At 35.7% G+C, this 144179-nt stretch overlaps 5 protein-coding genes across 6 annotated transcripts; 2 read left to right on the top strand and 3 right to left on the bottom strand.

Annotated features, from left to right (window-relative positions):
- Positions 1-12685: 12685 nt before the first annotated feature.
- LOC128547288 (bis(5'-adenosyl)-triphosphatase enpp4-like) lies at positions 12686-20533 on the bottom strand. The gene is made up of 3 exons (XM_053519517.1): positions 20073-20533; positions 14544-15271; positions 12686-13763 (listed from the first exon to the last, which is right to left on the bottom strand). The coding sequence occupies exons 1-3, from the start codon at positions 20299-20301 to the stop codon at positions 13428-13430; spliced, it is 1293 nt and encodes a 430-aa protein (XP_053375492.1). The 5' UTR covers positions 20302-20533; the 3' UTR covers positions 12686-13427.
- Positions 20534-24212: 3679 nt separating this feature from the next.
- Positions 24213-101515, top strand: LOC128547287 (tetratricopeptide repeat protein 37-like). 2 transcript variants are annotated; one of them, XM_053519514.1, is made up of 42 exons: positions 24213-24315; positions 25829-25928; positions 27369-27512; positions 27776-27867; positions 28432-28513; positions 29876-29995; positions 34089-34184; positions 36633-36741; positions 37387-37545; positions 38575-38673; positions 39370-39515; positions 40256-40336; positions 40784-40872; positions 65005-65119; positions 66056-66235; positions 67064-67116; positions 68228-68335; positions 68661-68777; positions 69680-69780; positions 70362-70464; positions 71114-71206; positions 71399-71458; positions 73009-73220; positions 75098-75159; positions 75628-75684; positions 76531-76674; positions 77528-77669; positions 80420-80513; positions 81276-81353; positions 82870-83000; positions 84100-84223; positions 84550-84724; positions 85718-85891; positions 86371-86482; positions 87240-87368; positions 87959-88056; positions 88548-88676; positions 90655-90740; positions 91631-91685; positions 96657-96787; positions 98340-98472; positions 100832-101515. In XM_053519514.1, the coding sequence occupies exons 2-42, from the start codon at positions 25839-25841 to the stop codon at positions 100901-100903; spliced, it is 4575 nt and encodes a 1524-aa protein (XP_053375489.1). In that variant the 5' UTR covers positions 24213-24315; positions 25829-25838; the 3' UTR covers positions 100904-101515. The 2 variants fall into 2 exon arrangements, with proteins under 2 accessions (XP_053375489.1, XP_053375490.1); XM_053519515.1 differs by lacking the exon at positions 24213-24315 and adding an exon at positions 24322-24466.
- LOC123535465 (uncharacterized) lies at positions 60476-63208 on the bottom strand. The gene is made up of 2 exons (XM_053519516.1): positions 63098-63208; positions 60476-62917 (listed from the first exon to the last, which is right to left on the bottom strand). Exon 2 carries the CDS (start codon positions 62847-62849, stop codon positions 60840-60842), a length of 2010 nt encoding a protein of 669 aa, XP_053375491.1. The 5' UTR covers positions 62850-62917; positions 63098-63208; the 3' UTR covers positions 60476-60839.
- Positions 101516-105639: 4124 nt separating the features above from the next.
- Positions 105640-119396, bottom strand: LOC128547285 (malate dehydrogenase, mitochondrial-like). The gene is made up of 8 exons (XM_053519512.1): positions 119242-119396; positions 115344-115596; positions 114984-115093; positions 112553-112678; positions 112074-112178; positions 111182-111253; positions 109523-109678; positions 105640-106658 (listed from the first exon to the last, which is right to left on the bottom strand). The coding sequence occupies exons 1-8, from the start codon at positions 119305-119307 to the stop codon at positions 106524-106526; spliced, it is 1023 nt and encodes a 340-aa protein (XP_053375487.1). The 5' UTR covers positions 119308-119396; the 3' UTR covers positions 105640-106523.
- Positions 119397-119607: 211 nt separating this feature from the next.
- LOC128547286 (serine/threonine/tyrosine-interacting-like protein 1) lies at positions 119608-138528 on the top strand. The gene is made up of 9 exons (XM_053519513.1): positions 119608-119781; positions 123586-123647; positions 123963-124062; positions 127889-127957; positions 128650-128717; positions 129277-129422; positions 131830-131927; positions 133945-134057; positions 134775-138528. The coding sequence occupies exons 1-9, from the start codon at positions 119679-119681 to the stop codon at positions 134871-134873; spliced, it is 858 nt and encodes a 285-aa protein (XP_053375488.1). The 5' UTR covers positions 119608-119678; the 3' UTR covers positions 134874-138528.
- Positions 138529-144179: the final 5651 nt, after the last annotated feature.

Raw genomic sequence — 144179 nt, 5'->3', positions numbered from 1 at the left:
TAGAGAGGTCACAAGGTTTTTCTATTATTTGACCTATTGACCTAGTTTTCAAAGGTACGTGACCCTGTTTTGAATTTTACCTAGATATCATCAAGATGAACATTCTCACTAATTTTCATGAAGATCTCATGAAAAATATGGCCTCTAGAGAGGTCACAAGGTTTTTCTATTTTTATAACTACTGGCCAAGTTTTTGACCGCACGTGACCCAGTTTCGAAACTGACCTAGATATCATCAAGATGAACATTCAGATCAATTTTCATGAAGATCCATTGAAAAATATAGCCTCTAGACAGGTCAAAAGATTTTTCTAATTTTTGACCTACTGACCTAGTTTTTGACCGCAGTTGACCCAGTTTCAAACTTGACCTAGATATCATCAAGACGAACATTCAGACCAACATTCATACAGATCCCATGAAAAGTATGGCCTCTAGAGAGGTCACAAGGTTTTTATATTATTTGACCTACTGACCTAGTTTTTTAAGGCACATAATCCAGTTTCAAACTTGACCTAGATATCATCAAGGTGAATATTCTGATCAATTTTCATGAAGATCCTTTCAAGGGTATGGCCTCTAGAGAGGTCACATTGTTTTTCTATTTCAAGACCTACTGACCTAGTTTTTGATCGCAGTTGACCCGGTTTCAAACTTGATCTATATATCATCAAGATAAACATTTAGACCAACTTTCATACAGATCCCATGAAAAATATGGCCTCTAGAGAGGTCACAACGTTTTATCATTATATGACCTACTGACCTACTTTTTGATGGCACCTGACCCACTTTCGAACTTGACCTAGATATCATCAAGATAAACATTCTGACCAATTTTTATGGAGATCCATTCCCAAGTATGGCCTCTAGAGAGGTCACAATGTTTTTCTATTTTTAGACCTACTGCCCTAGTTTTTGACCGCACATGACCCTGTTTTAAACTTGAGCTAGATATCATCAAGATGAACACTCAGACCAACATTCATACAGATCCCATGAAAAATATGGCATCTAGAGAGGTCACAAGGTTTTTCTATTATTTGACCTACTGACCTAGTTTTTGAAGGCACGTTATCCACTTTCGAACTTGAACTAGATATCATCAAGGCGAACATTCTGACCAATTTTCATGAAGATCTCATGAAATATATGGCCTCTAGAGAGGTCGCAAAGTTTTTCTATTTTTAGACCTACTGACCTAGTTTTTGACCGCACATGACCCAGTTTCAAACTTGAACTAGATATCATCAAGATAAACATTCAGACCATTTTTCATACAGATCCCATGAAAAATATGGCCTTTAGAGAGGTCACAAGGTTTTTCTATTATTTGACCTACTGGCCTAGTTTTTGATGGCACGTGACCCAGTTTCAAACTTGACCTAGATATCATCAAGTTGAACGTTCTGACCAACTTTCATGAAGATCTTATGAAATATATGGCCTCTAGAGAGGTCATAAGGTTTTTCTATTTTTAGACCTACTGACCTAGTTTTTGAAGGCACATGACTCAGTTTCGAACTTGACCTAGATATCATCAAGGTGAACATTCTGACCAATTTTCATGAAGATCTTTTGAAATATATCGCCTCTAGAGAGGTCACAAGGGTTTTCTATTTTTAGACCTACTGACCTAGTTTTTATCGGCATGTGACCCAGTTTCGAACTTGACCTAGATATCATCAAGGTGAACATTCTGACCAACTTTCATAAAGATCCCATGAAAAATGTGACCTCTAGAGTGGTCACAAGCAAAAGTTTACGGACTGACGCACGGACGGACGAACGGACGGACGACGGACACCGCGCGATCACAAAAGCTCACCTTGTCACTTTGTGACAGGTGAGCTAAAAAAACTTGACGGGCATCATTGCAGTATGTTGATTCATGTTTATTTCAAGTTTCATGAAATTCTACCAGCTAGTTACTGAGAAATGGCTGCAGACGGACGGACGAACGGACAACGCCATTTCAATACCCACCTCCCGATTTCATCGGCGGGGGATAACAAAGAAGAGTAAAACATAAGTTCAAACAAATTATTTTCTTATAGCACTTTTTTCTTTAAGTAGCGTATTAACAAAGCGCGGGAAATTTACGTCCGTAAACAGGTTAATTTTTATCACATACATGACAAATGTAGTTCGTTATACGTCATTTACAGCTCGAGATTCTACGCCGATGCACAAGCCGGTGGGGGTGGGGGGAGGGGTGGGGGCGAGAGAAATAGCTCTACCTTTTCTTTGAAAAGTCGAGCTAAAAGGTAAACTGATAGCTTACTTACTAAGAATGTTCATAGATCGGTATATCCTCTACGGACCACTTTCCCTTAATTTCGCTAAAATCGGGCTACCTTTATAAGTCAGCCTTTAAACGGCAAGTGCTGACGGACTGCTTTTTAAATGCATATTAAACTGGATCAAGATTTCAAGAGATGTGATGATCATTCAAACATTTCATTATGCCCCTGACCCTGCTATAATCGCCAGTGTATAATGAAAAAATAGTTAAATGGATTCTACTTCATTTCAGAACGAAACGTTACGATGACAGCTTTTAAAGTGTGAGTTAATGTCTTAAATTTTGTTAAAGCAGGCATCTATCGTTATTATTAGATCTAAAGCTTGGGTTTTGGAAGTATTTTCACTGATTTTTTTTTTCGTGTCGGAAAAGGAACTGTAGACGTTAGAGACTACGGGCATTTGATCTCAATTCAAAAGTCGTTTTCGCCTTTGTTTCACAACTGCTTATCACGTAATTCGAGCATCGGTGCTCTCTTTAAATCGAATTGCGGCACTTCCGGCGCATGAAAAATAGATACATTTACGGTAAGTGTTTTTTTTTTTTTTTTTTTTTTTTTTGGTAATATTCTGTTATTGGAAGAGGATATTAAAAATCTGGCTTCGTAGTCCGACCTGTATATAAAGAAAAGAAAGTTTTATCTTGGCGAAAAAAAAAACTACTTAGATAGTGGAAGGACAAGCGAGGTGTGATGAAAATTCTACAAGCACTTTTAACCAAAACATCACCTAACTGAACCACAATGCTGTGCGTAAATGTTCCCTTTAATGCTTACCCTTGTGCAGACGGGCGATAAAAAGTTCAACCTGAAAACAGCCTGGTTATGCCAGTGAGAGACTAAAAATCTAGATGCATACCCTTGTATCAGACGCTTGCCGTTTTCCCTTCTTAAAAAGTCCTGCGACATGGCTTTTGCAGCATGATATAATACGAATAAAAATGACCAATGGCTAGACAGTATTACACATAGGGATACGGACACTGCCATTAACTCAGTGTGTCTGTGTGTCTGAAGTCTCGAATTCTTGCTGTCTTCAGTTTGCTATATATACAAGTGTTAGAAGTGTTTGGCTATGCTTATGAATTATGTTTGAATTAAAGTTTAAAGTTTATTTCATTTAACTCTCAGTTTGTACAAATATACAAAAACATGAGAGAAATACATTCATTATATACATGAGGGCAACAATAAAAACTTCTAAACACAAACAAAAAGAAGATAATACAGATATTGCAATTACAGAGTAATAGTACTGGTTCGAGTCGTAAATTCGGCCACATTTTGCAGTTTTTCATAAATATTTCTTTTGTTTTACAATTGATTAAATTGAATTAAACGAGTAAAATGACTATAAATTTGATGTCCAAACTGCTCGCTTAATTAATTTAGCTTGCTTGGAGTTCTTTAATACCGCCTCGGTAGCCTAGTGGTAGAGCGTCTGCTTGGAGTGCGGGAGGTCGTGGGTTCGATCCCCGGCCGCGTCATACCAAAGACGTTAAAAATGGTAATAGACATTGTCGGCTTAAGCTGATGTGGACAATGAACTGTGATTGCGCTGTAAATCCTGGGGGTTTTCTCAAAACCTACTTGTATTTCGTTCACTGTTACAGTAGCGGACTTTTTAACGTCATTCAAGTCTCATATAAACAGACTGTATAAACTTAATCTGGGTTATGGTCTATGCTTGTGTAGGAGATAATTAAATATGGGACAATTTAAATGAATGCTAGTAAAGGAATGTTCTTATAAGACATTAGAAGAGTTACTTCACCAAGCATGAGACAGAGTAAAGTGTTTTAACAAGAGCTCTCCAAAATATACATGTACTTACAATAAGATTTCTTTAAAAAGAAAAGATAGTTAATCTACATAAGTTCCATAAATTATGTTTCTCGTTTCATTTGATACAATTTGTTTCTGCCTTCGTTAGATGTGCGTCCATCATTCCGTTTTCACATAACCTGATTTAGCTTCTCAAAATCCCCTGCTATGATTTAAACGGAACTTCACTGAAATGATGTTTATTTTATGCTGATAAAATACTGTGTTTTATCAGTGAGATATAATCCGTATCACTCACTGATATCGCTCACTGTTAAGGGGACGCATATTGCTACATTCACAGTTCATATAGGAATGCGGAAGGGGTGCACATTCAAGAAATCGATGGTGGGAAAATAAAAAACATATTCCTAAACTGATATAATACTGATGGACACCTGTAATATTCAGTATTCTGTAGATACGGATGTGGTACTATGAATGTAATAGGAAAACAGAGGTCTTTGTGAAAGTACATTCAACACAAAATATTAAGCTTTTGTATAAGGAAAAAACAGGTTTTTTACAATAAAAGTGTTCCAAATAATGTTGAAGGGAGATTTGTCATTGATAAAAAATGTAAACAAAAAAATCAGAGTGGGATTAGCATTGCAAGGGCATAACATGACATTCTACACAATGAATACCTTAGAACAGATATCCATGAGGAAGAATTGACCTCATGACAGATATTGCAGAAAATCGATATCAGGGGAGACAACAGCTATTTGGTATTGGTAACATATATTGGTAACAGGTGACCGGTATTGCCGTGTCGATATCTACTGCCTCCGGGTATTGTCACCTGGATGTTTATTTCAATATCAAGTGTAATAAAAGAGAAGGTTTTTCATAAGATAATTAAACAAGCTTGAATTATCACTGGAGTTACAAATTATGGAAAAGGGATTTTTCATTAGAAATAAAAGAAGTCATTTTTATCAAATGAATGTTTAATATGTAATTTTCTGAACCATAGCATTTTTAACATGTTATTTTATAATAATTAAATTAATTTTTATACCAATAGACCATATCTATCAGCAATAAAAACCATATTTTCATATAAAATTATTTTCATACATATTCTTATATAAGAAGAATGTATATTTTAACATGTTTTCGAAAAACAATGTAACAAATCGGCTGAACATTGCTATCTGTAAACCATTTAGATTCAAGTTAAAGGCAAATATCGATGAAGTCTTTTACTTATTTATTTTTTTTTTCATTTTCAACCAAATCTGAAATGTAAATGACCCTTAATCTCTAGAAAAAAGGAGGTTCGTACCCAAAGACACATCCTTTTATATTTATATAGCACTAGCATTGATATTTTTACGGCGTCTCCCATCTATAAAATATGCTGTCGTTGAAAAATAAACTGATACTGATAAGTTATTTTGTTGTTTGTTTTTTTCTAAACAGCTGTTTACAATTTATAATTACACAGGTGTAGGTTTTGAATTATTTTAATCTGAAATGGTTGAACATCACACGTATATCGATTCAATAATTCTTAACATATAGACAAAATAGGAAGTTTAATGAATCGAAAATTATGGTATGTTTGTAAAATTTAAACAAGAGCACCGCCTTGCGGGTGCTGACGCTCATCTGATTTTTTTTTGTGTAAAAGAAATATTGTCCTACCCATGATTTTCTAAGTCTAAAAAGGGCCATCATTCTTGCAAAAAGCAGGATAGAGTTATGTTTCTTGATGTACAGTGTCCACTTATGATGGTGAAAAACTGTTGCAAGTTTTAAAGCAATAGCTTTGATAGTTTATGAGAAAAGTTGACTTAAACATAATACTCAACCAAGAAAACTGATTTTCTAAGTCCAAAAGGGGCAATAAATCCTGCAAAAAGCAAGATGGAGTTATGTTTCTTGATGTACAGGGTCAGCTTATGATGGTGAACAAGTATTCCAAGTTTCAAAGCAATAGCTTTGATAGTTTAGGAGAAAAGTTGACCTAAACATAAAACTTAACCAAGAAATCTGATATTTTCTAAGTACAAAAGGGGCCATAAATCTTGCAAAAAGCAAGATGGAGTTATGTTTCTTGCTATACAGGGTCAGCTTCTGATGGTGAACAAGTATTCCAAGTTTCAAAGCAATAGCTTTGATAGTTTAGGAGAAAAGCTGACCTAAACATAAAACTTAACCAGGCAACGCCGACGCCGACGCCGACGCCGACGCCGACGCCGACAACCGCTCAAGTGATGACAATAACTCATCATTTTTTTTTCAAAAAATCAGATGAGCTAAAAAAAAAGAAAGATAGTGGCAATCAGCGTGGTACAGGTATTTTGCCATATTCAGGCAGACATTATTCATTTTAATATAACTCCACCAATATATGAAAACTGTTTGCAAAATAAAAAATATGCAAAAGATTAAAATCGCATGATAATTGTACCTTGTAATTACAAAACAAATACCCGTATTAAATTCAAAACGCAATTATAGCCTTATCAGTATTATAAACGTCTGTGTTGTTTTAACGTTCCTTATTTAGAGGTAATTGGCAAGTTTTATTACTGGTCCAATAAAAAGGATTTATGCGTGATGCATACAACATTTTATTACTTCTATATAGAAATTTGTTTCATGTAAAATTATCTTGAATTGAACATGTACAATAAATTATGAAAGTAAGTTAATCACGACGACATTTATGATAACTGAAAAGGTCATGAAACCAGGTAAAATGTTCGCGAAAACAAAAATATATCATTAAGTTACTGAAGTAAAATTCAATTCTGTTTTAAATGCAGATATTATTTACATTGCAAAAACATTCTTGTACACAAAAAAAATGCTCCGGACATATTTTCCAGCTATAATTTGATCAAGGCGGACCTTGAAATTTATTTACTCAAATTTATTAAGATTTTACTTAATAATATACAAAAAGTCTGTATTTTACTTTTTTACGACAGTTTGCATTTGTGATCCAAAGGTCGATAGGAAAGCTATCTCTTTTAATGTTTAATTGACATAATTGGCATAACTGACACTTGATATTTAAATGTATATGAGATAAGGTGAGAACAACAACATATGAAGAAATGCGCATCTCTTTCTTTTTAGAACCGAAATATTAAAATGCAATATTTATCTTATATTGTTTTTGTGATATTAACACAAAATGAATTACTCGCGAAGTAAAATTACATTAAATGATTAAATCATTACTTTAACCTTTTGATCACAATACCGTATGTTCACGCGGCATACTATAATATCGTCTGCTTATGACGCTACAACAACAACTTCGCGCTGAAGTTAATTTTTCTTCGAAATTAGTGGAAATAAACCGTCTGAGAACGAATCAAATTTTTATTTCACAAAAATGAAATAAATATCATTCAAAAGATAAATTCAATGAGAGTAGGAAAGTTCTTGCACCTAAGCTTTCATATCAATGGTTTTTATACAAAAAAATGCTTTGAAGAAACGCATGTATGAGCTTTTGTACATTTTATATGGAAACAAAGAAGGGAAAAAATGACGAAATGATGGCATCAAACTTCATGCGAAGAACGAATCAAAAATTAAGATAAAATTTAATTAAAAAAAAACTTGTGATGAATCAAATGTTGAACTTTGGTAATATGTTTGCACCTAAGGTTTCTTATTTTTAGTAATTTTGTTATTAAGTAAAATGTGTACATGCCCTTCTTATTTCTATATAGAAAATCTGACCGCTATCGATTATTGGCCGGAGGAATATTCTTCGGTATGTAAGATGCTACACAGGTCAGGCGGGTTAAATGCATAATGTCGATCACTTGAAATTCATCTTGAAAAGGTGGTTAATTTTAGTTTGTTTACATGGTTTTTAATTTTCCCACGACTTCTCGGCGATTCACTGCAAATGTATTACTGCGCCGGACGAAAGGTAACTCTAATAAACAACGGGAGACAACTTAGGTGTCAGCACGTGTACGATTTTAAAAAAAAAAAACATGTCGATGATTATAATTTCTTATCAAATAATGAATCCTATTCAGATATTCGTCTTTAATATTAGAAAATTATTAATTTCTGTGGACATTTGTCAAATAATATTACTTACAGTGGACTACTTTGCGCATCAAACTGGTTTCCGCTTCAGTTGTGAGGCACTTCCGTTATACTTTTTGACAACAATAACAAAACACAAAATGAATCAATAAAGTCACTTATAAACCGACAGCTACTTAAATCAGTGTAAGTAAAGTTGTTGTTACAACATTATACATGTTCGTTACGTTATGATATAAAGTTTATCTTGAACTGCATAATCCATTAATACGTTTAGATGATATTGCATTTACAACTTATTTGACCCCGTTTTTTACGTGAATGACAGCATTCTCGTGCAACTCGTGCAAACAGAATTATGAAAAGTATGGTGGAGAATTCAAGGACAAATTATAAATGACATTAAAGTGAGGATAACTGTATATTCGTCCAGTTTTGATCATTGACATTCCTGCTGTTTATTAGTAACTTTTGTGAACAAGATTAGAATGTTGCTTTTGCACATATACACATTGATTGGTCCTCTCAACCAAATTTCATACCCTATTTTTGGGATTTTTAAGACAATACAATTCAAAAGTTTGTTGAATGTGTTTTGATATTTAAGTGCATTGTAGTTCATGAATACCAAGTTAAAAATTAATAATGGCAACATTTCTAGGCCTTTATTGTAAGCCACTAGACTTCTGTAATGATAAATGTTTAATGTATTAAGGGGAATATACTCTTTTAGTTTTGTAATGTGGCATTCCTTGACCACCGTATCTTTTCTTATGCACTACTTTGTAAACAAACTAAATAATGTGTTTTAGCTCACATATGCGAAATGAAAAGCAAGACACTGAACTTATTTCACATTCTTTCTTTAAATTAGAATCTGTAGGACATTGATAAATGTTTGGACAAAGTGAAGCACTATTATTTTCGCACCAAAAAGTCTTAATTGTTGACTTTGAATGTACACAAGAAGTCTTATGTAATTCAACAATAACTTTCTTGTTTCAGTTTTTCTCATTTTTATTTTAGTGAGCAATCCTTTGTGTACTTATAACAGTTGAAACAGTATTCATTTCATTTACCAAAACCTTGTACTTTTTTGCAGGTAAATTTTATAATACCCCACCCACTTTTTTCTAATTTCAAAGTATGCGTCCCCTTAATGCCGATCTACTTGTACATTGCGTATGAATTTTAAGTTATTTGTTTAAAACATGATGAAAATTGTAGTCGCACTTTGTTCTTTATTGTATATTTCTCGATTCAAATTATTTTACTTAATGAGAATTTCATAACGTTATGCAGCAAAAAGTAAAATAAAATGGAACTTTATGCTCTGTGTGTCTTTCTTACGTCAAAACACGTCTGATGTCATGTCTGTTTACGCGCACCTATTTCCCGGGCTGAGATTAAAATCTATTGCAAAATGCACATCTCAACGTAATTAAGCATAAAATAAAAAGAAAGTTTGTTTGTTTTTCGTGAATATGGAATATATATCACCTCGAAGTGAAAAAAAAAAATCACAATTTCACTCGCGCTACGCGCTCGCGAAAATATTTGAAATCTCACTTCTCAGTGTTCACGAAAAAGAAACAAATATCTTGCATGTATAAGCCTTGTGCGTAACCTCGGATTTTTTTGTGGACTTAGGGTCTCCTAAATTTATTTGTTGAATGAAATTTGTCAGAACTGCTTTATAATAAACACGATTTGAATACAATTTCATAGGAATGATCCGATAAATTCTAGCTGAGCATGTATTTCTGGGTTTATATTTAAATAATCTTGTACTGAGTAATGGCCCTTTGAATACCATATATAAAGTCAATAAAGAGATTTTTGTAATTCATTTTCATACTACTGTCCAGATTTCATCGAAGCTTTAAGGGTTTACTGAAATAATATGTGCATATCGTTGCTACATACTGCTCTAAATAGTTTCCGGAGTTCTGTTCATTTTTGATTTTACTGCAGAGAAAAAAATGTTTTAACTACTTCTCCTAGAATACCGCTTGAGTGATTTGACTGAAACGTCTTAGGAATAGTTGAATGTCTAATTATTCATAAGTTATGGACTTTAAGTTGAATGATTATAACAATTTAATTCTGTTTCATTAGGCCTAAAAATCTCTATTTCTGGTAACATGCTCAAAAGAATTAGGGTAGGTAGGTCGGATTGTTTTTTTACTAAAGAGAGACTTTTTTGAAAATTATTCTGTGTCCAAATATGAATACATATAAGAGGGTTATGACTTTAGAGCATCAGGAAGTTGTTTTCTAAAATCACTGACCATGTTTAAAGCATAAAAAGTGCAGTTTGGAAACTTTCTGTCAAAATGTTGAAAATATATTCTCCAAGGCCTTAAAAACATTTAGGGTCGGGCCAATTATTCAGGGTAGGTCGTGATACCGGAAACAAACATTTTTTTACTTTACGCTTTATTAGAGATAGAAATTATGTAGACAGGTCCTTTTTCATCGTTTTGGGAACGCCATCAACACCAGTAGAATGAGGAAAATGCTCTTAGAAATTGTTTTATTTGGAGAAATTTGAAAATAAACAAAATCCAAATAAAGATATTTTGTGTAAAATATTAATGGATTGTATTTCAGAAATTGTTCAACAGTATAATTGTTGTTTAAATGACCAAATATACATACATATTAGCAAAATAATTTCAAAACGGCAAAATTCCTTAAAGGTAACACTCGTTTGGGAATTTTAAATTCATAACTGGGAAAAAATACTTTCTTCGCTTTAGAATTACCTCTTTTTACTGGAGGCAGATTTATAGGGGAATAAACCCTGCTTGAAATTTTTTGCCAACACTTCATCAGATTTCAGTGATAGTAAAAAGTGCTTGGTATAAAGCCGTGGCACGTACGCTCGAAATAATGGCAGCACTATAAAGTTGGGCATTGTCCTCGCTGCTACAAGCAGACACCGTCGTTTATATGACTGAAAAATTGTTGAAAAAGACGTTAAACCCGAACACACACACACACACACACACACACACACACACACACACTTTAATAAAGCTATGATGGACCACGGGTATTTGGTTTTGAGTTTGCTTGTTGCATTGTGTTTTGAAAGGGAGATTTTCCTTATATGAAGTCATTCATGTGATTTTCTTTTCAGATGCGATGAACGATTTTTTTCTAAATTTAAACGAGGTCATGTCTGAAATGCTAAATACACCATTATTTGAATCCGAAGTATTTCAATGAAAAAAAATGTAAAAAATATAAACAAGTTATTCTTGTAAGATTTCAATTTGTATATTGTGCTTGGTGCTTGTTCACTGTAAGCCCAATCAAACGCAACTTCAGACGTGTTAAATACTGTGTCGTACTGCATCTTTCATGTTTTTTTATTTTTTTTTTTAACAAACGGCACGATGCTCTCTTGATCTGAAAGCATATCAAATGCCGAGTTGCTACAAACATAAAACATTATAAAATGCAAATTACTTCACAAAAGTGCGCAGTTCTATCTCCTGTGCCGCAATTTAAGCATTTGGAACATTTTGACTTATTTCAGCCATGCAATTTCCTTTTATGCAAGGAAATAATGATTTCAAGTAAGATTATGTTTGAAAGGCTAATTTATTCACTATATTTCCTTCGGAATGGTAAGTACAGGAAGAACAAAACATTTAGGTAAAACAGACTATTAAAATTCCCAGAAGTTGAGACAGCACTGCTGAAATGGTTCAACAATGCAAGGTAACAAAACATCGGCTTTATAATACATGTTTTTTTTATCTAAAAACCGTATATTTATCAACATAAAACTTCATTACCCAACCTACCGACCTAAGTTGACCTTACTTCGGTAAACTCGATTTTTCGATATCACAATTTTCCTTGGTCCCGAGGAAGTCGAGATATCGAGATTTGACTGTACATCAAACAGTTTAGATTAAATATGATATATGTGCTAATGTAATTAACCTAGTTATGTAGTGTTGCTTATATATGCAGACTATGGTGGTAAACAGGTGGACAAGTTTCAAAGCTATATGAAACAGGTTAGGCAAATATGGACTGGTATGAAAACTTAAACTGATTTCAAAGTCCAAAAAAGGCCATAATTCAGCCAAAATAGTTGACAGAGTTATATATACTTTTGAATAAAGACGGTATTCATGACGATGAATAAGTGTTCAAAGTTTCAAAGCCAGGTGTCAAATAGGCCTTGTACAAATATTGTACCAATTTCAAAGTCCAAAAAGGGCCATAATTTTACCAAAATAGTTGACAGAGTTATTTACTCTTGCCTACAGATGGAAATCATGATGACAAACAAGAGGTTAAAGTTTCAAAGCCACGTGTCAAATAGTTTTGACAAAACGAGGACAAAAATTGTAACGTTGAAATTTCCAAGACCAGTTTACACAAAATATAAATGCGTGATACGAACACCTTTATTAACATTGATAAGCTAAAAGGGGCCATATTTCTGCCAAAATCTTTGATTCTTGCCTAAAACTGGACATGGTGATGGTAAACAAGTGTAGAAAGTTTCAGAGCTTTATCTAAAAAGTTTTTTTCAAATTGTGGACTGGTGCGAAAAACGTAGCCAATGTGTTACGCCGACGCTGACGCTGACGCCGACGCCGTGGTGAATAGTCTAGCTACATCTGTGAAGGGTAAATGATACAACTTGAAACTGTTTAATGCCTGGCATGTTGTGTAAACCGCACACTAACACAATAAAACACTAACTGAATCAACAAGAAATACAATCTAAAATCCAAACAAATTGACAATTCTTTCCTTAGATATATTCGTTTATCATGTACTTACAAGCACATACTTCCATTGTGCTGACATAACTGATCGTAAATGAAAACGGATGCAGAGAGTATGTTGTTTTTAAACAACAAAATGCAATTAGGATATAAAATTGTGTATGATGCACCTTATAAGATTCTTTAACTGGTAATAGGTGCAGACGGGAATATCCGGTTCGCGGGTAACTGTTCAAGTGGCGAGGCTCTGCCGAGTTATCGCATAAACCGATATCCGAGAGTCAGATAATAACTTCCATACCTACAGCCAGTGATTGAATCTTCTGTTTTTGCATGCCATATTCTGATAATTCAACAAGTAATAGTAAAAATAAGATCAGACAAACTTCTTTCTTCCAGGACTGTTTTCTTTTTCATATAAAGTATTAAACAAAGTGCGGGAACCTTACGGTACGTCATAACGTCACAAGAATTCAAATAACATTTTGCACGCAACTTTGAGCTATTTTCAAAGTACCTGTAATTCTTGTTTGATTAAAAGGCACAGAATCACGACCGGCAACGAAAACAGTGCTGATGACGATCCTGATGTGTCGGCTGCACATGTCTCTTGATCAACATTTACAATAAAATTTTCAGTATTGGCTAACGTTCCGTTGTTTGGAGCTTGGCGTATGCACAGTAACTCACAAATCAACGGGTAGATATCCACGTTATTAAATGGCAAGGTCTCATAACCTGCTTTTATGTTAGGACCGCGTGCATAGAATATCGGTTTCATTGACATCAGAGTGTTATCGTACCCATGGGCTCCTCTGTCGGGCTCACTGTATTCCTCAGGTCCCTGTACAATAGTAAATATTTGATTAGATATAATTGGAGCCTGATCTGGGCTTGTTGTATTTGGCTCTCGTGGACTTTATCAGGCATGGTTCAGTTGAGGTGCACAAACTTACAGGTGTGACAGGCCTTCTAAAATCTGCAAGAGCTGAAAACATCACAGATCTTGACCCTTTCATTATAAAATTTCATCTACTTTTATTTGAATTTCAGGGAAACTCGACAATTTAACGTCTCTGTAATAAAGAACTATTTTCCTACCGGGTCATGAAAATTAATGCAAGTAGTCCAGGTTAGACGAAATACGGAATTGGATTTCCACCCAAGTGCAATATGAATTTTGAATCTGTAAGATTATATCATCTGGATCTTCCGATTTCTTAATATGTTCATGGATTTCAACTGTTACAATAGTTTTACCTTCATAGTTACTACAAATGCAATATTTAAAAAAAAATAACTACCGCAGTTATGGCCCTTTGATAATTTGGCTACATAAAACATAGTGAAAATCTTGTTTGTCCAACACCTCAGCTGAACACTATTGAAAGGATATTTCTTGAAAGTCATCTGATGAATTTGCAGAAGTATATCGAAAGAGCCTGTTACTAAATCTATACTTCCAACAATTATTTCATCATCATCATCATCATCATCAGTGATCGCCTCACTCTAAAAAGCATATACTCGCGATTTGATTAAAACACTGTACATTTGTTAAACATTATATTTTCATATATATCTCTCTATATATATCTAATAACAAAATAAGTCTCCTCCTCACCTTCAAAACCACCCATCCTTCATCAGCAACGACCAGAATAGGTAAGATTCTCCTATGGTTCCTATAATGCCAATGTTCCGGTACGTCTTCTTTACGGTATACTTGGACATGAGGCACATTTGTCAGGTTACGAATAATAGCATCATCCATGTTAGCTTTAGGTAGAATGTTAGCAGTTGGTCCAGTGCTTGGAATTTTGTCAATTGCGTTCATATCGATGTGCTCAGACAGGTCAACATGTCTTGTTGCGTAATCTACCTCCGTCATACCGTGATCACTTGTAACAATGACATTTACTGTCTCCCATAGATTGGCTTGATCAAACTGTTTTACAATGTATCCTAAAACATCATCCATTTCTTTCACTTTAGCTCTGACTTGTGATGAATTTGGTCCAAAGAGATGACCTGTACTATCAGGCTCATCAAAATACAACATTGCAAGATCTATATCGTTTGATAACCACCGTATAGCGGTATCTACCCGTGTTTGAAACGGCATTGTATGGTTATAAGCAGAGTAAATGTTCGGTCTCATACCTCTAATTTCCGACTCGTTGCCTGGCCAGAAGAGGACAGCACTTTTAAGTCCTTGTTTCCGAACCGTAACCCACATTGGTTCTCCACCGTCCCACCATTTTGTTTGTTTTGAACGTTTGTTGAAATAGTCATCAAATAAAGGATCGTACATACTGTTGGCTATTATACCATGGCTTTCTTCATATAAACCTGAAATGATAGTTTTGTATATTCTTTTTAATTTGCATCAATCAATTTATGTTTAATATGTGCAAGTATTAATTCAAAACAAATGGTTCGTGATTACACACTTTGAAAATATCATTATGATTGGGTATATCATTCAAAAGATTGTCTGTAAGTATATATACGATAGTTGTTACAAGGAATTTGCCATAACTCCAAAAATTGAATACAAGACTAGTCAACAAAGACATGCTAAGTTTCAAGATACTGATACAATGTACCAGATCTGAAAATGATACCTTGCATAGGGAAAGCATTCCAGTATAGACGTCTTCATTACGTCAACTTCGTTATATATAGGTATTTCCCTTATCTTTTTTTTTTTAACTAAAACAGTATTCTGAAAAATGTTTCTTTAAATACATGTTTAAAGTAGTTCGCGGTTTCGCCATCGTGATCTACGGTGCTTCGCGCTTCATGCATCGATTTCTCTAACGATATGCGAAGCGCTAGATAACGATGGCGAATGGCAAGATCGCGAAACTTTAGCAATTTTGAATAATAAAAATATGTTAAAAACATAGCGTAATTGTTGATTTATCTCAATGACATCTAAAACCAAGTATTACACTAACATCTTGATTGGACATTTTTTTAGAATGTTGTTTAAGGTCTTCTGAAATATAGTACATATAATTTAGTTACATATAACTTAAGTCTTATAAGGCCATTGAAAAAACTGTAATAACCAGTTTATAATAAATGTATGAAATTACCAACTATACCATGGTCCCAATGTTATATATACATAGAAAATGAAATATTAAAGAAATCAAATAGTTACACCTAGTTAAATCCTACGCGTATTGCCAATGTTTGACACCAGTACAAGTCATACGATATTACAGTATCTGATAACCAATTCACAGTCTTTCTTTATATTAAAGTACAATTATAAGATATATCTATGATATATGAAAATGGCGTAATAATTGAAGGAGTTCGTGCAAAAAGGTACCTATCTCCATTTAGTGAAAATGTTGGGAAAAAGCACTTTTTTAAAATTTCGGTGAAATATGATATTTCCCAATATAATTGCAGCTGTAGATTGTATACTATTTAAACAGTCATATTACAAAGTTTCGGGTATCCTGCACTATTTATAACATTTTTTATATAAAGAAAAATCTTGTATTTGTCGATTATGTTAATGTAACAAGGGTTCTAAATCCATGGAGTTACGCAACAAAGGTTCTAACTCCAGGAGTTAGGATCATTGTTGCATTTAAACTTGATTTGTGAATCATTTTTGCCTAAATATATCAATGAAATATATTAATTTCACAATGTCGTATCGCATTGTCGTGCGTCGACCCACTTGAATAAATACCTCGACTAATCCTGGTCGCATTTTTTCGAAAAATTCATCAATTTCATTTTATTATTAAAAGCGTTAGAAGTAAGGTATCAAACTGAAATTTCTTTTAATAAGTAGTACTGCCTTATCGAATATTAAAAACAATGTTCTTCCTCGTCGGAACTCAGTGAAGGTAGTGCTTGGGTCTTCAGGACCGTCTTGACTGCTCTGACAAGTTCATATTTTGAGAATATTACCGGAATTTGACCTATGACTTTGACCCCTAGCCGACCGGGTTCGAACCAGACGTGGCCTATTTTCTCTAGGTACTGACTTGTCCTTTGCAACAAGGTATCATTTGTTAAAATCGGACATCAGGTAATGAAGATATGGCTTCTCAGACAAGGACCAACCCTCTATTTAATATATGAAGAAGTATGCATACTTTCACGAAAACTGATACATTTTGAGACGGTCCTCCGACGAAACCGTCGGCGGTAAAATTTTAAAAGTTACATATCCGTTTAAACAATGTTTGAATTTAATATATTAAAGTTATTACATTAAAATATTTTTTGTTTGGAACATTCTACAATTATTTGAAGTTAATGAAAAACGCGGACATTTTCCGTACGGAAAAGTACGGAAATATTTTACCTTTTCACCGGTAGACGGGTGACATGCGATACGACATTATGAAAACGTCGCTTCCTATTGTCGAGTGTCACTTCGCGTGTCGTGTATCGTTTGTAGTTGTCGCGCGTCGACCCTCACCCAAACCCGCGACACGCGACATACGATACATTAGGAAAATGTCGCTTCGTGTTGTCGAGCGTCGTTTTACTCCAGTCCCTAGGGGTGTTTCGTGTGCAAAAATGGTCCAGAGCTAATCTATACATCAGAGTGTAGGGGAATATCTCAACTTTCAGAAAATCGTGGGTGCATTTGCCGCATCATGGTACGTTTTTAGAAATCCAAGATGGCCGCCAAAATTTTAGAAATACACTAATTTTCACTTTTGGATCCTTATCTTATAGAAATACGAATGGATTTTTATTCTAATGTTCTAAAACAATAGAGAACACATTTTGCCACTGATTTAAACCCATTTTTGTCAGTTCTTGAGATATATATCGGGAAAAAATATTGAAAATATCGTGAAATTTTCACAAAAATAGCCAAAAAATGGATATGGTTGTACATTTTCATGCGTCTTATTTAAAGGTTCGATGATAGTGACCGATTTTAGTGATTTGTTAAATTCGACAACAATTTTCATTACTTTGATACCATTTGTCTTGTATAATGACACCTCATTGTTAGCCTATGGCTAAAACATGTGGGTTGGGTAAATTGAAGTTTTGCTAGGAATACATTTATTGAAATGTATGAATTTTCAATGATGTTTTTTGTTTCCTCGATCAGTAATATAAAAACGATGTTTACGATGTATTATTGTTACTTACAAATGTGGAGATAAAAATACTATATTTCTTTAAAAAAAATTGGTTAGTTGTGGTCGTTGACATGGTTACAGCAGTTAAATAACGAAAGTACTATTAGAACTGTTCAGGTGAGTTTGGTTTCATGAGAAAGTTAAGAATAATTTATATACTATTGTTTAAATGACAAAAGATCGAAGAACTTTAAGATTCATTGTAGCGAGACCGCGAAAGCTCATTTATAAGTTGCTTCTCAGAAATCATTTAAAGGTTTTATTACTGAATTTAATGCGTGACAAATACGTCTGCAGTGTTATACAAATTGTCCTATTCAAAAGCATTTAGCCTTGAAAAGGTCTCTTTGCCGGTTTCTCAACCAACAGTTGACATTGTATTATAATTTTATCATAGAAATTTGGCTCTTTAAAACCGTGAGCGAGACGGCGTATGAATGTAATATTTCACATGATAATCGCGTTATCACCATCGTACCATCGCGTTTTCACCATCGTATCATCGCGTTATCACCATCGTACCATCGCATTATCACCATCGTACCATCGCCTTCCAGTGGTCATGCGCAGTGGTACAGTACATGTGTCAGTAATAAATCTCATTTTCACATTGCACTTTGTACCTTCTACATCCTAACAAGAATATCTATTACATCCAGCTTTTTATTTACTTTCATGCATACATAAATACAAAGGACGTGGCCTTGAAGATTTTACACAGTTTTAATGAGTTGAGCACTGAACAGTTTGAAAATCATTTTGCAAAACAGCAGAATCTAAATTGTAAATTTCTTCTCACAAAATACATTGAGATACATTCATCTATTGTTGACAAACATTCAAGTGCACGGAACTACGCCTTTCTAACCGGAAGGCGATGGTACGATGGTGAAAACGCGACGGTACGATGGTGAAAACGCGATGGTACGATGGTGATAACGCGATGGCACGATAGTGAAAACGCGATGGTACGATGATGAAAACGCGATGGCACGATGGTACGATGGTGAAACCGCGATGGTATGATGGTGATAACGCGATGGCACGATGGTGAAAACGCGATGGTACGATGGTGATAACGCGATGGCACGATGGTGAAAACGCGATGGTACGATGGTGATAACGCGATGGCACGATGGTGAAAACGCGATGGTACGATGATGAAAACGCGATGGCACGATGGAACGATGATGAAAACGCGATGGCACGATGGTGCGATGGTGAAAACGTGATGGTACGATGATGAAAACGCGATATTACATCGACATTTCACCATCGTACCATCGCGATTTCATCATCGTGCCATCGCGTTTTCACCACCGTACCATTGTTGTTTCATCATCGTGTCATCGCGTTTTCGTCATCGTACCATCTTGCATCGCGGTTTAGTTTTAAATAAAAAGTCACGATTGTCCAAACGAAACACCGTAGCAATCAAATAGTAGGATATATAATGATTGTACCTAAATTGTTATAAAACTACACAGACAATTATTGGTGGATTTCGATGCACGTTAAATCAGCCATTTATATAAACCAGTTAGCTATTACTCAGTTTACTGTACTTAAAACAAAATATGAAGTAAGCAATGATTTCCGTATGAAGCAATCTCCGCTGCATGATATAGACTTCTTAAAATTGTTGCAAACCATTAAATTAGCCAGTTTAATTGTGTATGCTTGCCAGATTTTCACTACGCAACTGCGTATCTGCGTAAAAGAAGCTACGCGCCTGACAACGAAATGCTGGTTATATCTTATACATTAAGTCCACAGTTTAGGCTATTAATGGAAGTTTTAAGCAGAAGAGATGAAAACTTATAAAGTCATAATTTTAGGAAGAGAATGGGATATTGCGTAATGATAAAACGTTACATATATCTTAATTTGTATTTATAACCATATGCCATACCCTATATGGCTCATTTCGAATTTATACTTCGTTTCATATCACACAAAATCGGTGTCCACATCAAAAAGAAACAGAACAGAACACAATCTGAAACTCTTACCTGTTGCCATGGTATAGTGCGATGGGAACGTTTTTGTCACAAAGGTACCGTTGATGTACTCCGCCCGTGTCCCTTTACCAGCCAGAGCGTCAAAGTTTGGCGTGTCTACTTGGTTAATATAATCCCATCTGAACCCGTCCATTGAAATCAGTAATACCTTATTTCCATTGATTAACCACCAGCAACACATCTCAACAACAAGAAACACGAAGCTGCTTATCCTAGCCATGGCTTCAAAACTTTATAAACGTAAATTCACATTTAAGATTATTTAATAATGGTCTCTGTGTCATTTAATCAATACCCGAACTAGTTTTCTTCTCCTCCAAAAATGTCAAGAGGATATTGCTAATTCAAGCAGAATTAATTCAAGAATGTACAATACAATTAAGATATAGAGATATATCCACCAAAATATGCAGAGATAATATCACTAGCCTATTTTATCAATGCCCATCAACTTTTCTTTAACCTTTACCCTGCTTAATTTCTGAAATGAAATGTTTCATCATTCAATTTGGGCAATACCATTTATTATTCATAGGGATGCTCACTGAAAATTTACTGACTGAAAAGCGAACAGTGCAGACCATGATCTTGGTCTCTACTAGTCGCAAAGGCAGAATAGGTTAATCATGTGCAAAACAAACAAGCACACAGACCTATACATTTTATTTCATCATATTATAGACCACTTTGTTTGTTTACGACTGTTAGAAATTTCATTAAAATCTACGTTGTAGAAAAAAATCTATTTGCAGATTTTTATCAAAAATTTGGATTTTCCATAGATTATCATTATTAAATTATTAAAACGTGTGTGCGGTCCAAATTTTTCAGATCAGTCCAGCAAAAAATACGGAAGAGCATTAGTGCCAGGTGTATGTTATCTATTAACTCGAAAGTTACTAAGTCGAAATTTCGAGTTACTTATCTCGAAAGTCGAAATTTCGAAATACTTAGTCGAAATTTCAAGTTACTACGTCAAATTTTGGTGTTACTTATCTCGAATTTTGAGTTACTATGTCGAATTTTCGAGTTACCGAATTTTCGAGTTACTAAGTCGAAATTTAGAGTAACTTATTTCGAAATTGAGTTAATAAGTCGAAATTTCGTGTTAAGTAAATCGAAATTTCGAGTTAATAACACGAAATTTCGACTTCGTATCTTGCCATTTTGTCCGCAAAATTTAAACGTCTGTCCGTCTGTCGAAGGTCAAAAATGTAATGGACGAATTCTGACTCTTCGAAGTGGAATCATCTATCTTCTTTTGTTTTTGGATTTAACGTCGCACTGACACATGATAGGTCATATGGCGACTTTCCAGCTTTAATAGTGGAGGCATTATTTCATCACGAGCGGGTACCTGGGTAGAACCACTGACCTTCCGTAAGCCAGCTGAATGGCTTCCTCACATGAAGAATTCAACGCCCCGAGTGAGGCTCGAATCCACATCGATGATGGGCAAGAGATTGGAAGTCAGTGACCTTAACCACTCGGCCACGGAGGCCCTTGGAATCATCTATCATCTATCTACACATCCTTATATTGTACCCAACATGTAGCGACTTGAATATATACTACCATACATCAATGTATGACCTACCCCATAGCCTCTAGAGCTACTCCAGATTTCAAACTGCACCCAGGATATATATCTTTATCTTTATGTATAGTATGTTCAGGTGTTAGGGGCTCGAAATAGGTCGAAAACCTTCCAGATATGGTCAAAATAGTGAAATACTTTAAGTTTGAATACTTCCCGGTCACCTCTCAAAATCTAAATCTATCCAGATACCCAATCTTGGTCAGATTCATTACTACATGTTCATGTATAGTATGTCCAGGTTTCCTTGCCATATTGGCTCAAACTAGGTAGAAAACTTTCTAGACTTAAACATGGTTTAAAAAGTGTTATTTTTATGAGCAAACGCTGCCCGGTCATCTTAATCATATGACCCTGTAGGGCTACCAGATGGATACACCAGGTATATACCTAATCTTTGCCAGGACCTATACATCAACGTAAACTATTGCAGTTAGTATCTCGAAATCTCGACTTAGTAACTCGAAATTTCGAGGTACATAACTCGCAATTCGACTTAGTAACTCGAAATTTCCATATACATAACTCGAAATTTCGATTTAGTAATTCGAAATTTTGAGATACGTAACTCGAAATTTCGAGTTAATAAATAAGCTACACCTGGCACTAATATTTTTCCGTAAAAAAAAATCAAGCATGCGGCCCTATCTTTTTATAGCCCGAATTTTTTAGGTATTTTGAGTTAATGAAATAGAAAAAAATGATCTTGCTGAGTTACCCTAAGCCAACTTTATTGTGTCTTTATCAGATGGAATCTGCCGATTCTGCACCGTCAGCCATAATTATGATATCAGTCGACTTTCGCGATTCTTAACGGTACACATACGTGTGAGATAGATATCAGAAAACAATATGAAAAAAGGAGCGCTTCAGCTCAATATTTTTTCTATACTGAGTGCCTAAGTTCGTATCATTGTTTTTAATAGCTTGGGGAAAAAACAGGACTTTGCGCCCCAGTGAAGTTCGTACCATTGTTTTCCTTGGAAAAAAAGGATTTTGTGCCCCAGTGAAGTTACGGGCCAAGGGCGTTTGATAAGGTCGATAATATTAGGTTAATTTATAAGCTACAACGGCTTGGAGTCAACCCACAAATCACGGCCAAATCCTTCCTGTCAAACCGATCCCAGAATGTTGATAGCCACTTTTCCATTGAACTTCCTGTACCGTCCGGATGTCCCCAGGGGTCTAAACTTGGACCTTGGCTATTTCTGGCATATATCAATGACTTACCAGACACAGTCAAATGTAATGCAAGAATGTTTGCAGATGATACCATTAAATACCTTACCATCAACTCTATTTCAGAAAGTATATATCTCCAAGAAGATCTCACTAACTTAGAAACCTGGGAGAAGACATGGTCCATAGAGTTCAATCCTGACAAATGTGAAATCCTTAGAATCGTTAGAAAGAAAAATCCTGTAGTTTACACCTACAAACTTCATAACACAGAGCTAAAACATGCGAGGTAGCTAAATACTTAGGCATAACTATCTCCGAAGATTTAAACTGGTCTAAACACATTGACAATATTACTTCCAAAGCAACTTCCACTCTTCGCTTCATACAACGAAATGTCAAAGCTGTTAATAGAAAGGTCAAAATTGCTGCCTACAACGCTTATATTCGTCCATGGCAAAAAAGTTGAAAATGTTCAAAGGTCAGCTGCCAGGTACGTCATGTACGACTACAGATACACCAGTAGCGTTACCCAAATGTTAAACACCTTAGAATGGAATACTCCAATACAGAAGGTCATTCAACTCATTTGTAATGTTTTACAAATAAGGGCCCAGACAACTGCAGCCAGTCGACCAATCTCATCTTATCCCAACGAAACTAAAATTACTTTATCCCCTGTCTCATACTCAGTACTTTTCTAACTCCTACTTTCCAAGGACCATCCGACTTTGGAACTCCCTACCAACCTATGTCAAATCCAGTCCCACTCAGTATCTTTAGACAGAGACAGGCGGTTCTCAACATGTAATTGCACCGTTTCGATCCTATTTTAACTGTAGCATACTGTCATTTTAGCTTTTATTCTGTTAACATTGGTTACTGATTCATTTCTTTAACAAATGTTTCTCTGACAGCGCCGCCCAGTGATAGTCGGAAATCGACGGTTGGGTGAAAGATGTAGATACAGATGCATGTAGATAAGAATTGTTACTATAAGTATTTTATATCGAATCTGGCAGCACGTGCCGTTGTTTCTTTTCTAGTATAAATCTTGCCGTAATTATCAATTTCTTTTTATTTCATTTTGGTCTGACATTATAGACCGTCAGTGAGATTACAAGAGGCATATATTGAGATTAGATCTTTTCAAGAGAGTTCTAAGGGGACCCCAAACACTGACATGGATACGTATTCAAGTGTAGACCAAAACAAATAAAAACGTACTGCAGAATAATGTTATACAAAATATTCCTAACATGCATAGAACATCAAAGTTCGGTGTATCTATGAAGAAATGCGCAAAAATGTATAAAATATTATTTCTGTGAAATCTGCGACCGTACAATAATTTCCGGAATATACCGATAGTTAGACAGATTTTAGTGCGTTGCAAGGTTGTTTTTTTTTTCTTGTGCAAATATCCATATCCCGCTGAATTCTCGATTATAAATTATAGTAAGTTAAACTAAAGATTAGTATTGTATCCATTAGTGCAGGTATTTTATTACCAGCAGTTGTTTTGTCGTGACAGTTCTATTTAACAGGATCTCGACGGTCAACGCCCGCAATTGGAGTAGTTTTCGGATAGCTACATATTAGCCTTATGGTCTGTGAAAACACTAAATAGCTGGTCTTTTTTATTCTGTATGATATTTCCAATGGCTGCAGCATACATATGGACCCATTTTAAATGTGGATAACTTACATTTTCTTGAAGAATAATTATATTGTTAGTACTGATTAAATATCTAAGGAAAAGTTGGACCAGGGGTCATTTTTGATGCTAATATATTATCCTGTTTGTTGCTGTTTTCGCGGTTCTATAGGAATAAATGAATAAACAAAAGAAAAAATAAGATTGTGTTGCTGTTATTTCCTATTTACTTAGTAACCTTTTCTCTTTCAATATTATTTCAAACAGAAAGTCCTTGTTTATTTTTAGCTCGACTATTCGAAGAATAGGGGAGCTATCCTACTCGCCCCGGCGTCGGCGTGAGCGTCACACAAATGTTAAAAGTTTGCGTACCACCCCAAATATTTTCAAAGTCCATTGAGATATTGCTTTCATATTTTGCATACTTGTTTACCATCATGACCCCAGTCTGTAAAAAGGAGGAGGCAACTCTATCAAGCATTTTGACTGAATTATGGCCCCTTTTCGACTTAGAATAAATGTTAAAGTTTGCGTACCACCCCAAATATTTTCAAAGTCCATTGAGATATTGCTTTCATATTTTACATACTTGTTTACCATCATGACCCAGTCTGTAAAAAGGAGGCAACTCTATCAAGCATTTTGGCTGAATTATGGCCCCTTTTCGACTTAGAATATGCTTATTGTAATGTTAAAGTTTTACTCATTACTTATATTATACTATCAAGCACTGAGAATAGTCGAGCGTGCTGTCCACTGACAGCTCTTGTTAATCCATCATGTTTCAGATGCATGTGAGTTAATTCTAATTTTGCTGTACGGCATCAAACTTGATAATGCCCTTCCCATGAAAGTGTGGAATTATTGGACCTCGATATTTTTAAAAATAATTTCATGAGTAAGACAAAACTTAATTAAATTCAAATTTTACAGGTAGGAGGCCCTATGGGACACGGCTGAAAAAAATAGTGTCAAGGCCTGAAAAGACCTTAATGCTATTTGTGGCATGTAAGCATTATTGGGGTGATCTTTCTCAGTTGTATTTAAATGATCTGCTTATCAGGGATATAAATTAGCAGGGGCCCAGTAGCCCATGGTCCCTAGATTTTGGGCTGGGCCCCTAAATTGTTGGAGAAAATGCCCATAGACCTAATGTTAAACATTTATTTTTGACAGTCTGGGCCCCTAAATAAAAATAGCTCGTTTATATCCCGCCTTATTAGTAATTGATCTTCACCATTAGCTCAGTCAAAAGCTGAAAATCCTCTTTAGGGGAGCAATTTAAGCCCATTTGGACCTCTTGTTGTATTTCAGCAAGAAGAAAATGGATGCAAAGGAGATAAAGACATCATTGAAGCATGCTAGAGAAGCTATCAGGAAGAAGGAGTATAAAGATGCCCTAAAACATTGCAAGGTTGGTCACAGACTGGTTGATATTACTTGAAAAGCAACCTACCTTCAGTTATTATTATTATACCAGATTTATATTATACCAGATTTATATAGCGCCCTTTTCATGATAAACATGTTCAAAGGTGCTTTACATATAGCAAACACAGTCACACAGGGCGGGAAATTCATCCTCTACTAGTACAGACACAGAGCGATCTGACCAGAGGGACAGAATGGGATAAACCCCCTAGAACAGACATAAAGAACTTTTTAGATACAGACGTGTCCGGCTAACTTAGCCTAGCTCTTTGCGAATAGACAGTCTGGTTCTGTACAGCACCGATACACGCGAAGCCGTCTTTCCTGGGAAGAACCAGTACAGGCCTCTAGTTAGGTGGAAACACTCAAGAGCATCTCAGAAATTTCCAGTGCCTGGACCGGGTTTTGAACCCCGGATCTCTGGATTGACAGTAAGGCGTGTTACCACTAGACCACCGGCCCACCTAGTGGTGATAGTGATAAAATAATAAAATAACAATGTTTCTATAAAATAATGAATTTTAGCATTTTTTTCTGTTAGGCCACTTGTGTTCATGTATCATGTCAGTTTAGCATGATTTTGTCTCTTAAATTTCTGGGTGAAACAATGTTTCCTTTCACAAGATGACCTAGCTTATTCAACAGGCACAACATACCATGTCAAGTCATGCACATTCCATTACTGATTTGTATGGGGAATATTTTGTCAGTTACTTTATATAAAAGCGTAAGAAGCCATTACTGGTATAGATTTCAGGAACGCTAGTTAAGAGTTGTTTAAATTAATGAAAAAAATGTCTCAATCAAACATAGAAACCAGTTATTGTAGAGCCTCAAGCTCATACTAGGGCGTCCGTGGCTGAGTGGTTTAAGGTAGCTGAATTCAATTCACCATTTATCTATGTGGGTTTGAAACCTTAGTTTAAATGATACATGTATGTAGTTTGAAATGACATACCCATAACATGTACAGCAATTTTTACAGTTTAGATACATGGATTGGAAAACAGCAGCTAGTAGCTTATATAAATTTCTTTCCAAAGCCTTAGAAACCTTACTTGGTATACAAAATTGATGACATGAGGAAGCCATCTAAATGGAGGATGATGGTTCTACAATTATGGTTTCCTGATGTAACAGAAACAATGCCCAGGGGGTCACCTGATATGTCTTTACAACAAAAAGCTTGAACAATCTGACCTAAACTATGTCTGTATGACTCTAAAACGTACACACACACAAAAGGAAAAAAACATCAAATTCATATATTGTGCCCTGTTTGTCAAAGATATTATTGCACGAAATTAGGCACTTTAGTTATGTTTTTGTCCATTGTTACATGTATTTGGTTTGTAGGATAGATGTGTTTCTAAAATAATTCTGACTGTATTGTTGTCAATGTTTTATTTATTTGTGTGTGCAGGCAGTTCTGTCTGGGGATGGAAACAACTATATGGCCCTGGTACTGATTGCTGTGGCTGCTGAAGGTTTAGAGCAGTATGATCAGGCATTGAAGGCATACAGGCGTGCTGTAGAAGCTGATGATTCACAGATGTTGGCATGGCAGGTAGTTCAGTTACAACAATTGCATTTCCCAATTTTGCTTTTGGTGACCTTAATGCAATTATTTGTTTGATGAATATTTCTTAAGGAATATATCTAAATTAAAATCTAATTATGAAATAAGTTCATTGTACATGAAATGTCACTTTATGAACAAAATGTACTTGAACTCTAAAGTCCTTAAAGTTTTTAGTAAAGAGATTTTGTATATAAAAGTTGTTTTAAAATGAGACAAATTCTACAGACAGCAAAAACTTGATATTTTAGGGTTTGTGCAGTTTCTATGAGAAAAATGCTAAGGCAGAGTTTGTTTCTGATCAGATAGATGTCTACCTGAAAATGCTGGAGTTCCATGCCAGGTAAGAGTTTTGTAAGCAAGAATCATTCTATAGTTGTTAAGTAAAATTTAACCATATCTATGTTTAAAGTCCATACCAGCTAAAAAACTGACATGTAAAAGAGTTAAGTTTACTAATCTGGTTGTATTTTAAATGAAATGCAGCTAAACTCACTCTGAAAACACCAGCTTAGATATTACTTTAATAACTTCTATGATGGATGTCAATGTCATTCCAGCGGGCCAGCTTGTTTGAGCTGGAACTAACGTTTTACATGCTTGAGCCCCAGCATTTTACTGGTCATTCTCCCTCCAAGGCCGGTCACATTGTAAAGTGGTCAGTTAAATGCAGAGGAATGAAATTTTATAGATTTAATGGCTAGAATTATTGACAGGCAATATAGCTTTGAAAATTCCTGTTAAAAAAGGTTTAAAACTCGATCATTGAAAATGTATCATAATAAAACAATAATCAAAATGTACTTTTGCAGTATTGCTGTAGATTGGAAAAAATTTTTTGTGTAAATGTATGTACATGTTAACTAGTATTTCCTGTGGGGTATTAAAGAATTGGTTGAAATTTCAGTGACAAAGAGAAGAAAATAGAATCTTTGCAGAAATTAGTAAACTTGATCGATAAAAGCACCGAGAAATCAAAACTAGAAAAGGTAATGGACAGATTTCTATTGTTACATTCAATATCAAAATAATTGCTCTAGAGGTTTGTGCTACCTGCAGTCGGTGACTGTATTCACAATTTTCTTCCCCATATTTTAAGGTAGTTCTGCACATTTAGATCAGAATTTTTTGTACAGTGTAGAATTTGATTAAACCCTGATTTTTCAAAACTTCAGAATAAATTTAGAAAATTTAGCAAATAAAAAAGATAGGGTCATGTGTTTGATTTTTTTGCTAGACTGATTTGAAAAATTAGGCATCAGGCAAGTTTTCATAATGGGAGTCTATGGGAAAATCACAATTTTCATAACATTTTTGCGAATAGAATTTTTTCTACAATGTAGATTTTAATGAAACTGCTCACAGTTGTGTATAAACAAATGGTCTATAATATGGTGAAAAATGTATAGGTCTGTGTGCTTCTTTTTGTGATATTTGCCCATAATTAAAGCGTTCCACGCATTTTAAGCTGGTTTTAAGCCATTATTTTTAATTAAGATAAGATAAGATAAGATAGTATTTATGTAACGTTGGTAATAGATAAAAGTCACAACATAAGCTTGAAGCTTGTATCCGACATAAACATATTATCCTATAACATACAAACAAACAAACTGTAAATAAAAACATCATTAAGACATAATTAAAAATTATTTCTCCAGATTAAAACCTGAATATCAAACCTAAAAATTTAATTGAAACACATATATTACATCATAGTAATAGAGGTAAGCACATAAAATTACTTAAGAAATTCATTACTAAAAGATACTTATAAACTGTGAAAAAATGAAGACAGTTTTATACAAAAGCTAAGACCTGTGTAGTATCTGCTGGTCATAAAAGGAGTCTAAAACTATATCTATAAAATAACGTGTCAGGTGTTTTAATATCATTTTTATGCCCCCGAAGGGAGGCATATTAGTTTTCAAGGACCTTCAAACTTCACGTGCTGATAGTACTTATTGAGTACACGACCCCTACTGACTTTGGGGTCACCAGGTCAAAGGTCAAGGTGTTGCGGGGGCATTTGTCACCATTAGTGACAGCTCTTGTTTAACTTTAGAAAAATAGTTATGTTGCCATTGTTATATATTTACTCATGGGCTGCTGTTAATTCATCAAATGTATTTCATTGCCGTACACCATATCCAGGCTTTGTTCTACCTTTTCCAGATAAATGATGTAACACCATTACTGCCAGTTTATCAAACATGCAGAACTACCTTAAAATGAGATAAAACAGTTATTTTCCCACTTACTTAACAGTAAAAGTTCTGCATTCAATCCTTAAAATTTCAAAGAATTTCCCAAGCATTGACTAATTCTGTAGTTGTATTTTGTTTTTTTAGGTTATTGAAATATGCAGAACCACAATTAAAGAAGAGACTGATGTAGAAAGGAAAACACAGTTGCAAGTCTCTCTCATTCACATACTGCAGCTGTCTGACACAGATGACAAAGTTGATCAGGTAAATTAGAAGCTTTAATCTGCCAGATGATCCATTGGCTGCTTGGAAAATAATATTATTCTGGCTCTCTTCGATGGCTTGGTATTACTCAGGAAGGTCTAATACGGGGAGTAGAAACTCCGTATAAATCAATACATTTATCTGTACTATGCTGTCGTCCATACCTGTAAATATCGACCAGTCATTAGCGATCGATATTTTGTTTTCGCCACTATCGATAAGCGCGTAATTAGCATATTACCTCATGTTAATCATGGAGCTATAACACTTAATGTTCAAAGGGTTTACCAGTCACATGTTAAGTGGCGATAATTAGATGATCAGAGATTGATCTAAAGGGATTCTGAAGCAAAAATAGCATGCGACTGCATGTGGTGATATGCTTAATTATTATGAATTAGCTCGAGCTCACTTCCCTGAAGAAATATTTTACCACGTAACTTCAAACCTTTATCAAAGGGCCGATTTTTGTTGGATTTGAATAAAAAAATGGAAAATAACAGAAAGCTGACACTTTTCTTAATCTTGTAGAGCCATAATTATAAACAATTATTGTTTATAATGTCAGATTTCTACATACAGAAACAAACATTCTTCTTGAACGTAGGGAATGTTTCAAACAAAATTGTTGTTTAAACTCCAAAACTTAGTTTAATAAATTTAATCTTAAAACTGATGTGTGAAAAATACAATGTATTTAAATTAAAATAACAATATTTTTTTAAAAAAGGCCGACAACGAAGTTACATTTAGTATTCCGAACTTTTAGATAAAACTGCAGAAAATCATCTAGGTTTAACACGCATTTAAATGGTGAAGAACAGAGCAATATCATAAACAAATATTTTCAGGCAACAGTTTACAGTTTTGACTTGCTATTTTTAGCTCACATGTCACAAAGTGACAGTGTGAGTTTTTGTGATCGCGCAGCGTCCGTCGTCCGTCGTCCGTGCGTCCGTGCGTCCGTCCGTGCGTAAACTTTTGCTTGTGACCTCTCTAGAGGTCACATTTTTCATGGGATCTTTATGAAAGTTGGTCAGAATGTTCATCTTGATGATATCTAGGTCAAGTTCGAAACTGGGTCACGTGCGGTCAAAAACTAGGTCAGTAGGTCTAAAAATAGAAAAACCTTGTGACCTCTCTAGAGGCCATATTTTTCAGAAGATCTTCATGAAAATTGGTCAGAATGTTCATCTTGATGATATCTAGGTCAAGTTCGAAAGTGGGTCATGTTCCATCAAAAACTAGGTCAGTAGGTCAAATAATAGAAAAACCTTGTGACCTCTCTAGAGGCCATATTTTTCATGGGATCTGTATGAAAGTTGGTCTGAATGTTCATCTTGATGATATCTAGGTCAAGTTCGAAACTGGGTCAGCTGCGTTCAAAAACTAGGTCATTAGGTCTAAAAATAGAAAAACCTTGTGACCTCTCTAGAGGTCATACTTTTGAATGGATCTTCATGAAAATTGGTCAGAATGTTCACCTTGATGATATCTAGGTCAAGTTTGAAACTGGGTCACGTGCCGTCAATAACTAGGTCAGTAGGTCAAATAATAAAAAAACCTTGTGACCTCTCTAGAAGCCATATTTTTCATGGGAACTATATGAAGGTTGGTCTGAATGTTCATCTTGATGATATCTAGGCCAAGTTTGAAACTGGGTCAACTGTGGTTAAAAACTAGGTCAGTAGGTCTAAAAATAGAAAAACCTTGTGACCTCTCTAGAGGCCATATTTTTCACAAGATCTTCATGAAAATTGGTCAGAATGTTCACCTTGATGATATCTAGTTCAAGTTTGAAACTGGGTCATGTGCCGTCAAAAACTAGGTCAGTAGGTCAAATAATAGAAAAACCTTGTGACCTCTCTAGAGGCCATATTTTTCATGGGATCTGTATGAAAGCTGGTCTGAATGTTCATCTTGATGATATCTAGAATAATTTCGAAACTGGGTCAGCTGCGATCAAAAACTAGGTCATTAGGTCTAAAAATAGAAAAAGCTTGTGACCTCTCTAGAGGCCATACTTTTGAATGGATCTTCATGAAAATTGGTCAGAATGTTCATCTTGATGATATCTAGGTCAGATTTGAAACTGGGTCATGTGCCATCAATAACTAGGTCAGTAGGTCAAATAATGAAAAAGCCTTGTGACCTCTCTAGAGGCCATATTTTTCATGGGATCTGTATGAAAGTTGGTCTGAATGTTCATCTTGATGATATCTAGGTCAGGTTCAAAACTGGGTCACATGAGCTCAAAAACTAGGTCACTGTGTCAAATAATAGAAAAAAAATGACGTCATACTCAGTTCAAAACTGGGTCATGTTGGGACAGGTGAGCGATTCAGGACCATCATGGTCCTCTTGTTATTAAAATATGTCCTAATTTTTTTATTCTAAATACTCTAAATCAACAAGGCAAATATCATGTAAAAAACGACATCTTTCTCTCTGGGTAAGACAAGTCTAGATTTAGCCATTTTCACAGGGCAAAAAGTAACATTAATGTAGATATTTTCCATTTAAAAACAGATGCAGGCAATAATTTTATGACAGAACTTTTGTTTTCAACAAAAAATTCAACAAATGCTTTCCCAGATTTTCACTGAAAGGACGAGTTAAACTGTAAGGCGTAAGTGTTTGAGTAATAGAGTAATAGCAGAATAACCTACGGCATACGCTTCGATTGGACGACAGCATCAGATAAGATAAATGCCAGTTTCCAGTCCCCGTATCAGTTGTTCCAGGTATTACTGTAGTATTTTTGCAACAAAAAGATGGAAAATTGTGAGTACCATGCAGTTTTTTTTTTTACCAAACTTCCTGCGCAGTAAGAAGTTATCAAGTTGAGAACTAGCTAACCTATCACAGTTAGCCCAAGATACTCTTTCTAAGTCAAAGTTCTTGCTATTGATGGTATGTTGTGGTATATGTACTATACCAGGTGTTTCTACATGGGTTATAGTAACAAACCATTGAAATCTAAGACTTACTAGACCTGTGAAAATAAAATAGAAATGCTTGTTGAAGAAACTTGTATAAATGACAACCTAGATTCCTTGTTTAATATTGATTGTATTTATTTGGCCTAGGAGTAATTAAGTTTATGACAGTCTACATGTGCTGTTGAATTTAATGCGGATGCTGTTCAGAATCAGGTCTTTAAAGTTAGTTGATATTGTTTGAACAGAAGCGTTATAAAAAGGTCACCGACTAACACTCACTCTGATAAATTTTTATAATGAACTTGTCCATCTTTCAGTTTGGACAGTACCATTAACTGTTAAAAGGGATGCTTACCAAAAAGATACTGACTGAATGGCAAACAGTGCAGATTTTGATCAGACTGCACAGATATGATCTACACTGGTTGCAAAGGCAGAATCGGTCGTTTCCAGCATGATAAGGGCTAACTTATACTAAATGCTTACCTTGTAATCATTAATGAACAAAGTGTGCTACACTTTAAAAGATTGCTGTTTTGCTGCTCTGCTGCTAATGAAAACATTTTATTAATTTATCTGTTTACAGTTTGAACAAATGCCTCTGTGCTAGCCCACCAGCTTAGCTCAGTAGGGAGAGCTTTGGTCAATGGATCACGGGGTCAGGAGTTCGATCCGCGGGCGAGGCGTATGTTCTCCGTGACGATTTGGTTAAAGACATTGTGTCTGAAATCATTCGTCCTCCACCTCTGATAATATGTGGGGAACTTGGCAGTTACTTGTGGAGAACAGGAGTGTACTGGTACAGAATCCAGGACCACTGGTTAGGTTAACTGCCCGCCGTTACGTGACTGAAATACTGTTGAAAAACAGCGTTAAACCCAAAACAAACAAATCAAAGCCTCTGTGCTATATTTGGAATCAGAAAATTCAGAAAGATAAGCCTTAGGGAGAAATACTTGCGAAGCTGAAACATTTCATTCACTTCTGTTAGCAGATAGAGTTGCAGATGAAATGTGGAATTCTGTTTTACATAAGCCTTATGTATTATGGCTGTTGACATGCACATGGCATTTCAATTTTGCTATATATGTTATGTCCACAGTATTTGTATTTTAATGTTGCACATTCAAAAATTGTAAATTGTACTGCAGGTACTAGACTTGGCTAGAGAAGTGTTAGAGACTTCAAGTGACTTTGATGAAGACATAGAACAGATTATATCATTACATCTCTCCTACCTTATCAAGGTATTCTTTAAATATGTTTCTTCAAGTATTAGTTTTAAGATATTGCTAGTGTAAAATTGTGAGCAAATTTGCGGAAGAGAAATATGGATATCAATGTACAGGCTCATGGTGAGCTTTTGTGACCACTCAATGTCCGTTGTGCGTCGTCAGTCGTGCGTCGTGTCCGTCAACATTTTATAAAAAAATCTTCTTGAAAACCACTGGGCAGAATTACACCAAACTTCACAGGAATGATCCTTGGGTGTCCCCCTTTGAAAATTGTTCAAAGAATTTAATTCCATGCAGAACTCTGGTTACCATGGCAACCAAAAGGAAAAACTTTAAAAATCTTCTTGTCCAAAACCACATATCAGTCATAGGGCTTTTATATTTGGTATGTAGCATCATCTAGTGGTCCTCTACCAAGATTGTTCAAATTATCCCCCTATGGTCAAATATGGCCCCACCCTGGGGGTCACATGGTTTACATATACTTACATAGGGAAAATGTTTAAAAACCTTCTTTTCTGAAACCATAAGACCTAGGTCTTTGATATTTGGTATGTAGCATTGCCTTGAGGTCCTATTCCTAAATTATGAAACTGGGGTGAAAAGATGCCACGCCCCGGGGGTCCCAGGTTTTGCATAGACTTGTATAGGAGAAAACTTTAAAAATCTTCTTGTCTGAAACACAAGATCTAGGCCTTTGATGTTTGGTATGTAGCATTGCCTTGTGATCTTCTATCAAGATTGTTCAATTTATGCCCCTGGGGTAAAAAGAGGCCCTGCCCTGGGGGTCCCAAGTTTTAGATAGACATACATAGGAAAAAACTTCTAATAATATTCTTTTCTGAAAGTTCAAGGCCTGGGCTTTTGATATTTGGTATGTAGCATTGCTTAGTGGCTCTCTAACAAGATTATTCAAAGTATGCCCCTGGGGTGAAAAGAGGCCCCGCCGGAGGGTCATTTAGTTTTTATATGAGTTATATAGGAAATAATACTTCAAAAAATTATCTGATCATAATTATTTCCTACTGTTTAATTATAATTACCTGATGAACCCAAGTACTTAGGGGTCATTTGATTGTGACCTTGACCTACTGACCTACTTTCTTGTTTCTTAAGGTACAGCCTTGAAATTGAATGACATATACAGTTTTGCACATGGATCTTAAAACTTAACTTTCAGTGACCATGAATGTGACCTACCGACTTACTTTCTTAATATTTTAGCATTAGTTTTACATTTGAAGCATGTAGCTCATATTACCCAGGTGAGTGATCCAGGGTCACCATGACCCTCTTGTTGAAATTTCTAACAAATCTAGTAAAAGAAGTCTAGTTTGAATAAATTGTAAAATATTGTCGAGTTTTCAGAAGTGTATGCAAACATTTATTTTCAAGCATTGTATCTCTTTTTATATGTCCGTCTCTGAAAGAGTGGTGTATTATGTGAACGTCCGTGGCGCCGGGCGGTCGGCGTCCAAAGCATGTCTGCTCTCTTAAGTTGGACAGTATCTGATCTTCACCAAACTTGCTGACAATGTTTGTGGGCATAATATTTTGGCCAAGTTCGATAACCAGCCAAATCGCCCCAGGCAGTCTTGGATTATGGCCCTTGAATTACTCAAAAAACTGCAAAGTTAGCCTTGTCCGCTCTCCAAGTCGAAGTTTTCATCCGATCTTTACCAGACTTGCTGACAATGTTTGTGGGCATAATATCTCAACAAAAGTCCGATAACCAGCCAAATCGCCCCAGGCACACTTGGATTATGGCCCATAAATTACTTGAAAAACTGTGAATTTAGCCTTGTCCGCTCTCTAAGTTGAACAGTTTTCATCCAATCTTACCAAACTTGATAACCAGCCAACCCCGCAAGCATTCTTGGATTATGGCCCTTGAATTACTTAGAAAACTGTAAATTTAGCCTTGTCCACTCTCTAATCCACTCTCTTAGGCAAACAGTATTCATCCGATCTTCACCAAACTTGCTGACAATGTTTGTGGGCATAATATCTCGACCAAGTTCGATAACCAGCCAAATTGCCCCTGGCACTCTTGGATTATGGCTGAGGAATCACTCAAAAAACTGCGAATATAGCCTTGTCTGCTTTCTAAATGGAACAGTTTTCATCAGATCTTCACCAGACTTGCTGACTATGTTAATATCTTGGCCAAGTTCGATAACTACCAAAATCACCCCAGGCACTCTTGGATTATGGCCCTTGAATTAGGCAAAGTTTGATGATGGGCGTATTTTGTGACAGTCTGGCACTCTTGTTAAAGATTTTATCAACCTGTTAATTGTTAAAAAGGTTCTGTAGTCATGTTTCTATATGTATTTTGAATATTTCAAGTCGAAAGTGTTGAAATTCTAACTTGATTTTTTTATCCATATCCAGTTATTTAGTTGAAGCATATTTATATAAATGCATCTTTTTTATGATATTTTATACATATTTATGCAGAGGAACCCCACAGAAGTTAACAATGTGTGCTCTGTGTTACATAAAAAGTTTCCACAGTCAACAGCAGTACTGGAATATTCTGTCATAGTTTCTCTTGACCGTTCATTAGGTATGTACTTCCTTTTTCTCACACAAGGAAAGAAAACCAATTTGTAGTATTTTAAATGGCAAAGAGAAAAAATGTTACACACCAATACAAAATTAAGATAAACATCTAGCATTCAAACTAAGTTTACTTCAGTGTAGTACTACAAATAAAATTCTTAAAAACCACAAATTGACAGAGGTACTGCTTAAATTCGTAATAGTTTAAACAATGGCCAGTTCACATTATGTCACAACCATTAAATACCTAATTGAATGGAAAAACAATACACTAGCAACCCATAAAAAAGATTGCAACATATCACCTGTAACGATAATACAGATGTATAACAATCTATTTTATGTGTTGCCAGTGTATTGTTTTTCAGTCCAAAAGTATTAATGTTTAATCAGTTATTGCACAAACAATTTATAGAATAAACTTTAATTCAAGCATTCATGTTGCATTAAAAAAATGTTTAATAAGTATTTCTTTATGGTACGTGTACATGTATTTTGTGTAGTTCATACTGTGTGCATGTACAATCATGTTGTCTATAAGTTGAAAGAGTAAATGTTCAAAGACACCTGTAGTCATTTTATGCAAGAAACGGTTATTGAAAATCCCTTATTATACTTTATTTTAATGATATGACATCACATTGTGTAGGTGAGCAGAAATTTGATCCATGTCAAGAAGTTGAGGAGAAAATAAGTTCATACCTGAGTAAGATAGGTGAGGAAGCAACTGGAACATCACTCGTAGCTCGGGGATTTCTGGCTGCATGTGGAAAAGACTACAGCGGTTCCAGAAATATATTGAGACAAGGTAAATATTGTTGCTGTGGAATGTACATAAGTTACAACTTTTGTAAAATGTGAACAGGCAGTTTTAATACCGAGTTGATCCTTTGTGGAATAGTGCTAAATATTTTGACTGAAACTTCACATAAGGCAATTTTCTCATCAAACATACAAGTTCTTACATAGCCAAGTTAGAGAATTCTTGTTTGAAACTGATTCATGTTATACAGTTTTATATCCCAGTCACACATATGGCATGGATAGCTACGTCTAGCCACGGATAGAAATGTAGTAATCTGTACCTGAGCCTTACATCAAAGTAGTAACCCGTATCAATCCATACCAACACTTGGTCAAAACATATTCAAGATTAATCCCAAACTTGCAAGTTTCTCCAAGTTTCGAACATGCACAAAAGTTTGAGTGATACATAGCCATTTGAGCATGACTTTTGTCCAACTTCGTTGAAACTTATTCATCTGTATTTAAACGTACTAAAATGTATCGATCCTTACTGAAATGTACCTTGCCGTATTGATCCGTAGCTGAACGTAGTTATCCAAGGCTGCCCTTTCTTAAGCGTAGTTCAACGCAGTTCATTGCAGACCTGTCCTTCACCGCAGACCTGTCCACATGCTGGGCAAGTTGCTAGGCACAGTAAAACGTAGTTCAACATAGTACTTATTCGTGTCCTGTATTTTTTGTTTCCCGTTTCTTACCATTTTTTCCGTACTAACACCTACTGCTACGTACTAAACAGTGTCCACATCCCCACAGACCAATCCCATCTGCACCGTACCTCAATGCGGGGACATATCCGTTATGTGTGTCTGTAGCTTTAGACTTAGAAAATTTGGTTGAAATTGTTGTTGTTGCCATTTTCGTGATAGATTATTATAGAATAAATCAGTTATTTAAGTATTTCATGACTATGATAAAAGTTGTGGCCCCTGTTTGACTTTGTGGACTAGCTGAGGGCACTGTCTGATGGGCAGCTCTTGTTTGTTTTCAAGAAATAAATGCATGAACATTTTGAACCACTTTGTTATTTCAGTTCCAGAAGCTTGTATGTTGGTTTGTGCTCCATACTTCCAGGCTGTAACAAGCATGTACTTACATAAATATGATGAAGTATTCAACTTCTGTAAACATGGTAGGTTATAGTTTATGTGTAGCCTCTCAGATCTGCGTAATTATACCACCAAAGAACGAAGTTTGGAGGGTATATAGGAGTGAGCTTGTCTGTCTGTCGGTTGGTCTTTTGGTCGGTCAGTCTGTTGTTCCATTGGTTTTCTTTTAGAGAACTATCGTTTTAAGAATAATTAAAACCAGTTAAACCTTTTCAGTAATTTATAGCTGTGTCGGCTGAGGCGATTGCTATATTGTGCCTTGCCCAAGGACAAACATTGATTGGAGTAGCCAGAATTCAAACCCTCAGGGCATTCACTATCTTGTAAAGTGTCTTAGCCCTCTTGGCAAATTTGTACTCTGCTACAGGCAGTCACAGTAGTCCAGTATCCATATATACTAACACTTACCCAGCTAAATTTCTATAAAGAACTTGACCATCTTTCAATTTGGACAGTGCCATTAACTGTTAAAAGGGGTGCTTACCAAAAAGATACTGACTGAATGGCGAACAGTGCAGATTTTGATAAGACTGCACAAATGTGCAGGCTGATCATGATTTACACTGGTCACAAAGGCAGAATTAATTGTGTCCAGCATTGTTAATATCACATATACATTTTAATGTTAATAAAAGTTCTTAAAACATACATTGCATTTTAGTGTGGGAATGATCTGTGTAAGTATTGATATTTAAATTAGTCAATTTTTACAATTACAGGGCTGAAACTGCTGCAGCGAAAAGACCGTATTCTGACCAGGCCAAGTTCCGAGATTACAAGTAGCTTCCATTTATTAAGAGTGAATGCTCTTCTTGCTGTTGGAGACAAATTATCACTCTCTGTTGCTATGGAAACCATTGAAAATGTAAGATATCTGAAACTAAAAAAAAAAAAAAAATCTATCAGTCTAAGATTATTAGTTTCAAATCATTTGCTTCTAAACTCTATAGTTTTGAAGCATTTTTATGCCCCCTAAGGGAAGTATATTAGTTTTCAACTGTCCGTCCGTTCATTAGTTTGTTCGTTCGTTTGTCACAACATTAACTTTTTGCATGAAGGCACTTTACTCGCGAACAACTGCACCCAGGACCTTCAAACTTCACATGCTGATGGTACTTATTGAGTACACGACCCCTACTGACTTTGGGGTCACCAGGTCAAAGGTCAAGGTGCTGCGGGGGCATTTGTCACCATTAGTGACAGCTCTTGTTTGCACTATATAATGTGAGGAAGCCATGTAGCTGTCATACTGTAGGGCAGTAGTTCTACCAATCCTGCCTAAAATATTGCCTGAAGGGGAACATGGGTTCTTTCTTCACCATCAAGGGTTGTAAAGTTGCCATATGACATAATAAAATAAAAAAAATAAAAAAATTATAACATGTGTCAGTGTGACATTAAACCCAACGTAAACAAAAGAAAAACAATTGTAACTTGAATGGTAAAGATTGATATTAAAAATTGTTGTAGTTCTTTATTTGAACAGTTTATATTTAAGGTAGTTTTTGGAGCCAAGGTTTCCCCTGCTTTAGTATGAGTTTGTGTTTGAGGTCCAGAATTGTTTAACTATGATAAAAACTTGCTTTTATTATTATTATGCTACAGGAGCTAGATGCCAGTTCTGATATTGTTACTCTAATGAAAGGACATTTGCACTTGAAGCAGGGAGAGATTGAAAAAGCAAAGGTTTGTAACTGTTACTGTTTGTGGAATACTTGATGTTAAGGGTGTAAGTCTTGTGTTACTTGATGATATACAAACTTGAACAAATTTCAGTATCATTGACACCTCTTGATCTGTCTTATTACATGGTCTGTTTGTTGAAACATTTTTAAAGGTCATGATAACTATTAAAAGGTCATGGTTACTATTAAAAGGTCATGATTATTGTTAATAGGTCAAGATTACTATTGAAACATCGTAAGTCAATATTACTATCAAAAGGTCATTGCTACTATTAGAATGTCATAGTTATGACCTAGAGGACATGGTTGTTATTATAAAGTTATGGTTGTAATTAATAGGTCATGGTTACTGTTAAAAGGCCATGGTTACTATTAAAAGGCATTAGTTACTATTTAAAGGTCATGGTTATTATTAAGATTTATGCAAGAATGTATATATGTTTAACAGACCTGTGTAGTTGGGAACAGTGTTGAGGGGATTGTTTTGGAAGGTATGATTGCCCTAAAGGAAAACAGTTTTACAGAGGCAGCAGAAAGGTATACTATAACTATTCATGGTATTGGTTTTGAAACTTAATATGCACTTATTTATATCTGATTACTTCCCCTGATTTTAATCAAAATGGATTTATATCAGTAAGTTCTTATAGGACTCATTTGAAATTTCATTATTGTCTTAAGTTGGACTGATACAATCAGGGTTGATAACTATGGACTGATTTATGTCGAATTATCTCCCTTTATTACAAATTAAAATGGGTATATGTCTGTAACAAATGAAGATACTGATCTGAAATTTCATTAATGCCATCAGATGGAATTGGACTAGATACATATTGACTGAATTTTTTGACAAATTTTGTCGAGCCCACTTGCGGAAGCAAAGACATAGTTGTCCAAATGGCTGTTCGGTGTATGTGCGTGTGTGCGTCAGTGCATGCATGCGTCCGTCCGGATTTGTTTGTCCGGACCATAACTTTGACATGCAAGGAGCAATCTTGTTTATATTTGGCATGAATGTTAACCTCAGTGAGACGGAGTGTCCTGCGCAAACCCCAGATTCCTATCTCAAATGTCAGGTCACACTTAGAGGTCAAAGGTCGAATTCAATAACGACTTTGTCCGGAGCATTGCTTCTTCATGCATGGAGGGATTTTGATGTAACTTGGCACAATTGTTCACCATCATGAGATGGAGTGTCTTGCACAAGAATCAGGTCCCTAGGTCTAAGGTCAAGGTCACACTTAGAGGTCAAAGGATACAAGAATGACAAATTTGTCCGGAGCATTTCTTCTTCATGCATGGAGGGATTTTGATGTAACTTGGCATAAATGTTCACCACCATGAGACGGAGTGTCATGCGCAAGAAGGAACCTAGAATTACTTCCCTTTGTTGTTACTATAAATAGCTTTTATTGTAACTTTTTTATTACTGGTCATAGGGAAAAATCAGGACCACTTTTCTGTAGTACAACATGCATGTTACATCTTATTTTGAGGTGTGTTTTGACCTATCTCTACTGGCCAGGATTTTTGTGTGGACTTATAATTTTTGTTTATTTTGCAAAAATGTTTGCCTCAATGCGACAGTGTGTCGTGTGCAACTCCCAGTCCTTTTGACAGCTGATGGGCTCGACATGTTGCCCATGGGCATCTAGTATATGTAAATGAATATACCTTAGCAGCTTTTAATGAGATTGGTTTGAAATGTTATTTATGTCTTCCATGGTAAGAACGTTTATCAATATGAATACTTTTCTAATATACTGTTTAGTGTAGGCTATAAGCCAGATGATTGTGCACTTTTTAGAAGTGTTTTGATTTTGAATGATCCTTGCGTATTGTATCATAATATTGCAATTCTGATGTAGAACCCATCGCTGTATGAACTATTTTATGAAATATAGGCCGGTTTTTAGTAAACTTTACCGATGGAGATTTTCATTGTACTTGTCATAACTTTTTTTTTTTTTGCTTAAGTCTAAAAATATTTTGTACAAATATTTGTCTTTTAAATGCAGACGCGACACATATAATTTGTTTGGTACTTGTTGCAAAATTATTGGAGCGTGTCGAACTTCATTGATTTAAGCAATTCTGCATGTACATTGACTTATTTTGTAACAATTCATGTAAAAATTAAGGTTGGAGCCGTGCCAACTAGAATTAACATAAAAGTGGATAAAATGTTAATGAGGACATAAGTGGATTGATTTGAAACTTTTTTAGTTGACAGTTTCATTGCAGTTTTTTCATACAATGTTCAGAAGCTTATGACAAAAGCAACTGGACCGTGACAAATTGTATTCATTGCTAGTATGCACGTATTCATTTGTAAATATTGAATAATACTATAAAAAAGCATGCAGATGATAGCCAATAAGACGTTCATATGAAATAAGGCAAAACGTCAAAGCGAGCTTTAAGAGTTTGTTACAAACTCAAAAGAAAGTGCAGATTCTCAAGAAAGTGTTCAGATAAGGAACAAAGGTAGTAATTCGCTGATTCTGCCTCTGTGGTCACACTGAAAGTAGTCCATGTCAGTATATAGTGCTATTTTCCGGTCTAGTAAATGTAATTTTCATGTCAGATATAAGCTGTACTTATACTTGAATGTCTGTAGATGATTTAAAACTACGTAAGGTTATATTGTTCTATGTTTGTGTAGAACCTGCAGGGTAGAATGAAAGTGAATGTATCTACCTGCTGATGTCTTCATACGCAATATTATCATTTTATCATGTATCTCAGTCTCGTGACCATGGTTTCACCACATTATGGAAAACCCAATTTTTTTTGTTATTTACTGATTGTCTATAGACAGACTTTCAAGACGAGGGCTATCTCACAAAAAATATAAGAATGGACATGCTGACAAGAAAATGGTTTGCATTGTCATTTTACATTGTAAATAGTAGCGGAGACATTCAGTACATTATAACCTATTGCGAAAAATTAAACCGTTGCCATTTCTTACAGGTACAAAGGTAGTAATTAGCTAGATATGTCCCTAGTGAGTCGATTACAACGTGATGTTATTTGCCATTCATCGCGTTTGTGTCATTCTTTTCCAATTTCATTATAGAATATTTCTGTAAAAATGTAATTGTTTTTTCCATCTAGCTGGAAACTTTGATAAGTAATTGATAAGTAAGTTTGAGCAACCGGATGACATTATATTATTATCATTATTATTGTAACACATTTATATAGCGCCCTTTTCATGTTAAACATGTTCAAAGACGCTTTACATAGCACAAACGCAGCCTAGCAGGGCGGAAAATTCATCCTCAGTACTCTCTACTAGTACAGACACAGAGCGATCTGACCCCACAGTGTGAGAAAAAGCTCCTTGAAGAGTGAGATAGAGAAGTCCCTTTTAGATACAGGCTTGTCCGGTTTACTTAACCTAGTTTTTTGCGAATAGACAGTCTGGTTCTTTAAACGTGTCCAGTGTATAGCTATGATACACGCAAAGAAGAACCAGTACAGTCCTCTTACCGGACGTTCTCTCTTCACTGCAAAAAGAAAGAAACACTTTCCCACCAACAGTTTTAGAATCCATCAAATGTATGGAAGTTTTCTGTTACTTGAGCTCTCTGTTTAAATACGAAATTAAATGTATCTATATGTCAAGTTCTATGTATCTTTATCAGTTTCGTTTTATCAGGTGGCACTCATACCAAAACAACACACACACTTTCAGAATTTTGTTATGATATTTGAGGTATATGCCAGGACAACACAAAGAAACGTGTTGCATAAACTGCGCGCATGCCAGTGCAACTCCACGAAACATCCTCAAAGCCATCATAGATAAATCAACGACAGCCTTTACACCTGATGACATATTAAAATAATTACTTATATCGCAGAATAATTGAAGACGAGTCTATCTAATCATTGACAAAATGAAATTGTTTAATGGGCTGAATACAAAACAACAAGTTTTATTTAAAACAAGAGCTTGTTGAATTCGAAATGCCCCCCTTTGATGCATTCAGTAATTGCACAAGGAACAAAAATTATATGTTCACTGTAAGCAAAACAGAAGTTTTACTGGTCTGGTTCATTGTGACCTTGACCTTGGACCTATTGACCTCAAAATCATCTGCTGGTCATCATCAACATCCCTATTAAGTTTCGTGATCCTAGGCCCAAGTGTTCACAAGGTATCATCCGGAAAGGGTTTAACTGTTCGGGTCAGTGTGACCTTGACTTGCCATACTGACCTCAGAATCAATAGGGGTCATCTGCTGGTCATGATGAACCTTTCTAGCATCTTTCATGACCCTTGGCCCAAGCGTTCTCAAGTTATCGCCCAGAAACCGATTAACTGTTCCTGGTCAATGTGACCTTGAATTTAACCTGATGACCTCAAAATCAATAGGGATCATCTACTGGGCATGAAAAATCTCCCTATCAACTTTCATGTTCCTAGGCCCAAGTGTTCTCAAGTAATTGTCTGGAAACGGTTTAAATGTTCTGGGTCAATGTAACCTGGACCTTTGACTTACTGACCTGAAAATCAATAGGGGTCATCTGCTGGTCATAATGAACCTTTCTAGCATCTTTCATGACCCATGGCCCAAGCGTTCTCAAGTTATTTTCCAGAAACAGATTAACTGTTCCTAGCCAATGTGACCTTGAATTTTGACCTAATGACCTCAAAATCAATAGGGATCATCTTCTGGGCATGAACAATCTCCCTATCAATTTTGTGGATCCTAGGCCCAAGTGTTCTTGAGTTCTCACCTGGAAACAGTTTTACTGTTCCTGGTCACTGTTGCCTTGACCTTTGGCCTACTGATCTTGAAATCAATAGGGGTTATCTGCTGTAAATGACCAACCTCCCTAACAGCTTTCATGATCCTAGGCCAAAGCGTTCTTGAGTTATCATCCGGAAACCGTTTAACTATTCATGGTCACTGTGACCTTGACCTTTGACATACTGACCTCAAAATCAATAGGGGTTATCTGCTGGTCATGATTAACATCCCTATCAACTTTCATAATCCTAGGCCAGATCATTCTAGAGTTATCGTCTGGAAACAGTTTAATTGTTCAGGGTCACTGTGACCTTGACCTTTGAATACAGATCTCAAAATCAATAGGGGTCATCTGCTGGTGATGACCAACCTCCCTATCAACTTTCATGATCCTAGGCCCAAGTATTCTTGAGTTATCATCCAGAAACGGATTGGTCTACATACCGCCCGACCAACAGACCAACGACATCTGCAAAACAACATATCCCTCCTTCTTTGACATTTTGACATTTTCGCTTTAGTGTGCATACCAATTGCCTCCCAACTCCTACCACTTTGCCAAGGGCCAGGCGGATAGAAGTCCGTAACCATTCATCTAACTAGCTCGCGACTCGTGAACCAGCTTTTTCGGAACGAGTACCATGACAAACATCCTCTTTCGACCTCCCGATCCCAAGGTGGACGCCTTAACCACTGTGCCATGGTAACCGGTAAAAGACTATATAAAGAATGTGAATAAATGCAAGGGCCATACCCCCTCCCCCCTCCTCTAATCACCTGACTACTTGTTTTGTAGATCCCAATGACAATCGTTTTCACATTAAGCTCAATATATGCATGAATGGAGACAAAGGTTTTGACATATTCTTTTATAACAAGACATTTTATACTTTACATTAGCAGATTAGCAGATACTACAGGGTTATTTTGCCTTTGACTCCTTGATTAACTTGAATTTCAAATGTCACGGGAATAGTATTGTTTTGTTTAATGGCTAGATCTTTTTAGAATCATGTTCTGGTCCTGCAAACGGTAAGATAACATTAAGGGAACATCTTAAAGATTTGTAATGGTGACGAGCTTATGGCTAATAATTGTGTTGATATAATTTATTTTCCTTTATTCACATCTGACCTTGATCTCAAGGTTTAAACTTGTTATTGACCCTAAGGACAAATTGCTGGATATTTCTGAAGGAAAGAAAACTGAAATAATGGTGCTGAAGGCAAGAATCTGATATAAGTGTATAATGGCAGTGTATAGAGACTGACAGACAGACAGATTGAAATATTGAACAAAGCTTTAGACCAAAGTATTCTCTTGTTATAAGACAAAATATTTTTACTTTTTTGGGTTAATGTGACATTTTACCTTTGATCTGCTGATCTCAAAATCAATAGGTGTCTTCTGCTGGTCATGATCAACCACCCTATCAGGTTTCGTTAATCTCGTGATTCTAGATCTAAGCGGTCTCAAGTTAACATTCAGAAAGGGTTCAACTGTACCTGATCGCTGTGACCTTGACCATTGAACTATCGGTCTCAAAATTAATAGGAGTCATCTGTAGGTCATGATCAACCACTCGATAAAGTTTCGTGATTCTAGGCCTAAGTGTTCTCAAGTTATCGTCAAGGAACTGTTTGACTGTTCTGGATCACTGTGATGTTGACCTACTGATCTCAAAATTGACAGAGATCATCTGCTGGTCATGACCAACCTCCTAATAAACTTTTAAGATCCTAGGCCCAAACATTTAGAGATATCATCTGGAAACAGTATACCTGTTCTTCGTCAATGTGACCTTGACCTTTGACCTACTGACTTCAAAACCAGTAGAGGTCATCTGCTGGTCATGATCAACGTTTCTGTTAATTTTCGTGATTCTAGGTCCAAGCGTTTCCAAATTATCATCCAGAAAGTGTTTAACTGTTCCCGGTCACTGTGACCTTGACCTTTGACCTACTGACCAAAATCAGTAAAAACCAATTTTCTGGTTATTACCAACTTCCCTATCAAATTTCATGATCCTAGGTTTAAGGGTTCTTGAGTTATCATCCTAAAACCGGTCAACATATTAAAAGACAGACAGACAGACCGGCTGACTTCTGAAAAACAAAGAATATACTCTCCTTAGAATGGGCGCATAAAAATAGGGTTTCACAGCTAATTAGCATGTCCTTTACTATTTACAACATCGTTTTCGGAAAGATAGCTGAACAAAACTATCCAAAAATCAAACTTTAATTGTACCATAAAAATTAATGTTGTCCAATTTTTCTATAATTTTTACAAATTCAAGGGCCATAACTCTCATATATGCATATTTATTTAATTTCTTAGCACCCAGACTGATTAATAATTTCCTCCGAAATACATTTTGCTTAAAATGATGGGATATTTGTATTTCATAAAAAGTGCATGATGGGAGTTGTATACTAATATCTTTTATAAATGATTTCAAGGGCATAACTCTAACCCTTATTATTTACAATAATAGGCTTGGTAGAGTTTGGTTCTACATCTAAAATGTTTCATTATAGATAATAGTATTGTATCAGATAAAGTTCCAAACTCTTCAAAAAGTGCACAATTCGGCCATATTTTCAGCCTTATAGCCTACACCAGTTGTAAAGGCTTGTACTCTTCTACATGCATATACCCATACATGATTACCTCCCCTGATTTTAATAAAGAATGGATTTATCTCAGTATGTATTTATAGGACTCATTTGAAATTTCATTATTGTCATAAGTTGGACTGAGACAATCAGGGTAGATAACTATGGACCGATTTTATGTCAGATTACCTCCCTTTGTTTCAAATTAAAATGGGTGTATCTAGGTAACCAATACAGATTCTGATTTGAAATTTCATTTATGCCATCAGATGGACTTGGACAATCAGGGTTGATAACTTTTGACTGAATTCATGACAAATTACTTCCCTTTATCTTATGTATATGAATATACCTCAGCAGCATCTAATGAGATTGGTTTTAAATGTAATTTATATCTTCCAGAGTAAGTGATAGTCATACTAGTACAAAAATGCAGCATTTGAGCCTAGGACCCTCAAACTTAGTTTGGATATTGGCCCTGACTAGTACGTAACCCATAGGTCAAAAGGGTCTGTTACAAGAAACTGTTTATCCTGATGATTTTTAGCTCACCTGTCACATAGTGACAAGGTGAGCTTTTGTGATCACCCTTCGTCCGTCGTCCGTGCGTCTCGTGCGTCCGTGCGTTAGCAATTTCTTATCTGCACGATAGTGGTTTCATTTATGATTTTATTAGCTCACCTGTCACTTAGTGACAAGGTGAGCTTTTGTGATCACCCGTCGTCAGTCCGTGCGTCCGTCCATGCGTCAATAATTTCTTGTCTGCACGATAGTGGTTTCATTTATGATTTTATTTTAACCAAACTTGCACACAACTTGTATCACAATAAGATCACGGTTCCTTTCTTGAACTGGCCAGATCCCATTATGGGTTACAGAGTTATGGCCCCTGAAAGGGCCAAAATTAGCTGTTTTGACCTTGTCTGCACAATAGCAGCTTTATTTATGATTTTATTTTTACCAAACTGGCACACAACTTGCATCACCATAAGATCTTGGTTCCTTTCTTGAACTGGCCAGATTCCATTATGGGTTTCAGAGTTATGGCCCCTGAAGGGCCAAAATTAGCTATTTTGACCTTGTCTGCACAATAGCAGCTTCATTTATGATTTTATTAGCTCACCTGTCACATAGTGACAGGTTGAGCTTTTGTGATCGTCCGTCGTCCGTCCACAATTTCTTGTGAACAAGATAGAGACAACATTTTGCAAGCAATTTTGATCAAACTTGTACAAAACTTGTATTGGCATGATATCTCAATTCCTTTCAAAAACTGGCCAGATCCCATCATGGGTTCTAGAGTTATTGCCCCTTAAAGGGCCAGAATTTGCTATTTTTGTGCGTCAGCAATTTCTTGTCTGCACGATAGTGGTTTCATTTATGATTTTATTTTAACCAAACTTGCACACAACTTGTATCACCATAAGATCTTGGTTCCTTTCTTCAACCGGCCAGGTCCCGTTATGGGTTATAGAGTTATGGCCCCTGAAGGGCCAAAATTAGCTATTTTGACCTTGTCTGCACAATAGCAGCTTCATTTATGATTTGATTTTTACCAAACTTGCACACCACTTGTATCACCGTGAGATCTTGGTCCCTTTCTTGAACTGGCCAGATTCCTTCATGGGTTCCAGAGTTATGGCCCCTGAAAGGGCCAGAATTAGATATTTTGACCTTGTCTGCACAATAGCAGCTTCATTTATGATTTGAATTTAAACAAACTTGCACACAACTTGTGTCACCGTAAGATCTTGGTTCCTTTCTTGAACTGGCCAGATTCCTTTATGTGTTCCAGAGTTATGGCCCCTGAAAGGGCCAAAATTAGCTATTTTGACCTTGTCTGCACAATAGCAGCGTCATTTATGATTTGAATTTAATTAAACTTGCACAAAACTTGTGTCACCATAAGATCTCAGTTCCTTTCTTGAACCGACCAGATCCCATTATGTGTTCCAGAGTTATGGCCCCTGAAAGGGCCAAAATTAGCTTTTTTGACCTTGTCTGTACCATAGCAGCTTCATTTATGATTTGATTTTAATCAAACTTGTACAAAACTTGTGTCACCATAAGATCTCGGTTCCTTTCTTGAACTTACCAGATCCCGCAACAGATTCCAGAGTTATGGCCCATGAAAGGGCCAAAATTGGCTTTTTTGACCTTGTCTGCACAATAGCAGCTTCATTTATGATTTGATTTTAACCAAACTTGCACCCAACTTGTATCGAACCTAGATGTTGGTTCCTTTTTTGAAATGATTAGATTCCTATATGGGTTCCGGAGTTATGGCCCCTGAAAGGGCCAGAATTAGCTATTTTGACTTGTCTGCACAATAGCAGCTTCATTTTTTATTTGAATTTAATTAAACTTGCACAGAACTTGTGTCACTATAAGGTCTTGGTTCCTTTCTTGAATGGGCCAGATCCCCTAATGGGTTCCAGAGTTACGGCCCCTGAAAGGGCCAAAATTAGCCATTTTGACCTTTTCGGCTTAATAGCAGCTTTGTTGTTCCTGTCCTTTGGGCTTCATCAGTCAAAATTTTGCTCGATGTAATCCTTTGGGCATAAAACTACTGGCCTGATTTGAAAATAATTGTATTTGAAGTAGCTTTAAGAAAATTTCAACTATATTTTCTCATAATTCTTTTGATTGATCTGGATTATGATTCTTTGATCTTCTTGTCCTTAAGTGCAATGATAACAGGTGAGCGATATAGGGCCATTTTGGCCCTCTTGTTTTAACCAAACTTGCACACAACTTGTATCACCATAAGGTCTTGGTTCCTTTGTTGAACTGGTGAGATTCCATTATTGGTTTCGGAGTTATGACCCCTGAAAGGGCCAGAATTAGCTATTTTGACCTTGTCTGCGCAATAGCAGCTTCATTTACGATTTGAATTTAATCAAACTTGCACCAAAAAATGTGTCACCATAAGATCTTGATTGTTTTCTTGAACCAGCCAGATACCATAATGGGTTCCAGAGTTATGGCCCCTGAAAGGGCCAGAATTAGCTATTTTGACCTTGTCTGCACAATAGCAGCTTTATTTATGATTTGATTTTAACCAAACTTGCACACAACTTGTATCACCACAAGATCTTGCTTCCTTTCTTGAACTGGCCAGATTCCATCATTGGTTCCAGAGTTATGGCCCCTTAAAGGTCCAAAATTGGCTATTTTGGCTTTTGCAGCCATATAGAGACTTCATTTATGGTTTTATTTGATACAAACTTCCAAAATATCTTCAACAACAATAAATCTTGGATTCCATGACAAATCGGATCCAATCGTAGGTTCCAGAGTTATTTTATAATCTGATTACCTCCCCTGATTGTAATCAAAATAGATTTATATCAGTAAGTACTTATAGGACTTATTTGAAATTTCATTATTGTTATTAGTTTGACTGAGACAATCAGGGTAGATAACTATGGACTGATTTTATGTTAAATTACCTCCCTTTATTTCAAATTAAAATTGGTATGTCTCCATAACTAATGAAGATACTGATCTGAAATTTCATTTATGTCAACAGATTTATTTGGCAGATCCTTCTTTTGTTCACTTACAATATTTTTTTTTTAATTACTTCCCTTTTACGATACTATAAATAGCTTATTTTTAGTAACTTTTTTATTACTGGCCGTAGAGAAAAACCGAGACCACTTTTGTGTGGTACATCATTGATGCTACCTCCAATTTTTAGGTGTATTTTGACATATCTATACCTTGTAAGATTTTTTTTTCTTTTCGGTTAAATTTCTTCCCTTTTGTTGTTCCAGTCCTTTGGATTTAGATACTTTTTCTGAGGACCTTCTTGTCCTCAAGTGCAATGATAACAGGTGAGCGATATAGGGCCATCATGGCCCTCTTGTTTTAACCAAACTTGCACACAACTTGTATCACCATAAGATCTCGGTTCCTTTCTTGAACTGGCCAGATCCCATTATGGGTTTCAGAGTTATGGCCCCTGAAAGGGCCAAAATTAGCTATTTTGACCTTGTCTGCACAATAGCAGCTTTATTTATGATTTGATTTTTACCAAACTGGCACACAACTTGTATCACCATAAGATCTTGGTTCCTTTCTTGAACTGGCCAGATTCCATTATAGGTACCAGAGTAATGGCCCCTGAAAGGGCCAGAATTAGATATTTTGACCTTGTCTGCACAATAGCAGCTTCATTTACATTTGTATGATTTTATTTTAACCAAACTTGCACACAGCTAGTATCACCATAAGATCTTGGTTCCTTTCTTGATCTGGTTAGATTCCTTTATGGGTTCTAGAGTTATGGCCCCTGAAAGGGCCAAAATTAGCTATTTTGACCTTGTCTGCACAATAGTAGCTTCATTTATGATTTGAATTTAATCAAACTTGCACAAAACTTGTGTCACCATAAGATCTCAGTTTCTGTCTTGAACCCGCTAGATCCCATAATGGGTTTCGGAGTTATGGCCCCTGAAAGGGCCAAAATTAGCTATTTTGACCTTGTCTGCACAATAGCAGCTTCATTTATGATTTGATTTTAACCACACTTGCACACAACTTGTATCACCACAAGGTCTTGGTTCCTTTCTTGAACTGGCCAAATTCTATCATGGGTTCCAGAGTTATGGCCCCTTAAAGGTCCAAAATTGGCTATTTTGGCTTTTGCAGCCATATAGAGACTTCATTTATGGTTTTATTAGCTCACCTGTCACATAGTGACAAGGTGAGCTTTTGTGATCACCCTTTGTCCGTCGTCAGTCCGTGCGTGCGTGCGTCAACAATTTCTTGTCTGCACGATAGTGGTTTCATTTATGATTTTATTTTAACCAAACTTGCACACAACTTGTATCACCATAAGATCTCGGTTCCTTACTTGAACTGGCCAGATCCCATTATGGGTTCCAGAGTTATGGCCCCTGAAAGGGCCAAAATTAGCTATTTTGACCTTGTCTGCACAATAGCAGCTTTATTTATAACTTGATTTTTACCAAACTGGCACACAACTTGTATCACCATAAGATCTTGGTTCCTTTCTTGAACTGGCCAGATTCCAATATGGGTTCCAGAGTTATGGCCCCAGAAAGGGCCAGAATTAGCTATTTTAACATTGTCTGCACAATAGCAGCTTCATTTATGATTTTATTTTAACCAAACTTGCACACAACCTGTATCACTATAAGATCATGGTTCCTTTCTTGAACTGGTGAAATTCCGTTATGGGTTCCAGAGTTATGGCCCCTAAAAGGGCCAAAATTAGCTATTTTGACCTTGTCTGCACAATAGCAGCTTCATTTATGATTTGAATTTAATCAAACTTGCACAAAACTTGTGTCACCATAAGATCTCGGTTCCTTTTTTAAACGGGCCAGATCCCTTAATGGGTTCCAGAGTTATGGCCCCTGAAAGGGCCAGAATTAGCTATTTTGACCTTGTCTGCACAATAGCAGCTTCATTTATGATTTGATTTTAACCAAACTTGCACACAACTTGTATTACCACAAGATATTGGTTCCTTTCTTGAACTGACCAGATTCCATCATGGGTTCCAGAGTTATGGCCCCTTAAATGTCCAAAATTGGCTATTTTGGCTTTTGCAGCCATATAGATACTTCATTTATGGTTTTATTTGATACAAGCTTCCAAAATATTTTCAACAACAATAATTCTTGGATTCCATGATAAATCAGATCCAATCCAAGGTTCCAGAGTTATTTTATATCTGATTACCTCCCCTGATTGTAATCAAAATGGATTTATATCAGTAAGTACTAGGGATGGGAACGAATGTTCGAATATTCGAATATTAGAAAATCGGTCGAATATTCGAATATGAAAATCAAATCGAATATTCGTAAATTATTGTATATTTTTTTTTTTACAAAATAAGTATCATTGATTTTGGGCAATATGAGCATGCTAATTCTAAAGAATAAAACCATGTCATGTTAGTTTATCACGTATCAAAAGATTAATTAACAATTAACAAGAAAATAGCAATGCATAATTGGCAGGGGCCATCGTTACTTATTAACAGTTTGCAACAGGCGTCAATGTGTCAGATGCATGTCAAAAGATGTCCAATTAACAAGAAAATTGCAATGCATAATTACCTGGGGTCATCGCTACGGATTAACAGTTTGTATTAGGCGTAAATGTGATATCTTTTTATCTTTGGTTCATTTTTATTGGCGCCTGTTTTATGTAACAAGTTGTAGAATTTTTTTTCCGAAAACAATACCAAACTTGTAGATATTGTCGATCTTTTCACAATATTTTGTACGACGTTTCAGACCATCAGCAGAATCGGTTTTCATCCGCAGTCGGCCGTATTCGAGAATAAGAATTTAAAGCTTCCATTAAAACTAACCGAATATTCGAATATATTCGAATATGGCAAACCGAATATTCGAATATTGATTTCAGTATTCGTTCCCATCCCTAGTAAGTACATATAGGACTTATTTGAAATTTCATTATTGTCATTAGTTGGACTGAGCCAATCAGGGTAGATAACTATGGACTGATTTTATGTCAAATTACCTCCCTTTATTTCAAATTAAAATGGGTATATCTCCGTAACTAATGAAGATACTGATCTGAAATTTCATTTATGTCAACAGATTTATTTGGCAGATGGGTGGTTTTCAAAATAATGAAGCTTTTTCTTCTCTCTCACCTTACTTCAATTCAGTTCAGTTTTAGAATGTGTTTTGGAGCAAAATGTATCCAAATCAATGTACTCAATAAATGTGTGCAATTTTATCTTGATGGCTCAAGCAGTTTTAAAGTTATATTAAATTATATAGCTAATTTTGTCCCCTGTGCACCCAAAAAAGTGTGACATTTTACATGAAATATAGTTTTCAACTGAGGTTTACTTTTTAAAACCATGATTTATTGTTACAGCTTTGGCTTTTTAATGTAACTTAAACTCTGCACATTTAAATAAAATACTTCTTTTCATTACCTACATCTTATTGTTACCAATATTTCACATCTTGTGATGGAACCCTTTTCATGAAAAATAGTGAAAAAAATACTAAATTTAAATGTTGAACACTACAATTTCATAACCCTATTACTTTTCTAAAGTCTTAATGTTTTTCTAAGATCTTTATCCTTTCAGCTGTGAAGACACAGTATGATTTTTTTCTTTAATAAATCGACTTTCTCAGAAACTTGATGAATGTCTATACACCTAAAAATGTCCCCTGTGCACCTTTTCAGTTGTTAAGTGTCAGATTTCTTTTATTCTTTTAATAAAATGGGATTTTACTTTATTTTCCTTGAAAGTGAGTTACAACAGACACAAAAGCAGCCTTCAACTTCACATATTACTGACTGTTAAACATTCACAAAGCCAAAAGTGATGTCCCTGTGCACCCTTTTTTTGACATATATCAATTATCATAGCATTACTGTAATTTGTGGTGGCATTTCTATATTCTTAGCAGTGTGTATGCAAAATTTAGGCATTACTTGATAATTTAGCATTATATAAGAAACCCTGGACAATTAAAAATTCATTGTTTGCATTTTTTTCCGAAGTTGCCAATTTTCAAGTTTAAAAGTGGAAACATCAATTTTATTGCTTCTTAAGCTCTTAAGTTTACCTAAATATGTAAATGTTCACTAGTAAATATTATGTAGTTAAAAGAATTTTACTTACCATGAACATATTCTATGAATAAATATTTTGATACAATTTGTCCCCTGTGCACCCTTTTTAGTAACATTATAAAGTACCGTATGTATGAATTTTACTATTGCTTTTTATCATGCATGGTATTTTGTCATTTTCTAATATGAATAAGCAGTTCATGTAAATTAAATGATTTCAATGTGTTAGTTATGTATAAAGTCACTTATTTTTCATTTAAAAGCATTACATTTTGTTGAATTTTCATGTTTTTGTAGTGAAAATTTTCAATTTTGTAGTTATTTTGTGGATTAAACTATTTTTTGATAATATTTGTCTAAAGTTTATTACCAATAGTCTTTTTATGAATAGAAAACTAATAATGGATGAATATTACACTGATCTTCAGTATGTGTCCCCTGTGCATCTTTAAAATAACTCAATTTTTGAGTAGACAATTCTAGAAATTAGAATTATTGGACATTCTTGAAATTTGGCATGTGGTTTATAAACATGCAACATGTCAGAAAAAAAGTTGGTTTTATAATTATATGATAGTTATTTTGCATTCAGCAACAACTTTTCTAGGTAAAGTTTATTTTCATGTCAATTTGTGCAGAAAGGGTGATTTTAAAAACCAATGTCCACAAACATATGATTAAATAAGTTTCAAACCATACACATATACCCATTACTTATCATTTATGTTGAAAAAATTACTGTTATACATATTTCCTTGTCATAAAACCATGCAACATTTATCACCCACCTTACTGGAAATTCACTGAACTTTTGAATTAAAGGCTGAAATATTTTCTGATTGGCATTTCTCAACACTTCCCCAAAGTTATTTCCTTCAAATATGAAGTATTTGCTATAATAAAAAATAGGTGACCACCATAAGAAATAAGTTTGAATTTTCAACCCCTATGTCACACTTTTGCTTCATTATTTTGAAAACCACCCAGATCCTTCTTTTGTTCACTTACAATAATTTTTTTTTTAATTACTTCCCTTTTATGTTACTATAAATAGCTTATTTTTAGTAACTTATTTATTATTGGCCGTAGGGAAAAACAGAGACCACTTTTCTGTGGTACAACATGAATGGTACCTCCAATTTTTAGGTGTATTTTGACATATCTGTACCTTGTAAGAATTGTTTTTCTTTTTGGTTAAATTTCTTCTCTTTGTTGTTCCTGTCCTTTGTGGACTTAGATATTTTTTCTGAGGACCTTCTTGTCCTCAAGTGCAGTGATAACAGGTGAGCGATATAGGGCCATCATGGCCCTCTTGTTTAGCTCACCAGAGCCAAAGGCTCAAGGTGAGCTATTAGGATCACTCACTGTTCGGTGTCCGGTGTCCTTTGTCCGTTGTCCATAAACTTTTACTTTAAATGACATCTCCTCATAAACCGCTAGGCCAATTTCATCCAAACTTCACATGAATGTTCCTTGGGTGAAGCTCTACAAAAATTGTTCAAAGAATTGAATTCCATGCAGAACTCTGGTTGCCATGGCAACCAGAAGGAAAAACTTTAAAATCTTCTTCTCAAAAACTAGAAGCCCCCAAATTGGCCCCGCCTCAGGGGTCACTTGATTTTACATAGGGAAAACTTCATAAATTTGCTAAAAATAAACCAGAAGGCCTAGATCTAAGATATTTGATTTTCTAAAAATAAACCAAATAGACCCTGCCCCATGGGGTTACTTGATTGTACATAGAAAAATCTTTAAAATTTTCTAAAAATAAACCAGAAGGCCTAGAGCTTAGATATTTGACATGTAGCCTTGCCTAGTGGACGTCTACAAAATTTGTTCAAATCTTGAACCCCCAGGGTCAAATTGACCCAGCCCCAGGGGTTACTTGATTTTACATAGGGAAAACTTCATAAATTTGCTAAAAATAAACCAGAAGGCCTAGATCTAAGATATTTGATATGTAACATTGCCTAGTAGATTTCTACAAACTTTGTTGAAATCATGACCTTCGGGGTAAAATTGGCCCCGCCCAGGGGTTACTTGATTGTACATCGGAAAATCTTCCAAAAAATTTCTAAAAATCATAAGTTTGACATTTGCAACATGTAGCTCGTATTTCTTAGGTGAGTGATCCAGGGTCATCATGACCCTCTTGTAATGTGTATGCCTATGTGATCTTTGTCTTTATCTTATCATTTTAAGAGCAATGGTACTACTTAATGAACAATATAGTGCCATCATGGAACTCTTGTTGATATCAAGTAACTTGATGCGTTTTCACAATATTATTTTAAACATAGTTATTTTACCTTCAGGTCATATGTTTTTATGAGATGTTTATGCTAATCTACTTTTTATACACCCGTTTGAAAAACAACACATATTATGGGAATGCCCCTGGCAGGCAATTGGCAATTGCATCCACAGACTTTGTCCGGAGCATATCTTCTCATGCATGGAGGGATTTTGATGAAACTTGGCACCATTGTTAACCATCATGAGACTGAGTGTCTTGCGCAAGAACCAGGTCCCTAGGGTCTAAGGTCAAGGTCACACTTAGAGTTCAAAGGTCAAATTCAAGAATGACTTTGTCCAGTGTATTTCTTCTTCATGCATGTAGGGATTTTGATGTAACTTGGCACAATTGTTCACCATCATGAGACCGAGTGTCGTGCACTAGAACCAGGTCCCTAGGACTAAGATCAAGGTCACACTTGGAGGTCAAAGGATACAAGAATGAAAACTTTGTCTGGAGCATTTCTTCTTCATGCATGGAGGGATTTTAATATAACTTGGCACATATGTTCACCAACACCACGAGATGGAGTGTTATGCACAAGAACCAGGTCGCTAGGTCTAAGGGCAAGGTCACATTAGAAGTCAAAGGTCAGATACAAGAATGACTGTCCGGAGCTTTTCTTCTTCATGCTTGGAGGGATTTTGATGTAACTTGGCACAATTGTACTCTAACATGAGACAGAGTGTCATGTGCAGGTTCCTTCTTTAGAATGACTTACCTTTGTTGTAACTATTAATAGACAACATGCATGTTACATCCGATTTTGTGGTGTATTTTAACCTGTCTCTACCTGGTAAGACTCTTTGTGTAGACTTACAATTTTGTTTTGGATTTTTTTTGGGGTGATTTTTTTTTTTTTTTTTTTTTTTTTTTTTTTTTTTTTTTTTTTTAAAGATTAACTTCCCTTAGTTGCTACTATATATAACTTATATTATAACATTTTTATAATTGACCATAGAGAAAAACCAACACGAATTTTCTGTGGTACAACATAGATACTTTAAATTTTAGGTGTATTTTAAGGTATCTCTGCCTGGTAAGGTCAGTTTTTTGTGTACATAGAAAAACAAAAGAATTACAATAATTACTACATAACCACAAAGTTGAAATTTCATTTGCAAATACAGGACTGGTGCTAGTGTAAAGAAATTTGCTGTGACTGGTGTAATATTGTGACATTCTGGAACTCATTCTGGAACTCTTGTTAAACCCATAAATAACTAGTGAGAATATTTCAAACATTTTACCCATTTAGCATGTATTGTTAGATAGTAAATTGACATGTAACACACGCATTTAATGCTCCAGGTTCTCCCAATATTTATACAATGTTACTGTTTTATATGAATTATATAGATGGGTACAACACTGCTTTGCGATTGGCAATTTATGGATTACCGTGGTCATGTTGTTTATAATACTTCTTTCAAAAAAGTGACAGTATTGAAAAGAAGTCATTAAAATATTTGTAATTTTATCAGGGCAGGTGAATGTTCACAAAGGGCTAGTAGATTTTACTGGCTACTAGTCCAGCAGGGTGAGTGGTGGGAACAATATTTTACACTCCTATTTTTAGTGTACAAAAGTGAAATTCAAGTCAGTACATTCTTAGTGTGCAAGAATTAAATTCAAGTCAGTACACTCTAAGAGTTTCTTAGTGTGCAAGGGTGAAATTTAAGTCAGCACATTCTTAAGTATGCAAGAGTGATATTCAAGTCAGCACATTCTTATGTGTGCAAGAGTGAAATTCAAGTCAGTACATTCTTAGTGTGCAAGGGTGAAAGTAAAGTCAGTACATTCTTAGTGTGCAAGAGTTAGATTCAAGTCAGTACACTCTCAGAATTTCTTAGTGAAGGATGAAATTCAAGTCAGTACATTCTCAAGTGTGCAAGAGTGAAGTTCAAGCCAGTACATTCTTAGTGTACAGGGGTGAAGGTAAAGTCAGTACATTCTTAGTGTGCAGGGGTGAAAGTAAAGTCAGTACATTCTTAGTTTGCGAGAGTTAGATTCAAGTCAGTACACTCTCAGAATTTCTTAGTGAAGGGTGAAATTCAAGTCAGTACGTTCTCAAGTGTGCAAGAGTGAAGTTCAAGCCAGTACATTCTTAGTGTGCAGGGATGAATGTAAAGTCAGTACATTCTTAGTGTGCAGGGGTGAAAGTCAGTACAGTCTTAGTGGGCAGGGGTGAAGGTAAAGTCAGTACATTCTTAGTGTGCAGGGGTGAAAGTAAAGTCAGTACATTCTTAGTGTGCAAGAGTGAAGTTCAAGCCAGTACATTCTTTGTGTGCTGGGATGAAAGTAAAGTCAGTACATTCTTAGTGTGCAGGAATGACAGTAAAGTCAGTACATTCGTAGTGTGCAGGAATGACAGAAAAGTCAGTACATTCTAAGTGTGCAGGGATGAAAGTAAAGTCAGTACATTCTTAGTGTGCAGGGGTGAAAGTAAAGTCAGTACATTCTTAGTGTGCAGGGGTGAAATTAGTCAGTACATTCTTAGTGTGCAGGGGTGAAAGTAAAGTCAGTACATTCTTAGTGTGCAGGGGTGAACGTCAGTACATTCTTAGTGTGCAAGAGTGAAATTAGTCAGTTCATTCTGAAGCTGTACATTCACAGTGTGCAGAAGTGAAATAACAGTCAGTACATTTAAAGCTACTCGTTTACAGTGATGGTAAAATTGTTTAAAGTACGATTATTTTCATCTTAAAGGAGATATGTACACAGTATTTTTGAAATTTGATGTCCCTATAATTGCAAGTATGGTAACCTTTTCTGTAGGATGGGTAAAATAGGTGACAAAGTTTTACTTCTATTCACTCACATTGATAACTATTCCTGGTAAGTGCAGATAAAATAAGATGATAAGATTTATTCGTGAATATGTATGTCATGATTACAAACTTTACAAATATCAAATTAAGAACAGCTCCAAGCAATTATATCACAGAAATAGCTACATGTTATATCTCAAATTGATTTAAAAAACAAACAAAAATAAACTAACCTTTTTATAACATAATACTATAAATTTAGAGACATATATATACCACAGGATAACCCATTAAGTTTTCCAGTTTATTTCCAATGGTGTCCTTGGCTCATAACAAGCTCACTGGCTCATAACAAGAATAATATCTTTTTAAAATGTGAAGTATTTATGTCATTTTGCCAGTTGAAAATCAGTCACCTGTCAGTTCAGGTTACGCTAGATCTTTATGAGATTATATTAGCCAAACACCGGCAGATATGAAATTTAGCAGCATTATTTCTTTCTCTGAGGTGTAAAGATGACATGTAACATTGTAGAGCATCAGCAGGTCTGTTCTCCTGTTCCATGCACTGTCCTAGTAAATTCAGTGCTGTTTCTCTGTGTCCCAGGTTGCGCTCTGTTCTAATGACCCACCCAAGTTTGATTAGTGCTTGTTGCTGTTCCTCGGGTCTCTGTATGAAACTGTATGTCTTGTATTGTAGAAAGTAAAGGTATGGAAGTGAGTCTACTACAGCACAGTCCATCCAGTTATCACGTCTACCTCTATGTAGCAGGTCCTCTTGTGTTGACCTAAACATTTCATACTGAAGTTCATGTGGTACACAGTTTATTTCCAAAGTGAAAAAATTTACACAAAATGCAACAGTGTACTTTAAAGCTTCTACACCATATTGACTAGAAAGTCGACAAAATTCTCTCCTAATATAAGGTCTGTGGAAGTCATAGCAGAAACATACAGGCTCGATAACTTCTTTTTTATACTGCTCTTCTACATGAGAAAGAATTAAAGCAGTTATTTCTGCATTGCCTACACAGAACATTATAGATGCAAGTTTTAGTCTGCTTGAAGCAACATCTGAGTCCAGTCCTGCTTCAGTCCATGTAAGTGCTTGAGGAGAAACTGTGCTGTTAATTTGAATGTTCTGTGAGGCTATCAGAGATCCTATTGAGGTACAAAGTAGAGGTATTAGAAGTCTGCATGCTGTCTTTTCTAACATGTCACCAGCTTTGTAGTATCTTTTTAGTTGTATCACGTTCTTTATTAGTGTATCTAAACTTCCATCTCCTATCTTCTCTGTCTTTAAAACATCTTGAGCTAAAATGTCTAATAAAACACTCGTTTCAGACATTGTGCACTCATCAGGCTGTGGTATATAATAATATACTTCATTTATCATATTGAGCTTAATCTGAAGTCTTTCACCAAGGTTGTCAATCTGAATTCCAAAAAGAGAAATGCCATCAAATGGTATCAAAGTTGACATTATTTCAAATAACTGCTGTTTGATTTCAGTAGAAAATTTTCCTGCCATTAGATTGTTTTCATGAACAATGAAATGGGGACAATGTTCATTCAATAAACAATTGTTCAGTGTATATAGACAGTAATTTAAACAGTTTAATATATTACACTCCTTCCATACACATGAAGGTTTATTTGCTATACAGTGAAGTAAAACAGTTTTACATATGAAACTTGAAATGTAACTTTCATTGTAAAGATTTTCAACATTAATGTATGTTTTAATAATCATTTTCATTAAGATATAACACTTTATCTGAGCAATATTCAAATTGAACATCAAGCAGTGTTCAGCTAATGAGGTAGAAAGTCTCCATTCAATGGCTGCATTTTCACTTGCTCTGTGGCCAACACCAACAACAAAACACTTTGTTGATTTTGCATATCTCTTCATTAGTGCTGTTGGCCATGTATTTGTTTCTTGCTGGTGTAGCCAAGCTCTTGGTGACTGGGGCCATGATTTACAAGGAAATGCTGCTACTGAGTCACATGCATAAAAACCTGGTTCTGCAGCTGCTGCTATTGATGGTCCTTGTCGCTGGTGTCCTTCTAGCATTGCAATATCAATTATTGTGTTCTTGACCAAGATCCGTCCTTGTGTATCCTCTACAATGTTATTGCCTCTTTCATGTGCAACAGGAAGTGGAGCATCAGATCTAAGTAACTGTAGAAGACAATAACCAGGTGGCGTTGTTTCATTCTGGATCATCATTTGGTTATATTTACCCAGAGTCCATTCAGACCAGTCCTGTATCATATTGCAATCATCTAGACAGAATAGTGTGTCAATATCTGATTGCAGTCCTGGTGTTGTGGTGCCTTCTGAGTGACTGCCTAAATTATAAACAGTATATTTTTCACCAATTAATGTGTGATAGATTGTCCGCATAATTTCATTCAGTAAAGCTGCCCTTCTCCTCTTCATCACCATATTTTCATTGCAGGACCTCAGAAAGTCTCATGGATATATTGTGATAGTAATCTGGTGTATGAAACATCCTGAAATATAATTTTAAACATGACAGACTTCATAAAACATTTTCATGATTGTGTTATGTAATTTTCATTTTTTTATGCCCCAGATTTGTATACATGATAGTTTTTACTTTTTTTCAGTTTTTAATAAGATAATAAAATGCAGTGAGAAGTTGATAAAGATAAAAAAATGGAATAACTGACCTGGTAAATTTACAGAAAACTCAAATTTAAATGTCTACGTAGATGGTGATCATATTTTTCTCCAAACAATATAACTTCCTCTTTTGGTTTCAATGTTTTCAAGGGAAGTAACTCTGGTATTATTGTTTTGCATATGATGACCATTTGCTTTCAGTCCCTTACATCAGTGATCATATATATAGTGATTTATATTAAATGTCATTCCCATTAGTAATATTCTATTTGTATGTTTACTTTTATAGTTTCCATGTACATCAACAGTAACTGTTATCTCTAAAACCACCAAACCATCCACTGGCTTCTGAATCTTTATTAATTGCCTTTTCAAACTCTTCCAACATGAATAAATCTTTCCATGGCTGGATTTTCCACAGCTGTTTAAAATGTTTTCCCTTACAATTTTAGCTCACTTGGCACATAGGGACAAGGTGAGCTTTTGTGATCGCCCTTCGTCTGCTGTCCATCCACTATTTCTTGTGAAGAAGATAGAGACCACATTTTGCAATTGATTTTAATCAAACTTGCACACAACTTGTATTAGCATAATGTCTCTGTTGCTTTCGAACACTGGCCAGATTCCATCATAGGTGCCAGAGTTGTGGCCTCTTAAAGGGCCAAAAATTGCTGTATTGGCTTGTGAAGATAATAGATATTGATTTTAATCAAACTTGCACACAAGTTGTATTAGCATAAATACTTTAAGCCATATAGATGTTTCATTTATGCTTTGATTTGATACAAACTTGCACAAAATGTCTATATTGATGATCTCTAGGCCAATTTCGAAACTGGGTCATATGGGGTCAAAACTAGGTCACCCGTTCAAATCAAAGAAAGAGCTTGTTAACACTCCTGAGCCCACATGTATGACCCTATGTTCATGACACTTGGTCAGAATGTTTACCTTGATGATTCATGTGCCAAATTTAAAACAGGGTCATATGGGATCAAAAACTACTTCATCCAATCAAATCAAAGGAAAAGTTTGTTAACACTCATGAGGCCACATTTGTGACCCTATCTTCATGAAACTTGGTCAGAATGTTTATCTTGATGATTCCTAGGCCAAATTTGAAACTGGGCCATGTGGGGTCCGAAAATAAGGTCACCCCTTCTATCAAAGGAAAAGCTTGTTAACACTAGAGGCCATATTCGTCACCCTTTCTTCATGAAACATGGTCAGAATGTTTATCTTGATGATTCCAAGGCAAAGTTTAACAGGTGAGCGATATAGGGTCATCATGACCCTCTTGTATCAATATCTTTCAGTTAGCAAATACTTAAGTGAAGGCAGTGAGAGAAAAAGCTTTCAAACAGAATTACATTCAAGTCATAGTTTTTAAGACCTTCTATAACTTTTAATGATGATTTTTTTCATGTAATATTTAGCATTTTGGCCACAGCAATATTTGACTACTTGTTTATCATTACACTACTTGCAGGCAAAAAAAAACAACATTGGTCTGAAGTCATTCATCTTGAGGACAAGTCATTTGTTACTTGCATGAACCAGATTTTATTCTGATATGGAACGCATGGATATTTGTTAGGTTAACTGACTGCCATGACCTAACAAAATGATGTAAAATCTATCACACAAAAAAATGTGCAGAAGCTGATGTTCCCTCTGTTAAGAAATTTGTAAAACATATGAGCCACGCCATGAGAAAATCAACATAGCGCGTTTGCGACCAGCATGGATTCAGACCAGCCTGTGCATCCACGCAGTCTGGTCAGGATCCTTGCTGTTCGCTAACGGTATCTCTAATTGCAATAGGCTTTGAAACCGAACAGCATGGAACCTGACTAGACTGTGCGGATGCGCAGGCTGGTCTGAATCCATGCTGGTTGCAAACGCACTATGTTGGTTATCCTGTGGCGCGGCTCATATTTTCTGTAAATTTCAGATTTGAAAAAGCTGTAAAGAGTGAGCCAGAGATTGTCAGTCACCAGGTGAATCTAGCAAAATGTTTGTGGAAGATAGAGAACAGAAAACAGGAATGCTTCACTATGCTGCTGAAGGTAACGGAATGTTTGTAGCTAAGTATAACTTGGATAAAGGGACAATGTTAGGGAAGTCACTGTTCATGTCAAAGGGATCTTCTACCTTTCAAAGTAAATTTGGTATCAGTTAAATCACAGTGACCTTGAACCTAAATGCTCTGGTTTTTGCTCAATAACTAAAGAATGCTGTGACCTACAATTGTTAAATTTCGAGTATGTTCGTGAGGTTAAATATTTGCCAAATTGTAAAAATATTGGAATTGGAATTGTACTAATGGTGAATATATATGCGAGGATTAATTTTTGCGATATGTTTGGCCTAGCAAATATAGCGAAATATAAATACTTGCGAAAATTTCTGCTCTTACAGTATATGAAAATATCAAATGCTCATAACTATGTCCTTTTGGTAAAAATATTATAGAAATATATCAATTTTTGAGAAATCTGTAGACATTTGCATGCATTTCAAAGAAATTTAACTTCATACCTTCTTTGAAAGAAATATAGATACTATCTCTACTTGTAGTCAGTAGATGATCATGTTATGTTGGGGTCAGTAGGTCAAAGGGCAAGGTTATAGGAATTTAAAGACTGAAAATGGACGTTTTAATTATAAATATAAATTAGGAATGATTGTTTTATGATAAGGGAAAAGAATAGTATATCTTAAATTGTTTGATTTAAATGTATGTGCCCTTCATGTTTAGTTAATGGTTTAATATTTCACTATATATAAACAGACAGAATTAAACCTTTGTTATATTATGACATTTTGTTATGTTGCATTTATATTTGCCAGCAATGACCAATAACTGGTTAATGAAGAGATTATCCACACCATTGTGGTTACCTTTCTGAAGGATTTTGTTTCAGCATTTAACCTTGTAAAGCTTATGTACTTGGCTGTGAAATGCTGCTAAAAACTACCAGCAAATCCATCTTGTTTCTTAGGCAGCTAAACAAGACCCCTACAATTCTGAGACGTTCCTGTATCTAGGTCACTATTACAGCCAGGAGGCAGAAGACAGTTCAAGGTCACGGAAATGTTACCAGAAGGCATTTGACCTTGACCCTCACAATGATAGTGCAGGGGAGGCATTATGTGACATACTTAACCAACAAGGAGAAGAGGTATCATTGACATAGAAAATAAATAAAATCTGACTATATTTGGAATCATGGAGTCCATTCATCATATGTGTAATAGTCAGTTCCACTTAAACCAGTGGTAGGGGGAATGAGTTGTGTTGCACATTTCATTTCCTCTCATGAACAGACCTAGTCTAACCGAGTCTGCTATTATTCTTCTTGGTTACATTCTTTGCTTCCAAGGTATCTTTTTACAGATTTTATTAAAAGGTAAAGGTAAAGGTAAAGGTCTTGTTTATTATAGTGTCACCCCTATTGAAAGGGCCAGCCAGTTTGACTTATGAGACACCTTTTGTTATGCGTACCAATTACCTCCCAACTTCTACCACTATGCCAGGCGCCAGGCGGATAGAAATCGGTAACCATTCATTTAACAAGCTCGCGGCTCACGAACCGGCCATTTCGGAATGAGTCCCATGACAAACATCCCCCGGACGAACGCTCCCCATGGGGCTCGAACCTTCGACCTCCCGATCCCGAGGCGGACGCCTTAACCACTGGGCCACGGTGACCGGTTACAGTTATTATTTATATAGATATCCATAAATATTAAATACTAATTTAAAACACTTATAATTTAGTTTTTCATTTGGATGAAAAGAAATTAATAAAATCTGAGTCCATAGCAGATTAATTGATGTGTAGAGGAGATGGGGGTGAGATTAAAGTTAAAGCATTTTCAAAAATTGAATGAACTTTCTTTGCATTTGTTCTTTTATATGTGCTGCTTATACAAAGAAAAAAAAATTGTAATCTTTCTTTAGGTAATACATTGAATGCAATGAAAATGTTTTACATATTATATTTTAGGAACAAGCATATGCAATACTGTCAAATGTTACAAAGAAGGCTAGTGCTGGATGGTGAGTTTACATGTTATACATTAAATTCTGGAAGGATAAAATACGATTTGTTGGCTGACTCTGTGTATTTAGTATGTAAAAGTGCTGAATTCATACAGCTTTTTGATGGGACTGTCATTATTAATTGTGTTATCAGTGTATAGATGGTATTGACAAGTCAGTGATACATGTATATCAATACAGAAGGTTTCCTTGTATTATAAATTAACTAAATTAGAAAGCTTGACCTTCATTTTTGTCGTGTCCCCTTGCAGAAGCGAAGACATAGTTGTTGAAGAATGGCTGTTCGGTGTTTCTGCATGCGTGTATGCGTGCATCCGTCCGGATTTGTTTGTCCGGACCATAACTTTGACATGCATAGAGCAATCTTGTATATATTACCTCAGTGAGACGTATGTCATGCACAAACCCCAGGTTTCTATCTCAAAGGTCAGGGTCACAGTTGGAGGTCATAGGTCATGTTGGATCTTGTCCGGCCCATAATTTTGACATGCATTGAGGAATCTTGTTTATATTTGGCATGAATGTTTAACTCAATTAGACAGAGTGTCATGTGCAAATCCCAGATTCCTATCTCAAAGGTTAAGGTCACAGCTAGGGGTGAAAGGACGGGCTCGACAAGTTGCCAGTGGGCATCTAGTTAAATCTACTACTTTATACTTTGTACACTCAGAATCTTTGAAGATTTCAAGGACAAAAATGTTAAATTGCTTTGAAATCACCTTGGATTAATCTATTTATCTTTGGTAAAACCTTTGCCTAAAAGTGTTCTCAATAAAATATCAATGTATTGTCAAGATTATATCTGATTATATATTTATCATTTAATACATTTTATTTGTGGTTGTTAATATATCATGCGAGATATGCACATTTTACTGGAAGTGGATCATGGAAATTGTATATTATGACTCAGTGCTAGACATTCTCTCCGCTCTTAAATTCACATCATTAATCATGATATTCTAATGAGGCAGCACTAGCACTATAAAGTTGGACATTGTGCTCATTTCTACAAGTAGACACTGTCATTTATATGACTAAAAAAATTGTTGAAAAAGACGCTGAACCTGATCACCAACACTTATTATTTATGTGACACTTTTTTCAGTGCTAAGTGGGCGTGGTTAAGACTAGGACTGTACCAAGTGAAACATGAGGATCCTTCTATAGCTATAGCTTCCTTCCAGTCGGCATTGAGGGCTGATCCTAAAGACAAGTGAGTTATAATACAACACAGTGGGAAATTCTTTTTGTTACCTGGACCCTTACATTTCTTTTGAGAATATGTTTTATATAGATGGATTACAAATGCAAATTTGCTCCGTACCACATTTTTCCATTTTATTCTTATATGCCAGAGTTTACTATAGGTAACCTTACTTGAGAAGATATTTTGTAGGAACAAGATGCTGTGTTTAAACAGAATTGTATTTTTCAGAATTAGGTTTTCTCAGATTATGCTTTACGTGTAAGGCGCATGGTGTACGTGATGCATGTACTATTATTGTAACGGTTGAAATGTATATTGTGTTTATTTTCAGCCACGTTTGGGAATGTCTCGGAGAGGCTTATTTAGCAAGAGGAAGTTTCACGGCATCATTAAAAGCTTTTACCAGGGCATCAGAGTTAAACCCAGACTCAATGTATTGTCTGTTCCAGTAAGTTTTCTTTTACAAGGAACGGTGATAGTTCTGTTATTTTGAACAGTCAGCCGTTTTTTGTGCCTCCAAAAATTTTGGGGGAAGCACTGAGAGTTGACCATGTCTGTTTGTCCATCCTTCAGTCAATCCATCTGTCGATCCGAATTTGTTCAGGGCATATCTTAAAAGTTGTTTGACCTGGGGTTGTCATTAAGGATGTGAAGTTGTGTACTTAGTGCTTTTAATTTGAATTTCTCACTGCCACACCAGTTATGGCCTTTGACTTAGAAAACAATATTATATGCAAATGTATGCAGTTAGCCTTTCCAGCAGTTAATGTCACAGTTAGTGGACTGCGAGATGTGTTTGGTATCTTAAAACAAATCTTGAACAGTATTTATCACAACATCAAACTTGATGTGCATGGTTTATAGACATATTTCTTGTCTTTCAAAATGAACCAAATCTGTACAGAGACCATTCTATTAAGAGACCACTTTTTGGCAGTGCCACGGGCAGTCTCTTAATACAATGTCAGTTGTATTCCTTTTTTGATGCATATGTTCATAGATGAATCTTCCTTGTTAATTGAATAGGTAAATTTCTTAATATGTATGCAGTGTAAAGAGTAAAATATTCTGATATAAACTTTTGTTAAATATTTCACCAAATTATCAAAACTATTTGTGTTAAACATGGATCATAATTGACAATCCTGTCTTTCTCCTTTCTTTCTGTAGAATATTCGATGAAAGTCTGTTGTCCTAAAGATTTTATCATTTTTGAGATTGTACACTGTCAAGGATCAACGCATCTACTGAATGTTTCTATGAAAATGTCGACATAGAAATTCCTTCTGGTGTCTAGCTTAGTTAAACAGTGTGTAAAAAAACCTAAAATTTAAGTTTTCTTGTTTCTAGGATGGCATCTATCAAGCAGACATTGGGTACATACACTGAGGCTATAGAGGAATACAAGCTGATATTGGAAAAGTCACCTAACTATGTTCCTGCTTTGAAAGGTAAGAAGAGGAAAAGTCACCTAACTATGTTCCTGCTTTGAAAGGTCAGAAACTATCATGCATGAAAGTCTCACAAATGCTTGATTCAAGGACAAAAATTAATATTATTAGATTCACATTCAAAATTCATGTGTATTTATCAGCCTGTAATCAATTCTGTAGTACTAGTTTTACTTACTATAAAATAATCTCGTGTTAACCAAATCACAGTTTCTATCTGTTACTAGTTTTACTTAGTAATACATGGTATGTATTAAATAAAAAGGACATTATACCAGCACTTCTGTTGTCTCTGATGATGATTCTTGTTTTAACCTTTACCCTGCTGAATTTCTAAAATGGACTGGTCTGTCCCTCAGTTTGGGCAATACCATTCATTATTCGAAGGGGCATTCACTGAAAATTTACTGACTGAATGGCAAACAGTGCAGACCGTGATCAGCCAGCATGGATGTGCAGGCTGATCTTGGTCGCACTGGTCGCAAAGGCTGAATCACTTGCTGCTAGCAGGCTAAAGGTTAAATGCTTGATAAACCAATACTGTACAAAAGTGCCATTTCTTATTATTTTCCCTGTTGTAGGTGTTGGAGAGACATATGTTTTAGTTGCCAAGTCTTTGCTGTCAAAGTTTTTCCATGGTCGAGCCAGAGATACTGCCCAGTTAGCAGTGTTACATCTTAGCAGGTATAGTCTGTTTCCTGGTTGTTTTATTGTGGTACATAGTTCTTTATGATACTGAAGCTTGTCCTTCATTCAGAATTGACAGTTTTAGCTTGGAGATTAGAATGTTTATGCATGCTTGCTGGCTTTGCTCAGTAAGGAAAGGGCTGAAATTGATCTTCAGATTATGTGTATGTTTTCTGTGACAATTTGATAAAAGACATTGTGTTTTAAGTTATTTCGTCCACCTCTTATTCATGTGGAGAAGTTTGCAGTTACATGCAGAGAACAGGAAGTACTGGTACAGTATCCAGGAACACTGGTTAGTTTAACTGCCGGTTGTTACATAACTGAAAAAAACTATTAATTTAGTGATGCTGAACCCAAAAACAAAATCAACAAAGTTAAATTTATTCTTTGCTATTTTAAGATACGATATTCTTTTTGAAATCTGGAGTATTCATGGCTTTGATTTTGTATTTTGACTTTAAGGGTTTGTTGGTAATACACACAAAAAGGTGTTTCACTAACTGATGCTATTTCTTTTTACTTTTTATGTGTTCTGGCTCAGGATTGCTGAAAGTTCAGTGGTGTTCATATTTTAAATTACTTACTGTGAAGAACAATTACATTTAAAAAAGTGCTTGCTGCAGCATGTTATGTTATTCTGCAGGGCAGCTACGATACGTCCAGATCTGTCATGTTTATGGAAGCTAATTGGAGATGCCTGTACTATCCTACATGTTTTACCAGCTGAGAACTTCAGGTAAATGGATCATTATGGTCACTAGAGCAGATAAATGAGATCATATGGAAAAGTTTTCTCTGAAGTTACTCCGAAAAAGAAAAATTCAGTTTCAAAATAATGAATGGCTGTGATATTCCAAAAGCTTTGTCTGTAAAAAGAAAAAATCTATTAAGTTTGGAATATATGACAAAATCTCTTTGTGTATTTCAGGTTTGAGAAACCAGACAAAGGTGTGCTTACCAAGCTTGAAACTCTTGAACTGGGGTCAAGGTAAGATAGCAGTTGAAAAGGCAGTAATTTCATTTGATATTGTTAAATGAACTTTAATGAATACTCGTTTCTAGCAAAGAAAAACAACCTGCCATAGGACACATACCTTAATTTTTAGACAAATCAAAAGAGAATATTCACTGATGTGGGTTCGAGCCTCACTCGGGGCGTTGAATTCTTCATGTGAGGAAGCCATCCAGCTGGCTTACGGAAGATTGGTGGTTATACCCAGGTGCATGCTCATGATGAAATAATGCACGGAGGGGCACCTTGACCTATAATTGTGTCGGTGCGACGTTAAAAAAAAAAAAAAAAAAAAAAACAACAAAAGATTATATACAGACATATCACTATGGTCCATTGATAAACTTCTTGTGACCTAGTAAATATTTTACTGAAAGTTAAAGTTCACGGGGATTGAATTTATCTTTCTCATTTCCTGACTGTATCAGAAAGTACAGAAAATGTTAAAAATTGACATGCTTATTTCCAGAAGTCAGAAAATGTTAAAAATTGACATGCTTATTTCCAGGAGTCAGAAAATGTTAAAAATTGACATGCTTATTTCCAGAAGTCAGAAAATGTTAAAAATTGACATGCTTATTTCCTGAAGGCAGAAAATGTTAAAGCTACTGCTTTCAAATTTTACATAAGTACCACAAGAGTTAGATACTTAATGTACTCGAGTAAACATTCAGATTGCATCAGTGAATAGAAAACTGGACACAATGCACATATGAACTATATCTTTACAGCTCTTGACCAGGCAAAACTTTCCATTTGCCAAATGACTATTTGTATCCCATTAGGTGGCACTGGTGTTAAATTACCTTAAGTTAGTGAGAGGGGCCTACATGGCCGGGTGGTTAAGGTTGCTAACTCTGAATCACTGGCCCCATTGTGGCATTGAAACCTCAGTTTAGTTGTAGAATTCTTCATGAAAGGAAGCAGTCCAACTGACTTATGGAATGTTAGTGTTCTCAGTAACACAGGAATGGCACCTGGGGTCTTCCTGCACCATAAAATTCTTTAAAATTCGCCATATGACTGAAATGGTGTTGGTGTGACCCTAAACCCAAATAATGATTTATATTAAATGAATTTGTAAGAATTGGATGATATGGTATTACTAAGTAAACATTTTGACTGGTAAATTTTACAGAAATGTCCGTCATTTAGCTCACATATAGTGCTTTAGAATTAGGAAACATAGAGGGGTTTAAGTACAGGCTGTTGGCAAATGTTTTATGACATTTCGATGAAATTTTAAATTTATTCTAGTTTGTTTGTTAAGGAAATTTTCATTAGCTTGTTAGTAGTAAAGTTGTCAAATTCAGGAATTCTGCATGGTCAGATAACTCCCATTCCGTTAAATAAGGAATAAACCAAAAATATATCAAGAAATATCGCAATCAGCTCATTGAAAATGAAAAATTTATTAATTTTAGGCCACTCACAAAGGAAATAACATCGGATGTGATATAATAGTTGAGTAACTGTTGTTATATATTGGAAACAATACAAATTACAACATTTCATTTATTTTTCAGGTGCTACATCAGAGCTCTGAAAATTCTCCCAGAATGCTCTTCCCTTTGGCATGACCTTGGGGTCAATTATATCCACCAATCACAGTGCAGCAGTGAAGAATCTGCTAGCTCATTGGCTGAAAGATCAGTGCAAGCTTTAAAGAAGGCCATTCAACTGGAATCTACCAATCATAAACACTGGAATGCACTTGGATATGTTGCATGCTTGAAAGGTATGTTACACATAGTTTTGGTTGTGCTATACACTTGCATTAATATGAGTTGTAAGCCTAGTATGTTATTCAAGTCAAAGTATCCAATTTCAAAGTGACAGACTTTAGTAGACTCACATTCTGATTTATTTTAGTGTATTTTTAGCTCACCTGAGCCAAAGGCTCAGGGTGAGCTATTGTGATCGTCCGTCGTTCGGCATCCATCCGATGTCCGTCCACACTTTCCTTTAAACAACATCTCCTCTTAAACCACCAGGCAATTTTTATGAAACTTCACAGGGATGTTCCTTGGATGGTCTTCTTTAAAAATTGTTAAAAAATTTTAATTCCGTACAGATCACTGGTTGCCATGGCAACCAAAAGGAAAAACTTTAAAAATTTTCATATCCAAAACCACAGGGCCTAGGGTTTTGATATTTGGTATGTAGCATCATATAGTGGTCCTCTACCAAGATTGTTCAAATTATCCCCCTAGGGTCAAATATGGCCCGCCCCGGGGGTCACATGGTTTATTTGACTTATATAGGAAAAAGCTTTAAAAATCTTCTTGTCTGAAACCACAAGACCTAGGCCTTTGATATTTGGTATGTAGCATTGCCTTGTGGACCTCTACTAAGATTGTTCAAATTATGCCCCTAGGGTGAAAAGAGGCCCTGCCCCGGGGGTACCAAGTTTTACATAGACTTATATAGGAAAAAACTTAAAAAAATTTTTTTCTGAAACTGCAAGGCCTAGGCTTTTGATATTTGGTATGTAGCATTGCCTGGTGGTACTTTACCAAGATTATTCAAATTATGCTCCTGAGGTGAAAAGAGGCCCCACCAAGGGGGTCCCAAGTTTTACATAGACTTATATAGGAAAAAACTTTAAAAATCTTCTTGCCTGAAACTCCAAGGCCTAGGCTTTTGATATTTGGTATGCTGCATTGCCTAGTGGTTCTCTACCATAATTGTTAAAGTTATGCCCCTGGGGTGAAAAGAGGCCCTGCCCCGGGGGCCCCAAGTTTTGCATAGACTTGTATTGGAAAAAATTTTAAAATCTGCTTGTCTGAAAGTTCAAGGCTTAAGCCTTTGATATTTGGTAGTGGTTCTCCAACAAGATTGTTCAAATTATGCCCTTAACTATATTTTGTTCCCTATAAATAAGGAAGAATGTCATGCAGTCTTGGAAGCATGAGCCTTTAATTTAGAATACAAATGTATACTGTGAAATCATTAATATTCGCGGGGGACTAATTTTCGTGGATTTCGTGGTTGAGTTATTCCACGAAATTTAATCCCAATGAACAAGTAAAATTCCCATTCATTTTATGTTCAAAAGTTGATATCCACGAATTCATATCCCCACGAAATTGCTGTTTTAACCAAAACCACGAAATTTCATGCCCACGAAATTTAATGATTTTACAGTATACAAGTGCCGCTGTACAAAGACCAATGTTAAGGTTTTATGACCAGCTATGATCCAGATCATTGCATGTTGGTACTTTTCATTTATTCACACATCCATACTGTTTGTCAATTTTAGCTCTAGTTTGCAAGTGATAAGCAAGCAGTATGGATCCAGATCAGACTAGGGATGTGCAGCTGATCTCGATCCATATTGCTCACAAAATCCTAACATTGGTTTTTGCACAGCACAGGGGCACTTGTACAGGTATAATTGCATTTTTGGACTCTATTTAAAGCAAGTGTTAACTAATAAAGTAGTGTACTAAATATGAACTTGTTTCCCTGTTAAGAATTAAATTCTGCAGTCAACGATTTCTTGCAGATTTTAAAATTTCAAACAAATCAGAGATATGTCAGAGGAGGTTTTACTGTTCTATAGTTTGAATGTTTGTAGTGAGTTAAATCGGTTAACAATTTATTTTGCAGTTTACAACAAACCAGATTTAGCTCAACACTGTTTTATCAAGTCTATTCAAGTTGAGAGTAATGTAAGTTTTCATTTTTTTATCTAATTATGTGAATATTGTTTAAATTGATATATTTCATAAATGAATGTGCACTGTGGCATTTATTAAAGATAATATATCACAAACATTGATTTTGTCATTGAAAAGAGATCATGGTTCACATATGAGTTATATCACTTGGGCTGTTCCGTCTGATATAAAAATAAGCATTTGAATGACAATAATTTTATTAAAGAGGAATATAATACATATGTTATTTCAATTCTAACATGACATCAGGGATTACTATCTACATCCTTGACAACAATCCTGCATGTATGTCCACCTTGCATTATATAATGCCCAGAAATGTATACCTGTTATGTATTCAAATGAATAAGACAGGGCAGTGTTTTGATGTATGATGAGGTACAAACAGTGATTTTGTTGCATGATAATGTCACACTTTCTCAGTTTTGAACAGAATATATTGTTATTTATTTGTTCCAGAATGTGATAGCATGGACAAATTTAGCAGCTCTCTACCTTAGCAAGGATAATGTCAAGGTACTTGTTTGAAAAATTTGTAATGCAGGTATTTTTAGGCCTGTACAAAAAAGGGCTTTACACACTGAGAACATTGAAAACATTCATAGTTTGATGTAAACATAACAGCCTGCCCCTCTCTTTTTGCATTATTACTTGCACTCATTAATCAAAATTTGACCTTCATATAATAAAAAAATTAATAAGGAAGGCATATGGAGCATAGGTAGCTAAATGGATAAGGTCTCACCCTTACTTCTGGGGGTTCAGGTCCTGCTTGTTTCGTCTTGCGAGGAAGCCATCCAGCTGACTTGAAGGCTGGTAGTTCTGCATGTATGTCCACCTTGCATTATATAATGCCCAGAAGGGCACCTGCACTCTTCCTTCACCATTAAAATGCTGGAAACATGCATTTTGACTTAAAACCTTACAAAACAGAAAGAAAGAAGCTGAACCAAAACTTGAAATGATTCATTCATTATACGATCTTAAAATATCCTTCCATATGTAGGTAGTATGGTTGTAATTTTAGCTATGTTGTGCTTTCTGACATGACATTACACTTCAGTTAATATCTTTATTTCAAAGTAGAAGATTATAAACTGGAACTAGGAAAATAAATTTAGTATGAAAAGTGTTGAAAATTCAAATTGGAGTTGTAGTTACACTTTGTATTTCATATTTTAAGTAAGGATTCTCATATCATTGGTGATAAATATTCCAGTCATTTTAACTACAATACTTTTTATATAGTTTTATGTTATTTTGAAGGTTATAACATTGTTTATGTTATTTTCAATGTTATAGCATTGTTCTCATGTCTCAGAAATGCAAGTTTCTATAATGTTATCTTGTTTGGAATTTCAGTTGGCCCATGAAGCCTTCAAGATAGCGCAGAGTCTGGAGCCGTCCTACGTGTCATGTTGGATAGGCCAGGCTACCATTGCTGAGGTTGTTGGGCATGAAGATGCTATGGACTTGTTTAGACATACTACTGAACTTGGAAATCATGTAAGAAATGGGAAGAGGGTGATTGGGTTAAGAAGTTTTTATTCAGGAAATGTCTTACAATTTGATGATACAGCTTTATCAACTTTAAATGGCAGTTTTAGAGAGATGGTATTTACATGTAGGGGCCAAGTGGTAAAGGTGGCTGACTTCAAATTACTTGCCCCTCATCGATGTTGGTTCAAGCCTCACTCGGGGCATTGAATTCTTCATGTGAAGAAGTCATCCAGCTGGCTTATAGAAGGTTGATGATTCTATTCAGGTGCCCGCTCGTGATGAAATCAAAAGCTTGAAAGTCACCATATGACCTATCATTGTGTTGGTGCGATGTTAAACCCAACAGAATAAATAAATAAATTTACATGTTGTGTTGACTTACTGTTTGAGATATTTGCATCATACAGGAAAACTCTTTGACAGTTTTTTTGACTATAGTTAATATATGCACATAAGTCAGCAGTATGTAAATCTAGTACATTTGTTAGTCTTTAAAATTTTCTTCAGACATTTTGAAAATACTTGAAAGTGATGCACTCTGCAGAAAGTACCTTATGGTCTTGAACGGCCTGGTAGAATTTTCTTGTAGGATAGGCAGAAGACAATACCATCTGGCTATTAGTTTAATCCTGATTGTCAGCCACTGGAAATTTTAACAATATATAAGTGCTGTTGATGCCCACTTGAGAGATTCAGTTCATCTAAATGGTTGGTTATTTCTTTTGGAGCAATTGTTTATGTGATACTGATACAAGACTTGAAAATATTGGGAAAAATCACGCAACACTGAGTAAACTGTCCACCTTTGGAAATTGCAATACTGTAGAAAGTTAGATATTATATGCAAACTTTTTTTCAGATTGAAGGTGCCCTGGGGTATGGTCACTGGGTGTGCACTATGTTACAGAACATTGATAAAAGGGACACATATATGTATACATATGCTATAGAACAGATGGGAGCAGTACCTGCAGCTTCTGATGCTCTAGCTAGATACACAGGTTAGGACATATTGATACATGGGTAGATATTTGGGCAGGGACTTGTAGATAATTAGGTAGGGACATAGATACAGGTAGGAACATGTAGATGCTTGGGTAGGGACATGTAGATACTTAGGTAGGGACATGTAGATAAACAGGTAGGGACATTTAGATACACAGGTACGGACATGTAGATACTTGGGTAGGGACATTTAGATGCACAGGTAGGGACATTTAGATACACAGGTAGGGACATGTAGGTACATGGGTAGGGACATGTAGATACATGGGTAGGGACATTTAGATACATGGGTAGGGACATTTAGATACATGGGTAGGGACATGTAGATACATGGGTAGGGACATTTAGATACTCAGTTAGGGACATTTATATACACAGATAGGGACATGTAGATACATGAGTAGGGACATTTAGATACACAGGTAGGGACATTTAGATTAACAGTTTGGGACATACTTTAAGTTATATTCAAGTTATATATACTTCATGATATATTTTCTTCATAATTAAACTTCTTAAAGCTTACACTGCATCCAAAGTTAAAATGCTTGGCCTATAAATTGCCAATTACTTCTATAGGGTGTCTCAGAACTAATGCTGGAGCTTTAACACTGGTCTCCAGACTCGGGTTTAGAAAGTTGCACCCATATTATATGTAATATGTTAACTGACTGCGGTATATGTTTCTCAGAGTTTGAACGTGGTTGGATTAATTGTTTGTTGCAGCTGATTCTAAATAATCAGATGAAGAAAATTTTTCACATGTATATGTATATGATTTATATATCAGATCGTGTGAAGACAAACCCTGTAGCATACAACATGTATATGTATATGATTTATATATCAGATCCTGTGAAGACAAACCCTTTAGCTTACACCATGTACATGTAAATGATTTATATATCAGATCGTGTGAAGACAAACCCTTTAGCATACAACATGTAAATGATTTATATATCAGATCATGTGAAGACAAACCCTTTAGCATACAGCATGTATATGATTTATATATCAGATCGTGTGAAGACAAACCCTTTAGCATATAACATGTATATGATTTATATATCAGATCGTGTGAAGACAAACCCTTTAGCATACAGCATGTACATGTATATGATTTGTATATCAGATCGTGTGAAGACAAACCCTTTAGCATACAAGATGTATATGATTTGTATATCAGATCGTGTGAAGACAAACCCTTTAGCATACAAGATGTATATGATTTGTATATCAGATCGTGTGAAGACAAACCCTTTAGCATACAGCATGTATGTGATTTATATATCAGATCGTTTGAAGACAAACCCTTTAGCATACAAGATGTATATGATTTGTATATCAGAACGTGTGAAGACAAACCCTTTAGCATACAGCATGTATGTGATTTATATATCAGATCGTGTGAAGACAAACCCTTTAGCATACAAGATGTATATGATTTATATATCAGATCGTGTGAAGACAAACCCTTTAGCATACAAGATGTATATGATTTGTATATCAGATCGTGTGAAGACAAACCCTTTAGCATACAGCATGTACATGATTTATATATCAGATCGTGTGAAGACAAACCCTTTAGCATACAAGATGTATATGATTTATATATCAGATCGTGTGAAGACAAACCCTTTAGCTTACAGATCTTGTGAAGACGAACCCTGTAGCATACAGCATGTACATGTATATGATATATATATCAGATCGTGTGAAGACAAACCCTTTAGCTTACACCATGTACATGTATATGATATATATATCAGATCGTGTGAAGACAAACCCTTTAGCTTACACCATGTACATGTATATGATATATATATCAGATCGTGTGAAGACAAACCCTTTAGCTTACACCATGTACATGTATATGATATATATATCAGATCGTGTGAAGACAAACCCTTTAGCTTACACCATGTACATTTATATGATATATATATATCAGATCGTGTGAAGACAAACCCTTTAGCATACAGCATGTACATGTATATGATTTGTATATCAGATCGTGTGAAGACAAACCCTTTAGCTTACACCATGTACATGTATATGATATATATATATCAGATCGTGTGAAGACAAACCCTTTAGCATACAGCATGTACATGTATATGATTTGTATATCAGATCGTGTGAAGACAAACCCTTTAGCTTACACCATGTACATGTATATGATATATATATCAGATCGTGTGAAGACAAACCCTTTAGCTTACACCATGTACATTTATATGATTTGTATATCAGATCGTGTGAAGACAAACCCTTTAGCTTACACCATGTACATGTATATGATTTATATATCATATCGTGTGAAGACAAACCCTTTAGCATACAACATGTATATGATTTATATATCAGATCGTGTGAAGACAAACCCTTTAGCATACACCATGTACATGTATATGATTTATATATCAGATCGTGTGAAGACAAACCCTTTAGCATACAACATGTATATGATTTATATATCAGATCGTGTGAAGACAAACCCTTTAGTTTACACCATGTACATGTATATGATTTATATATCAGATCGTGTGAAGACAAACCCTTTAGCATACAACATGTATATGATATATATATCAGATCGTGTGAAGACAAACCCTTTAGCTTACAGCATGTACATGTATATGATTTGTATATCAGATCGTGTGAAGACAAACCCTTTAGCTTACAGATCTTGTGAAGACGAACCCTTTAGCATACAGCATGTACATGTATATGATTTATATATCAGATCGTGTGAAGACAAATCCTTTAGCATACAACATGTATGGTCTATTGTTGGAAAGACAGAAATTGTATAAGAGTGCAGCTGAACAGTTCAAACAGTAAGTTCATATTAGGAGATCTCCATTGTACAGTTGTTATTTGGTTGACTTTTAATTACTCTTCCCTCTTTGCGGTAGATTCAAAACCCCACTTTGAATATAACATTCTTTCTTTTGAGAAAGCTATGCAACTGGCTTGTGAAAGGTAAATGGTTCTACCCAGTTGACTAAAATGATGTCCATAATGTCACTTTTGGTCTCCCTACACCATTAAATAGGAAATTGCATCATAACCTTAACTTTAAACCCTATAAAACAAAAAGTAAGTTATTTCTGTTTAAGTAGTTTTAATTTCCTTGTAGAGCTTTTAAGTTCCTAAGAGGGAGCCTCTGTGGCCAAGTGGTTAAGGTCACTGACTTCAAATCACTTGCCCATCACCAATGTGGGTTTGAGCCTGACTTGGGGTGTGAGAAAGCCATCCAGCTAGCTTACGGAAGGTCGGTGGTTCTACCCTGGTACCCACTCGAGATGAAATAATGCATGGAGGGGCACCTGGGGTCTTTCTCCACTATCAAAGCTGGAAAGTCACCATATAACCTATAATTGTGTCGGTGTGACGTTAAGTCCAACAAAAGCAAAACAAAATGAAAACAAATACATTATCTTTGAAAAAACTTGGTCGATGAAATCATGTCTATTTTTGCCCGAACCATGAATATTTGAGCCAGTGAAAATAAAAAATGATGTGGTAGTATGTATTTCAGCTAAGATTTGAAGATGTGTTTGATACATTCAAGAACTAATGATAACGCTGTTTTTCAGAGCTGTATCACTGGTAGAACATGAGGTGGACAAAAGCATCCTGCCAGAGGTCATGTGTAACTATGCAAGACTTCTATAGTAAGTATACATGTCAGTTGTGTATTGCACTTTTATGGTACCATATATGCAAATTTTAATGGGTATTTTCAGGTGAGTATCATTTCTGAGAGTTTTGACACTGCTCTTGACAGTAATGTCATAACACTTGTTCATTTTGGGAACTTAAAGGATATCTTGGATAATTAATACCTGCTAGAATCTCAGGTAATCAGATAGGTGTTTTAAGTAAATTCCATGAAGAGCACGGCTAAGATCATTACATTGAAGTTTGTTGAAATTTAGATTTTTTTTTCCAAGAACAAACACAATTACAAGTGAGCTTACTCTGTAATAGTGTATTTCTTAAAGCCAGCTGATACTTGGGTCATGCCTATAATACTTCATTTTCGTAGTACTTACTGATTGAAACTGTTGCTTACCATATTTAAGGTAGTTCTGCACGTTTGGATCGAAATTTTTTTCTACAGTGTAGAATTTGATTAAACTCTGATTTTTCAAAACTTCAGAATATACCTAGAAAATTTAGCAAATAAAAAGGATAGGGTCGTGTGCTTAATTTTTTGCTAGACTGATTTGAAAAATTTGAACCTCACGCAATTTTTCATAATGGAAGTCTATGGGAAAACAGCAAATCTCATAACATTTTTGCGAATAGAAAATTTTCCACACTGTAGATTTTAATGAAACTTCTCACAGTCGTAAATAAACATATGACCTAAAATATAATGAAATAAAATGTATAGGTCCATGTGCTTGTTTCTGAGATATTTGGCCATGATTAAAATGAACCTCCTATCTGAAGCTAACTTTAAGACATTATTTTGAATTATTTAACATGTCAGATGTTTTATAATCATATTTTAACTTAAGAAAGATAGAGACTTTTAATATTTAATAAATTTATTCACAGGTTGCCTTTAATTCATACAATGATTTTCATTTCCGTACGCGGAATCCAGGCTTTATTCTATGTTTTCCGGATAAATGACGTTACGCCATCACTTCCGGTTTATCAAACGTGCAGAACTACCTTAAGTGAAACAGGTTTCTATAAATCTATGAATACAGTCAAACCTATATTAAGCAGCTGGTCAAGGGAGAAAACAACCTAGTACTTGTTTAAAGTAGGTGACTATTAAAGACAACTTGAAAAAATCAACCTTTTTTAAAGGTTGCTGATTGGTTGATTAAGGCAAGTGGCTGCTTAACCCTTACCATGCTGGACTCTATTGTTCTGCCTTTGTGACCAGTATAGATCATGATCTGCACTATTTGCTATTAAGCCAGTATCTTTTTTAGTAAGCACCCCTTTTAACAGTTAATGGTACTGTCCAAATTTGAAGATGGACAAGTTCATAATAGAAATTTAGCAGGGTAAGGGTTGGAGTTAATACAGGTGACTGCTAAGGCAGGTTTCAGCTGTAAAACTGATAAAATCAAATTAATACTCTAACATTGCTCATGGTGGAAATCATTGGCTGCAGTAAATAAACTCAAATATAAACTTACCAGGTCTATGGTATATCTTTTTCAGTAAAGCAGGGGACTTCCAGCTGTCATGTTCTGTTTATAATAAAGTTGCTGGTACTTGTGCATTTATGGACCTGTGTCATATGGGACTGGCATTGTATAAAACTGGGCATCTTGAACTGGAGAGTTTCCAAGGTATTGTTATACAAGCAGACTTTTCAAAAGTACACTTGTTACTAGTCCAATAAGGCAGTTTGTAAACTTAAGCTTATTTGACATGCTGACGGACAGGTGTATATAAACGGCCTTGTAATGGAGATGGGCACCTACACCATACCATACCAGAGTGGATAGGTCATTGGGCAGGAAAACCTGGGATATATACATGATGTAGTTTAATTTTCAAAAATTGAAGTTTGGAAATGCCTTTGTTGATTAATTTCTTCATATTACCCACGTTTAGGCGGCAAGTGATTCTGCCTTTGCGACCATACTTGTAGGCTGATTATGGTCAGCACTGTTCGCTATTCAGTCAGTATGTTTTCAGTGAACACCCCTCCAAATAATAAATGGTACTGCCCAAATAGAATGATGGACTAGTCCATTTTAGAAATTTAGCAGGCTAAAGATTAATTAAGGATCATAAATATGTTATGAGAATAAGTTATTAATGTTAATGTCAGAGGTATAAATGAAATAAAGTGGTTATAAATTAGAATTTATTAAACCTCAATATACAAGGTATAGAGAGTATATTCTAAAGTCACACACATCTGTTTGTAGTCTGTTGGTACGTCCATGCATAATTCATGTTGGCTCCATATCAAGTCTTAACCACTGGGAAAATTTTCTTGAAACTATCATCAAGTGTTAACCGCAAGAAGACATTTAGAGTACAAACCCACGTCACTAGGTTCAAGATCAGGTTGCCATTGGTTTAATTCTTGAAGTATTAGGGGCCTTCATGGCCATAGTGGTTAATGTTGCTGACTTCGATTCACTTGCCCCTCACCAATGTGGGTTCAGGCTTCACTCAGGGCATTGAATTCTTTATATGAAGAAGCTATCCAGCTGGCTTACGGAAGGTCGGTGGTTCTACCCAGGTGCTGGCCCTTGATGAGATAATGCACAGAATTTTGAAATCAAAGTTGTCATATGACCTATAATTATTTCATAGAGGCATTAAATGCCACAACCGTAAAGACAACAAAAACAGTTAATTCCCATGATAGAGAATTTTGGATTAATGCCAACAAATTTAATTGATTTATCAGTATGTTGTTGTCTCCTTTAGTGTATACAAAAGCTGCTGAGATGGCACAGACAGATGAAGACAAGTCGGCTGTACTGACGGCACTAGCTATGGTACTGTACAAGTTTGGAGACCTTGGCAATGCTAAAACCAATCTATTCCAAAGGTAAAAATTATACTGAAGTTATTTTTCAGTGGTAATTCCCTATTTTATATCTTTCTTTTTTTTCAAAATATATGCAGTGGTGTTCTTAACTATCTTGAGGAAATTGGCTACTATTTATGTACATAACTGATTGTCTTCTGAACACGGATTTTATTTTCTCCTTTCTGCCTGTGATTCATTCTCACTGACTGTCACAGATGTTTATCAGGATTATTTCTCTGTTGGATTTTTATCAAATTTTACAGGAAGGATAAAATCTGGTGTATAACAAGTCGCAATTTAAAATACAGTTTTGGTTTGAGTTAGTATTTTACCTTCTATTTTAGCTCTCAGTTATCTAATCCGTGTGTTGCTGGTCTAAAGGCCCTGTGTGCCTTAGGTCTGATACAGTCTGACCTCACCCTGGCTGAGGCTGTACTCCAGGAACTCTCCAGTTTAGGAGATGACTCTAGTCACCTATATGATATCGCATTGCTCGGTATTGGTGTGGACATGGTCAAGGTAGGTTTAAAAGATAAATGTATATATTATAATTTCTGAAGCAGTTAATCTTCTAATTATACTTTCATTGTTAAGGTCCTTCAATTGTGCCCTATATTTAGATGAAGAGTAATTTATGTTAAAAAGCCCACTATTTAGGTTCTTGTGCTGTAACTCAATTTTTAACTTCTACCGGTATTATTTCCCTACCCTGAAACTGGTGGGGAAATATGGTTCGAACCTAGTCCGTCGGTTTGTTAGTCGCACAAACTGTCACGGAGTCTGTTAGTCACATGAAGTTTGATTCTGCAATAAAATTAGAAATACAAAGCATTTTTGGACAAACTTGGTACAGTAAAAGATGGCATTATGGAAAATATCTGAGTGTGTTGTTTTGTTATGTTGCTAAGACAACATGTGGTTGCTATGGCAACAAATAGTCCAAGACTAAGAGTTTGATGCTACAATTACATTATTTATTGAAACTTTGTGCAGGGGTAAGTGGCAATATGGAAAGTTACACATTCATTGTTTTTGTTGCTGTGGCAAAAGTTGTCGCTAATAACTTGAAAAATACCAGAGATTGTTTACTGAAACTTGGTACATAGATTAGAAGATAATACGGTGAATAATAGAAGACAATATGGAAAAAATGCATAGTATATTATTAGTTACTCAGTTTCTTTATCCATTTGCCTGATATTTCATTCATCACAAGTGGTGGATTCTGTCATTAATAGGTACAAGAGATTATTTGAGCCGCACCATGAGAAAACCAACATAGTTCATTTGCGACTAGCATGGATCCAGACAAGCATGCGTATCCGCGCAATCTGGTCAGGATCCTTGCTGTTCACTAACGGTTTCTCTAATTGCAATAGGCTTTGAAAGCGAACAGCATGGATCCTGACCAGACTATCAGATGCGCTGGCTGGTCTAGATCCATGCTTGTTGCAAATGAACTACGTTTGTTTTCTCATGGTGCAGCTCAAAAATTATATCTACTTGTTTCAGGGTAATTTGATAGATGTGAAGAGGAAGCTGCAGCATTTACTGCACAGAAATCCTTGTCAGCCAAGGTTATGGCACCTATTGTCCACCATACTTCTCAGATTCTTCCCTGAGTTGGGAAAATGTGCAGTGCAAGCTGCTAGGAACTCTGTAGTGATAGAAAGTGCAGTGAAACAGGTTTGTAACTGTCCTGGTTTTATTTTAACATTTAATATGTTAATTTTAGGCTCTTCAAAACTATGCTAGTTTTTAGAATTTTGAATTGTTTTATGAAGCATAAATCTTGAAAAAGAATCAACTCAGGGAAAATACAGTTAGACCCGTGTTACAGGCTATCAGGGAACAGAGATCCCCTGGCTGTTTCATTTTCATTTTATAACAAACCATAAATAAAGACTGTTTGTGCAAGAGGACCACTTTGGCTTTCCCAAGCTGGTGTATCTGTAGATATGAAATTGTTGAATGAATCAGTTTGCTTTGTAAATAGTCAGCTTTTCCTGTTTAATATATAATATCTACTTTAATCTACAATGTATTGCAATTCTTCTGCCTTGAAAGATAATGAATTTATAATTATGACTGGATAGATTTTGAGTACATTTTAGCAATTTTTTCTGCAGAAAATTTCATGATAATTTATTTCTGAATCTTTCCAGACTGACTATTTATTACTTACGCTAAGTGATATGAGTGCAGGTAACCATGGCAACCGTCAAAATTCATATGATGCTTTTCTGACAGCACAGAGAGCTGTTCGTTACAATCCAGGTTTGTTTCAGCTTTTGCAACATTGCAAACATTGCAAATACAGTGTTCTTCGAAAAAAGTACTGTGAATTCATTTAATTTTACTTGCATGCAATTTCATGTTTTTTTTATTTAAGTTGAGTAATTATTTGAGACACGTTTCACAAGCATTTTATCAACTCTGGGTAAGTACTGAAACCATGAGTCTGTAAATTTGAGACAGCTCTAAGGCTTCCTCAAATTAATGTTATCCACTCAAATATGACCGACTTTGCAAGACACATTGAGAGACTTCCTTGATGACAGCGTATTGAAAGGAATATACCTGACATGATAAATCCAGGTCCGGTTAGGAAGCATCATATTTGAGTCCATAGTTTTCACTCAACTGAACAATAACTGATGATACATGTATTTGGTGAAATGCTCTCAGATGTAATCACTCAGCCGAGTCATTTATCAGACTTATGTTATAACCTGAGTTATGATATTGAGTACTTCAATTTATTTGTGAAACTGGGGCCTGATACCTCTGGAACTAATTTTGAATCTGGTTGACAGCCTCTTACTTTCATTCCATTGGAAATGATTTCCAATCATACTAAATACTTTGAATGCTGCGAAATGATTTAATTCAGAAATGTTTTCAAAGAGATTAATGTTTGCCACTGTTGTTTTCATGTTTTTAGTAAGTTTGCAAAAATTATTCCTAACAAAATCTGGAAGTTTTATTGGAAAAATTTCAGCTTGTACGAAGAATTTGTTTTTCAATATTGCAGAAAATCTAGACAACTGGGCCACCCTGGCTTCCGCTATACATGCTCAGGCTGTTCTCACACCAGGTTGGAATAGAAGGCTTTCCCTGCTAAAACATGAATACACACTGCTGTGTTACATTAGAACACAAGGTAAGTTCTGTTCAGTGACTGTTTGGCTAAGGTTTGTTATAAATTCACTTTACTTTGTAAAACATTTTCCAAATGAAAAAAATTGAAAAAAGTGAACAAAATTCTTTTCTCTACCAGTATTATCATTTGGAAAATATCTTAATATAATATGAATTTATTTTGATATTGTACACTTTAAATGTGCAAATCCATTAATTTTTTTCTTCAGAATTTGAAAGCTGTATGAGATTGATGGCAACATATGTTTGTTTTCATTGATATTTTTAATTTGCACATCAAAGCTACCCTGAAAAAAAACACTAGTGAAGAAAGACTGTCTATCTATATACTGGATTAGTGTCTCATAAGTATTTGCAAGAATTGTATTCTGTGAATGAAGGCTACATGCCAGTAAAGACTTAACTTTTTGGGTGTTTCTAGGCTTTATTTTTATATTTCTATGATAATGATTTAACTAGAATTATAGCAAACGTCTGTTTTAACCATGAACATGGCAAACTCAGTAGTGCTGCTTACAATAAAGGAATCTTATATGGCTTTCAGAGGATGGTTTTGTATTACTTTCAGAGGATGGTTTTCATATATTTCAGATGTTTCACTGGCGTTGAAGTTCTGGTGTGCTAAACAGAAGATTGTGTGTACAGTACATGCTAACATGCATAATGAGTTGATGGAATGTCTGGATGAGGTATGTGTTAGTGTGGTAAAAGCTGTTTGGCCTCACAGTACAGAAATGTTTATGTAAAATCAGCTTGTTTTTAACAATACCTTGAAATTAGACATTGCAGTTTAATTCTTTACTGTTAAATGGTTAATATTTTGGGGATTCTAAGTTTCAGGGACTTCATTATTGAGTTAATTTGCAACTTTAAATCCCAGCGAACAAATGATCTACCCATTCATTTTTATGTCAATATGTCAAAGTCCATGAATTTATGTCAACCACAGAATAACCACTCTAGCTACAACCAAACAATCTCATGTCCTTGAAATTAAATTATTTCATGGTATTTATTCCTTTTTGGAAAAACATAGGCAAAAGGATTAATTATATATACTAAATTGTCTGTGAAAAACCTGATTCCATCCTAGAGTGACTTAATGAGTTATCATTAGATGGTGAATGTACTTTACTGTTCATGTAAATGTTCTGTTGTTGTTTTATGCCCCACAATTCAGTTGATGACAGAGTTTGGATCAGAAATGGAGGTGAAGCAGATGTTTGACATGTTTAGTAACATCCTACAGGATAATACAGGCAGTGTGGCTGCAGCTCTTGATGAAACATCGTCATTATACTACTGGCAGGTATGCAGTGTCTTTGTTTAAATGCTAGAGAAGCAGATATTTGTTGTATTCAAACATTTCCAGCCAGACAGAGCAGGTAGCATGGCTGCAGCTCTTATTTTTATGCCCCCAGCATCTACTGATGCGGGAGGCATTTAGTGATTTTCCTGTTCGTCCATTTGTTTGTTCGTTCATCCGTCTGTCCTTACGAGGTTAACCAAATGGGACCGTTTCATCTAGCATCAATATCCCTTACTAGAATGACTTGATACTAATGCAGATGTAACCTGTGACCATTCTTCATCTTCAGACATCACCTGACCTCAGTTTGACCTTGACCTTGACTTCATTTTGGACTTAGGTTGCTTTATATGGGCCATTTCTTGGATCACCAAATGGGACCTTTTCGTTTAGCATCAATACCCCTTACAAGAATGAATTGATACTAATACAGATGTAAACTGTGACCATTCCTCATCTTCAAACATCACCTGACCTCAGTTTGACTTTGACCTTGACCTCGTTTTGGACTTGGGTGCAAAATTTTATCGACAAGGATGCCACTGGGGGCATCAAGCGTTTATTGAATGCAGCTCCTTGTTTTGTTTTTGTTTTTATTGGGTTTAATGTCACACTGACACAGTTATAAGTCATATGGCAACTTTGCAGCTGTTGATGACGGAGAAGGCCCTAATGGACAACCGACCTTCTGTAAGCGAGCTGGATGTCTTCCGCACATAAAGAATTCAACGTCCCAAGTGGTGCTTGATCGATCATCAGTGATGGGCAAATGATCCGAAGTCAGTGACCTTAACTACTCAGTCACAGAGGCCCTTGGCTTCAGCTCTTGATAAGTCTACTGTATTCTGCTAGCAAGTAGGAATGCCAGTAAAGCTAATGTTTCATGTGTTCAGGGTCTATATTAATCAATGTTTTAACTGAGAAACTAACACTTTGACCTTGAATTGTTAATGTTATTGTTTCCCTATATTTGTATGTCTTGTTTAGATTTCAGTAAAACTGGATATAAATATAGCATCTACTAATATTACTACAACAAAATGCAAAGTTGCAGCAGTATGATTGAGCCACGCCATGAGAAAACGAACATAGTGTTTTGAAAGTGAACAGCATGGATCCTGACCAGACTGCACGGATGCGCAGGCTAGTCTGGATCCATGCTGGTTGCAAATGCACTGTGTTGGTGCAGCTCATATGTACATTACAAACTTTAAGGAAGTTACAGCAGTTTCAAGTTTTATTAAAAGAAGGGATGTATTGTTTTGTTCATTGTCTATCTGTTGGTCAGTAGGCAGACCATTTGGTTTCTGATCAATTACTAGAGAATCCTTTGGCCTACAATGATCAGATTTCACAGGATGATTGCAAGTAACTATCCCTGTTCTTTCAAGGTCAGTAGGTCGAAAGTGTAAGTCTAATGACCTTTAGACTGAAAATGGTTTCGGTTCAGTAACTTAAGAAGTTTTGTGTCATCAAAAGGTGATTGCCTTTTGTCTGTAGATGACCCCTATTAATTTGGGGGTCAGTAGGTCAAAGGTCAAGGTCACAGTGACCTTGAGAATAGAAAAGATTTCCACTCAATACCTAAAAAATACCATCTGGCTTACATTTGTCAGACTTGATACGTAATTACCTGTAGCTAATACATGACCACTATTGTAAGTGAAAAGTCAAGGTCACTGACCTTAAGACTGAAAATTGTTTCTGATTAGAAATTTGAGAATGCTTTGGCCTTAAAACTTCATGATGATTCCTGTTATAAGCAGGTGACTCCAGTTGTTTTTGAGATAATAAATTCAGAGGTCAAGGTCACAGCATACAAAATAACGTTTAAATATACAACATGTACTGTTTTTACACAATGTTAAAATGACAGATGTGTTCACCAGATCTAGTGTTTGTAAATGACAATGAGCTCAGAGATTGACTGGCATTTATATATCATACACAGCACAATGTTTGTTTTCTTTATTTGAAGATTCTGGTGGAAATGTACATTCGAGCTGGCTTAATGAAAGATGTTGAGACCACCTTAAAGCACTGTCATTATCGTGTGGCAAAGAGGTATTTATGCAGAATTGTGCTAGTCTTATTGGAAGTTGATTTATCTAATGTTATATTTATTATTTCTCTGAGAGACATTTTGTATTCTGGTCCAGTTGTCTGTCTGTCCATCTGTCTATGTATGACTGCTCAGGGTCTTTTTAACTCTTTGAAAAATTGTTTAACCTGTAGCCTGCTGGCGGCAAGTGATTCTGCCTTTGCGACCAGTGCAGACCAAGATCAGCCTGTAGCTGATCATGGTCTGCACTGTTCGCTATTCAGTCAGTAAATTTTCAGTGAACACCCCTTTGAATAATAAATGGTATTGCCCAAAGTGAATGATGGACCAGTCCACTTTAGAAATTCAGCAGGCTAAGGGTTAATTAGATGGCAGAGCTATATGCCACAGTGAGATGATGTATATTGAGTAGACTTTGGTCCTGCAAGGTCAAGGTCATACTTGGATGTCAAAGATCAAATAGACAGTGTACATAGGTCCGTATAGATTTTTCCTCAAGTCTTTCAATGGAGTTTATATGCACAGTTTTGGGACAACATTCAATATGTATGTTTTTGTAAAAGCAATCATATACTGGTAAATGTACAGTTTAAGCTTCATAACCAGTCACCTTGATATAGCATGACCCTGCTTAGAACAATCACCCTCGTTACCCTTTCAGTCAGTCCCTTCGCTGACCACTATCAACAGGCGAGACTTATGGTAGCTTGTCAAAACAATCCTGTCTCATGATTGTATGTTTTGAAACAATTTTCTGATTGTGTTCTCATTTACTCAGTGTGACTTTTCTGTCTTTTATACTAAACATAAACAAGGACACTATATCAGATGTGTTGCAATTATAACATTGAATTTCATATCATAGTAGTCTCATAACTGTTACATTTTTCAGTGCTAATCAAGTGTTTCTCCTCAAAATGGCACATCTGGCATTTCAACAGATTTTGGTAAATATACATGAACTTATATTATAGTCTTTTATGGTTTCAGGTTGTCTGTCTGTCCATCCATCTGTCCGTCCATCTGTAGACACAGTCTTGTGCGCACCAACTCTCCTCATCCCCTTGACACAATTTAATGAAACTTTACACAAGTGATCAGTAGTAACCCTAGTTGTATGTTAGGTTTTTTCAGAAATTTTTTTGTAGAGTTATGGGACTTTAGTTTTTGTGCCCCCCCCCCCCCCCCCCCATGAGTGATGGGGGCATAAAGCTTTGGTCTTGTTCGTCCGTCCGTCCGAAGTTCGTGACGCGCCTAGCTCAAAAAGTATTCGATACAAATTGATGAAACCTTACATGAGTGTTTATCATGATATGAACTTGCGCACCTCCTATTTTTTGTTAGGCTCCGTCCCCTATTTTCAGAGTTATGGCCCCTGAAATAGTCAAAAATGCACATTTTCACCTTGTGACACGCCTAGCTCAAAAAGTATTCGATATAAATTGATGAAACCTTGCATGAGTCTAAATCATGATATGAACTTGCGCACCTCCTATTTTTCATCTGGCTGAGCCCCCTATTTTTAGAGTTATGGCCCCTGAAATAGTCAAAAATGCACATTTTCACCTTGTGACATGCCTTGCTCAAAAAGTATTTGATATAGATACATGAAACCTTGCATGAGCCTTAATCATGAAATGAACTTGCGCACCTCCTATTTTTCATATGGCTACGCCCCCTGTTTTTAGAGTTATGGCCCCTGAAATAGTAAAAAATGCACATTTTCACCTTGTGACATGCCTAGCTCAAAAAGTATTTGATATAGATTCATGAAAAACTTGCATGAGTCTTAATCATCATATGAACTTGTGCACCTCCTATTTTTAATTTGGGTCTGCCCCCTATTTTTAGAGTTATGGCCCCTGAAATAGTCAAAAATACACATTTTCACCTAGCTCAAAAAGTATTTAATATAAATGGTTGAAAACTTGCATAAATCTTTATCATGATATAAACTTGCACACCTCTAATTTTTTGGCTGGCTCCACCCCCTATTTTTAAAGTTATGGCCCCTGAAATAGTAAAAAATGCACTTTTTCACCTTATTATGTGCCTAGCTCAAAAAGTATCAGATGTAAATTCAGGAAACCTTGCTGGAGTCTTTATCATGATGTGAACTTGCACACTTGGCATTCCTCTTGAGAATCTTAGCTCTTATTACAGAGTTATGGCCTGTGAAATAACCAAAATAGTGTTTTTAGCTCATCTGATTTTTTGAAAAAAAATGATGAGTTATTGTCATCACTTGAGCGGTTGTCGGCGTAGGCGTCGGTGTTGGCGTCGGTGTTGCCTGGTTAAGTTTTATGTTTAGGTCAGCTTTTCTCCTAAACTATCAAAGCTATTGCTTTGAAACTTGGAATACTTGTTCACCATCATAAGCTGACCCTGTATAGCAAGAAACATAACTCCATTTTGCTTTTTGCAAGATTTATGGCCCCTTTTGTACTTAGAAAATTTCAGATTTCTTGGTTAAGTTTTATGTTTAGGTCAACTTTTCTCCTAAACTATCAAAGCTATTGCTTTGAAACTTGGAATACTTGTTCATCATCATAAGCAGACCCTGTACATCAAGAAACATAACTCCATCTTGCTTTTTGCAAGATTTATTGCCCCTTTTGGACTTAGAAAATCAGTTTTCTTGGTTAAGTTTTATGTTTAGGTCAGCTTTTATCCTAAACTATCAAAGCTATTGCTTTAAAACTTGCAATACTTGTTCACCATCATAAGTTGACCCTGTACAGCAAGAAACATAACTCTGTCCTGCTTTTTGCAAGATTTATGGCCCCTTTTGGACTTAGAAAATATCAGATTTCTTGGTTAAGTTTTATGTTTAGGTCAACTTTTTCTCTTAAACTATCAAAGCTATTGCTTTGAAACTTGCAACACTTGTTCACCATCATAAGCTGACCCTGTACAGCAAGCAACATAACTCCATCCTGCTTTTTGCAATAACTATTGCCCCTTTTGGACTTAGAAAATCATTTTCTTGGTTGAGTATTATGTTTAAGTCAACTTTTCTCATAAACTATCAAAGCTATTGCTTTAAAACTTGCAACAGTTTTTCACCATCATAAGTGGACACTGTACATCAAGAAACATAACTCTATCCTGCTTTTTGCAAGAATGATGGCCCTTTTTGGACTTAGAAAATCATGGGTAGGACAATATTTCTATTACACAAAAAAAATCAGATGAGCGTCAGCACGCTCATGGCGGTGCTCTTGTTTTTGTTTGTGATGCTCATACCTCAAAAAGTAAAGGGCCTAGAATAATGAATCCTTTTCATAAAATGATTGTTGAGGCTATACCCCATTAAGACTGCAAACATTTGAATTATTGGCCCTCATTTATGACAAATGTACCAGTGGGGGGCACACCCTGTGTCCTACAGACACATTCTAGTTTGTTACTATGCTATATACATGGAGTCTTGCAATCTTGTGGATGCCTAATCTCCTGAACCCTTGCACACAATTTAATGAAACTTCACACAAGTGATCAGTACCAACCCTAGTTGTGCACGGTGCATGTTACGTTGTTTTAGATAAATATTCTGCAGAGTTATGGGACTTTGTGTTTTGTTACTATGCTCTATATACATAGAGTCTACATATGCAATCTTGTGCGCGCCTAATCTCCGGAACAGGTACTGTTTATTTACAGCTAATATTACTGTGAGGAATGTACTAGTATTTCTCATATGACTTCAGAAAATGAAGAGAAGTCAGTAGTCAAGTGGTTATGATGCTGCATTCAAATCATTTGCTCCTCACCCAGCTTGTTCAAAATGCCGGCATAAATGTAGTAGGGTTAAGTGGTGTTTTTCACACAGTGTTTCACTTATTTAGTGTCAGGCAGTGAACCTGCCCAGTGTTCCTGGGTTCTGTACCAGTTCTAACCTGTTCTTGACAAGTAACTGTCAACTTCTCCACATGGATCAGAGGTAGAGGATGAATGTTTTCAGACACAGTGTCTTTTACTGAATAAACTTGGGGGAACATACCCCTCACTTCAAAATATTGAACTCTAGACCCCGCAATCTGCAGATCTGCACATTCCTACTGAGCTAGCCAGACAAGCTTCTTTGGTGTAAGTAAGCCATCCAGCTTAGTGGTTCTCCTTAAGTGCCCTTCTGTGTCTGAAATAATGCTGGGAGAGGCATCTGGTATTTTTAATTGGGAAAATGCCATCTGATAATTGTATTGGTTAGACATATGTATTGGTGGGACATAGAACCACTCAATTTACCTAAGAAATAGAACTTAGGTTCAATCACATAAAAGGTGTATTTAGTAGTCATCACAATCATACTTTTATATCACCTGTTAAGGGCTGTTGATTTCATGGAAATAGATTGTTACCATACACAGTGTCACTGCATTTGTAGCATTGACATCTGAACTCTTTTGAGCAGTCACTGTTGGTAAATATTGTTGTCAGATATATTATACATCCCCTAACTAAACAACTGTAATGCCTTACTGATTTTTGAAGAGCTGAGGGGTACACTTAGATTTGCTTTTTGTCCATCTGACCGTCCATCTGTCTGACATAATTTGTGTCACACATCTCTCAAAAAGTTTGTGACTTTGACTCATCAGACATAATAAGAATGTTATGCAGCATATGAAGTTGTGCAGTTTGTAGAAAAACCAGAGTTGGCCCTTGACTTAGTCAAGAATATTTATAAAGGACACGAAAGTTAATTTGCCCATATTTTTTCAAAATGTATTTAAAATGTTATTCAGCACAAGAAGTTGCACACAAGAAGTATTATTAATCCCCCGCCATGAGTGGTGAGAGGTTATAGGAATGGTCTCCGTCCGTCTGTAACACTTCCGTGTCCGCTCCATATCTCCTAAACCCCTTGAAGGATTTTCATGAAACTTTGGTTAAATGATCACCTCATTAAGAAGATGTGCAGAACTCCTGAGTCAGGTATGTCGGCTCAAGGTCAAGGTCACAACTTAGACTTGAGCTTTCCATTTTGTGTCCGCTCTGTATCTCCTAAACCCATCAAACTTTGGTCAAATGATCACCTCATCAAGACAATGTGCAGAACTCATGAGTCAGCCATGTTGGCTCAAGGTCAAGGTCACAACTCAGGGTCAAAGGTTTGAGCCTTCCATTTTGTATCCGCTTTGTATTTCCTAATCCCCTTGAAGGATTCATATGAAACATGGGTAAAATGATCACCTATCCAAGACGATGTACAGAACTCTTGAGTCAGCCATGCCAGCTCAAAGTGAAAGTCACAGCTCAAGGTCAAAGGTTTTAGCTTTCCATTTCATGTCCACTCCATATCTCCTAAAACCCTTGAAGGAATTTTATAAAACTTGGATCAAATGATCACCTTATCAAGACAATGTGCAGAACTCATGAGTCAGCCATGCCGGCTCAAGGTGAAGGTCACAACTTAGTTTCAAAGATTTGAGCCTTCCATTTTGTGTCCACTCTGTATCTCTTAAACCCCTTGAAGGATTTTCATCAAACTTGGGTCAAATGATCAACTCATCAAGAACTCGTGAGTCAACCATGTCAACTCAAGGTCAAGATCACAACTCAAGGTCAAAGGTTTGAGCTCTGTATCTCCTAAACCCCTTGAAGGATTTTCATGAAACTTGAGTCTAATGATCACCTCATCAAGACGATGTGCAGAATTCATGAGTCAGCCATAACAGTTCAAGGTCAAGGTCACAGCTCATGGTCAAAGGTTTACCCTAAAGTCTAAAGATAACTTTTCCAGTTATTTTTCTTTTCAGAACTGTGAAGATAATATGAAAGTTTACATAGCCTAGCATTGTCTATAAGTAATATAATTATAACCATACACTGGCTTTCAGTGATGGCACCTGTGACTGTTGGACACACACCTAGTTAAAGTTGTTATGAATTACACTGTAACATATAACTTTCAGACAAGTCCAGGAAACTCAGACCACTTCAGAGAAGTGTTTAAAGAAACTGCTGATCAGTTACTGACAGATGACCCAGATTGTACTGTTGTTAACCTGATGCAGGGAGTCCTTAATCTACACACTAATGAAAGGTAAATGGTTAGAACTACTGATCAGTTATTGACAGATGACCAAGAATTTACCATTGTGAACCTCCTTAATACCCCAGTTACACATACAGCGCGGATAGCTACGTCTGGCCATGGATAGAAACGTAGTTATCCGTTCCTGAGCTGTACAGATTGGTAGGGATTGATATGGATTACTACTTTCAGGTACGGATCGATACGGATTACTACGTTTCTATCCGTGGCGAGACATAGCTATGCGCACCGTATGTGTGACTGGGGTATAAGGGTGGATCTTAATCTACACAGTAATGAAAGATAATGATTGAAGTTATTGTTCAGTTCTTGACAGATTACCAAAAATACAATTATATCTATGTAAACCTGATGCAGGGAGTCCTCAATCTTCACATTAATGGAAGTTGTTATGTACCTTACTATAAATAGTAACAAAAAAGCTGTTGAAAACAACCTTTACAGTCACCACTGTCAGATTCATAATGGCAGTGTGGCTTATGTGCCATAATCATAATGGCGCCAGGTAACTGAAGGTAAACCAAGCCATGTATTTGCTTCTAAGTAATTATTAGAGTTGTTGACACTCGAATGACCTGGAATTTACCGTTGCAAAACCCTTAGTCTGCACCTAATGAAAGTTAATGATTAGAACTACTGATCAGTTATTGACAAATGACACTGAATTTACCATTGCAACTTGATGCAGGGAGTCCTTGATCTGTGTAGGAATATAAGGTTATGGGTAATGCAGTAGAGACTGCCTTAGTGACCCCTTGCTTTCAGCGACTTTCTGTCTACAATGACATTTTTATATCTTCACATTGCATTTCACATTCTAGTGACTCCCTGTCAGATGTGTACAGCGACCATGATTTCTTTGCCTAGAACGTCGACTTTGAACCTTTATAACCACTGTTTGACCCAGCCTGAACCTTTATAACCACTGTTTGACCCAGCCTATCAAAGGGAGAAAACTTCTCCAGTACAAATCACAGAGTGATGTTCTCAGTCTTGATAACTGTGTCACCGTCTTATTGATTGAAATAAAGTGAAGCAGACTGAAAGATCATTTAAAATATTCCGTGTTTAAAGTTCCTTTATAAATGCTTACTAGGACATGAGTTATTCTCCTAGTCAGAATGAGATTGTGTATAGAGACCCCCTGTATACAATGACCTTTTTGAAGTTCTCCGAAGGTTAGTCACTGAAGATAGTCTTTACTCTACTGTCAGTTACAAGTAAGAATAGGGATTAGTATTTTAGTATCTTTTTTGAACAGATTGTAACAATAATTGAACTTAGCCAGGAAAAATATTGTTAGCCTTCAAAAGAATACATCAAAATGTTAAGGGGAAATAATATCGCTCCCTTAATGCAAAAAGGTGCCTTAACCTTCTTTAATTATCAGCACATGATACCTTTTTGCTTTAAGGAGGCGATTTATTAAAAAAAATATATTTCAATAAAGTTTTGATTTTAGCAATGCATTTCATCTGTACATCAGTTTCTGTCTTTAAGTTTTCAGAAGTTTGTGTGTAATTTTATCTATTTGATATAGGTTAGCAAAACATCAACTTAAGAAGATTCTAGACAGTCATGTGACAGGAAGTAAAGGCCATGACCTTTCTATCGCAAGACAAGCTTTGATACACATTCTTGTGAATACCAAGAAAGACTCAGATCTTATTCAGGTATATTTAAATATATTATCCCTAATTTATTGGACTTCAGATTACAATCTAATTACTATTTTCTCAATGACCTCATCTATACTGAATTACTATTACTTCGTCATTACTGAATTACAATATCCTCATCTATACAGTATAACTATCTCTTTGTAACGTGAAAGCCGGTAATATGGTGCAGCCGGTAATATGGTGCAAATGACGTCGCCGATAAAAATACGTGTAAAATACGTGGGACGTTGTCGTTTTCAACGCACTTGCTGAACAAAAACGCGTTCAGCTATGTAAACAAGTCTAATTGCGCAGGCGAGAAGTCATGAAAAAAATCAGCTAACCTTGCACAACGTGTATAACAATTTTTGAAAAGATATTAACCATAAAACAATATTCCTTGGTAAGTATTTGTTGCACTATCGGTCATTTAAACTGCAGAAATCCAGAACCTTTCTCCGATATCGGCCATTTTTATTCATGTACACAACAAATGTCGAAATGTTTTTATGTCATACATATCAAACATCTATCGGTACTCGCATCGGTTGTTTATGAACCGCGTATAAAAGCAATAGGCCTAGACATATATATATATTATATATAGTGGGGGAGTACTCATAATTGTAACTCTGTTCCAAAAGTTTGATGTAATTTTTACATATACACAATATTTGATATGTGTAAATGTTAATTCAATTGACTCATCACTGCATAACGGGGTCCCACTATTGCATGTGGAAACTTAAAATACCAGTACACGCGGCAATAGCAGAATCAGCTGATTACTTCACACAGTGATGTCATATGCGCCATATTACCGGCAAAGTAAACATAGATGCAGATCGGAGGGTGGTGTATTCCGAGACGTTTTTACAAGTATGTTTGAACGTATTTTTCTTTGCAAACGTGCAGACATACAAAGTTAAATGATGTTCTTTGTTGTAAGAGATGTATTCTACCTACTGTTTGCTTATTTTGTGTAATAGACTTAAGTTAATTCTTAGGTGCGCCATATTACCAGCAACAGGGCTATATACTTTGAAAATGTTACTATATTCTCAGCTAATATTAATATCTCAATGATCTATACTGAATTATTTTTTCATCTGTACTAAGTTACTATCTGTTTATCTGTGCTGAATTTCTATCTGAGCTATTATCTCTTTGTTTGTACTGAATTATCTGTCTCATGGACTGTACTGAATTGCTGTCTTTTACACTGCATTACTATCTCTTCATCTATACTGAATAAGTATTACGTGTATTCTTTTATACTGAATTACATACCTTCTTTTTTTATACTAAATTACTTATCTTCTATACTGAATAACAATCTCTTCATCTGTATAGCTCAGAATGCCCTGTAGGGAAAATGTAGATTAATGAATTATGGGGTAACAAATCTGATTCCTGGATGAGGTGTATTGTGAAATCATTTAATTTTGCGGGCATGAAATTTCGTGGTTTTGGTCAAAACGGCAGTTTCGTGGGGATAGGTATTAGTGGATTTCAACTTTTGAACATAAAATGAATGGGAATTTCACTTGTTCCTCGGGATTAAATTTTGTGGATTGACTCAACCACGAAATACTTGCAAATTAGTCCCCCACGAAAATTAATGCTTTCACAGTATGCTCTTTGTGTCTATTGGATAAAAGACATTGTGTCTAAAGTCATTTCCTCCTCCAGGGAGTTACAGCTAGTACTGATACAGAATAGGTTTAATTCCTGTCATTACATAATTGAAAAACTGTTACATGTAAAATACAGCTGTTAATCCAAAATAAAGAAAAACTTCATTCATGCTGAATAACTATCTCCTCATCTACACACAATTGCCATCTTTGATACTGAATTTCTTCTCTTTATCTGCACAGAATTTCTGTCTCTTATACTGAATTTCTTCTCTTCATCTACACAGAATTACTGTCTCTTGTACTGAATTTCTATCACTTCATCTACACAGAATTACTGTCTCTTATACTGAATTTCTTCTCTTCATCTACACAGAATTGCCATCTTTTATACTGAATACCTCGCTCTTCATTTACACAGAATTACTATTTTTTATACTGAATTTCTGTCACTTCATCTTACAGAATTAAATTCTCTTGTACTGAATTCCTGACACTTCATCTGTACTTATCAAAACAGTCAAACCACCATTCTTATGCAGATCTTCATCAAACTTGGCATGTAATATCATATTTTTTTCAAATGGGGGATTAGAGTCCCTTATAGGGGCGGCTAGAGCTAAAAATAGAAATAAAATTAAACCTCATTATTCAAAACCAGAAATTAAGTTTAGATAGCTTAATGTTTTATTTCTGGTCTTTGACATATACATAATACATGTTATACATTGTAGAGCATCCTGGATGATGCCACAACAGCTGAGGATACAGAGACAGTAAACTTTTACAACAAAATAACTGTCTGAGAACAGTTCGTGGTGGACAAGAGGAGTACACATTTGATGGAACAAGCAGTTTTGAAAATCTATCTCAGACTATAGTGCAACAGAACAACTGTGAAATAATGTAATTTTGTGGCCATGACATTTCATGGTTTTGGACAAAGTGGTTATTTTGCTGTGAAATGTATTAGTGGACATAAATTGAAATAGAATTTTACAAGTTGATAGGTATTGAATTTGGAGGATTGACTCAACCACTAAATCCACAAAAATCAGTCCCCTTTAGATATTAATTTCTCAGTACATGTACTTGAAATACAGAAAGAAAACAACTGTTTATCCCTTCCCTTGCTAAATTTCTATAATGAACTTGCCCATCTTCCAGTTTGAACAGGACTATTAGCTGTTAAAAGGGGTGCTTACCAAAAAGTTGATCATGATCTACACTGGTCGCAAAGACAGTCATTCGTGTCCAGCATGGTAAGGGTTATTGTCAAGGAGACACACATGTTCATGGCTGGTTTTCTACCTGGACATACACATCGTATCATGCACTAAACAACCAGATTAATGTTTTGACCAATTTTATTAGAAACTCCTGCTTTTTCTGCAAATGAAATAAAGGTTGAAACTCTTCAGGCTGATGTTTTTATTCATAATTTTCATTGAAAATTATCAAAGGAGTAAAGGTTGATTATGTCCATGTTTTGTTTGTTTTCAGTATAATTACAGTACATGCTCCAGCAACCTGTTCAGAAATTTTCATGTAACTGTTGGTAAAATGACTGCATTGAAAAATAAATGAGCCTCACCATGAGAAATTCGAAACCAACATAGTGCATTTGCGACCAGCATGGATCCAGACCAGCCTGCGCATCAGCGAAGTCTGGTGAGGATCCATGCTGTTCGCTAACGGTTTCTCCAATTGTAATAGGGTTTGAAAGTGAACAGTATTGCTCCTGACCAAACAGCGTGAATGCGCAGGCTGGTCTCGATCCATGCTGGTCACAAACGCACTATGTTGGTTTTCATATGGCGTGGCTCAAATGACTTTCAATTTCAGTTGAAATGGAACTTAATGTCTTCAAGATAGCTGGAAGTTTTAGATAAGATGGTTCACGATGAGTTTTGACTGTGTATTAGTTATTTAGCAGTAAAAAAAAAATAGGTCATTAAATCACAAAATCACTAATTTCAGTGTTACACACATCTTTCCTTGTTTCATTGAAATCTGCTGCCGCCTGCCAGACTACCATATTCCTACCCTTCTTCCGTGTCTTTCCAAGATGAAACAAGTTCTAAGGTTAAAACATTTCCAAAATCTCGTCAGTGCCATCAGAGATATGTGAATGTGTACAGTATTTCAGATGTTAAATAAGTATTTAATTAGGAAATTACTTTTTGCACCATGAAGTAACAATACATGTTTATAAAACAGATGCCATTATGGCCTGTCAAAGCTTCTTTGGCATGTAAATTGGTTTCTAAGGTTACTGTGACCTTAACCTGCAGAAATGCACAACAATAAGGTCTAATGAAGTCAGTGGTGTGGTGGTTAGCAGGTTTGTTAGTGATAGCATTCGGATTTCAAACTTGCAGCGACGTCCAGATCAGATATTACTGCTTATTGGTGCATTGAACATACTACAGTTTTTGTTCCTGTCTTCTGCAGATGTTGTAACATAAGAAAATATCGGTAAAACTGATGGATGTTTCTAGCAATATGATTCATGCATACAAAAGAACTAGTGGAATTCACTGACTGGTCACATACAGTTTGATGGTAATGTTAAATAACCAAAATTAAGGGCGAAATTCATTTAAAACGAGCTGTCCATAAGACAGCCAATGCTCGACTACCGGTATTCGAAATATTGTCCCAGAAGCAGGAAAATTTTACCCAAAATGTTAATATATCAAAAGATTTTGAAGTTCAAAAGGGGACATAATTTGACCAAAATGCATGTCAGAGTTATGGGACTTGATGCTATCAACTAGTTTTATAACCCTGAAGGCACATATGGTTTCAATTCAATATCTGCATTAGTTTTGGAGATAGTAACTTGCATGTAAAACCAAATGTAAGTCCAAAAGGGGGCATAATTTGCCCAAACTACATGTCAGAGTTATCGGACTTGATCCAGTGAGGTTGGTAATTGATCTAGAAAACGAAAAAATAAGTTTCAAATCTATAATTTTGCCTTTAAGTAATAGCTGTATGTACTTGATGCAAAACTTTAACCAGGATTTTCTAAGTCCAAAGGGGGCATAATTTGGACAAAATGAAGTTCAGAGTTATAGGACTTGATGCTATCAACTTGTTTTTTAACCCCGAAGACACATGTTAAGTTTCAATTCAATATCTGCATTAGTTTTGGAGATAGTAACTGGCATGTAAAACTTAGTAACTTGCATGTAAAACTTTAACCAGGATTTTCTAAGTCCAAAAAGGGGCATAATATCCTCTAAATACTTGTCAGAGTTATGGAACTTGACCCAGTGAGTTTGGTTATTGACCTATAAAAAGTAAAAATAAGTTTCAAAGCTATATGCCTTTAAAAGATAGCTGTATGTACTTGCATGCAAAACTTTAAACAAGGTGTGACGCTGACGCCAGGGTGAGTAGAATAGCTAGACTATTGGTCAAATAGTCCAGCTAAAAATCATCCCACAGGAACATGAAGATATGCGCATCTCTTGAGAGTGAAGCATCCTATTTGAATTTTCACTGAAGTCCAGCCAGTTTTTGCCGAGAAATACTACCCGACTAGAATGGCGTTATAGTTTACTAATTTTGAATATTCAAAGGGCAAAAAGGTCTGTGAGAATCATCCAACCAAAACATGAAGATAATATGCGCATCTTCTCTTGGGAGTGAAGCTTCCGATGAAACTTTAAGGAATTTTAGGAAGTAATTCTTAACTAGGGACCTGGTTCTTGCGCATGACACTCCATCTCATGATGGTGAACAATTGTGCCCAATTACATCAAATTACCTAAATGCAGGAAGAAGAAATGCTCCAGAAAAAAGTAATTATTGAATTTTACCTCCAAGTGTGACATTGACTTTTGAGATAGGAACCTGGGTTGGCACCTGACACTCCATCTCACTGAGGTTAACGGTCATACCAAATATAAACAAGATTGCTCCATGCATGTTAAAGTTATGGTCCGGACAAACATACACCAAAAAAAAGGCCCCGAACTTGAAGTCAACATATGCATCTCTTGGGAGTGAAAAGTGTCCTATGAAGTTTGATAACTCCAGTTAGTGGTTGCCGAGGGTTACTACTAAAGTATACTAATGTTGAATACTAAAAAGGTAGAGTTATAATATTGCAGTCATATTTAACATGTTCAGCGACAGTAAAATCCTCCCATGGTTTACACGACTGTTAATTGAATGTTCTACTACATTTACAAGTTTAACGGGCAGGTAAGAGTGTTTATTTCACAAGAGCTGTCAGTGGACAGCACGCTGGACTATTCTCAGTGCTTGATAGTATAATATATTTATGAGTAAAACTATAACATTACAATAAGCATATTCTAAGTTGAAAAGGGGCCATAATTCAGTCAAAATGCTTGGTAGATTTGCCTCCTCCTTTTTACAGACTTGGGTCATGATGGTAAGTAAGTATGCAAAATATCAAAGCAATATCTCAATGGACTTTGAAAATATTTTGGGTGGTACGCAAACTTTAACATTTATTCCAAGTCGAAAAGGGACCATAATTCAGTCAAAATGCTTGATAGAGTCGCCCCCTCCTTTTTACAGACTGGGGTCATGATGGTAAACAAGTATGCAAAATATCAAAGCAATATCTCAATGGACTTTGAAAATATTTGGAGTAGTACGCAAACTTTTAACATTACAATAAGCATATTCTAAGTCGAAAAGGGGCCATAATTCAGTCAAAATGCTTGATAGAGTTGCCTCCTCCTTTTTACAGACTGGGGTCATGATGGTAAACAAGAATGCAAAATATCAAAGCAATATCTCAATAGACTTTGAAAATATTTGCAGTGGTACACAAACTTTTAACATTTGTGCGACGCTCATGCTCACACTCGCGCCGGGGCGAGTAGGATAGCTCCCCTATTCTTCAGATAGTCGAGCTAAAAAGTAATAGTTCTTACCCTTCAGTTTTAACCGTATATGTAAACCTTTCAAAATCAGCAACCATAAGCTCTTCACAACAAAAAGTGATTGAAGGAAGACTAGTTATTTTCAAATCTTGTATCCAGGGCAATGACATTATCATTCTTTCCTATATATGTAAATTGCAATTTATGGTAAATCAATGAATAACAATAATCATAGGTCATATAAGAACTAGACTGTTTTTCATGAAAAATGTACATCTCTCACCACGTAAGCAGATACTGTAAAATACCACAATAATTATTTCACTGTAAAAATGAGTAAAGAAAGACGGATGACCCAACAGCTGTGTCCAAAATTGCTGCCACTGCAGGAGTTAAACATTGATACCGATATTTTCTTTAAAAGAAATGCTATATTTTAACTTATATTCATCACTGAAACAGGGGAGCACTTTAAAACGTTTCCAGAAAAGTTGTTTCAGTCATTTATTTTACAGAAGGTACAGGATATAGTAGCCCTGTATGTACTGCACATTTTAATACTCAGAATTAAGCAATACCTCCTGTTTTAAACACACGGATAAATATTGTTAGAGCAATTTACAAGTAGTTAACTTATTTACTCAAAAGTTATACAGACAACAAAGAAATGATAACAGGTTACTTTTTATTTCACCATAAGAAATCATTAACAAAAGTACATTAATAGGTTTAAGTATATAGTAATTTCTCTAGTTTGGACTGAAAGTGATGATTTTACCATAAGAATGATCCCTACAGATTCAATGCTGATGAACAAAATATACCCACTTTTTTCTGGAAATGGTTTTACATTATGGCAGTTCTAGACACCATGCAAAGTAACTACAGCTTTTGTCTCCACAATTTGTTCACAATTAACAGAAAATTCCACAAATGTATGACATTTTCCATTTTATAATATACTGTATGCAACGAACTTCAGAATGTGTAACAGCATCTATATATACAATAGCACTTTCTAAAACATTCTTCTTACAAGTATCTAAGTATATCTGGTACATGGTCTGTGTCATAGCACATGCTGCTGGCAGGGTGATATTTATTTTTTTTTCAAATTTTTTTTCTGCTGTCTACAATAAAGACTATTCTATAAAACTGACATTTGGTCAGTACCAAGCTATTCAACCACTATTTTACAAGACCTGTTCACAGTATTTCAAGAAGTCTATAAAAAAAAACACTGCAATGTAAACAGAAAATACCAGACACAATAAGAAGCATGTTCATGTTTTATATTACAAAATAAACAAACATGTAACGCAAGAATGTGAACACATTCCAACTGGTGATGAGTAACTAATTTAACCGTTCACGATATGACTGTCTACATATAAATAACGTGCAAGAAAAGCAAAGTAAAATATGTCTTTACTATAAAGAAATTCATTGTAAAAATATGCTTTTTTACAATCCAATAGAATCTACATTGTCTCGTATATTGTCTCTTCCACTCCATTCAGAAACATGCTGTTTATTTGTTATCTGTTGGAACATTTCATTTTTTTGATGCAGTTACAAACTCTTCTCCCTTCTTGATGTTAGCCTTGAGTTCACCCACTGCTTCATCCACTAATTTCTTTTCATAATCAATTAATTTTCCAGCTCCAAGGTTCTGCTCCACTCCATTTTCCTGTAAAATAATCAGCAATCATGTGATATATAATCACAGCATTTTTTATAAAGGAACCAAGACCGAGCTAACAAAAGAAAACTGTGTAAGTTATTTTCAGTCTTGAGTACACTGTGACCTTGACCTTTGACAAGATCAAAACTGTGCAGGAAAAAGCTAGGTCTAGTTATTGACTGGAAACCATTTTCAGTTTCAAAGTCAGTGAGACTTTGACCTTTGACCACCTAAACCGAAACAAGGGTCACCTACTAACCATATGTAGTAACAGTTTTGACGGCCACTTACTCAAATGTCCAGATATTACGGTTTATTGATCAGGAACCATTTGAGCCATGCCATGAGAAAACCAACAAAGTGGCTTTGCCATCAGCATGGATCACCAACAGATTCTCTAATTCCAACAGGCTTTGAAAGAGAACAGCATGGATCCTGACCAGACTGCGTGTTTGCACAGGCTGGTTGGGATCTATGCTGGTCGCAAAGCCACTATGTTAGTTTTCTCATGGCATGGCTCAATTAAGTCTATAAGATCATTGTGACTTTAACCTTTGGCAAAGAGGCCCTAAACCAACATCAGTCATCTCACAACACGCAATTATTTCATGAAATATAGGAGTCTTAAGCCATCCTTTCTATATTGATATGAAATGATTTTCCGAATAGACATCAGTGACCTTGACCAATAAACCAAAACAAGGGTCATCTAATGACCTGAAGAAATCATCGTTAGATGTTTGACCACTGCAAGCTAAAGTCCTCTCCAATTTTTTGATAACTCATTGTCACTTTGACTTTTGACCTTCTGACCCCCAACTCATCAGAAGTCATAAACTATCAAAGACAGAGTATTACTTCTGTAGTTAAAAACATACACATACTTCATTAATATCAATTTATTGGAAGGAAACCAACAGAATTAAACTAGAGTTGTCAAAGGATTAACGAACTATATCCCCACAGTACTGCCTTGTCACAGAACTAAGCCAATGTCAAAGCCAAATTTGCTTGAACTTGGACCTACTGACCTCAAAATCAAGAGGTCATCTGCTGGTCATGATCAATCTCACTATGAAGTTTCATGATCCTCAGCGCAAGCATTTTTAAGTTATTGTCCGGAAACAGTTTAAAAGCTCTCAGTCACTCTGACCTCCATGATGTTACACCTATGTACCAAAATTTATGACCCTTGGCCAAAGCATTCTCAAGTTATTATCTGAAAACTGGTTAACTGTTCAAGGTCATTGTGACCTTGACCTACTGACCTCATTGTCGAACTTGATCTGTATTTTCTGATGTTACACCTGTGTATCAAAAATCATTTGAATCTGTCCAGCCTTTCACAAGTTATTGTCCAGAAACCATGAAAACCAACTGACCAACAAGCTCACTCCTATATTACCCACAAATTTCATTTTTGTGAGGGTATAATGAGCATAACAATATACCCACTCTTTCACAATTACATAGTATTCATACAAAACAGAAAATTGAAGTAGATGGAGTGAAACACAGAATATAGTCCTATAGTAGTTGGACAGTAACAAGAGCTGTCCGTAAGACAGCCAAGCTCGACTATTCGAAATATTGTCCCAGAAGCAGGAAAATATTACCCAGAAAGGTTAAATATTAAAAGAGTTTTAAGTTCAAAAGGGGGCATAATTTGACCAAAATGCATATCAGTTATGGGACTTGCTGCTATCAACTAGTTTTATAACCCCAAAGGCACGTGTGAAGTTTTAATTCAATATCTGCATTAGTTTTGGAGATAGAAACTTGCATGTAAAACTTTAACCAGAATTTTCAAAGTCCAAAAGGGGGCATAATTTGCCCAAAATACATGCCAGAGTTATGGGACTTGACCCAGTGAGGTTGGTAATTGATCTAGAAAAAGACAAAAAAAGTTTCAAATCTATATGCCTTTTAGTAATTGCTATATGTACTTGCACGCAAAACTTTAACCAGGATTTTCTAAGTCCAAAAAGGGGAATAATTTGCTCAAAATACATGTAAGAGTTATGGGACTTGATCCAGTGAGGTAAGTAATTGATCTAGAAAAAGAAAAAAATAAGTTTCAAATCTATATGCCTTTTAGTAATAGCTGTATGTACTTGCACGCAAAACTTTAACCAGAATTTGCTAAGTCCAAAAGGGGACATAATTTGGCCAAAATACATGTCAGAGTTATGGGACTTGACCCACTGAGGTTGGTAATTGATCTAGAAAAAGAAAAAATAAGTTTAAAATCTATATGCCTTTTAGAAATAGCTGTATGTACTTGCACGCAAAACTTTAACCAGAATTTTCTAAGTCCAAAAGGGGGCATAATTTGGCCAAAATGAAGGTCAGAGTTATTGGACTTGCTGCTATCAACTAGTTTTATAACCCCGAAGACACATGTGAAGTTTCAAATCAATATCTGCATTGGTTTTGGAGATAGTAACTTGCATGTAAAACTTTAACCAAAATTTTCTAAGTCCAGTTTCTAAGTCCAAAAGGGGGCATAATTTGCTCAAAATACATGTCAGAGTTATGGGACTTGACCCAGAGAGGTTGGTAATTGACCTAGAAAAAGATAAAATAAGTTTCAAAGCTATATGCCTTTAATTGATGGCTGTATGTACTTGCATGCAAAAACTTAACCAAGGTGTGACGCTGACACCGACGCCAGGGTGAGTAGAATAGCTAGACTATTCTTCGAAAAGTCGAGCTAAAAACGTCTCACAATTAAAGAGAAAACAGCTTTTCACAATAGAGTTAGTTTGTTGAAACCACATGCAGTGAACAAGTTCACATTATTTATCTGTTACAACTTTCAGTGACATACATATATATGTTTTACTGTAAAACAAAGCAAATCTACTTACACCAAGGAGTAATGGGTTTGCGAAGTAAGTGACACCATCTATGACATCTGAACGAACAAATGCACACTCCACCTTGTTATCAGCCCCTCCCATTGCCTCCATCAGATTCTCTGCAAACTTTGCTGCAGCGTAAGCCATGGACAATGTTGCTGAACCCTTTAACAAGTTAAACTCCCAAGTTCATTTCAGGTTGAATACTAAATTGTACCCAAATTTCAGTGATAAACAGAGAATATTGTTATTTTATTAACAAAATATTTAAATATTTAAATATTTATAGCTTTAAAATTCTGTTGTTTTGGACAGACCAGCAATTTCATTGGGATTTAGATTTATGGATATCAACTTTTAAAGATTAAATGAAATGAAACTGCACATGTTCAATGGACTCTGATTTAATGGATCCACAAATTCAAAGAAAATTGTCCCCACAAATACTAATGTCAATTTATATAAGAGCAGCGCCATGACAAAACCAACGAAGTGTGTTTGCGACCAGCATGGATCAAGACCAGACTGCGCAGTCAGGATCCATGCTGTTTGCTTTCAAAGTCTATTGCAATTACAGAAACAGTTAGCGAACAGCATGGATCCTGACCAGACTGCACAGGCTGGTCTGGATCATGCTGGTTGCAAATGCATTATGTTGGTTTTCTCATGGCATGGCTCATATATACATGAAAGGTGCTCTGAAATCACCATGGTCACCTAACAAGGATTTAAACTGGAATATGTGACATCTAACACTTCATCATGAAAGTTCATTCTGAAATTTGTGCAGTAAATGCAACCTAAACAATGTTAAAAAAAAGTTTACTGCACAGTTGTAAATTATGTTGTGCTGTTTACAAGTACAAAATGTACTTGTTCAATCAGGATCTTACAGCAGCATTCCAGCTTTTGATGGATGAGGGAGGAAGATTCCCCCACTGCATCATTTGAGGCATGGGTGTGGACAGAATCATTCATTCTTAACCCCAACGTTATGTTGAACCTACAGCAATGACGTGCAAATGATTCAAGCAAGCTACCCTTAAATCTGTCATAGAGGTCCCAGACCAAGTTTCATGAACATCTATTCAGCAGTTCATTCGAAGTCTTTCAAAGACTCTATTTCTATTTTTAAGCTTCTATGTGCAGTCAGGAGGGACCATCATCTACAGTAATATTTCTCATCAAATTAAGCAACCATACATCATGTGGCTCATGAGAGGAAAGCTTTATCTGTGGCTCCCCTGAACTGCAGACCAGTAGAATCATTTGAACATACTTTTAATATAGAAGAATTCCTTTCGAGCTATTATCTAACTGATAAATTTATTTAGTTTTTTTTTTTTTTTTTTTTTTGTTGGGTTTAACGTCGCACCGACACAATTTTAGGTCATATGGCGACTTTCCAGCTTTAATGGTGGAGGAAGACCCCAGGTGCCCCTCCGTGCACAATTTCAGCACGAGCGGGCACCTGGGTAGAACCACCGACCTTCCGTAAGCCAGCTGGATGGCTTCCTCACGTGAAGAATTCTACGCCCCAAATGAGGTTTCGAACCCACATCGATGAGGGGCAAATGGTTTGAAGTCAACGACTCTAACCACTCGGCCACGGAGGCCCCAAATTTATTTAGTATTTCCCAGGTGCTATACAGACTCAACAACACTTACAGCTCCAGCCTTGGCCTCCACAACTTCAGTTCCAGCATTCTGTATCCTAACTGTTAATTTCTCACGAGTATCCTACAAATTAAAACCGAAAAATGAATCAATTTTCAAATACATGATGAACTGTAAGGTTGCATACTATATGTAAGTTTAATACTACAGCAGCACTAATACTGAAATCACTTCATTTTGTAGGTGTGAAATTGTGGTTTTAGCTGGTCCATGCAATTTTGAATAAAAAGATTTCAAGTTTGTTGTTGCAATGAAATCCTCAAAAATTATTCCCCCAAAATATTAATGATACCACAGCTACTAAACATAAACCAGACATATTTTATTTAAAATTACTGATGAACAAGATTCTACTAATACATGTACATAGTACATACTTAATTTCAAAGATCTTTTAACTGCTGGATAATAAAAAGCAAACAAGATGTGTGGATTAAAGAAGAGAAAAAGGTGAGACTTCTTGTTGAAATCAATATCATCAAGTGTTACAGGTTTTCCCATTCAATTATCAGTTTTGGTTTGGTTTTGTTGGGTTTAACATCGCAAAATCACAATTATGGTCATACTGTGACTTTCCAGCTTTGATGGTGGAGGAAGACTCCAGGTGCCCCTCTGAGCACTATTTAATCATGGGTGGACATCTGGGTAGAACCACCAACCTGCCAGCTGGATGACTTCCTCACATGTAGAATTCAAGTGAGTGAGGCTCACATTGCTGACAGGCAAGTGTTCCAAATTTCAGAGACCTGAACCATTATGCCACTGAGATCCCTCCATCGTCAGTGATTAAACAGTGTATCAGTGGTACATTTCTGTAAACTCTTAATACCAAACCTAACAAAAATGTTTACTATCGCTTAAAGATATCTGAAACTAGTGTTACCTGTGGGAAGGAGACAGGAGGTGTGCACTGTGATATCAATGGCACTATCGTTACACCACTGTGTCCTCCAATAATTGGTAGACTGACTGACTTCACATGTAAATCCTGTACAAACATACAAGTATATCTCTCTGTGTTCAATGTTGTTTTTCATAATTTGTTCAAAAGCATTCCACAAAATAATCAATATTCATAGATATGTTAATTTTTTAACACTTTTTCTTCAAAACAACAAACTGTAACAGCTAATTTTAAGACAAGTTTTGCCTCAATTGGTTTTACCAGGTAATTTCCAGCTACTACCATACTTATAATTAATATAACATTTTATTGAAAAATACAGCTGCTACTTCTTAAGCTGCAATTGTTTAATAGTTTCTATATTCAGAGACCTTAATAAAACATTATATTAAAATGTTCATGAAAAACTGAATAGATACACAGGATATAATTTGCAATAATAAACTACACTATATTACCTTAGCTTCTGCAATAAATGTGCTAGCTCTAACAGCATCCAGGGTTGTAACACCAAAAATTCTTTTTGGATCATAAACACCTTCTTCTTTCATTACTTCAGATGCAATGGGAACAGTTGAGTTTACCTGTAAGTAAAGTGATGCAACTATAACTCCTCCATTTTAGAACCCTTCAACTGGCAAATTTTATGCTGATGAAATGCAACACTAACACTAGTACTGAACATTTCTACACAGTTTGGTTGAAATCCTATCAGTAGTGTCAGAGAAACAGTCCAGACAAATTTTTGTGACAGATAGCATGAAATCAAAATATCTCCCTACATATGGGAAGACAAATAGACAAGCTAAGAATGAAAAATATCTTTACACTTAGCCTTACATTTTGAGAAACAAGAGCTGTCACACGTGACAGGAGACAGCGCGCTCGACTATTTCGATGCTGGATAGTAAAACTTGGCACATCTGAGGAAGCTGGAGCTGTCACTGGAGTGTTTAATGACTCCAATGTGGAACAAGATATTGGACAATAGCTTAAGTTTATGTCAAATGTATTAAGTAATAACAGAGATAAAGAGTAAGTGTATCAACATTTTTATTGAGTATAAAAGGGACATAATTCATGCAAACTTTCTGTAATGTTCAGTTAATGGGTGGTGGTATTAAAATGTGCAGTTGTGAAAATTGTTATCAGGTACTGACCAAACTTACACAGCTGACACAAAATTTTATACCACTTCGATTAAGTGCAACACTGATATCTTTTATGTGACAATAACTCAATTTTGATGACAAAGAGCTTTGTTTGGACATACTAGGACATACTAGACAAGTTTTGTGCCAAATAATATCATTCTATGTCACAGATAACAGCTCATATGGAACAATTATTTTAAATCTGAATCAAATCCATTTAATAATAACTGAGATAGAGTGAAAGTGCATCAAAACTTTAACCTGAAATTCCAAGTAAAAAGGGGAAATAATTCATGAAATATTGGTGGGAGAGTTATGGCTCTTGTGCCATATGATGTGGGAGATGATGAGGAATAACTATTTTAAGTTTGAAAGAAATCCATCAAGTAATTACAGTGATAAAGTGAAAGTGCATCAAAACTTCAACCAAAGTGACAGGCGTGGAAGAACGCCGACGCCGGGTTGAGTATGACAGCTCTCCATACTTTGTATAGTCGAGCTAAAAACAAGAGCTGTCACTATTAGTGATAAATGCCCCAGAGCATTTATGCCAAGTTATTTTGAAATCCCTTCACTGATGGCAGAGTTATGGACCGGACAAGAAATGGACCATGTTAACCTTTAACCTCTAAGTGTGATCTTGATGTTAGAGCTAGGGGTCAGACGAAAACAGACCCTGTTAACCTTTGACTTCTAAGTCTGACCTTGACCTCGGAGCTAGGGGTCTGGGTCTTGCGCATGACACATTGTCTCACGATTATGGTAAACATTTATGCCAAGTTATTTCAAAATCCCTTCATGGATGGCAGAGTTATGGACAGGACACGCAACAGACCCTGTTAACCTTTGACCTCTAAGTGTGACCTTGGAGCTAGGTCTGGGTCTTGCGCATGACATGTCGTCTCATTATGATGAACATTTATGCAATGTAATTTCAAAATCCCTTCATTGACGGCAAGAGTTACAGCCCGGACAAGAATTTACATGGACGCACGCACGGACAGTGCGATTTTAATATATGCCCACCTTCCGGGGCATAAAAAGATCAAACAGCACCAAATCATGGAAAGAAAGGGTTATTTCACATGAAAATTGATAAGCATATAAAACATGTATATTACTCTATAAAACAATTGTCAGTTTACTGATAAGATATATACATTCAATTCCAGAAAAGGACTACATAAAGGGGCCACATTTTTGGACAGTTAAACACCTTTAAAAACACCATTTTCAAAGAACTATTACATACATGTTCATTTTAATGTATTTGCAGTAATGTCCCCATGTTGCAATTTCATATACTAGGTGGAACGTATTTTTCCACGTTTATTTATTTTTTATTTCTTTGCAAATGGCATTCATTTTTAAAGGGGGATAACTTTTTCAAATATTTTAAGTATCCATCGTACTGGACAGTATGGCAGAACATGAAATGGTCAGGTAGATTGTTGGTAAAGATGTTGTTTGTCTATCAAATATTTCTGTATTTTGGCGATATACTCCAAAACCTTAAGAGTGTTTTTACCTCAACAGTAAACTGCAGCCTGCTGTATTTTGCAGTGCTGCCCAGACTTCTAAAAATCAAGCACTGCAAACTCGATTTTTGTTAATTTGATATACTACATAACAGTAGATTCTTGAAACATAAATCTAAATTCTGCCTTCTAAATAGAACTATAGAATATATTTATAAATTCAAAAGCAAAGAAAAGGGATAAAATGTCATACATACTGGATTGGTTATTACACAGATCATGGCTTTGGGACAAGTTTTAGCACAAGCTCTCACTAAATCTCTCACAATGGATGCATTTGTGTTGAATAAGTCATCTCTAGTCATCCCTGCAATTTATAATTGTACTCAGTAAAATCACATTACAAGTAATTGCTAAAATACTATCAACAGGAACTCAGGTTCTATTCCTTTAAATAGGCTATAAATATTTTTGTATAACAGTGAAATGCCGCACTGAAAATGTTCTATTGAAATAAATATATCTTTTTGAATCATTCATATTATAATAGCTTAAATCTATGGAAGCTATATTCAATTTTATGTGTTACAGAAATTATGTTACTGCTGTAGTATTACCTGGTTTTCTTGGCACACCAGCAGGAATTAGTACAACTTCTGCCCCTTTAAGACAATCATCTAGCTGTTCTGGTCCAAGGAACCCCTTTACTTGTGCCTTTGTTGATATGTGACTAAGATCTGCTGCTACACCTGGGGTGTGGGCAATATCGTATAGGTTAAGCCTTGACACAAATGGAGACATCTTAAGAAGAAGAGACAGGGGCTGTCCAATCCCCCCACTGGCACCTAGCACAGCTACATTTGAATTTGTCTGGAAAAATAGAATTCAACAATTATATATACAACTGCATGCATGCGTGCGTATGTCTGTATTATGTATTTGATGTGTGTTGTATCTATGTATGGTACTGTCTTCAAAATGCATTCTGGTTAACTGATGTCATGCGCATAAGTAAAAACCTTCAGTGCTCCAGATAATTTTTTGACACTTGGGGTAATTACAAAAATGTACCCTAAGTTCTAAAAACATGGCTGTAAATTGGAAAATACTAACAAAGTCAGGGGTACCTGAGATGTTTAAACAATATTCCAGTTAATGGCATATTTTTAATAATTACATAACCTCTGTTTTCAACTTTGTTTGCTTTACAAATAAAATTTAAGCTGAAAACTCTTGCCACAGAGAAAAAGACGCCCATCTTTCAAATTTTATTGTTGTTTTTAACCATTCCTTAAAAATTGTCCATTACATCCTGCACAACATGGTGGGACGATAGCTTTGCTGAAACATGCTTTTCAGCTGAGGAAAGTTCTCATTATTTGCGTAATTTTCTTTTGAAGCCATAAATAGGTGTAAATTGTTCGTAAAGATAACAAGAGCTCGTAGAACACGAAATGCCCCCCTTGATGCATTTAGTAATTGCACAAGGAACAGAAATTATTTGGTCACTGTACAAAAAAATTCTGTTCTGGGTCAATGTGACCTTGACCTTTGACCTATTGATCTCAAAATCAGCAGGGGTCATTTGCTGGTCATGATCAACCTCCCTTTAAGTTTTGTGATCCTAGGTCTAAGCATTCTCAAGTTATCGTCCTGAAATGGTTTAACTGTTCCTGGTTAATGTGACCTTGACCTTTGGCCTACTGACCTCAAAATCAACAGGGGTCATCTGCTGGTCATGACCAACCTCCCTACCAACTTTTATGATCCTAGGCCCAAGTGATCTTGAGGTATCATCCCGAAACTGTTTAACTGTTCCGGGTAACTGTGACCTTGATCTTGACCTTAAGTGATCTCAATATCAATAGGGGTCATCTACTGATCATGATCAACCTCCCTATCAAGTTTCATGATCCTAGGCCCAAGCTTTCTTGAGTTGTTATCTGGAAACCGTTTCACTGTTCTGGGTCACTGTGACCTTGACCTTCGACCTATTGACCTCAAAATCAATAGGGGGTCATTTGCTGGTCAAGACCAATGAATCTCCCTATCAAGTTTCATGATCCTAGGCCCAAGCGTTCTTGTGTTATCATCCGGAAACCGTTACACTTTTCTGGGTCACTGTGACCTTGACCTTTGATATGCTGACCTCAAAATCAATAGGGGTCATCTGCTATTCTGCTGGTCATGACCAACCTCCCCATCAACTTTCATGATCCTAGGCCAAAGCGTACTTGAGTTATCATTTGGAAACGGATTGGTTTACATACTGATAGACATCTGCAAAACAATATATACCCTTCGAAGGGGGGCATAATAAAAAACATGTGCATAATGTAATATTTCCTGAGCGTCAAATACGCAACTTATCTGGAGCACTGGCCTTGGGCATCACCAAACCAACCCCTCCTACTGGTGCTAATAGTAATGTGATACTTTCTGCTCCAGAAAATGTTATTATTTTCAACCACTGTTTTAGCCACTTAGTGGACACATATTTATCTTGTGTAAAGGTAAAGTTCTGAAATAGTTGAAAATGACTGATGTTTGGGTGCTGACTGGGTAATGGCTCAAGCTCACTCATGCAAATGGGTATTTCACTCGCACAAACAATGCAGTATTATTTTTTTTTGTAGTTTAAATTGCACTGGATGAAGCATGCTTACAGCATATATCATTAACCAATCTTTTTATGTTTTCTGGGATACTTTTGTTCCATCGTGTTTTTTTTTTGCACTTTTGAATGCAGTTGGAGATTAATTCATCCACAATATCCCGAACGATGTGTTTTCACCGCAAAATGTGCTCTCCCCATAAGATGTCGGCCAGTCTCGGTGACACTATATCATCACAAACTGATAACTGTCTTTGTGGAACAACAAAATATCTTTCTATTTTGTTTGTTTGTGCTGCAAAAATGTTTTTTCTGTGACCTCTTTTAGTACTAGAAGTGGAATATCAACCTGTTCTGCCATAACATATAACCAGTCTGTTGTCTAGCGTTAAAGTCTCATACCTGTTTTATAATACGGAAAATGCGATGCGCCAATAATTTATAATAAACAGGGTATTAGGAATTTCAATTGCGTTTCATAACGCACACTGTATGAATCCAATTGGGTTTTCTGCAACTTCAATTGCGCAAATACGCAGCTTATCTGGAGCTCTGCATGTTGTAAATTTCTGTGATGTCATTACTAAATTTGTCTCATACAATGATGATTCTCACAAGTGACACATTCTTCAAATTAGTTCAATTACTTAAACTGCTGCAAATATTGAAAATGTGACTGCAAAGATCTTGTTTTTCTGTTATTGCCTTTGATCTTATAAACCATTGGTTGGCAATAATGACCTTTTTGCATTTGATTTTCACATATTTTCATTACTACTGTTATTTGTTTCATAGCTAATTCTAGCTATATATAGCTAATTTGTGACTTTTCTGGGACCTGTTTAGTGAACATATCTGCATCATTTTAAAAAGTCTGATTAAAGATTTTGAAAAATCTTTATTTAAAAATGTGATTGAAATCATAAAACTAGGGAGCATGTTTGATACAGATTCATTAAGGAATGCTAAATATGGAATTTATTACTCTGGGACAGGCACTGAATAATCATTGCCCTGTTTTAGGTTATATTGCAGTAATTCGGTCAAAAATGTGCTTCCCTTATAAATAGATCCTAGTTTTTCCATTTTAGTGCATTTGCGTGTTAACAGGGGGCCAAATGAGCATCATATTTCGCTCTTGAAATGTATTTTGCATAAAATAAGAAACATGATGCTTTCATATGAACATTTCAAATTGGCCAAATTTGATCTTAGTTTGGTCTGATGTTGACAAGCCTTAGCAGCTTACATTACATTGATGGATTTCTAAATAAGTAAGTATAATTTCATAATCATATATCATGTTTCAGAGTTGTTTCCTTGAAAACAAAAGTAGGGTGTTTATTCTGCGGACCGTTTTATGAAATGCGGCAATATGAGGGTACCAGACTTCAACTGACTTAACTGCATAAATTTCACTGCATACAATTCAACACCCCTTTTTCTACAAAAATACAAAATTTGTTTTCTGGAAGCTAATGTATCTTGTGGAAAATATGTCTACTACGGACTGAAAATCTAGAAACTGGATCAAAATTGATCTGAAGTAGCTGAATTTTATATGAAACAAAGATGAAAGAACAATGTCTTTAATTGGTATATAGCCTTTACTCAAGCCAGTCAAGGGTGTTTTGGTTGTCTCCCTTTGCAATGTCCTTCAAATCAGTGTACTTGACAGTTTCGTCATGCATGCCAATTTCTAAAGAAAAATTGATGCTTACAAATACCCATAGCTTGACTTGACAAGCTTATATATCCCCTGAAAGTATCTTTCGCACAAATGTCATTTACAGCATCCCGATTTTCTTTAAAAACTTGCATCCGAGCGTGCTGAAAATCGAACTTGTCTTCCTGCAAAATTTAACTCATTTGAAATGACATGGTGAATCTAACATATTTACCTGTAGGGTAGTTGAAAATGCACGGCTAAGTAAGCAAGAAGTTGGTCTGGCAACGCGTGAAAGCATTTTTAAATGTTACTTTGACCGGCGTTTTGCAGACAATATGAAACGGCAAGAACACCGGAAACGGAAGTACGTTTATGTGTGCGCGCATGTGTCTTTATTCTTCCGCACATAACAACACTTGCACTATTTATAACCTATTAAAACCTTAATAAAGGTAGGAAAATGAAAAAAGTATTCGTAAATGAATACAAATACATCATATAAAGCGCTGATATTCTTGTTTTGATAGTATATCATTAACTTTCATTACGTTTCAATAATTATATTTGGAGAACTCTATTTTTGGCTCAACTGTATGTTTACTACAGGTGTTCTAAGGCATTCATGTCAGGTTTATTTGTAACAACAATAACATCTTTATATTGTGCAAAATGGAGGGTCTTGCACTTATAGAACCAACAGAACTTTATAATATGCTCCAGCAGGCAACAGTCTATTCCAACTTAAGTGACAATAATTATCTTTTATTAATAGGTATGTCACCTATCTAAAGTTTAAAATCATCATGCTGCTACATCTACATTGACCTGGGCATTGAATTCTTCATGTGAGGAAGCCATCCAGCTGGCTTACAGAAGGTCGGTGGTTCTACCAAGGTGCCCGCACGTGATGAAATAATGCACGGAGGGGCACCTGGGGTCTTCCTCCACCATTAAAGCTGGAAAGTCGCCATATATGACCTGTCATGTGTCGGTGCGACGTTAAATCCAAACACTGTACGTCAAACTGTCAACATTGACCATGACTTAACAGTGCGCAAGTGTCGGCGTAGCCCAAAGCCGGCATTAATATATGGGTTCGTATGTGTGGACGTAAGGACAAAGTCTGCAAATGTAAATATCAAAGATATTTAATAATAAGTAAATGCATGTAATGCATAAACAGAACGTTACATACAATGATCAAATGACAAGTGCAACAAAGCATTGCATTTGTCATTAAAACAATACAATGACTGACTAAAACAAGTAAACAACTCCAGACTAAGGTTACCCAAATCCGTGTATTGAACTGATGTAGAAAAATACCTAAATGCATAGCTGCCTATATACATATGTATTTAATAATTAATAAGTGCTGCTATTTGATATTCTTATAACAAATACTCAAAAGGTTGAGATAATGTACTAACCTGCAAATGTAAATATCAAAGATATTTAATAATAAGTAAATGCATGTAATGCATAAACAGAACGTTGCATACAATGATCTAATGACAAGTGCAACAAAGCATTGCACTTGTCACCTGAGCACAATAGGCAACGTCATGGGTGAATAGTTAATATAGGTTAGTAACTAACAGTACAGGACGGAATGGGATAACGGTACAGTGGATAGCATTATAGTGGATAGGATTATAGGAATATGACTGAATAAGGCTATGTAGCATAAAAGAAAATGAAAAACACGGGTATGGTGGAAATAGTATATTTATATTTTAAGGCCCTCTTGTAATTAAACACATTAAGCTTCAGCCCTATGACACAAGAAAAGGCAACAGTTAAGAAATAAGAAACATGAAGTAAAAATATAATACAGTAAGAAAATAGAAACGGTACGGTCAAGGATGTGTTGCAAAAAGTAAAGTAAGAATGAGAAGTGCCTTCTAATACAAGAAGTGTACTTCTAAAACTATCTGAGCGACCAGTCCAGTTTGTGTGGCGCTACCAGGACCCAAGATCCCGCTGGCAGTGCTGGTTTTAGTGTTAATGCACTGTTTTTGTAAGAAACGAGTAATGATTATCAAACAAATATGTTTTCTTTGCTGCATAAGTGTGTGATTTTGGCATTCTCCATTTTTAACAGAAGGTCATGCTCGTTCAGCTATGGTACATTTATTTCCAAAGTAAAAATTGCGACATTTGCAAACAGAGTGCACATGATCAATACAGAAAATTTGAGAAATTGTAGAGAGTCATTATGGGTCCATTACCATACACAAGAGAGTTACCAAGGCTTTTTCCCCCTATAAATCTACCTCCGGTAAAAGGAGGTAATCCCAATGCAAAAAAGTATGTTTTTTTCCCAAAGTTGAATTTAAAATTCCCAAATGATTATACCTTTTAGGGTTTTTGCTGTTTTAAGTTAGTTTTGCTAATTTGTATGTATATTTAGGTAAATCATAATACTGTTGAACAATTACTGAAATGCAATTCATTAATATTTCACACAAAAACACATTTATGTAGATTTTGGTAATTTGCAAATTGTCCCAATTAAGACAATTTCCGAGAGCATTTTCCCAATTCCACCGGTGTCGGTGGCATTCCCAAATTGATGAAAAAAAAGGCCTGGTTACATACACTTTATGCAAATGACTTGTTTAAATTTGCTCAAAATTTTCAGGCATCACTATATGGGGTCTTTATATTTCAAGTATTCCTTTTTCCCCATCACAACAGTGTTGTGGAACAGGTTACCCCAGTACTGCAACACTGCCTGACCTTGAGTCTTTTAAGAAGGCAGTGTAACAGATCAACTACTTTAAATTAATTAATGGCCGCAGTTGTTTTTATAGTGTTTTTACTCCTTATTTTAAGAACCTTTTCACTTTTCAGGTAAGGTTCTCACTGATGCTGAAACAACTGTCTTTTAGTTTTTGTACTTTTTATCTACACTATAACAACAATTTTATGTACACCTTTTCCATTAAATTTACTCTTGCAAGGTGCATGTGAGCAAACTTGGGCAGTTTATGGACAGAGATTGATAGTGTGATGATCAACACAATTGAATATTTAATAATTAATGATAATAAAATGTTCACTGTTATCGTCAGCATCCTTTTGTTTTCAATCTTGTGTACTTATTGCAATGGATAAAATGTATTTTGCCAAGATCAGACATTATCTCAGTTTTTAGCTCGACTAATCAATGAATAGTCTATCTATTCTACTCGCCCTGGCGTCGCCGTTGGCGTCACACCTTGGTTAAGTTTTTGCATGCAAGTACATACAGCTATCATTTAAAGGCATATAGCTTTGAAACTTATTTTTTCTTTTAGGTCAATTACCAACCTCACTGGGTCAAGTTTCATAACTCTGACATGTATTTTGAGCAAATTATGCCCCCTTTTGGACTTAGGAAATTCTGGTTAAAGTTTTACATGCAAGTTACTATCTCCAAAACTAATGCAGATATTGAATTGAAACTTAATATCTGTCTTCGGAGTTATTAAATCATATATAGTTGAGCGCATCAAGTCCCATAACTCTGACCTGCATTTTAGCCAAATTATGCCCCCTTTTGGACTAAGAAAATCCTGGTTAAAGTTTTGCGTGCAAGTACATACAGCTATTACCAAAAGGCATCTAGATTTGAAACTAATAATTTTTCTTTTTCTAGATCAATAACTAACCTCACTGGGTCAGGTCCCATAACTCTGACATGTATTTTTGGCAAATTATGCCCCCTTCTGGACTTGAAAAGTTCTGGTTAAGGTTTTACATGCAGGTTACTATCTCCAAAACTAATGCAGATATTGAATTGAAACTTCACATGTGTTCCGGGGTTATAAAACTAGTTGATAGCATCATGTCCCATAACTCTGATATGCATTTTGGTCAAATTATGTTCCCTTTTGAACTTAAAACTCTTTTGATATTTAACATTTTGGGTAATATTTTCCTGCTTCTGGGACAATATTTCAAACAGTTGAGCTTGGCTGTCTTACGGATAGCTCTTGTTACGGCTTGTAAAGCTTTCATTCACATGATTTCAGAAATCACTTAGGTAAAAACAATATGTTTAAAACATTTGCCCTTGTACTTTAAATAGCAATTTCACTCAAGATGTTGTCATAAAAACTGCCTGCTCCTAAACGGACCTCTTTATTATTTGTATCAGATCAAATAAGCCGCTTAACTCAATATGGAGAGTGCAGGTCTACAGATCGCGGTGTTGTTAGTTCCATACCTGGGCGTGGCGTATGTTCTATTTGACGATTTGACAGAAGACATTGTGAGACATTGTGTCTAAAATAATTTGTCCTCCACCTCTGATTCATGTGGGTAAGTTGGCAGTTACTTGTGGAGAACAGGTATGTACAGGTACAGAATCAGGGAACATTGGTTAGGTTAACTGCCCGCTGTTACATGACTGAAATACAGTTGAAAAACGGTGTACAACCCAAAGCAAACAAACAAATCAAATAATCCCATTTCTAAATTACACAAGTTTGCTAGTATTATATTGTTAAAAGAAGACTAAAAAAACATTTAATTTAAATATAAATGTTATCTGTCATGATGTCATTTCTTAAATATTTTTTTGTTTCAGATGCCAGAAACAAGAATGAGTACAATGAAAGTCATGTTGTCACTGCCAAAAAAGCACCCAGGGTATTTTTTTTTTATTCCATTTGACCCTGTCCTAACAACAAGAAGTAATTTCAAAGTAGATGTTTTCCCATACTTTGTATAATTCAGCTATTGTATATAAATATTTATGCCATCAGTTTCATTGTATTTACCTTTATCATATTAATATCGTAATACAAACAGTTATTTATTTATTATACAGTTATATAGTATAACTGAGTTTGTCAGCAGGATAGTAAGTACAGGAAGTTTGAGTGAAGCTCTTATATTAGAACCTATGCAAACATATAAAAATACACATAAACTTGTCAATTTTACATTGTTTTGCTTTTTCAGAATAAAGATGGGCAGTTTTTTGTGCCTTTTGATGCAGAACTGGAATGTAAACAGAATGTTGTAGTTTATGACAGCAACTCTAGTAACCTGAATGAAGTCAGTAAGTTATTCAATTACTATTAACATTTTCATAGAAAATAATTCTGGAAAGGATAGAATTATCAATGTGGAAATGTTTTTTTATTTTTTAGGTAGTTACTAAAAAATCTGGTAAATTAATAGTGATTATAGACTAGCCTCCATTGCATATAGCTTTGAAACTTATTTTTTCTTTTTTAGTGTCAGTTACCAACCTCACAGGATCAATCCTGGTTTAAAGTTCTGCATGCAAGTTATATATCTCCAAAACTTATGCAAATACTGAATTGAAACTTTACACATTTCTTCAGATTTATAAAACTAGGTCTTTGCATCTGTCCCATAACTCTGACATGTATTTTGCAAAATTATGTCCCCTTTTGAACTTAAAAACTTCTAATTAAAGTTTGCATGTAAGTTACAATCTCCAAAACTAATGCAGATACTGGATTGAAACTCTATAGATATTTTAACATTTAGGGTAATATTCCTGCTTCTAAGACAACAATTCAAGTAGACGAGATTGGTTGTCTTACGGACAGATTTTGTTTCTTTTTTAGCTCGACTATTCGAAGAATAAGTAGAGCTATCCTACTCACCACGGCGTCAGCGTCGGCGTCACACCTTGGTTAAGTTTTTCGTACCAGTCCACATTTTGACAAAGTCTTTTGAGATAAAGCTTTGAAAATTTCAACACTTGTTTCCCATCATCATGGCCAGTTATAGGCAAGAGCACATAACTCCATCAAGGATTTTGGCTGAATTATGGCCCCTTTTGACTTAGAAATTCATGGTCAAGTTTTTCGTACCAGTTCATATTTTGACAAAGTCTTTTAAGATAAAGCTTTGAAACTTTCAACACTTGTTTACCATCACCATGGCCAGTTATAGGCAAGAGTACATAACTCCATCAGGGATTTTGGCTGAATTATGGCCCCTTTCGACTTAGAAATCTTGGTTAAGTTTTTCGTACCAGTTCATATTTAGACAGTCTTTTAAGATAAAGCTTTGAAACTTTCAACTCTTGTTTACCATCACCATGGCCAGTTATAGGCAAGAGTACGTAACTCCATCAGGGATTTTGGCTGAACTATGGCCCCTTTCGACTTAGAAATCTTGGTTAAGTTTTTCGTACCAGTTCATATTTTGACAAAGTCTTTTGAGATAAAGCTTTGAAACTTTCAACACTTGTTTACCATCACCATGTCCAGTTATACGCAAGAGCACATAACTCCATCAAGGATTTTGGCTGAATTATGGCCCTTTTTGACTTAGAAATCTGGGTTAATATTTCGTACCAGTTCATATTTTGACAAAGTCTTTTGAGATAAAGCTTTGAAACTTTCAGCACCTGTTTACCATCACAATGTTCAGTTATAGGCAAGAGTACATAACTCCATCAAAGATTTTGGCTGAATTTTGGCCCCTTTTGACTTAGAAATCTTGGTTAAGTTTTTCGTACTAGTTCATATTTTTTGTAAAGTGTTTGACATATGGCTTTTAAACTTTTATTACTTGTTTAGTATAATAGTTTCTATCTGTAGGAAAGAGAACATAACTCTGTAAATCTATTTTGGCTGAATTATGGCCCTTTTTGGACTTTGAAATTGGTTCTGTTTTCATACAAGTCCATGTTTTGTCAAAACTATTTGACATATGGCTTTTAAACTTTGAACACTTGTTTATCATTATGATTTCCATCTGTAAGCAAGAGTACATAACTATTTTGGCTGAATTATGGCTCTTTTTGGACTTTGAAATTGGCTCATACCGGTATATTGCCATTTAGTGCAAGACTTATCGAAATCAAAGTAATACAGGAACATTGTTTGTCTGATCTATTTATTTCTTTTGTCTGAATATCAGTGGAAATATTTTGACCCCATTCTTCAATCAATTCTTCGAATAGTCGAGCGCGCTGTAATCAGACAGCTCTTGTTTGTTGATGCGTTTCCTATGGTTTACACTGACAGCTCTGTGAATGTTACATCTCCTGTGACACTTCACGGATTATCAGAATGTATTGGTTAAGTATTTGAGCCCAACTGTGTGTTAGGGCTTCACAACCAGCATCCATACCATTTGTTTATCCCCACATCCTTACTGTTCGTTTATCCCCACATCCTTACTGTTCATTTATCCCCACATCCTTACTGTTCGTTTGTCAATTTTAGCACTTGAATGCAACTGATAAGTGAACAGTATGGATCCAAGTCAGACTGCATTGATGTGCAGGCTGATCTTGATCCATATTGGTCCCAAAGCCAAAGCATTGGTTTTTGCACAGAAGCGCTCAAGTATTTGACTGATACATATGAGAGTATCAATGGTTCTATTTTTATTTTTTATGTTTTTAGCTCGACTATTCGAAGAATAGTCTAGCTATTCTACTCACCCTGGCGTTGGCGTCGGCGTCACACTTTGGTTAAGTTTTTGCATGCAAGTACATACAGCTATCATTTAAAGGCATATAGCTTTGAAACTTATTTATTCTTTTTCTAGGTCAATTACCAACCTCACTGGGTCAAGTTCCATAACTCTAACATGTATTTTGAGCAAATTATGCCCCCTTTTGGACTTAGAAAATTCTGGTTAAAGTTTTACACGCAAGTTACTATCTCCAAAACTAATGCAGATATTGAATTGAAACTTCACTTGTGTCTTCGGAGTTATAAAACTAGTTGATAGCACCAAGCCCCATAACTCTGACCTTCATTTTGACCAAATTATGCCCCCTTTTGGACTTAGAATATTCTGGTTAAAGTTTTGCGTGCAAGTACATACAGCTATTACTAAAAGGCATATAGATTGGAAACTTATTTTTTCATTTTCTAGATCAATTACCTACCTCACTGGGTCAAGTCCCATAACTCTGACATGTATTTTGGCCAAATTATGCCCCCTTTTGGACTTAGAAAATCCTGGTTAAAGTTTTACATGCAAGTTACTATCTCCAAAACTAATGCAGATATTGAATTGAAACTTCACATGTGTCTTTGGGGTTATAAAACTAGCCGATAGCACCAAGTCCCATAACTCTGACCTTCATTTTGGCCAAATTATGCTCCCTTTTGGACTTAGAAAATTCTGGTTAAAGTTTTGCGTGCAAGTACATACAGCTATTACTAAAAGGCATATAGATTGGAAACTTATTTTTTCTTTTTCTAGATCAATTACCTACCTCACTGGGTCAAGTCCCATAACTCTTACATGTATTTTGGCCAAATTATGCCCCCTTTTGGACTTAGAAAACCCTGGTTAAAGTTTTACATGCAAGTTACTATGTCCAAAACTAATGCAGATATTAAATTGAAACTTCACATGTGTCCTTGGGGTTATAAAACTAGTTGATAGAATCAAGTCCCATAACTCTGACTTGTATTTTGGGCAAATTAAGCCCCCTTTTGGACTTAGAAAATTCTGGTTAAAGTTTTGCGTGCAAGTACATACAGCTATTACCAAAAGGCATATAGCTTTGAAACTTATTTATTCTTTTCCAAGGTCAATTACAAACCTCACTGGGTCAAGTTCCATAACTCTTAACATGTATTTTGAGCAGATTATGCCCCCTTTTGGAAAATTCTGGTTAAAGTTTTACATGCAAGTTACTATTTCCAAAACTAATGCAGATATTGAATTGAAACTTAACATGTTTCTTCGGGGTTATAAAACTAGTTGATAGCATCAAGTCCCATAACTCTGATATGCATTTTGGTCAAATTATGTCCCCTTTCGAACTTAAAACTCTTTTGATATTTAACATTTTGGGTAATAATTTCCTGCTTCTGTGACAATATTTCGAATAGTCGAGCTTGGCTGTCTTACTGACAGCTCTTGTTTTACTACAGCTGATGCAACTGATTGTGGTTCGTTATTATGGGAGATGGGAAGCAGAAATAAAGTGTATATTCTGAAAGGTATACTTTATTCTACTTATTTATGTTGTTTATTTTAGCATGGTTCTAAAGAAACCTGTTATATTATTCCTGGGAAGAACACTTTTCAGTCATGTAGGTAGATGTGATTGTAACTGTAACAGGCTTTTGTGAAAGGCTTAGAGGTTTAAACGTAAATTTGAAATCTACTGGTCTTGAGTACCAGTCTTGTGAGATAAATAAGAAATCAAACCAGTTGGTAGCTGCAAGAATATGAAATACTTTTTACTGTGTTTATGAGATGCTGTGAATTCATAAGTGCTTTTGATTTTTATTCTGATTTGATTTAAAACTTACGTTTATTTCAATAAAACGTGGCAGGATGGAAGGCGTATCAACAGCTTCCACCAAGAAAGAGTGCTAGCATATTTCTTCTGCTGCTTGATATGAAAGGCATTTTAAAATTGAAATGATGTTATGCTGAATTCACACACTGAATAGATTGCATCCACGCAGTCTGGTCAGGATCCATGCTGTTCGCTAACAGTTTCTCTAATTGCAATAGACTTTAAAAGCGAACAGCATGGATCCTGACCAGACTGCACAGATGCACAGGCTGGTCTGTATCCATGCTGGTCGCAAAAGCCACTATGTCGATTTTCTCATGGCGCGGCTCATTTATACATGCACACTTATAAGATTCATTAAGTGTAGTTTTTATGTTCTATTTTCAGGTGGTTATGAAGAGTTTTCAGCATTGTACCCATTCTTGAGAACACAGAAGATTATTTTTATGCCAAAGGTATGACATTGTCTTTCATGGAGTTGTTTGCTTCCAGGCTTCATTCAAAACATCTCAGATTTCTCAAACAGACAAATGTCTCTGCTTTATCGGAATCTTATACAAATACCTACTGTTTATGCCATAATGCTTTTGAAATAAGTTGTGAAGTTCAGGTAAACTAATGTTGAACATCAGGCTTGTACAGGTATCCCTTAACTTCGTGTCACAGAGATTACAATCTTTTTAATGAATACTGAAATAACTTTTGAATTTGTCCGGGTTCTGCCAAAATTGCTGTTTCTTTGGGACAAGAGTTTGTGGATTTAAGATTTCAAACACAAAAAGAATAGAGAATATATTTTTTCAATATTTCAAGAATTTGGTCAGCTGCAGAATTGACAAAAAATCCCTGAATAGTACAAAATTGATAAGAATAGATGAACACTTATTAATATAAAGTTTCTGAAACTACTAACTGTAAGTGTTTGTTTTAAACTTTTACAACCATTTCCTACAAATGTTCACAAAATTTGTTATCACTGTATGACTTTTGACCTTGACCTTTGTGCTTTTGAAGGAACTAGATGAAATCAAACCATACCCAGCTGAGATCATTCCAGGATTCTTGTATCTTGGCAACTGGAGACAAGGCAATGCACCATATGTACAGAAAGATGTAAAGATCAAAGCACATATCAACTGCTGTGTAGAAGCTGAAACTTTGTATGTTGTAACAATGTTTTAACTTTTTTACTTACAAGTCCACATAAAAACACAATAGCGATGGTCTAGTGGATAAGGTGTCGGCCGCTCAATCCAGGGGTCGTGGGTTCGAGCCCCACTGGGGTTACGACCATGACTTCTCATATGACACCAGTACTGGTTTTTCCAGGAAGCGGACTCGAGAGTGTTTACAATAAGCTTAAAGCTTTCATAACAATCGAGCTAAAATAAATTAGTATAAACTAAAAACACAATATTTGGCTTTCACAGTATTATTTCCACCAAGGCATATCTGATTTAAATCAGATTTGCCTAAGACTTGATCCCAACAATGTATAAAATAGAACTCAAAATGTTTTAAAGACTTCAAGATGTCAAGTTTTTTTTTAAGCAATGTAATTCTTGAAATAGGAGCTTTTCATCAAGGTGATGTCACGTTTTGAATTTCCGGTGAGTAACAAAAATAACAAAGTTCTTTCCAAAAACCGTTATGTTATGATTCAACCAAATAGTTTCCTTTGTCTAACAGAAAGGAAAAATTCTTATATTTTAATATTGAGGTTTGGTACCTTTATAGCAGACAATAAACTAAAACAATAGAAATTCATACGTGACTTCGGTGAGCTCAACAAAGCTATTTCAAGCACAAATATTAATGTGGAATGTGAAGTAAGTTACACACTACAATATCTGACCAAGATACTTACAAAAACAATACATTTGCAGAATAGAGAGATAAAACTTATTTTAACAGCTCGTGAAAACTAATGACAAATTTTGACAGGTATATGATGACTCGTGACCTAATTAAATTTTTTCTGTTATTTCTACTTTCTAGTTTGATTTTCTTAAAAAATGGGTACTGTAAAATCATTTAATTTCGTGGGCATGAAATTTCGTTGTTTTTGTCAAAACGGCAATTTCGTGGGGATATAAATTAAATTTGTGGATTTCAACTTTTGAACATAAAATGTATGGGAATATTACTTGTTCGTTGGGATTAAATTTCGTGGATTGATTCAACCACGAAATCCACGAAAATTAGTCCCCCACAAATATTAATGATTTCACAGTACTATATTGTAGCCTACAACTCGTGAATAAAAACAGTATAAGAATATATTGTTACCTCACTGTCGTTCTGTCTATCCAAGTCACGTACGAATTCCTATTGTTTCAGTCATTTGTCACTAATTAGAGCAACTCCCAGTGTTGCAATCATACAAAACACATCCCTTATTTTCACATAGATATTGAGGATTTATCTAATGAACACAATTTTAATACCAATTAATGTATTGCAATAAGGCTAAACTATCTCAGCTGTGACATGTCCTTAAATAGAGGATATTTGTGACCAAACTGTTTTTCATCAAAAGAATACAGAGTACAATTATTTTACAAGTGAAAATGAATGATCTGGTGTTTACAGAAAATATTTTTGTCTTGCGTGTTAAACAACCTTTCATTTTATTTGGTGTCTCAATGGTTTTAACCAAATTGTACCCATATTTACAGTCTCAAATGGTTAGTGGATATCACAGGGCAAGTTACATAACTCAAGCTTTTATTTCGTCAAAATTATGCTCTTTTTTTAACTTAGAAATATTGGTTCAAGTTTTGCATGTAAGCAGGTTTAGCAAAACTGCTTGGTTGAATACTTTCAAAACTCTGGCTTTCTTTTTTTCAAAATTATGCCCCCTTTTAATACAAAAAAATTGTGGAAGTTTTGCATTAACATTATTGTTTCTCGAAAACTACTAGATCAGATGCATTCAATTTCTACACACATCTTTGGCATAATGAAATGGCCTTTTGGCAGGTTTCATAACTCTGGCTTTAATTGTTTCAAAGTTATGTCCATTCTTCAACTTTTGGGAAAGCTTTTCTATTTCAGTTATTATTATGTTAAACAGTTTCACTAGTCCAGCACACTGTCATTTAGATAGCTCTTGTTAAAAAGGTAGTTTGTTGAAAATGCTAAAATAAGCCTATTTTGTAAGGGGAAGTATCATTATATTTTGTTGACAGTATAATTCCCAAGAAAAATGTTAACTTTCCAGTTTTCTTTTTATGCAGTCTTTTCATACTACAATTTCTTTTCCTATATTGGCTAAAGTTTTACAAAATGAAAAAATAAAATAATAATTGAGCTGCACCATGAGAAAACCAACATAGTGCATTTGTGACCAGCATGGATCCAGACCAGCCTGCGCATCCATGCAGTCTGGTCAGGATCCATGCTGTTCGCTTCCAAATCCTATTGCAGTTTCTCTACCATTAGCGAACAGTATGCATCCTGACCAGACTGCGCAGATGCGCAGACTTGTCTGGATCCATGCTGGTCGCAAATACACTATGTTGGTTTTCTCATGGTGCGACTCAGTATGTGTATTCTCCATTTCAGTTTCCCTGAGGCAGGACCTCAGTTGTTACATATTCAGGTGGATGATTCCAGTGAGGCTGATTTGCTTGGAAAGTTTGAATTGGCTTGTAAATTTATAGGTAAGTCATAATTTTTTGTTACTTAATTTGTATTCATTTTTATGCCCATAGTATCAATGACACACAAAGCATATTGTGTTTGAATCAGTCTTTTCAGTCTATCACACTTTCTTGTGTGCTTCAATCCAGTTTGAATGAAACTCTGTATACATATCAGCCTGAAATACATAGTAGGCATGTTCATATTAGGACCTCCATGTTTGATTTTTCAGTTCTACTATTGAAATAATAGGTAGAGCTGTTGGACTCGTCCGTGCGTCAGCAGTGGCATCCCGATTTGGTAAAGTTTTGTATGTAAGCTGGTATCTCAGTAACCACCAGTGGGAATGGATTGAAACTTCACACACTTATTCACTATGATATACTTACTTACTTACACTGGTTCAGTAATTCTATTTTTAGCACGACTATTCGAATAATAGGGGAGCTATCCTACTCGCCCCGGCGTCGGCGTTAGCGTTAGCGTGAGTGTCACACAAATGTTAAAGTTTGCGTACCAAATATTTTCAAAGTTCATTGAGATATTACTTTAATATTTTGCATACTTGTTTACCATCATGAACCCAGTCTGTAAAAAGGAGGAGGCAACTCTGTCAAGCAGTTTGACTGAATTATGGCCCCTTTTCGACTTAGAATAAATGTTAAAGTTTGCGTACCACCCCAAATATTTTCAAAGTCCATTGAGATATTGCTTTCATATTTTGCATACTTGTTTACCATCATGACCCCAGTCTGTAAAAAGGAGGAGGCAACTCTATCAAGCATTTTGACTGAATTATGGCCCCTTTTCTACTTAGAATAAATGTTAATGTTTGCGTACCACCCCAAATATTTTCAAAGTCCATTGAGATATTGCTTTCATATTTTGCATACTTGTTTACCATCATGACCCCAGTCTGTAAAAAGGAGGAGGCAACTCTATCAAACATTTTGACTGAATTATGGCCCCTTTTCGACTTAGAATATGCTTATTGTAATGTTAAAGTTTTACTCATTGCTTATATTATACTATCAAGCTCTGAGAATAGTCGAGCTCGCTGTCCACTGACAGCTCTTGTGTTTTTTACACTACTATGCCCCTTTTTTGACTTCAATATTCATTCAGTTGGCAAGGCAGTTAATAGTCAAGCGTTACTGTCCTCAGACAGCTCTTGTTTCCTTTATGACCTGTTTTGTTCTTTGAAATATATCAACTTACATCTTTTCATTGTGTGATCAACTCCTACATTTTCTGTCCCATTCAAATGAAAAATTTGGTATACGTCAAATGGACATGAACGTATCTATGTGGTGTCATGTCCAATTTCTTTTTCTTAAGTAAGCTACTTGAAATATTTGGACTTCATAATATTATTCTATTTAGCATTTCCGGGGGGAGGGGGGTGGGGGGGGGTGAATGTGTCATACAATATATAAACATCATTCTTACTTTCACATTGTTGTCTTTTCGGATCTCATTTTGACGTCTGCTAACGTCTGCAGACTGTGCCGAGCATTGTGTGTCTACCGTTTGTCTGTTTTTATTCAAACGGTATATTATATAAAGTAAATGGTATTGAAAATGACAAACCTGTCTATTAAAAACCACAGAAAAGCCTATAACTGACAGTAAAAAGTTCAGAAAATACATTTAAAATCTTCACAAACTTTCTTGTCAAAATTAATTTCATTACAATGTTGATAATAGCTGAACAATAACTTTCTTTAATAGGGGACAATTATTTTATTTGGATTTAACTTTTTTATCAAGGTTTGTGAACTTTGACAGAGGCAAATGCTTCTGAAGTGGAACAGGGACAAACCTGTATAAGAGGCTGTGTATTATGAGGAGTTACATTCATACTTCTGAAGTCAAAACAGCTTTTGTGTGTTTAAAATGAAAAGAAAAATCGGATATTTTAGTTATGAGAAGAAGTATATAGTGATGAGCTTTATGTTTGTGTTCACTTTTCCTTTCCAATAAATATGCTGACCTGAAAATCTAATAAAAATATACTTACAATTTATAAATTTTCAGAAAATAAACGGGAGAAGAATGAGCCAATATTAGTGTTCTCAAACCTTGGTATCAGCAGAAGTGCAGCCATAGTAATAGCTTATATGATGTATTACAAAAACTGCTCAGATGTAGTAAGTCTTTTCTTATGTAACCAGTCTGAATTTTACTAAGTTTTAGTTATAAAGAAATGAGCCGTGCCATGAGAAAACCAACATAGTGCGTTTGTGACCAGCATGGATCCAGACCAGACTGCACAGAAGTGCAGGCTGGTCTGGAGCCATGCTGGTCGCAAATGCACTGTGTCGGTTTTCTCATGGCGTGGTTCATTAATGATGAAATATATGATACTGTATTTACCAAAACTTTGGAAAAGCAGGATAGAAAAAAGGAATAAAATGTTAATGAGCATGTGTTTTCATTATACCCCAGTAACTTATCTGATGACCAGTTTAAAGGCTATTATGGGGTCATTATGTAAACACATCTTAACTATCAATTTTAATAACATTTCACTTTTAAATGTTTTTATTGTTGTTATTGTTGGGTTTAACATTGCTGCAGCACAGTTATAGGTTATATGGCAACTTTCCAGCTTTCATGGTGGAGGAAGACCCTTAGGTGCCCCTCCGTACATTATTTCATCATGGGCAGGCACCTTTGTAGAAACACCAACCTCCAGTAAGCGCATCTGCGCAGTCTGGTCAGGATCCATGCTGTTCGCTTTCAAAGCCTATTGCAATTAGAGAAACCATAAGTGACCAGCTGGTCTTGATCCATGCTGGTCACAAACGCACTATGTTGGTTTTTTCATGGCACAGCTCAAATATTGTTTGTTTTACTTGTTGCAGGAAGCATTTAATCATGTGAAGAAATGCTGTAACAGTGTCCAACCAAATACAGCCTTCTTGGAACAACTAAAGGCGTGGCATAAACAGAGACAAGCATAACTTTATTTCGTCTGTATTTTACTATCTTGTTATAACACTGAAACAGTTTTGTTGAAAGTTATTTATAGTTACATTTAAAAAACTTTTTATAGTCTATTTATCCATGTTACTTATTGTTTTCTACAAGTATACAAGACATTTGATGAAGGAAGCATTGTGATATAACAGATTTTTTACGTCATACATTTAATTTTCATTTTGTTTTCATATTTTGTACCTCATAATTTGTATACAAATTTAAATTCTGCACAAACTTTTTGTATGTTATACATGTACATTAAAAGCTTGGAATATTTTTGATTCTTCTGTTTCGGGTCCTTTCACAGAAAAAAAAATGTCTTTTTATGAAAACCATTTTACACAGTTATTAAGCAGTTACAACTTCAAACATTTGTCTCAAAATTTACATACAATATTTTGAATATGGAGAATTACACTTCTATATTTCAGTATTTGAAAATTAAATGTTGAATCATGTTAAGCGAGTTTTTAAGCAACAATGTTTTTTACCAAACTTACCTAAATAATCATGGGCCCAGGCCTTATATGAAGTCTTGATTTGAAATGGATGCCTTTTAATTAACTGCACTTACTTAAAAAAAGTATTTGTATAGGATTTTTGATAACTTTATAGATGGTCTTTGCTGTAAATCTAGCGTCAAATAGATTTAATGAAAGTTTAATTGCCTTGCGCTGTGTCAAATACTTTTTTAAACTTGTATAGTTCTTTATGCTGTTATACTTAGTCTAGAACACCAAAAATGTCCAGTAAAGCAGAATGTTGCAGAAAGTCTGAAGTCAAAAACAGTAAACAGTTGTGTTTGTTACAGTTCTTACCAGTATATGTTATGTTTTTGTTAGCTCGACTATTCGAAGAATAGTCTAGCTATTCTACTCACCCTGGCGTCGGCGTCGGCGTCGGCGTCACACCTTGGTTAAGTTTTTGCATGCAAGTACATACAGCCATCAATTAAAGGCATATAGCTATGAAACTTCTTTTTTCTTTTTCTAGGTCAGTTACCAACCTCTCTGGGTCAAGTCCCATAACTCTGACATGTATTTTGAGCAAATTATGCCCCCTTTTGGACTTAGAAAATTTTGGTTAAAGTTTTACATGCAAGTTACTATCTCCAAAACTAATGCAGATATTGATTTGAAACTTCACATGTGTCTTCGGGGTTACAAAACTAGTTGATAGCAGCAAGTCCCATAACTTTGACTTTCATTTTGGCCAAATTATGCCCCCTTTTGGACTTAGAAAATTCTGGTTAAAGTTTTGCGTGCAAGTACATACAGCTATTTCTAAAAGGCATATAGATTTGAAACTTACTTTTTCTTTTTCTAGATCAATTACCAACCTCACTGGGTCAAGATCCATAACTCTGACATGTTTTTTGAGCAAATTATGCCCCCTTTTAGACTTAAAAAATTTTGGTTAAAGTTTTACATGCAAGTTATTATTTCCAAAACTAATGAAGATATTGATTTGAAACTTCACATGTGTCTTCCGGGTTACAAAACTAGTTGATAGCAGCAAGTCCCATAACTCTGACTTTCATTTTGGCCAAATTATGCCCCCTTTTGGACTTAGAAAATTCTGGTTAAAGTTTTGCGTGCAAGTACATACAGCTATTTCTATAAGGCATATAGATTTGAAACTTACTTTTTCTTTTTCTAGATCAATTACCAACCTCACTGGGTCAAGATCCATAACTCTGACATGTTTTTTGAGCAAATTATGCCCCCTTTTAGACTTAGAAAATTTTGGTTAAAGTTTTACATGCAAGTTATTATTTCCAAAACTAATGCAGATATTGATTTGAAACTTCACATGTGTCTTCGGGGTTATAAAACTAGTTGATAGCAGCAAGTCCCATAACTCTGACCTTCATTTTGGCCAAATTATGCCCCCTTTTGGACTTAGCAAATTCTGGTTAAAGTTTTGCGTGCAAGTACATACAGCTATTTCTGAAAGGCATATAGATTTGAAACTTATTTTTTCTTTTTCTAGATCAATTACTAACCTCACTGGATCAAGTCCCATAACTCTGGCATGTATTTTGGGCAAATTATGCCCCCTTTTGGACTTTGAAAACTCTGGTTAAAGTTTTACATGCAAGTTTCTATCTCCAAAACTAATGCAGATAATTATTGAATTGAAACTTCACATGTGCCTTCGGGGTTATAAAACTAGTTGATAGCAGCAGGTCCTATAACTGATTGCATGTTGGTCAAATTATTCCCCCTTTTGAACTTAAAACTCTTTTGATATTTAACCTTTTTGGGTAATATTTTCCTGCTTCTGGGACAATATTTCGAATAGTCGAGCTTGGCTGTCTTACGGACAGCTCTTGTTTGATTTACTTGTTGTATATCTCTTGTGATAGTTATATAACAGTAAATGTGTATGTTACAGTTCTTACCAGTATATATTTTGTTTTTGTTTGATTTACTTGTTGTATATCTCTTGTGATAGTCATATTTTAAGACACAATGTCAAACTCTGTTAACTCGAACTTGGATAATTCGTACACCACACTTCTTTCGAACTCATCGCCAGGTCCCAGAAAAATCCCTTTATAATGAATTTTGTTTGATATAGCTTTCTGTCCAATTCCTTAATTAATGTTTTGTAAATGTTTCATGTATTACTGAAATAAAATATGTTTAAACTAACTGGAACAAACCGATCACTGGAACAAATTTTGCTGATCCCGTCGTGTTCGAGTTAACGAAGTTTGACTGTATTTATTGTTTCATCTTTGTACTGTTAAAATTTAATGTTTCTGTTTGTTTCTTACAACTGTTATTTGTTATACTCAATGCTGTTAGTTTTCTTTCTACAGAAAGTTGTTGCTGAAGTTATGTTTCCAGTCTCTTTGTACTTTCAGATTAAAATGTACATGTAGTTATGAATTAAACCTGTAATGTGCCAAAGCTTGCTTTTAGAACGTCTTAGTGTATACATTTAAACATTGAAAATAGTAAAGTTTTGTTTTTGTAAAGACTGTTGTACACAGAACTTACATGTACAATCTGGGGAGTTTGGATTCAAACACAGGTGCATTTTCTCAGTGTTGATTGACTGTTGGTCAGTCTTTCTCCATCTGACCACATCTATATTCAGAATTGGAGAAACGGTTTATCGTTAGTGGAGAACAGATTAAATCTTGTAAGAAATCGAGTAGCCCCAGTTACGTGGACTGACAACTATATGTAATTAAAATAATGACAAAAAAGACAAGTGTTTAATTAAATGCAACAAACAAAATTAATGTAGGTGTGAAGGGTAAAAGAAAAAACAAAATGATCTATTTTTCATTGTCATTTCAACTCAGTTCTGTACCTATGGTGCCTTTTTCCTTATATTGTATCAGTATTAGTGTACTGTAATGTTGGGTACAGCTAAAATATTTAAACAACACCATTTGAAATGATGATGAACAAATATGACAAGTAATACTTTTTTCATTTGACTTACGTTTTACAAGAATAAAGAAAATTGAGTTTATTTTCCCCTGATATTTTGCTTTTATAAAAAATATCACAATAGCATTGTTATAACAGATATTGATTTCTGCACTATATATTATTTTTATAACATATTGAAATGATTTTCAAATTTTCGTTTAATAATAAACAAATGGATGTTTTATTTTGTATTTGAATTTTTTATGAACTCACCTTAGTGTAGTGCCATTGTGAGGTGTTTTGATTATGTGACATTTGGTCACACAAAGTCAGCAATTGCTTCTCATCTAAAAACACCATGACCAATGTCAGTGATATTTTTTCCCCCAAAACAATCCTTGTACAGTAGGTATATTTGTTGTACAAACAGGCTTTCAAGTAGTCCTACTTTTTCCTACTTTTCCTACTTTTTAGGTCTGTTCCTACTTTTTCCCTACTTTTTTTGAAAAAACTCCTACTATTCCTACTTTTTTTATCTAAGAAGAAAAAATATGTTAACAAATGTTGTTAGTCTATTTGTATAATGAATTTTGTTACATAATGTAAGGACTGATGATGTACTGGTGAGGCTCTAAAGATATTTTTAATATGCTGCTGATGACCTCTTCATTATATGAGTTGAATATTGACCTTGATATTGGAGCACAAGAGGTTGCAGGTAGCTATGTACAATGGGGACCTTAAAGCATCAAGAAAATAGAAAGACCTGATATATTATGTTGCTGTGTAATTGTGAGCAAATGTACAAATTCAGGCCCAGATCCAGAGCTGGAAAGAGGGTGCCTATGCCCCCACCTCCCCAGTTTGCTGAGAAGTGACCTATACTCATCAAAGTTGCACCCAAATATTTTGGCAAAGGATTAATATTTTCTCAAAATTTGAATTCAAAGGAGCACTAGAGGCTTCCATTCCATACCTATATTTCAGTATTTTCCAGGGGGAGAACCCACTGGCCTTCTGAAAAATAGGAAAATACCCCTGCACAGTACCTCAAAATTAAGACCAAAAAATGTGCCAGAACCCACCATTTCATACTTGTATTTCAAAATTTTTCAGGGGAAGAGCATCCTGACCCCCTTAAAATGACTCCTTATATACCTCAAAATTTAGACCAAAAAGATGCAACCAGAGCCTACCATTTTGTACCTGTATTTCAAAATCTTTCAGGGGCTGGGGGAGTCCTCTGGCCCTCCTAAAATGACTGGGATACCTCCTCCCATACCTCAGATTTAGACCCAAAAATGCACCAGAGGCCTCCATTTCATAACTGTGTTTCAAAATGTTCCAGGGTAACTGTCCCCTGACCCCCCTAAAATGTCTGGGATACCTCTTCCCATACCTAGAAATTAAGGCCTAAAAATGCACCCAGAGCCCACCATTTCATGCCTGAATTTCAAAATTTTTCAGGGGGAGAGCCTCCTGACCCCCTAAAATTACTGGGATACCTCTTCCCTTACCTCAAAATTAAGACCAAAAAATGCACCAGAGGCCTCAATTTCATACCAATATTTCAATATTTTCCAGGGGAGAACACACTGGGCCCCTGAAAAATAGGAAAGTACCCCTCCCAGTATCTCAAAATTAAGACCAAAAAATGCACCAGAACCCAACATTTCATACTTTTATTTCAAAATTTCCCAAGGGAAGTGCACCCTGACACCCATTAAAATGACTGGCATACCTCCTTTCATAATTCAAAATTTAGACCAAATGAATTCACCAGAACCCACCATTTTGTACCTGTATTTTAAAATTTTCAAGGGTGGAGACCTCTGACACTTCTAAAATGACTGGGATACCTCCTCCCATACCTCAAATTTAGACCCAAAAATGCACCTAGAACCCATGATTTCATACCTGTGTTTCAAAATTTTCCAGGGGGACAGCCCCCTGAAATGTCTGGGATACCTCTTCCCACACCTAGAAATTAAGACCTGAAAATGCACCAGAGCTCAACATTTCATACCTATATTTCAAAATTTTTTTAGGGGGAGAGCCCCCTGACCCCCTAAAATGACTGGTATACCTCTTCCCTTACCACAAATTTCAGACCAAAAATGCACCCAGAGCCCACCATTTTATACCTGTGTTTCAAAATTTTCCGGGGGCAGAGCCCCCTGACCCCTCCCCCCTAAAATGACTGGGACACATCCTCCCATACCAAAAACTTTAGACAAAACAATGCACTAGAGCCGCAGCATTTCAAATTTTTCGAACGGACAGCCCCCTGATCCTAAAAGGAAGGGAATACCCCTCCAGTAGTATCTCTCCAGTACTTCAGAAATTAGACATTATATCAAAAACATTTAAGGGAAAATCCCCTACATCACTCCCCCCAGCTTTGACAGAGGCCCTCCCTCCCATACCTAAGCCCTCTTGGTGCTATGCACTTTGCGGGTGAGGCGCGCCGGTGATGCTTTTATTCTAAATCTGGCAAGTTTGTTCTCATAAGTTCCTACTATTTATCATCAGATTCCTACTTTTCTCCTACTTTTTCATATCGGAGGCTCCTACTTTTCTCCTACTTTTTCATCAAATGTCACTTGAAAGCCCGACAAAATGACTTGATTTTACAGTGTAGCATCTTTGGATAAATCCTCTTCAAGATCTTTCCATCCTAAACTACTTTCATAAACTGCTTGATAGAACTTCAGTCAGCTTTATCTTTGATTGACATTTTATGATGTTATGTCTGGTTCCCAGCAGTAAACAAGAGCCTGTAGATAGGACTCATTTGGCAGCCCTTCCCCAACCCCCCGCCCCCCCCCAACCCCTTCTCTACTGTCATTTGGTAGGCGGTGAAAATAATTGATAGGGAGAGCACTACATCTCTTAGAAAGCTTGGAGAGTCACCTCACATAGCGGGGGAGGCAAACGTCATGAACAGGGGGAACCAGTCCAACAGTAAACACGCCATGTGACGTTAGTTCCCGCCCCACGGAGGTCACAGCCAGATGTAGGTTCTCCAATGGAGACGATGATTATTGTTATTTTCTGAATACTGAATGAATTGATCCCCGTTTGAGTATAATCGGATACAAACCAAAGACTGAACTTTATTAATTGAACATTTTATTTTCAACTTCGACTTTTATCTATCTATCTATCTATCTATCTATCTGTCTAATCTAATCTTATCTAATCTAATCTACTAATCTAATCTAATCTAATCTAATCTTATCTATCTCTATCTATCTATCTATCTATCTATCTATCCTGCAGCGCTCCTCTCTGCGAGTATTATTGCAGCTGCGCGCCTGTACAAGAAGTTAAAAGTAGATTGGATAGGAGGATAAAAGTAATACACGGTGTGTATTGCAGTATAAATACAGTTGATAGTGAAGAACAAGAAGGATTTACAGATAAAAGCAGTTTAAAAACAGGTCTATCATGTTAAGCATTGTGTACAAGTTTGGTCACACCCTGCTTAAACTGATTCAGGGTGGGGGCTTGCACAAGTTGTACTGGAAGGGCATTCCAAAGTACTATGGTGGCTGGGAAGAAAGAGTACTTATAGTAATTACAGGTAGTGAGGATTTGAGTATAGGAGTGGGGATGCATATGTCTTGTTAGACGGGATGGGGGGCTGACATAGGGGGGAGTGGCACAGCAACCAAACCATTCACTATCTTGTAGAACATAAGGAGGCGTGTCTTCAAGGGTACGCCATGTCAGCCGTTTTGCTGATAGTAACAGATACTCTATTCCAAAGGTTAAAAGTTTTGGCATACGATCTTTTGCGTACAAAGGCTGTTCCTTATGGAATAATTTACCACAGCATATAGGGGATATTCAGTCCTATAATAAGTTTAAAGTCAATATCAAAAAGCACCTTTTTTGCACAATGATATATGCATTTTAACATTATTGCAATTATTTCATGTTAGTATTTTTATCCAGTTGTGATTTCATTTTAGACTACAGTTAAGTTCAATAATTATCGGCAATAGTTTTATTAAGTGTATTTGCCTAATTGTGATACTTTTTATGACATACGATATTGTAATTGTTTTTCCACAAGTCTTTTATGATAAAGTTAACTGTGATAACAATGTCTTCCTTTGTCAAACTGTAATTATTATTATAAGGACCACAATGGAAATAAGAGACATCTTTGTCCCTTTTTTGTGTTATCCTTTGTGTATAATGTAGTTGGCATGGCAATATGGCATTATATTCAATTCATTTATTTTCTTTTACATATATGTTTTGATATCTGTTTTACCATGTTTTGTATACATTTTATGCAGAAATAAATCTATCTATCTATAGCATGTTTGTGACACTGCTGTAAGGGGAGTAGTCATGATTTATCCATCGCGCTGCCCTCCGCTGAATCATTTCGATCTGGTGGATGTTTTGTTGGGTGTAAGGGTTCCAAACACAGCTAGCATATTCTAGCTGTGGCCTGACTAGGGCTTTATAAGCTACTTCCCGAACTTTTGGGTTCTTGCATGGGATGTTTCGTTTAATGAAGTTTAGTGTTCGGGTAGCTTTGGACGTGACTAAATTGATGTGTTTATTCCAATTTAGATCTGAGGATATAGTGACCCCAAGGTACTTTGCATCAGGAACTGTTTCCAAGACTTGACCATGGAGTGTGTACTTTGATTCAAAAGGTTTTTTGACCTTGTTATGTTCATAACAGTGCATTTTGAGGGGTTGAACTCCATGTCCCATTTACTTTCCCATATCTGTAACCTATTTAAGTCTTGCTGGAGGATGTTTTCTTGGGCAGAACTATTTACAGTTATGTAGACAGCAGTGTCATCGGCGAATAACCGAACCTGTGAAATCAGATTTTCAGGCAGGTCATTAATGTAGAGTAAGAATAGACCCTGTGGGACTCCGGACGTTACTGGAACTTCTTCTGATGTTTCACCATTCACAAGGACAGACTGGCGCCTGCCAATCAAAAAAAGACTTGACCCATTGCAACGTGGTGCCCTGAACGCCATGTTGATGAAGTTTATACAGAAGTTTCAGATGGTTAACCTTATCAAATGCTTTAGAGAAGTCCAAAAAGATCAGGTCCGTCTGGTGGCCTTGAATTAAGTTTCGGGTAACTGCGTTTCGCATGACCTTTTCTCTCTGAACCCATGCTGTAGATCATAGAGAACATTGTTAACCTGGAAGTGCTTGGTAATATTAGAGGCTATGATGTGTTCCAGTAGGCCGGTAATTTGCAGGATTGCTTTTGTCACTCTTCTTAAATAAGGGAGTGACATTGGCCTTGGTCCAGTCAGCTGGGATAGTGCCCGTGTCAAGGGACCTTTGAAAGAGCTTAGTGACTAGTGGTGACATTTGTTCACTAAGATTTTTAAGAAGGATCAGCTTTAGACCATCGGGACCACATGCTTTATCTATTTTTAGGGACGAAAGGAGTTTCTGAACACCATTTATGCCTATAGTGACCTTTGGCATTTTGGGATGATTTGGTTGGTAATCAGTTGGTATGGAGAGTAGAGACTGCACTTTCATTTTACAGAGCTGGCCCAGTTTGAGAGGTGACATTGGGGTGAACACGGACTGGAATTGACGATTGAGGATATTGGCCTTCTTTTTATCATCCGTATGATTTTGACAATTTTCTAGGAGTGGAGAAATGACTTGGGAGTCTTGCTTGGCATTTTTGGCAAGGGAGAAAAGTTTCTTACGAGAGAAATTTTGACCTGTTTGTGGGTTATCCGGATCATCTTAACATTCTAGGACATAATCTATGTAGTTATCATGTGCTTTTTTGATATTTTTCCTGACAAGATTTTAAAATTTATGTAATGTTGTTTGACCTTTGAGTTGGTGTTGTTTTTGACCTTTTGGAACATCTTATTTCGT

Source organism: Mercenaria mercenaria, chromosome 12 (genome assembly GCF_021730395.1).
Source record: "Mercenaria mercenaria strain notata chromosome 12, MADL_Memer_1, whole genome shotgun sequence".
NCBI lineage: Eukaryota > Metazoa > Mollusca > Bivalvia > Venerida > Veneridae > Mercenaria > Mercenaria mercenaria.
Note: the sequence above shows the minus strand (reverse complement) of the source record. Positions and strands in the feature narration are given on the sequence as shown.

Excerpts from the sequence above, each read along its gene's own strand:
- LOC128547285 (XM_053519512.1), bottom strand. The coding sequence starts at position 119,307 with ATGCTTTCACGCGTTGCCAGACCAACTTCTTGCTTACTTAGCCGTGCA. Across the intron at positions 115,597-119,241 it reads CATTTTCAACTACCCTACAG|ACAAATTCAAATGTAGCTGT; the intron begins GTAAATATGTTA and ends CTATTTTTCCAG. Across the intron at positions 112,179-112,552 it reads CATTTATTGCAGAAGCTAAG|GATTTACATGTGAAGTCAGT; the intron begins GTAATATAGTGT and ends ATGTTTGTACAG.
- LOC128547286 (XM_053519513.1), top strand. The coding sequence starts at position 119,679 with ATGGAGGGTCTTGCACTTATAGAACCAACAGAACTTTATAATATGCTC. Across the intron at positions 123,648-123,962 it reads CTGCCAAAAAAGCACCCAGG|AATAAAGATGGGCAGTTTTT; the intron begins GTATTTTTTTTT and ends TTGCTTTTTCAG. Across the intron at positions 129,423-131,829 it reads TGTGTAGAAGCTGAAACTTT|TTTCCCTGAGGCAGGACCTC; the intron begins GTATGTTGTAAC and ends TCTCCATTTCAG.
- LOC128547287 (XM_053519514.1), top strand. The coding sequence starts at position 25,839 with ATGGATGCAAAGGAGATAAAGACATCATTGAAGCATGCTAGAGAAGCT. Across the intron at positions 29,996-34,088 it reads CAGATGACAAAGTTGATCAG|GTACTAGACTTGGCTAGAGA; the intron begins GTAAATTAGAAG and ends ATTGTACTGCAG. Across the intron at positions 67,117-68,227 it reads AAGAAGGCTAGTGCTGGATG|TGCTAAGTGGGCGTGGTTAA; the intron begins GTGAGTTTACAT and ends CACTTTTTTCAG.
- LOC128547288 (XM_053519517.1), bottom strand. The coding sequence starts at position 20,301 with ATGGCTAGGATAAGCAGCTTCGTGTTTCTTGTTGTTGAGATGTGTTGC. Across the intron at positions 15,272-20,072 it reads GCACTATACCATGGCAACAG|GTTTATATGAAGAAAGCCAT; the intron begins GTAAGAGTTTCA and ends CTATCATTTCAG. Across the intron at positions 13,764-14,543 it reads AAGGATGGGTGGTTTTGAAG|GGACCTGAGGAATACAGTGA; the intron begins GTGAGGAGGAGA and ends ACTATTGTACAG.
- LOC123535465 (XM_053519516.1), bottom strand. The coding sequence starts at position 62,849 with ATGGTGATGAAGAGGAGAAGGGCAGCTTTACTGAATGAAATTATGCGG.